Source organism: Leptodactylus fuscus, chromosome 6, assembly GCF_031893055.1.
Source record: "Leptodactylus fuscus isolate aLepFus1 chromosome 6, aLepFus1.hap2, whole genome shotgun sequence".
Lineage (NCBI taxonomy): Eukaryota > Metazoa > Chordata > Amphibia > Anura > Leptodactylidae > Leptodactylus > Leptodactylus fuscus.
Genome location: NC_134270.1, coordinates 18,792,534 through 18,918,378, shown reverse-complemented (window position 1 = coordinate 18,918,378; position 125,845 = coordinate 18,792,534). Strand labels below are relative to the sequence as shown.

At 43.0% G+C, this 125,845-nt stretch overlaps 4 protein-coding genes and 1 pseudogene across 4 annotated transcripts in view; 4 read left to right on the top strand and 1 right to left on the bottom strand.

Annotated features, from left to right (window-relative positions):
- Positions 1-4,286: 4,286 nt before the first annotated feature.
- On the bottom strand, positions 4,287-19,409 carry LOC142209937 (uncharacterized). Its single transcript, XM_075278972.1, has 17 exons — positions 19,299-19,409; positions 18,990-19,169; positions 18,785-18,908; positions 18,610-18,701; positions 18,128-18,230; positions 15,937-16,827; positions 15,750-15,887; positions 11,834-11,948; positions 10,451-10,604; positions 10,142-10,321; positions 9,937-10,060; positions 9,762-9,853; positions 9,553-9,655; positions 9,057-9,148; positions 8,768-8,875; positions 8,496-8,598; positions 4,287-6,805 (listed from the first exon to the last, which is right to left on the bottom strand). Exons 1-17 carry the CDS (start codon positions 19,374-19,376, stop codon positions 6,162-6,164), a joined length of 3,321 nt encoding a protein of 1,106 aa, XP_075135073.1. The 5' UTR covers positions 19,377-19,409; the 3' UTR covers positions 4,287-6,161.
- LOC142210358 (uncharacterized) lies at positions 14,488-79,500 on the top strand. Its single transcript, XM_075279460.1, has 5 exons — positions 14,488-14,497; positions 77,138-77,264; positions 77,394-77,573; positions 77,655-77,778; positions 78,117-79,500. The coding sequence occupies exons 2-5, from the start codon at positions 77,187-77,189 to the stop codon at positions 79,418-79,420; spliced, it is 1,686 nt and encodes a 561-aa protein (XP_075135561.1). The 5' UTR covers positions 14,488-14,497; positions 77,138-77,186; the 3' UTR covers positions 79,421-79,500.
- On the top strand, positions 24,674-51,891 carry LOC142209936 (uncharacterized; annotated as a pseudogene).
- LOC142210363 (uncharacterized) lies at positions 56,943-63,892 on the top strand. The gene is made up of 4 exons (XM_075279466.1): positions 56,943-56,991; positions 61,147-61,583; positions 61,665-61,788; positions 62,099-63,892. Exons 2-4 carry the CDS (start codon positions 61,362-61,364, stop codon positions 63,103-63,105), a joined length of 1,353 nt encoding a protein of 450 aa, XP_075135567.1. The 5' UTR covers positions 56,943-56,991; positions 61,147-61,361; the 3' UTR covers positions 63,106-63,892.
- A 10,242-nt stretch (positions 79,501-89,742) lies between the features above and the next one.
- Positions 89,743-125,845, top strand: part of LOC142210382 (uncharacterized) — a 36,165-nt gene continuing 62 nt past the window's right edge. The window contains exons 1-8 of the mRNA XM_075279485.1: positions 89,743-89,838; positions 89,968-90,147; positions 90,229-90,352; positions 90,436-90,527; positions 90,908-91,010; positions 92,303-93,291; positions 114,333-115,389; positions 124,715-125,845. The exon at positions 124,715-125,845 is cut by the window's right edge and continues 62 nt beyond it. Coding sequence (XP_075135586.1) covers positions 89,761-89,838; positions 89,968-90,147; positions 90,229-90,352; positions 90,436-90,527; positions 90,908-91,010; positions 92,303-93,291; positions 114,333-115,389; positions 124,715-125,796 — 3,705 coding nt within the window. The 5' untranslated portion in view covers positions 89,743-89,760 and the 3' untranslated portion in view covers positions 125,797-125,845. The remainder of the gene's footprint in view (positions 89,839-89,967; positions 90,148-90,228; positions 90,353-90,435; positions 90,528-90,907; positions 91,011-92,302; positions 93,292-114,332; positions 115,390-124,714) is intronic.

Sequence of the window (125,845 nt, the reverse complement as noted above, 5' to 3'; positions counted from 1 at the left end):
AACCTAGCCTTTTTGCCCCCCCCAATCCCAGAGGACCTGCTCTCTGCTAAGCGTGAGGGGCGGCCGCAGGAGTAGCGCTGCTAATAGGTAAGTTAAAGCAGCGCTGCGTCCACAGGGCCTCCCCAATCCACCGCTCGCTTCCCGTGCCGGGCTGCCGACACGGTGACGCTAAGCCAGTCCAGGATAGCTTGTCCTGGACTGGCTTAGGTCAGTAAAAATATCTGTATGCTATATGGTGATATTCTATGTATAGTGAGGGCATTATCTGTACATTATATAGTAATACTAGCCTCTGCCCACGACTTCGTCTGCAGGTTGTTGGCAACGATGATCCGCCTATACTCAGCAAATTGCTGCCATCAATGGATTGCCTGCTCTGGCATTTCGACAGCTCTCAAGCTGTCCTGCTGCTGAACTTGTTCCTCACACCGTGCCTGTGATTGTTCCAGCAGTTTGCTGGGACACCATATAATGAGCATGTTGTTGGTGTTAATGATCCGCCTGCTCCCGTGTTTCGACAACTGTGACCTCATTCCTCGCACTGTGTCCATGATTGTTCCGGTATCTCAGTAGCTCGCTGGGAAGCCATATAATGAACGTGTTGTTGATGCATGTTTAGGCAGCTCTCAGGCTGGCCTGCTGCTGAATTTTTTTCTTGCACTGTGCCTGTGATTATTCCAGCATCTCAGCACCTCGCTGGAACGTCATGTAATTAGCGTGTTGTTGGTGTTGATGATCCGCCTGCTCCGGTGTTTTGGCAGCTGTCAAGCTGGCCTGCCGCTGAACTCGTTCTTCACGCTGTGTCTGTGATTGTTCCGGCATCTCAGCAGCTCACTGGGACGCAATATAATGAGTGTTTTGTGGGCGTTGATGATCCCCCTCAGCTTCGCTTGAGGAGAACTCTGTTGACTTCTGGCTACCTTCATAACTCTCGTTGTTTGGGACAAATTAGATTTTCTTTTTCCAGGCATATTTAAAATTGACAAACTGCCAATTTGGATTAAACATGTTTTCCCATGTCAGTTTTTCAGCACTGTAGCAGATCAGATAATATGCAAATGTGTGTACAGAATCCACTGAGGATTAGAGTGTTTACACAGAGAGATAACAGCCCTGGCTGAGATAAGGCGCTTCTAAGAGCTGTTTAATATAGTATGTGAAAATAAATTCATAACAGTCATGAATCCATGTCATTTACCGGGATAAAAAGTAGCCGATGTTTTAATAGAGGTTACAAACTATCTATGTGCCAAATTTCATTCAAATCCACTCAGCCATTTTTGCGTGATTGAAGTATTAGTAGGATAGGATTAGTAGGATAGGATAGGAAGAATTAGTAGGATTAGTAGGATAGGATGCTATGTATAGTGAGAGTGTTATCTGTACGCTATACGGTGATATTCTATGTATAGTGAAAGGGTTATTTGCCCTCAAATGTCAGACTGAGGAGAGGTCGGCAAGGATTATGGAGCTGCAGAAGTTCTTTTAACTATTCAGGACCTAAGGTGTTAATGGATTTGAAGGTCACTGAGCAAACTTTACAAGTTATTCTCCATTTTATAGGCAGTGATCAGAGAATGGGGGTTATGGGTTCATGTCAGGGTTGTCTGATTATTAACCTGAACCTGCATTTTGGACTAGCTGAAGGCAATGAGTTTCTTTATCTGGAAGACCTGCATAGGGCACTTCATTGTCCAGTCACTAGGGTTATGAGGGTATGGATCAGTGTGGGAGGCTTTCTGTGGAATAAGGTGTTTGATTTTGTTAATGCTCCTCAGGTTTATCTACAAAGATTTGATAATGGAGAATACCTGGTTCTTGAGATACAGTTCCCCATCAATAGCTACGCCCAAGTTTCACACGTAGTTTGGGCTTTGAAGGGTTGTGTTTCCTACTTATAGAGGTGGTGGATGTAGAAGTTTCCATTTATCCACTAAGTATTACCTCCAACCATGAGAACTTCAGTTTTGTCCAAGTTCCGCTTTAGCCAGCTGGCAGTCATCCATTCTTATACCTCAGCTAGGCATGAATTCATGGCTGGAGATGGGTCGCTGACTCCAGGCTTGAGGTTATATATAGTTTGGTATCATTAGTATAGCAGTGATAGGCCAGGTCATGACTCTGGATTAATTTTCCTAAAGGAAGCATGTCCACTGCAAACAGCATTGGGGCTAATGCTTAGCCTTGTGGAGCTTCATATTGTGAGGGGACTGATGATGTCAATGAGCCAAGAGGTACTCTATAGTCTGTCAACCACTGAAGAACTGTGCCATCAATTCCACAAAACTCTTTGAGTCTACGTATTAGGATGTCATGGTCAACTGTATGAAATACTACTGAGAGGTCTAATGGCCATGAGCAGGTCATTTAGTACTCGTGTTTTTGTTTCTGAAGCCTGTCTGAAAGGGTCATAGATGCTATCACCAGATGGAGAGCAACAGCCTTTTCTACAATTTCCCCTACACAGTATAGGTTAGAGACAGGTTTGTAGCTACTCAAGGCATCTTGGTCCATGGAGGGTTCCTTTAGAAGGGGCTTGATAATGGCTGTCTTCAGTAGATCAGAGAAGATCCCACTCTGCATGGAACAGTTCACTATGTTCTTGACTACCGGAATGAGCAGGACATTCATCAAATTTTTTCTCACTAACACGTAGGAATAGCCTTAAGAAAGGCTATTTTTCTCCTACCTTTAGACGTCTTCTCCGCGATGCCGTTTGGTAGAAATCCCGGTTTTCGTTGGTATGCAAATGAGTTTTCTTCTCATCTGCGCTTGGGTTTCTGTTTGTGGAGAAGAACCTTAACATATTGCAGATCCTTTTATTGTAGTTCCAGTCACACCTCAGCTTATGTATGACATTCCTCCAGGGAAGCAAAAAGGAGAAGGGTTCTCTTGTGGGGCCATAGTTACTAGCATGATGGCCACCCTGGTACTTGTAAAACCCTGAAACTCTTATGTTGCCATTTCTAGTCCCTTCTTTATCTAACGACAAGCGTGCACAGTACAAGTTATTCAGGTCTAACGGTAAGTTCACACTGAGTTTTTTGGTCAGGGTTTTGAGGCCGTATTCGCCTCAAAACCCTGACCAAAAAGACGGCTCCCATTGAAATCAATGGGAGCTGTTCAGGTCTTTTTTCCAGGAGCTGTTTTTCCAGGAGCTGTTTCTTCCGGCTCCCAGAAAAACGAAGCAACATGCCCATTCTTCAGGCCGAGTCGCCTCGCGATTTGGCCTGAAGACACACCCTCCTCTGGACTAGGCCAATTGATTGGGCCTAATCCGGAGCAGAGTATGTGACTGGATACCAGTGCAGTGCATGGGCATTCAGTCGCGGCTACCCGTTGTTTGGAGGCGGAACCTGAGCCAGCCTCCGCCTCAGGTTCCGATCCAAAAAACCCTGTGTGAACTTCCCTTTCACCTGCCAGATTGCAACCTCTACTGATCCCTGAGTCATTGTGTCAGTATATCGTAATGGACTTCATTCTGGTCTAGTCTCCCTTTGCTAGTCATCCAGTCGTTTTTGTGATGGTGGATTGGTTCTCCAAGATGGCCTTCTTCTCGTTTACCCACCCACCCCTCAGCTACCCATTTTGCCAGCCTATACATGCAACATATACGTTTATGGTGGCCTATACCACCATATTGTTGCAGTGCACAAAGTTCTTGAGGGCTCTCTGGATGGCTGAATTGTTTCTATTTACCATCAATAGTCTTTAATTTCTTCTCTGTTCTTCATCGTTTACAGACAGCATCCTCACCAGAAGTGCCTGATGCCAATTCTACATATGGCAATGTTCTGCACATTTGTCAATAGACTAAATCCAAGATTTTTCAGGCTGCTTCTTGTATAAAAAGATATGAGTGTGAAAAACAAAGGCCTCCTCACTAGTTCTCCCCTGGGGATAAGGTCTATTATTTAAGAATATTCACATGAAATCCCTTCCTACAAGTTTGTTCCCCACTTCTTTTGGCACTTATGAGATTATTAGGCAGACTAATATGGTCTTCTACACATTACACCTATCTCTGGATTCTTTCCACCTATTTCCGCTTAAGATTCTGTTCCTCAATAGCTCCACCAGGTCTTCTGTTACCATGTAGGTTCCTGCTCCAGTTGGGCCTGGAGATGTATAAAAGGTGAAAGACATCCTAGACATCCTTTTGTGTAGAGCAGTTGGTGCAGTTAATAAAAAGCAGGAATTATTATTGTTTATTTATTTATTATGCTTAGTTATATAGCGCCATCATATTCCACAGCGCTTTACAAATATTGTCAGTCACTGTCCCACATAAGGCTCACAATCTACATTTTCTATCAGTATGTCTTTGGTGTGTGGGAGGAAACTGGAGTACCCGGAGGAAACCCACGCAAACACGGGGAGAACATACTCTACAAAAGGTATCAGCCCATTTATCCTGAAGGGCAGTTGAAAGGGTTGAGCCGATCTTGAGATTTCAGGATCGTTTTTAAAATCTGATTTTCAATCATTTTCCAGCCAATCCTGATTGTCAAATTTGCTCGATCGCTGATCGGGATCTGATCTTTCCCAGTCCCAATTGCTCATCCCTAATTATTATATTATAATAATTAGGATTGAGCCGATCTTGAGATTTCAGGATCGTTTTTAAAATCTGATTTTCGATAATTTTCCAGCCAATCCAGATTGTCAAATTTGCTCGATCGCCGATCGGGATCTGATCTTTCCCGGTCCCAATCGCTCATCCCTAATTATTATATTATAATAATTAGGGTTGAGCCGATCTTGAGATTTCAGGATTGTTTTTAAAATCCAATTTTTCGATCATTTTCCAGCCGATCCCAGTCGTGAAATTTGCTCGATCGTTGATCGAGATCCGATCTTTCCCAATCGCTGAACCCTAGCAGTGGACTACATTTCCGAGCGCTACTTGCTTCTCCATGACCTTACATCCTGAAGGAGGATTATCAGAGAGAAGGAATGATTGTCTGAGCAGGGAATTGTGGGAAAGGAGAAGACAGGTGCAGGGTGTGCAGAGAGTAGGACTTCTTGTACCTGAGAGAGAGTCCAGCACTAGGGCGAAGAGGACAGAGAGAGAGTCCTGACAGCTCTCCTCGAGGAAAGAAATTGGTATTAAAACTTTGTCATTCCCCATATTCCCCCATTCCCAATCCTAAAGCACTGGACCTGTTATTGCTACATGAATTTTTGTACCATTTCCCAGTATACATTATTCTTACCTAGTTCACTATTGTTTACCGTTCCCCTAACCATTACTTCTTGTAAGTGTGTACTGAGATAGGTGAGGGTTTCCCAAGTTGACCCCTAGCAGAAGTAGAAGATCCTCCTGCATTCCTGCAGATCTCTCAGTAAAATTCTTGTGGAGGAATGGAGCCATAGTGACGTGAGAACTACATAAGACCATGCCTACAGAGGTAAGCACAAAGAGTTGGTAGACTAGACTGTAAGAAAGTTGGGATAACTCTTTAGTGAAGCAGAAGCATTTTGGTCCAGAAAAATAAGTCATTGGAGGAAGCAGAAAACATTTATTCTGGACCAAAGAAGAGGGGGGCATAAGGGGGGGTACCGTAATGTCAACTTGGACTTCCTGCTGCTAAATTTGCTATGGGATATGACCATTGGGCAATTGTGTGCTCCCTCCCTACTTATGGTCATATCATACACCTACAATCTCCAGCCTATCCTTGTCAGTCTGTATGTTTGAAAGCCATTTTCATAAGTACTCCCCGCCTGAGAAAAGGTTCCTAACTCACCATAGTCCTGTTAGATGGCGTTCTAGATTGACTCTTTTGTGTATCTAACCCCAACTTGGGTTCCTGACCTTGTTACATGCCTACTGTATTATATACACTACTACCTGTCACTGAACCCAGCCTGTTCCTAACTTGCATACCTCTACTTTTAGCCCGGATCTGGGCTTGAACCTGAACATCCGATGCTCATCTCCTAACCGTTTCATAAAGACTGGGATCCATGGTATAATAAAGAAAGGCTCAAACACACGGAAATATGTTTCAAAAGCAAATGTGTTATCTGGATTCTGATCTGCCAATTTATAATTACATTTATTGGTATTGAAGATATTTTTTAGTCACCCAAATGGCTTCTCGCATGTGTGTCCTCTGATGTACAAGATGTGAGCTTTGGATAACGCTTTTACCACATTATGAACATGAATATAGCTTCTTCCTTGTATGAATTTTCTGATGTGTAACAAGATTTGATTTAATTGTAAAACATTTCCCACATTCTGAACATAGATATGGCTTCTCTCCTGTGTGAATTTTCTGATGTCTAACAAGATCTTTTCTAAAGTAATAACATTTCCCACATTCTGAGCACAAAAATGGCTTCTCTCCGGTGTGAATTTTCTGATGTTTAACTAGATCTGATTTACTGCTATAACATTTCCCACATTCTAAGCATATATATGGCCTCTCCCCTGTGTGACTTCTCTGATGTACAACAAGAGTTGATTTATTTGTAAAACATTTCCCACATTCTGGACATGAATATGGCTTCTCTCCTGTGTGAATTCTTTGATGTGTGACGAGATTGGATTTATATGTAAAGCATTTGTTACATTCTGAACATGAATATGGCTTCTCCCCTGTGTGAATTATCTCATGCTGCACAAGAACTTTTTTAAAGCTGTAATGTTTTCCACACTTTGAACACGAAAATGGTTTCGTCTTTGTGCGATTTCTTTGATGTCTATGCTCTTCATATACATCTTGTGTGATACCAGCAACATCTGCTTTATAATCTGATGATATGAAAAGTCTCTCTGAGGTCCTCATACAGTCATCTGCCAAGAAGAAAACCGATTTTATTTTTGAAAACTATAATCCTAAAATTATATTGGTACTTCATATAAATTTGTCCATAGAAAGCCATGTAACAAATAACTATTGTAGTGTTGACAATGTAACAGTAGACATCAGAATGAGGACCAGTAGATCACGATGTTTGGCCACTAAGCGTTTCGCCTCTTGCAGCCACCATCTTCCTAGATTCATTTGTTAGTGCTCCTCTCAGACAAATATCTGTGGGTTCCTACTACCCCTACTGAGGTGACCATGCATACATTTAGATCTCTCCAATGTAGAATATCAGAGTTACACAAAGTCTGGTGTTTCGCAACTCTGATAAGCTAAAATCGTAAGGGATACATGTATGGGCAGGGACCTTTCCACATTACGCCATCACGGAGTAGTAAACAGAGCTCAAGGAACCCCATTCTTTTCCTGTGGCTACATTTTGGATCTTAAATACTCGGTTATTCCTGCAACTACTGTATGAAACAGAAACTGAGCAAATACAAGTAAACATTTGGTTGTGCAGATGGTTAAGAACGACAAAGATGGCTATTGCAGGTCACATACAATTCTAAGTGCAAGTCTAAGGGCTCTCTGAGGATAGCCTAGTTAAGATGGACACAATATTTATCTGGAGATCATTGGCATAGTTAGTTTATCTCAGTAGGATCTACTGTTAACCTTACACCAAGACAGACAATAAATTCTTGGTAGGTTTCACCAAAATTTAAGTGGATCGGCAAATAAATATTTTATGTCTACAGTCAATGGAAAATTCAACAAAACAGATTTCCCATTCCTTTTGTAACATCTCTGCCTGTTCTGGTCTCTGCGCCATCCTCTGCTCTGGAGGCGTGTGCAGTTTGATAACTTGCTTAGAGTTTTTGGTTGCATTGTCTGAACACGGCCCTATTCCTTCACCTTGTTAATATATTTTCCACCACACCCGTCTCCTTCACCTTCATTTCCCTCTGCTCCTCTAGAGTTAAGTTTTGTTTTGCCCTGTGATTGACAGCCTGCCTTCCTATCAGGTTCTGGGCAGGTTCTTCCTCCCTATTTATTCTTTGTTCACATTCACATTGAAGCTTGCTATTGCTTTGTGCGTGCTGGCTTTTTCTCTTGCTGTTTATTCATGTATTCTGATTCTTGACCTCTGGCATTCCCTATTGACTACTCTTTTGGATATCGATTTTGACACTGCATTGCTTGACTGTTACTGACCCCTGGCTTGCTGACCTCCCTTTGTTGTTGTTTGTCTTGTGTGCGTTTTGTGTTTCACGTATATAAGAAGGGTCCGTCTCCAAGTTGCCGCCTATTACATAGGATAGGACCAGGCAAGTAGGAAGGGACAGTGGGAGGCTTCAGATCAGGGCTCACTGTCTCTTGTGCCCCTTCCTCCAGGGTTCAGCAGCTAGTGAGGAATTGTCATCCTAGCAATTCCCTATCACCTTTGTCTCAAAATTGTGAAATACATTTCTTTCACTAATAACAGCAGATCATGAAAACGTAGGCTTTGTTCACATAGAATATCTTGTAGCCATATTATATTATGTGATCCAAATCTACATTGTGTGTGTTATCTTTAACAATAATATCACATTTCTATCCAAAATATATTTGCTGCCAGTGAATGAGGAGAATCTGTTACTGTTCTCTCTTTATCTGGTGGGTACTACTTACCTGGGAGGTCACCTGTACAAATTTCCTCCTTACACTTCTCATCACCAATCACATATGTCTCCGGAGCATTAATAATGTTCAGAGCTTCACCCAGATACAGAAACTGTGAAACAAATATTGTATAAGTCACCAGACGGATGGAGAAGTCACGTGGGATGTTTTATAGGAGAAGAAAAGATCATTCATTATCATGACCACCAAAAGTGACAGCAGGAGTTATCTGACCAAATAGCTGCAGGTCTCCAGGATAAATCCACCATGTTGTCATCTACCTGATCATCCTGGAGGACATTTTCTTCCTTACAATCCTGTAATAGAAGAGGACTGGGACATCTCTCCGTTCTTCCACTGCTCAACCAGCAGCCTCCATAGCCAGAAAACTGTGAGAAGATCCAGACAACATGTCATGTCTATGGTCAGCTTTATCCTGCCATCTCCATCTTTCTCATTACACAAGTAGAAAACATCTAATACTGTGGGATAAAACCAGACTGACCACGAGACCTTCACAGTCCTTCTACAGGGCAGAGGAAGATTTCATGTCACCTCATCTCCATCTACCTGATCATCCTGGAGGACATTTTCTTCCTTACATTCCTGTGGTAGAAGAAGACTGGGACATCTCTCCGGTGATGTTCTCTTACTGGATGGAACTGGAGGAAACACAAACAGGGACTGAATTCATTCTTTCCATACAGATAATGAGAGGCCGTGTGTATTTAGTCACTTCCAACTCTGAAGAAGTGAAGTGGGACGACATTGGTCTGAACCTGATGATATCTCTGTCCCAGTGAAAGTGAATTTGAGAAATATAATTAATAGGGCCTGTGTGCGCTTCCATTATGCATCTGAAAGGGTCAATGCATACCCTGAAATCTGACCCCAGGCAATCTCTACAACTCTGTATGTCACAACCTGCCTGAACTAAAGTTCCTAGTTTGTCTAGTTCCTGCTGTATTATGTGCTTATTCCTGCTGAAATTTCCATTTCTTATTTCGGTATATGGCTTCAGGTTTGCATTAGTATTATTCTCTGCTATATTGTGATGACTACTCACCTGGGCAGTTCCCTGTAGGAATGTCGTCCTTACACTCCTCATCACTCCTCACATATGTCTCCGGAGCATTAATATTGTTCAGATCTTCACCCGGATAAAGAAGCTGAGAAACAAATATTGTAAAAGTCACCAGACGGATGGAGAAGTCACGTGGGATGTTTTATAAGATAAGAAGAGGGAAGATTTCATGTCACCTTATCTCCTTCTACCTGATCATCCTGGAGGACATTTTCTTCCTTACAGTCCTGTGGTAGAAGAGGACTGGGACATCTCTCCGGTGATGTTCTCTTACTGGATGGAACTGGAGGAAACACATACAGGGACTGAATTCATTCTTTCCATACAGATAATGAGAGGCCGTGTGTATTTAGTCATGTCTATTACCTGCTGATGTGAGGGGCTGCTGATCCTCCATCATCACCTCCTTGTACACATCTTTGTGTCCTTCTAAATACTCCCACTCCTCCATGGAGAAATAGACAGTGACATCCTGACACCTTATAGGAACCTGACAACACAATGATACAGTCATCACCAGATCCCTTCATAGCACTCCTGTATAATGTCCCAGCATTCCCAGCAGTGTCACCTCTCCAGTCAGCAGCTCAATCATCTTGTTGGTGAGTTCTAGGATCTTCTGTCCGTTGATCTCCTCATGTATCAGGGAGTGAGGTGGAGGCCCCGGGATTGGGCTCAGGGTTCTCCCCCATCCTTCAGATACAGGAGCCTGACAGCGCCCACTAGAGGTCTTCTTCACTACTGTGTAATCCTGTTTATGGAGAGACACATTAATAAATATCACTCCATCCATTCCCAGAGTCCCTCACCTCTCCAGTCATATCATCTGTTATTACTATAGATAAGAATGATGTAATGTGACATCATCAGAATCTCTCACCTCTCCAGTAAGCTGGTGCAGGATCTCTAGGGTGAGAGTTATTATTCTTTCTAACATCTTGTCTTTGTCTTTCACCATTGATGCGTCAGTCAGGAGAATTATCCTATGCAGAAGATGCCAGATGTCCACTGAGAAGATTCTATCTTGTATGAACCTTAATGGATAGAGATGAAGTAATATAACATCATAGAACATTTCATATAATAATAACACTATGCAGATGTATTCTACATTTTCTTGTATTCTTTTTGTATATATTAAAACATGAGTTGAATAACCTGTCAAGTTTGGGTCAAATCAATATCAAAGTTGGACAATTCAGTGCGTACAAACATCATCAGACGTACTCTCCTCAACATTGAGATTGCAACACCAAGTAAAATCTTGGATTTCTGGAAATCCCAGATGGATAGACATGTTAATGATATGCAAATAGTAAAATCTCAGTTTATTCCGCAGCATGTACAAAGTCCTTGCACCTAGACACCTTGGCAGGTTATCAATAAGACTTTAGTGAAGGTTTTCAGTGATTTATCATGATATCAATAAGGTAAAATATCTTTGTACTGTGTTAGCCAGTGGATATGAAATATAATTATTTTTTTTTGAGGAGTCTTCAGTAGTTGATACCTTTTTTAATGGCTAACTAAAAATGATTACATATTGCGGGCTTTCAGGACTACTAAAAAGGTCCCTTCATCAGGCTGGTAGATCACAATTGTGTTATACTAGCCTGGTGAAGGGACCATTTTAGTAGTCCCGAAGGCTCGCAATATGTCATCATTTTTATATATCAATAAGGTATTAATGGTTGCCTGAGGAATCTTATTCTACCCTGAATGAATTCGGGCACACACATCAGCAATATTAGCTGATGGACCCCAGATTGACTGGGGGCGTTCATACTACCATTGGATGTCCATTGTGATAGGGTCTATTATTAAAAAAAAAAGGACAGTAATATCGGGCAGTACAATAGTATAACATATATAGTACAATGTATTACTGTCTGTTATTATGAATGGACAGAAAAGTCCCGCACCCCACGTTATTATGTCCGGTAAAATATTGGATGTGTGATGGGACTGGTGAAAACCCACACTAATCGACAACAGATCAAATCCTATTGAAATCAATGGGATTTTTAACAGATTTATGACGGATCTGTTGTAACGAATGCTAGCAACAGACAAAAGAAACTTTGCAAAAATTGCAGAAAATTGTTCCAATCCCACTCCAGTGGGGGGCATAGCAAGTGCGATAACAACTCTCCAAAGATGTGGTAGCTTATCATCATTGACATATGGTGCAAACTACAGGAACACTCCGAAACAAATTCCCTTCACAATAAATATTCCTTAAAGTCAGTGAATATATACATACCTTCGCCTGAAGAGCTGTACACTGTATATATATATATATATAGAGAGAGAGAGAGAGAGAGAGAGAGAGAGAGAGAGAGAGAGAGAGAGAGAGAGAGAGATGGGAGATGAGGAACCTTAGTGATGAAAGGACCTGCGAAGATGTCATAACCATGTGATCAGTCACGTGTGGGAGGAGTCCGACTTCAGATTGTGTTGCAGGACCTGTGATGATGTCATGACCATGTGATCAGTTACATGTAGGAGGAGTCAGGCATTATCAATCTACCAAAGATAACATGATTAACTCACCCGGTTTTCTTGTTTCCCCACCTGGTCATTCCAATAATAGTCACTGTCACCCCGTTACCTGCTCATTAGTATTCACTGCATGTGATGTCACCTCCATCCAAAGTTTACTATTTCATTGGGTATGAGTTGGGGGTTGAACTCGAGGTCTGAAATTTGCAATGCTGTTACCCTCTATTACTTCCAATAGTTCCACAGGCTTTGTTAATTTTTGTTGGGTTCAATCTCTGGCTCAAACCTAACAAAAATTTTTTTATAAAATAAGGTTTTTAGTAACTTTTTATGATATTTATAAGATCCGGCAGGAAATAACTGCCCAATCCCCAGGTGGCATTGATTCCCACACCTAGTACTGATCTCCTCACCAACCACACTCCAGTCTGTCCATTCTGATCTTTTGAACCTGTTTCTATATCTTACCCTACGACCTGCAGTAGTGACCCTTCCCCTCACACCTTCTCCAATCTCTGTCGCCTGCTGTCACTACTTACCTTACTAAAATATTTAACCTCTCTCTCTCTTCTGGAATCTTCCCATCCTCTTTCAAACATGCTGTTATATTCACACAATTGAAAAAATTCTCCCTTGACCCGTCCTGTGCTGCTAACTATCGACCTGTCTCTAACCTCCCCTTCATCTCTAAACTCTTGGAACGCCTGGTCTATTCTCGTTTAATCCGCTATCTCTCTGCTAACTCTCTTCTTGACTTCTTACAATCTGTTTTTCGCACTCTACACTCTACTGAAACGGCTCTCACAAAAGTCTCCAATGATCTTCTGACAGCTAAATCCAATGGTGACTTCTCTCTTCTTATTCTTCTGGACCTCTCTGCAGCTTTTGACACTGTTGACCATCATCTCCTCCTCACTATGCTCCGCTCAGTCGGCCTCAATGACACTGCGCTCTCCTGGTTCTCCTCTTATCTCTCAGACCGCACTTTCATTGTATCATTTGCGGGCTCTGTTTCCTCCCCTCTTTCCCTTGCTGTTGGGGTTCCTCAGGGCTCAGTCCTAGGCCCCCTCCTCTTTTCTCTCTACACAGCCCCCATTGGACAAACCATTGCCAGATTTGGCTTCAGGTACCATCTTTATGCTGATGACACCCAATTATACACATCTTCCTGTGACGTCACCCCTGTACTCATACAGAACACCAGTGACTGTCTTTCTGCTGTCACTAATATCATGTCCTCGCTCTATCTGAAACTAAATCTCTCTAAGACTGAACTACTACTGTTACCACCATCTAATAGATCTGTCCCTGATATATCTATTGTAGTCTCAGGCCTTACTATAACTCCTAGGCAGCAGGCCCACTGTCTCAGGGTTATGTTTGACGCAGACCTTTCCTTCACCCCCCATACAGAATCACTTGCACGCTCATGTCACCTCCACCTCAAAAACATCTCCAGAATACGCCCTTTCCATACCAGAGATACATTAAAGACACTTATTGTCGCTCTCATTCATTCTCGCCTTGACTACTGTAACTCCTTACTAATCGGTCTTCCCCTCACTAAACTCTCCCCTCTACAATCTATTCCGAATGCAGCGGCCAGGCTCATCTATCAGGCTAGACGCTACAGCGATGCCTCCGGTCTGTGCCAGTCATTACATTGGCTGCCTATTCAATATAGAATAAAATATAAAGTTATCCCCCTCATCCACAAGGCTCTCCATAATGCTGCACCTCCCTACATTTCCTCCCTCATCTCTGTCTACCGCCCAACCCGTGTTCTCCATTCACTCAATGACCTAAGACTTACATCCTCTATTATCAAACCTCCCACGCTCGTATACAAGACTTCTCCCGAGCTGCACCACTTCTCTGGAATGCTCTACCCCTGACAATCAGATTAACTCCCAATTTCTACAGCTTCAAGCGCAAACTAAAGACACGTCTTTTCAGACAGGCCTATCACAATTCCTAATGTAAACCCTTCCATACCGTCATTAGAATCCCCCAAATCTAACCCTCCTCTGTTCCAGCTCCTACATTACCCCACATAATATGATGGCATATCAGTTTAACTTTATATGTCCAAGCACTACCCACATGTTTAAGGACACAACTGGTGACTGCTCATAAAGTTTTATGTTTGTGTAATGAAAGTAACCTCTATTACAAAATTTGCTCATACGCTGATGGAGGCGTCCCCACTGCTGCCGGAACTGGGCAATCCAGCCACGCCTTCTTCCTGATCTGCCTCCTCCCCTTCTGTGTCCTCTTCTTTCGTTGTCATGGGTGACGCATGCGCAGTCGGCTCTGGCAGCGAGACCCTGTTAGAGCCGACTGCACATACCGTCCGGTGGCCATATTTGCAAGGCCGCAATTGTGCGCATGCGCAGTACGCTCCGCGAAGTATTTGCCGTACAGAGTGTACTTCGCATGCTCAGTAAGGTCTGTACAGCCCTCCGACGCCTGGATGAGTTCACTCGCGCGTCGGAGGGCTGTACAGACCTTACTGAGCATGCGCAGTACACTTAGGTAGGTAGGTAGGTAGGAGACAAATAGCCTTTCTTAAGGCTATTCCGACGTGGTCATTAGAAAAAAACATGTTTTAATGGAAGAATCCCTTTAAGTCCTCTAGTTTGAAATATGGCCAATATAAACTACTCCAGTATATTTTATTAGCCCCCTGGATTCACATTGCCTCCAACTGAAGAAAATAGTTTTTCTCAGTAGCTGAGGTCCTGCAACGGGTTGATTCTATTATGCTTTATGAGAAGATTAATTCCATTGTCTCTGCTACCCGCCCAATCTTGTTCAAGTTTGGGCTCCTTGGGTTAACCAGTATTGCAACCCAGGTCTTCTATATTGTCTCCAGCTTTGGCCCAGTGTCTGGATTGAGTCCGTACTCCCCACATTTCTCCTCATTGGAGGACGCTATGGTGTCTCTTTTCATGGTCCTTGCTCATTGTAGCGCTACTTCTCTCCCTTTCCTCCCCTGACTCAGGTTGGTTTTAATATTTTTAAGTTTACCTTGTTTATCCCGAGTTTCTATGTACGCTACCTTTTGATATGTGCTGCTACACTTGGTAGTTGTCACACACTTTTTGTCAAATTATGACTGATTCTATTTTATATGCTGTTTACTATATTTTCTATATTGTTGCAATACCTTTGAAACTAAGTCTATGAAGAGGGGTGAAGGATGAAGAGCTGTCAGAGACATAATGAGATATAGCTGTAGCTTCTAGTCAGTGTTTTATCTCATCACAGACCTGGATTATAAGATTAAATATGATCTAGTTCTGTGATGAGATAAAACTCTCACTAGAGGACACCGTCACATCTTTTATTTCTCTGCATGCCTTCTCCTCATGCCTTAACAGACCTCACTGGGCCGGAGGTGAGTAAACATAAGGGAATATGGATTTGATCTGTGAATTCAGAGACAGTGATCAGTGCAGGGGCAGGAGGAAGGGAAAGAAGTGAAGGAAGAAGCATTTTTCTTTATCAAATTATATATTGCAACGTTTACTATTTTCAGCTGCATTATTGATTTATGAAATTCATATTAAAAGATTAGGTAGGCTTAAGTATGAAATATGTCATGAACATGGTTTGTTATCTGGATTCTAAATCTTCTTTTATCATTACATGCTCTACTTATTTTTTTCTCTTGCAGCAAGATATAATTGTCAGTGTAGAAACAGCTTTGGTCCTGTGTGACCTCTGATGTGCAACAAGATCTGATTTCCAGTTAAAACATTTCCCACATTCTAAACATAAAAATTTCTTCTCGCCTGTGTGAATTCTCTGATGTGCAACAAGATTTGATTCAATTTCGTAAATTCGTATGTGAATTCCTATGTGTAACAAGTTCTGATTTCCGGTTAAAACATTTTCCACATTCTGGACATGAAAGTGGTTTTGCCCCTGTGTGAATTCTCTGATGTATAACAAAATTTGATTTATCAGTAAAACATTTCCCACATTCTGCACATGAATATGTCTTCTCCCCTGTGTGAGTTCTTTGATGCGTAACAAGAGTTGTTTTAAGGGCAAAACTTTTTTCACATTCTGAACATGAAAATGGTCTTGCCCCTGTGTGAATTCTCTCATGTCTTTCGAGATCTGATTTCCGGTTAAAATTTTTCCCACATTCTGCACAGGAATATGGCTTCTCCCCTGTGTGAGTTCTTTGATGCGTAACAAGAGTTGTTTTAAGGGAAAAACTTTTTTCACATTCTGAACATGAAAATGGTCTTGCCCCTGTGTGAATTCTCTCATGTCTTTCGAGATCTGATTTCCGGTTAAATTTTTTCCCACATTCTGAACATAAAAATGGCTTTTTTCCTGTGTGGATTCTCTGATGTGTATAAAAATTTGATTTATCGGTAAAACATTTGCCGCATTCTGAACATGAAAATGGCTTCTCTCCTGTGTGGGTCCTTTGATGTGTTATAAGGGTAGTTTTAAGGACAAAACTTTTGCCACATTGAGAACATGAAAATGGCTTCTCTCTTTGGGCTCTTTCTTGTACAACATCCCTTCTGTGGCTTGTATCTTCTTTCATGGTCAATGATGGATCAGAAGATCGGACCTGTATAGAAGGATCAGATGATGGATCTTTGCTGTGAAGGGCTGAGGGTATATCTGGGATAGTGGCATGTTCTTCATATGTATCTTGTGTGATACCACCATCATCTGCTTTATAGTCTAAGGATATGAGATGTTCCTCTGAGCTCCTGGTACAGTCATCTGCCAAGAAGAAAATTGATTTTATTATTTTTGTGTAATATAACCTGATATTATATAACATTCCTAAATAAATTGTAAACAGATTATAAGGCATGTAGGAAAACTAAAATAAGATAGTGGTGACCAAACAATAGACTTCGAGGTGAGGACCAGTAGATGTTGCATAATAAAGCACTAAAACCAACAGGTCCATCTCTAGCCTTACAACTAATTGTACCGTAGCTGCATCACCAGCACTGGCGGGGGAGGTCTGAAAAATAATTTGCAGCACAGAAATTTGTTTCTTTTTTTCCAAAAATATCATAGTAAAAGAATTTCGATATTTTAGATCCTTACTAGAGATGAGTGAACACTAAAATGTCCGAGGTTCGAAATCCGATTCGAACAGCCGCACATTGTTCGACTGTTTGAACGGATTTCGAATCCCATTATAGTCTATGGGGGGAAATGCTCGTTTCAGGGGTATGCAAAATTCGATAAAATTATACTTACCAAGTCCACGAGTGACAGTCAGGCTGGTTTCTCCTTGAAGTCTTCTCCCGGCGCAGCGTCCCCGCGTCTTCTTCTGGCTGGAATTCACCCTGCCTAGGCATCAGTGCCTAGGCAGAGCCGACTGCGCATGCGCGGTCATGCGCATTCGGCTCTGCCCGGCCTGACGCCTGAGCAGAGCCGACTGCGCATGCGAGGGCATGCCTGCGCATGCGCAGTCGGCTCTGCCTAGGCCGGATGTCTAGGCAGAGTGAATTCCAGTCGGAAGACGCCACGGGGACGCTGCACGGAGAAGACTTCTAAAGGTAAGAGAAGAACCAGCGTTGATTGGCAGAATGTATAGCATTCTGCCAATCAACGCTGGTTCTGCATTGAACCTTAAACTTCGAACAGCTAGTAGTGTTCGATCGAGTATGAGTACTTCGAATACCGTAGTATTCGATCGAACACCTACTCGATCGAACACTACTCGCTCATCTCTAATCCTTACGACTGACAGCAGATGAGGATGAAATAATCCCTGTCCATATAGGAATATTTCAACTGGAGCTTTATATCCATATTATAAATGAAAAATTGTTGAAGCCAGTGAATGGGCGGAAACTCTAAGTTTGAACCGAGACACAACTTCAGACATTTCACATATTTCCTGGACTGACCTGAACTTACAGCATAAATGCATAAAATGTTGTAAGTTCAGTTGAATCTTTGTCGGTCTAAGAGATCAGTCGTCACTCAGGCCCCATTTTCTAGCCCAAACTTGTCTTAATTCACTTACTCCTTTCTGCTTTATTTAGTAGTGACTACTCACCTGGGCGGTCACCTGTAGGAATGTCCTCCTTACACTCCTCATCTCCCCTCACAGATGTCTCCAGAGCATTAATATTGTTCAGATCTTCACCCAGATAGAAAAGCTGTGAAACAAATATTGTAGAAGTCACCAGACGGACGGAGAAGTCACGTGGGATGTTTTATAGGAGAAAAAAGATCATTCATTATCATGACCACCAAAAGTGACAGCAGGAGTTATCTGACCAAATAGCTGCAGGTCTCCTGGATAAATCCACCATGTTGGTTCCTTATTCCAACCAGCAGCCTCCATAGCCAGAAAACTGTGAGAAGATCCAGACAACATGTCATGTCTATGGTCAGCTTTATCCTGCCATCTCCACCTTTCTCATTACACAAGTAGAAAACATCTAATACTGTGGGATAAAACCAGACTGACCACGAGACCTTCACAGCTCTTCTACAGGGCAGAGGAAGATTTCATGTCACCTTATCTCCATCTACCTGATCATCCTGGAGGACATTTTGTTCCTTACAGTCCTGTGGTAGAAGAGGACTGGGACATCTCTCCGGTGAAGTTCTCTTACTGGATGGAACTGGAGGAAACACATACAGGGACTGAATTCATTCTTTCCATACAGATAATGAGAGGCCGTGTGTATTTAGTCATGTCTATTACCTGCTGATGTGAGGGGCTGCTGATCCTCCATCATCACCTCCTTGTACACATCTTTGTGTCCTTCTAAATACTCCCACTCCTCCATGGAGAAATAGACAGTGACATCCTGACACCTTATAGGAACCTGACAACACAATGATACAGTCATCACCAGATCCCTTCATAGCGCTCCTGTATAATGTCCCAGCATTCCCAGCAGTGTCACCTCTCCAGTCAGCAGCTCAATCATCTTGTTGGTGAGTTCTAGGATCTTCTGTCCATTGATCTCCTCATGTATCAGGGAGTGAGGTGGAGGCCCCGGGATTGGGCTCAGGGTTTTCCCCCATCCTTCAGATACAGGAGCCTGACAGCGCCCACTAGAGGTCTTCTTCACTACTGTGTAATCCTGTTTATGGAGAGACACATTAATAAATATCACTCCATCCATTCCCAGAGTCCCTCACCTCTCCAGTCATATCATCTGTTATTACTATAGATAAGAATGATGTAATGTGACATCATCAGAATCTCTCACCTCTCCAGTAAGCTGGTGCAGGATCTCTAGGGTGAGATTTAATATACTTTCTGCCATCTTTCTTCTGTCTTTCTCCATTCTTGACGGGAAAATCAAGAAAATCCTGTTATATAGAAGATATCTACTGGGCACATCCTATATTTTAAGAACCTAAAGGGAAGAAAGATGAGCCAATGTAAAAATCACACAAAATCCCATATAAAAAATGCAATTCCTGCATCTAATAAGTGGAATCATTTGAGGAGATATTAACCCCATTTTTCTACAGCCATTTTTGATCTTTGTATTTTTGGTTTTCTTTCAACCTTCCAAAAGCTATATATTTATTTTATTCACAGAGCTGTATAAGGGTTTGTTTTTTGTCGGACACATTGTACTTTCCAATGACACCAGTTATTATTACAATACTGGAAAGCTTTTTATATTTCCCTTTGTGCAGCTGTGCCAGGACTTTTTTTCTGCAGGGTAATTTGTAGTTTTTGTTGCTATCATTTTGGGTAATGTATGATGTTTTACTTAACTTTTGAGTGTCAAAATTGTGAAAATATGTTGATTCAGATTTACTGAATTCATTCAGGTGACATTTGTGAAGATGTGTCCACTAAGGCCCGTGAATGGTTGCAACGGTCACCCCACCATAACAGAATGTTACTGCTGAAATCAGCTGGGGAACCTGTAACCAGCAGCCGCCAATGAGGACGAAAGACCAAGGACAGGTGCATATATTTTTTAAAATTTATTGTCGGTCTCATTTGCAACACCTATAGAAGTTAAAATGTGTTGGACAACCCCTTTACTCAATAAGTTACATGTACAGGTAGGGCTACATGGCAACAACAAGAAGTCACTGAAAAGTCGTGTGACAAACATTTGTCCAACTTGTCTATGTGTTTTGGACTGTAAAACAGTTAAGCCATTGAGATGTCGCATGCTACCTAGATTGAAGTTTAGGGTAAAAATTCCAACACTGTCGTGGCACAGATGGACAATGTGAAATGCGACATGATCAAGAAACATTGAATTTTTGTTGAACGAGTTCTGTGTGACTTTTGGTGGTGCGACTTTTCTTGCTGTGTAGTCCTACCGTAAATGATACTGAACAGCTCATTTGCATATGGAATAACAATTGATTTTATCAGCAGCAAGATTGCACAATAAAGTTCTGTTCAATATAACTACAACAAATACAACATATAAGTAATGGAAGACTAATGGCGTGAAAGATGCATCTACCCCCGTGATCCTGACAATGACTGTGAATACACACGTACCTCCACCATCACAGCTGTACGCTACATATATACCTGCTCTAGTTATCCAGGACCTGTGATGATGTTACATGTGGGAGGAGATAAGCGATCACATGATCAGTTGTACAGGACTCTGCTGTGCTGGTTGTGGTCAGTGCTGGATGAGCTGAAGTATATGTGTCACAATCAGGATGTATGAAGAAGAAAGACCGATGGATGCGAGGATAAACTGCGCTACTCTCTTGAGATAAAATACGTTCTTTATTCCGCTTTTCTTAAAAACACGACGCTACATACAGCGTTTCGGGGGATTCCCCTTTCTCAAGTGTTACAGAAACACACAATGTACCAGACACAAAGTCAGGAGCAGGGATCAGGAGCAGAAGCTTCCCTGCTGGGATATGGTTGTGATACACAGCGTGGAGTGAATCCACCACGTGTGTAAAGCGGGCTTTTACCTACTTTACAATCAGGATGTAGTTACAGTGTGGATGTAGCAGAGCTGTGTGTGTATGATGTGTACGGAGCAGAGCTGTGTGTGTATGATGTGTATGGAGCAGAACTGTGTGTGTATGATGTGTATGGAGCAGAGCTGTGTGTGTATGATGTGTATGTAGCAGAGCTGTGTGTGTATGATGTGTACGGAGCATAGCTGTGTGCAGGGCCGCCGATAGGCCAGTACTACTGCTACTGGCGTCAGGGGCCCGGCCAAATTTTAAAATGGGGGGGGGCCCGGGCCCGGCAGCAGTCATTATATGTCCTGTTTCAACTCAGATCTGCGTCCAGAGGACGCAGATCTGAGTTGAGCACATAACGCGGCTGAAGCGAGGAGCTGACACAGGTCAGCTCCTCGCTTCGCCGCTGCCGCCTGTCTCGCTGACACATATGCGGCTGAAGCGAGGAGCTGACCTGTGTCAGCTCCTCACTTCGCCGCTGCCGCCTCTCTCGGTGACACATATGAGGCTGAGCCGGAACCCGGCTCAGCCGCATATGTGTCAGCGAGAGAGGCGGCAGCGGCGACGTGAGGAGCTGACACAGGTCAGCTCCTCGCTTCAGCCGCATACATGTCAGCGGCGAAGCGAGGAGCTGACCCGTGTCAGCTCCTTCCTTCAGCCGCATGTGTCAGCGAGAGAGACGCGCAGAGAGCGGCGAGGGAGCGGAGGAGAAGGTAAGTTTAATGTGGAGGTGGAACGTGAATCTGGGGGCAGATGAAAGAGAGGACGGAATGACACTGGGGCAGATGAAGGAGGGGACGGCATGACACTGTGGGGACATGAATCTGGGGGCAGAGATGGAGAGGACATGAATCTGGGGGCAGAGATGGAGGGGGGACATGAATCTGGGGGCAGAGATGTAGAGACATGAATCTGGGGGCAGAGATGGGGGACATGAATCTGGGGGCAGAGATGGAAGGGGGACATGAAACTGGGGGCAGATGAAGGGTGTATATGAAACTGGGGGAGAGATAGAGGGGGGACATATAATTTACGGGTGACTGTAGGAGGATTATACTGTGTGCGGGCACATGAAAAATTAACGAGTGGGCAGAGTCAACACAAAAGTGGACGGGGCTAAATTTGCTGCGGCGCGCTAAGCGCGCCACACATTTTGTCCCTCTTTTAGTTCTTCAAAAGTTGGGAGGTATGGAGATGGAGGGGACATGAATCTGTGGGCAGAAATGTGGGGACATGAATCTGGGGGCAGAGATGGAGGGGACATGAATCTGGGGGCAGATGAAGGGTGTACATGAAGCTAGGGGAGAGACGGAGGGGGACATATAATTTACGGGTGACTGTAGGAGGATTATACAGTGTGCGGGCAAATGGAAAATTACTGAGTGGGCGGAGTCAACATAACAGTGGGTGGGGCTAAATTTCCCGCGGCACGCAAAGCAAAAATGGGAGGGGGGGGGGGCCCAGACACTTAGGCTGTATGGGGCCCCAAAATTCCTGATGGCGGCCCTGGCTGTGTGTGTATGATGTGTATGTAGCAGACCTGTGTGTGTATGATGTGTAGGAAGCAGAGCTGTGTATGTATGATGTGTACAGAGCATAGCTGTGTGTGTATGGGTCATAAGATATACATTAATTTGGCCTATGTAGGCTGTAGTAAGTTATGTATAGGACTCTTTTCAGCAATTGACCCTTTCCCCCCCTGGTTGGCGCGGCACTTAGCCGGCACTCCAGAAGGCTGGGGAATGCTTTGCTGAGCAGTGTGTGAGTTAAATCAGTGTGTGTACTGACAGCTACATTGGTCAAAGGGAAGTAGGTAATGGTACTTTGACACTATATCTTGCCTCTACCCTTCCCTGTTTGAGTCAAGAACTCTTTTTCATGGGTGTGAGTAAGTTGGGCTAAGTTTTTATCGGTATAGTTCAATAAAAGTTATATTTTATCCTTTTATCCTATTTTGAGGTCTGATCAACCTCTTCAGTGAATCTATGATGTGTATGTAGCAGACCTGTGTGTGTATGATGAGTACAGAGCAGAGCTGTGTGTGTATGATGTGTAGGGAGCAGAGCTGTGTGTGTATGATGTGTATGGAGCAGAGCTTTGTGTATGATGTGTACGGAGCAGAGCTGTGTGTGTATGAATTGGATGTAGCAGAGCTGTGTGTGTATGACATGTATGGAGCAGTGCTGTGTGTGTATGATGTGTATGGAGCAGAGCTGTGTGTGTATGATGTGTACGGAGCAGAGCTGTGTGTGTATGATGTGTACGGAGCAGAGCTGTGTGTGTATGATGTGTATGGAGCAGAGCTGTGTGTGTATGATGTGTATGGAGCAGAGCTGTGTGTGTATGACATGTATGGAGCAGAGCTGTGTGTGTATGATGTGTACAGAGCATAGCTGTGTGTGTATGATGTGTACGGAGCAGAGCTGTGTGTGTATGATGTGTATGAAGCAGAGCCGTGTGTGTATGATGTGTACAGAGAAGAGCTGTGTGTGTATGATGTGTATGGAGCAGTGCTGTGTGTGTATGATGCGTATGGAGCAGAGCTGTGTGTGTATGAACTGTACGGAGCAGAGCTGTGTGTGTATGATGTGTATAGACCAGAGCTGTGTGTATGTTGTGTATGGAATAGAGCTGTGTGTAAGATGTGTTCAGAGCAGAGCTGTGTGTGTCTAATCTGTTGGGCATTTCCGTGTTCACAAATGTCTAAACTATCTAAATATTAAAGGGGTTGTCCCACGTCGCATACTCACCAGTCTTCGTTGCTGTAAATTCTTCTTTCTTCCGGCTTTGTTGCATCATTGGTGGGCGGGGTCACATATGCAAAGCCAAGCGGCGAGATGCCGCTGGCCCTGCGTGCGCGCTCATAGACCAGTCTAGCCTTCACAATGCGAATACAGACCCGACATCCGCCTCTCTCTATTACAGCAGATGCCGGGTCTGTATTTGCATTGTGAAGGCTAGACTGGTCTATGAGCGTGCACACAGGGCCAGCGGCATCTCGCTGCTTGGCTTTGCATATGTGAATACAGACCCGACATCCGCTGTAATAGAGAGGCAGATGCCGGGGAGTGTAGACGCTGGCACAGATGCCGGCACAGACGCCTGCAACATCGCTATGCTTCTGCATAACCCTCCCTGGCATCCGCCTCTCTATTACAGCGGATGCCGGGTCTGTATTGGCGGCCCCTTCCCCCCCCCCAAGTGTAAACTACCCCCCCCCCCCCTCCAGGCTTGCTCCTGTGCACTTAGCCCCTCCTCCCTTCCCCTGAGAGCAGCAGATACATCACTTGACTTATGACCAGATAAGTCAAGGGATGTGTCCCAAAAAAATGAATAAAGTAAGATAGTGGCCAAACAAAGCAGTTTTGCTGAAGCAGTGTATTTAGGAAAAGTCTTACATCCACATTAACAAGCAGTATAGATAGGATCCTTGTGACGGGACAACTCCTTTAAAGTATTTGTCTCATATGGTGAATGTTGTAGTGGAAAAAGTGCAAATTGTTTGTTTTTTTTAGTAACGTCTATACCCTCAAAAGATTGAATAAAAAAGGATTAAATAGTTGATAGTACCCCATAATGGTACCAAAAAATTGTAAAATTGGGAAAAAGGCTGAGCTGTGTGTGTATAATATGTACGTAGCAGAGCCTGGACGCTGACTCCTCCCACACGTGACTGATCACATGACATCATCACAGGTCCTTTAGCCTAGGAGTTGTATACAGCTGTGCAGGTATGTGTGTATATATATATATATATATATATATATATATATATAGTCATCGTCATTAACCCCTTCACTGACCTGGCCAGTATTCATACCAGGAGGACGGTGCTGGTAATAATAAGTAGATTTTGAAGTATCTCTCCCGCCTTCATGACACCATCTGCTGTCTTCCGGAAACAGACCCAAAATGTGCCACTCTATTAACCCCTTACTGACGTGTGATTTACATGCTACCTCCTATATCGCCCCTCTACCTCCTAGATTGTAAGCTCTTGTGAGCAGGGCCCTCAGTCCCATTGTGTGAATTGGTTTATTGCTCTGTTATATCTCATCTTGTCTGTACTTAAACCCCATGAGTGCTGTGGAATATGTTGGCACCATATAAATAATATGTATTATTATTATAATGTCATGCATTACATATGGATGGGCTTATGTCATGGCAACTAATACCCTTTCCAAGGCTCCCAGGCCTGTAATAGTGTATAGACCATAGACTGCACTACTGAAGAATTTAAATAGACATATGGGAATTCAAACCTAGTGGCGTAGCTATAGGGGGTGCAAAGATAGTAGTCACTACTAGGACCTGGACCCTGGGGGGGGCCCTCTGCTACATAACATATACCACTATTCTAAAAGGCACAAGATAGGCTGGGGCCTATTACAGATTTTGCATTGGACCCTGGGAGCTTCAATGCTTTGATCAAACACCCTCCAGGGACTTTAAATAAATGTAAAAAAAAGTTTAATTAAAAAATAAAATAAAATTAACATCAAATCTAAAATATGAATTAAATCGGATAAATAAATATATCAATTAATTTAGTTATGCGCAAACTATCATAATATAGAATTATTTATCCAGTACTAGAGACAAACCTTGCAACATTCATTTTATGTTCATATATGTTATATTTCTTTGGTCTCAACCAAAAGTACTTTTATTATTTTCTGGAGTCTCTACAGAACCCAGGGTATAATACATGGAGGCCCAAGGGATATTAAATATACTTTATTAACCTATCTAACTTTCTTTTTAATTGAAAGCTGTAACATTCTCTTTAGCAACCCTCTGTTACTGGACTTAGTGGTGTCCCGGGGCTTGTGATGTCACCAGGGGGACCATAAAATGATGGAAAAGCATCACAAATGAACACCAGATAACGCAAAGGAACCCAGGAGGAGTGAGGGAAGGCAAGCATCAGTGTTTATGATATTTCCACACCTCCCTTGGGCCTCCGATTATTATACTCTGGGGCCTGAAGAGAATCCAGAATATAATAGTAGTTCATGGATGGCAAACCCCAAGAATTTTGGACTTGGCGGAACTGGTTCATTCATCTCCTCCCAGTACAATGAATACTAGGATAAAAAAAAAAAAAATACTCAAATTTTCTGTCACTCTGAATAAAAAGTCATAAAAAAGTCTTATGTAACCCACACACAGGGCCACATCTGTCATGAGGTGAGATGAGTATCTTGCCTCAGGCAGCAGATTGTTGAGTTGTTGAGAGGGCAGCACTGCTGAACATCTGCCAGTACTGCCTGCTACATTAAGAATCCAGCCACGCTGCTGCAATAGTTGTGTGTGTCAACTTTGTCTCTAGTACTGAAGTGGCACAGGTGGGCTCCCTCCCTAATGTAGCTGGACAAAATCACTGCCGCTCATGCCATCCAAGTTGCCACCACTACTGCGCTGCCTGCTGTATCTACTGCCCTCACGGCACAGTGACCTGCCCTGATCAATCTTTTTTCTACATAGGCTGCTTTCTCCTCCCTAATGCTGCATCCATATGTAGAGAGACTGCCTCTGTGTAGCATCATCGTCACAGAAATTAGAGAAGAGCACCCATCCAGACCAAGTTCAGAGACCGAGCTTCCCAAGTGAGCATGGAATTTTCTAATTTTATAATGGGTGGCGTTGGTGAGGGCAATGTATATATATATATATATATATATATATATATATATATATATATATACAGTCCTATGAAAAAGTTTGGGCACCCCTATTAATCTTAATCATTTTTTGTTCTAAATATTTTGGTGTTTGCAACAGCCATTTCAGTTTGATATATCTAATAACTGATGGACACAGTAATATTTCAGGATTGAAATGAGGTTTATTGTACTAACAGAAAATGTGCAATATGCATTAAACCAAAATTTGACCGGTACAAAAGTATGGGCACCCTTATCATTTTATTGATTTGAATTCCCCTAACTACTTTTTACTGACTTACTGAAGCACAAAATTGGTTTTGTAACCTCAGTGAGCTTTGAACTTCATAGCCAGATGTATCCAATCATAAGAAAAGGTATTTAAGGTGGCCAATTGCAAGTTGATCTCCTATTTGAATCTCCTCTGAAGAGTGGCATCATGGGCTACTCAAAACAACTCTCAAATGATCTGAAAACAAAGATTGTTCAACATAGTTGTTCAGGGGAAGGATACAAAAAGTTGTCTCAGAGATTTAACCTGTCAGTTTCCACTGTGAGGAACATAGTAAGGAAATGGAAGACCACAGGGACAGTTCTTGTTAAGCCCAGAAGTGGCAGGCCAAGAAAAATATCAGAAAGGCAGAGAAGAAGAATGGTGAGAACAGTCAAGGACAATCCACAGACCACCTCCAAAGAGCTGCAGCATCATCTTGCTGCAGATGGTGTCACTGTGCATCGGTCAACTATACAGCGCACTTTGCACAAATAGAAGCTGTATGGGAGAGTGATGAGAAAGAAGCCGTTTCTGCACGTACGCCACAAATAGAGTTGCCTGAGGTATGAAAAAGCACATTTGGACAAGGCAGCTTCATTTTGGAAACAAAAATTGAGTTGTTTGGTTATAAAAAAAAGGCGTTATGCATGGCGTCCAAAAAGAAACAGCATTCCAAGAAAAACACTTGCTACCCACTGTAAAATTTGGTGGAGGTTCCATCATGCTTTGGGGCTGTGTGGCCAATGCCGGCATCGGGAATCTTGTTAAAGTTGAGGGTCGCATGGATTCCACTCAGTATCAGCAGATTCTTGAGAATAATGTTCAAGAATCAGTGACGAAGTTGAAGTTACGCCGGGGATGGATATTTCAGCAAGACAATGATCCAAAACACCGCTCCAAATCCTCAGGCATTCATGCAGAGGAACAATTACAATGTTCTGGAATGGCCATCCCAGTCCCCAGACCTGAATATCATTGAACATCTGTGGGATGATTTGAAGCGGGCTGTCCATGCTCGGCGACCATCTAACTTAACTGAACTTGAATTGTTTGTCCAAAATACCTTTATCCAGGATCCAGGAACTGATTAAAAGCTACAGGAAGCGACTAGAGGCTGTTATCTTTGCAAAAGGAGGATGTACTAAATATTAATGTCACTTTTCTGTTGAGGTGCCCATACTTTTGCACCGGTCAAATTTTGGTTTAATGCATATTGCACATTTTCTGTTAGTACAATAAACCTCATTTCAATCCTGAAATATTACTGTGTCCATCAGTTATTAGATATATCAAACTGAAATGGCTGTTGCAAAGACCAAAATATTTAGAACTAAAAATGATTAAGATTAATAGGGGTGCCCAAACTTTTTCATAGAACTGTATATATATATATATATATATATATATATATATATATATATATATATATATATAATTTATTTATTTATTTATTTATTTTTTTGCTATTGTGTCACAGGTGTGTGGTGACCATTTTATAATATAATTTATTAACCTATCTAACTTCCTTCCTAACTTTCTAAGAGGGGATGGTCACTTCAAATGGCTGTATCTCTGGTTTTATACAAGCTAGAAAAATTGTTCTGGTATCACAAGAAAGCTGAAATTCACTAGTTAAAAACACAGTCAGGAAATAGGAATAAATATACTTAGCTTTTATACTAGCTATAAAATAACATGAGATATCACTAGTTAAAAACACAATCTGCATGATTTTTATATGACAGCATGAACTGCTGCATATTTAATCCAAATTTCTGACTGTGTTTTCACTAGAGAATTTCAGATTTCATGTGATACAAGAACTATTTTTCTAAGTGATATAAAACCAGAGATACAGCCGTTTGAAGTGACAGAGCCTCCTAATTAGATCATTGATAATTGGAACTTTACAACCAGTTTTTTATTAAAAGGAAGTTAGATAGGTTACTAAAGTATATTACAAAATGTTCACCGCACATCCACTGACATAATAAGTAACCTGTACCAGTCTTATTGGTTGAGTTGCCTATATTGTTCAATAGCTTCAAGACAATATGTATTTGCTTTTTTTCTCCAGTAATTGTTTTTTTTCCATACATTAATAATATCATCTTACAATGCTTCTATTCATAGAGGTTCCTACAATATACCATTCTTAACAACATTTTCCTGTTTGACCCGTCAACAATGGACAAAGACAAGATGGGTGAAAGTATATTACATCTCACCCTGGAGATCCTGCACCAGCTTACTGGAGAGGTGAGAGATTCTGATGATGTCACATGACATCATTCTTATCTATAGTAATAACAGATGATATGACTGGAGAGGTGAGGGACTCTGGGAATGGATGGAGTGATATTTATTAATGTGTCTCTCCATAAACAGGATTACACAGTAGTGAAGAAGACCTCTAGTGGGCGCTGTCAGGCTCCTGTATCTGAAGGATGGGGGAGAACCCTGAGCCCAATCCCGGGGCCTCCACCTCACTCCCTGATACATGAGGAGATCAATGGACAGAAGATCCTAGAACTCACCAACAAGATGATTGAGCTGCTGACTGGAGAGGTGACACTGCTGGGAATGCTGGGACATTATACAGGAGCGCTATGAAGGGATCTGGTGATGACTGTATCATTGTGTTGTCAGGTTCCTATAAGGTGTCAGGATGTCACTGTCTATTTCTCCATGGAGGAGTGGGAGTATTTAGAAGGACACAAAGATGTGTACAAGGAGGTGATGATGGAGGATCAGCAGCCCCTCACATCAGCAGGTAATAGACATGACTAAATACACACGGCCTCTCATTATCTGTATGGAAAGAATGAATTCAGTCCCTGTATGTGTTTCCTCCAGTTGCATGCACTAAAAATAACATCACACAGGTGTTACCATTCCCTCTTCTGAATGGAGTGGCAGGTTGGAGATGGACACTGCTGCACTAGTTATTCTTTCTGGCAGTACAGCATTCATCTACAGCAGGGGTGCTCACACTTTTTCACCGTGTGAGCTACTTATTAACTGACCAAGGCAAAAGATCTACTAGGGCCGGGGCGGGCCTGTAGGTATGCGGATCGTGACAGCAGGAGATGTTCTGTGACTGCCCAGGGATCCCCGCTGTCTGCTTCTTCACAGCGCAGGCTGAGAGTTATCTCTGGACACTAGCAGGCTGGGGCTGCCGCAGCCCCGCCTGCCAGTGTCCGGAGATGACTCTCAGCCTGCACTGTGAAAAAGCAGACACCGGGGATCCCTGCATCCCGCAATCGACCCATACGTCCTTTGCGATCTACCAGTAGATCGCGATCAACGTATTGGGCACCCCTGATCTACAGTATCTCCGGCAGGACCACAGAGAATGGCTGGAGAGACAGTGTACATACTTGACCCGTTGTGCCATGAAGACAAAGAGAACATGACCTCCATTTTATTGACTGGTGGAGATCCAACCATTAGGACCCTCAACAATCAGCAAGTTTTTCTCTTTCCTGTGGAGACACGATACGCTTAACCCCTTGGTGTTCGGCCGCTTACACAAATACCTATGGCGGGGAGGTATTCGATCGAATACTACTCGCTCATCTCTAAGCTCTATCAAAGCAGCACCACGGTTTGGGGCCTGGATCTACAAGTGAAATATAGGGACCCGTCCTCCCCAGTTGTTATAGCTGGGTTCTCCCAAAGCATCTTTCTACATTTTACTAGATATTTGTTAAAGCAGTTGAAAGACATATGAGGACAGAATGTCCTCCAGGACGGCCTACTAGGATCTAATTTTAGGAGTTTACCTTTAAGTAGTTATTATATTCTTTGTCCTTTTCTACTGTCTCTTCAGTTTCCTACCATTGCTGGATCTTTGTGTTAATTATGGTGCTCCAGTGAAGGAAGCACTTGGGGTCCTTGGTTCGAATCCGACCAAGGGCAACATCTGCATGGAGTTTGTATGTTCTCCCCATGTTTGCGTGGGTTTTCTCTGGGTAGTGTGGTTTCTTGCCACATGTCAAAAATATACTGATAGGTAAATGGTTTCCCCATACCAAGAACTGACCCTTGTAGGTGTTGAGGATAAGCGCTTGTACGGCAGCCACTAACACTCCTACTTCACAATACTCTGTGCTCTACTGAGTCCAGCACAGTTGGAATTTTATTTTCTCTACCCCCACCATTCCTGAGCAATTGTGCAGATATTTTTGGCACTCTACAGTCATGTGTGTGGTGTCAGGCAAAAAAGGAAAGACCCGGTCTTCATGTGATCGTACAGTGTCAGAGAGCTCAGAATCACAACTGCTTGCCTGCTCCTGTCTGACACTGACCACTTAGAAATAGAGAGCTTATCAGGCAACAAAATTAAGTGCATCAAATGCTTTGGAGAGGTTAGAGAAAAAATTCCAGCTACAATGGAATAAGAAGAGTGATGCTTATTAACTAACACAAAGAACTGGACTTGGGTGATAGGTTCCCTTTAAAGTTTATTTAACAGTTTGGCTGCGGGGCATCAGTGAGTGCATGTTTGGTACTTATGGCCACTGCAATTTTATAGCTGGTGGTCTGTGACAGTTTTTAGCATGAGTGGAAGGTGAGCACAAAAATGAGGGAGTGGAAATAAATGAACTCGTAATCACAACTAAATTATTTGCTGGGAGACAGAAATGTTATACAATATCATTATACTATAGTAATCATTATTCTTCTCGGCAGATGACTGTACCAGGAGTTCAGAGGAACATCTCATATATTCAGATTATAAAGCAGATGATGGTGGTATCATACAAGATACTTATGAAGAACATGTCATTATCCCAGATATACCCTCAGCGCTTCACCGCAAAGATCCATCATCTGATCCATCTATACAGGTCCGATCTTCTGATCCGTCACAGACTGTGAAGAAAAATAAAATCCACAAAAGGAGTGTTCAACTACAGGGAATTCACACAGGGAAGAAGTCATATTCATGTTTAGAATGTGGGAATTGCTTTACTTCGAAAGCAGATCTTGTTAGACATGAGAGAATTCACACGGGAGAGAAGCCATACTCATGTTCAGAATGTGGAAAATGTTTTGCTCGGAAAGCAAATCTTGTTACACATCAGAGTGTTCACACACGAGATAAACCATATTCATGTTCACAATGTGGGAAATGTTTTAAGGTGAAATTTAATCTAGCCAGTCATGAAAGAATTCACACAGGGGAGAAGCAATATCCTTGTTCAGAATGTGAGAAATTTTTTAAACAGAAATCAGAGCTTGTTTTACATCAGAGAATTCACACAGGAGAGAAACCTTATACGTGTTCAGAATGTGGGAAATGTTTTATCCGGAAATCAGATGTTGTGAAACATGAAAGAAGTCACACAGGGGAGAAGCCATTTTCATGCTCACATTGTGGTAAATGTTTTACTGAGAAAGGTAATCTAGTCAGTCATGAAAGAGGTCATACAGGAGAGAAGCTATTTCCATGCTCAGAATGTGGTAAATTTTTTAACCGGAAATCAATTCTTCTTGTACACCAGAGAATTCACACAGGGGAGAGGCCATTTTCATGTTTAGAATGTGGGAAATGTTTTGCTCGGAAATCAATTCTAGTCATGCATCAGAGAAGTCACACAGGAGAGAAGCCATATTCATGTTCACAATGTGGGAAATGTTTTAGAGAGAAATATTCTCTTGTCAAACATGAGAGAACTCACACAGGGGAGAAACCATTTTCATGTTCCGAATGTGGGAAATCTTTTAGAGAGAAATATTCTCTTGTCAAACATGAAAGAAGTCACACGGAGTTGAAGCCTTTTCCATGTTCAGAATGTGGAAAATCTTTTAACCGCCAAGCAGTTCTTATTACACATCAGAAAATTCACACAGAGGAGAAACCATTTTCATATTCAGAAAGCATGGTTGTGGAGTCAGTAGGACAGACCACCTAAGGGCCTATTTCATACTCCTGCATCTAATCTGACCCTTCATTTCATGAATATAATTAATCATACAATTTTAAAAATTGCATGATATAATTAAAACTAATTATTTCTTCTACTTTGGAGTCGGTAACCTTTTTCCAATTCTGACTCCACCCAAAATTGGTTACGACTCTGACTCCAACTCCACAGCCCTGTTAGAATGTGAAAATGTCCTAACAGAAAATCGGATTTTGTTAGACATCAGAGAAGTCACACAGGAGAGAAGCCATTTCTATGCTTAAAATGTCGCAAATTTTTTACTCAAAAATGTGACCTATGCTGCCTCCCCTCAATGGGTAGCGCGCGTAAGACAGAACCCATTCAAGTCAATGGGATGTGTTTTTTACGCCGCTCACTCTGAACGAGTTTTACATTCAGAATGAGTGAGCGTAAACTCCGTGTGCAGGCTCCCTTATTGCGATTTCCTGGAACTTGTTGGCCTTGCTGTCACCGGGGATCTATACTCTAGGATGACGGATCTACCTGCTATGGAGTATTTGACGGACACATGGTCCCTATGGGACACATATTGTACTCAGACTAGCATTGTGCTAATGTATCTGGATACTCAGAGTAACCTTCAGTCACTTTATCACTTTGTGTTTTTGGCTGTGCTGCATTGCTATGGCTTGATTCAATGTATGTGTTTTTTCCTTTTTGTTTCCGTAAAACTTTAAAACTTGTAATAAAACAAATACTTGGAGAGAAAACTCACACAGGGAGTAAAAATTTTGGTACAAACTTTTTTTATTTAAAAAAATTAATACAGAGGTACAAAAAAGCATACAAAATATGTGCATAGAACTGGAAAGCACCATAGTATGCAGAATAAACAGTCGTGAATGTACGCTCTAACAGGAGGGGAGTGTACAGGGGAGGTCACACCAAAATCAGCAGCAGCACCAACACTGTAGCGCAACCCAAGACAATCTCCAGTGGACCCCTTGCTCAAGAAGAGCCGAGGAAAAACACTAAACGCTGAAACCTTTCAATAGTGTCAACAAGGATCAGAAATTGTCCCTGCTGCCATTATGGTATGAGGGTTTATGGGACACCGGTGAGGAGATGAGTGTTTCTCCTGACTGCTGTCATAAGGAAATGGTCAGGCGGCAGGGGTTATGAACAGCTGACATTGGTGGTCTAGGTTCAGAGTGTGGTCCAATTGATGGGTGTTTAGTTTTTGGCTTCTTCGCTATGCCCATATGCGGCACAAGACCCCAAAACGTCATCATCTCTGCTACATTTACAGGTATCCACCTCAGAAGACTTGCATATGACAACGTGAGACTTTAGGCAATATACAGTATTGCTAGGCATAGACGTTGCCTGGGATAGGAAGTTGCTATCTTTGGGACTTTTTAATTTTTTTACACCTGGCTTTGTGTTGTGATTTTACACAGTTAAATATGTGTTATATACTTTGCTTGTACTTTAAATATATACCGTATATACTCGAGTATAAGCCGACTTTTTCAGCATAGTTTTTATGCTGAAAAATCCCCCCTCGGCTTATACTCGAGTCAGTGTCCACGGAGCACAGAGACATGCAAGGACCTGCATAAATTAAACAAAGTGCTACTGCTCTGTGATTGGCTTGTCATGTAGGTCACGCGACTGTGATGTCATCAAAGGTCCTGTAGCCACTAGAATGTAACATCTGCAGATAACTCAGTGGCCATTATGTGAAGGATTCATTGTGTCTTATAGAAGATGTCTGTCGTATCAAGGAGATGAAGCTACAGTAAAGTGAAAGTAAAACACAGGTACCTGCTGGAGTTACTAGTCCTAGTAATGTCAGGCATTTGGGGTTATTAATTTAGTTTCAGTACCTCCACGTGCCTCACATTAATAGCAGTTAACCCCCATCATGTCCCTCATATTAACCCCTGTGTGCCTCATATAAGGGTTACTAATATGTGAGACACATGAGGGTACTAATAAAGGACCTTAATTATGAAGATACCTACTTATTACCTCCATATATCCTACATATCAGTAACGCTTATGTGAAGCACACAGGGGGTTAATGTGAGGGACATGATGGGGTTAACTGCTATTACTATGAGGCACATGGAGTTACTAAGCTGCAATGCACATGACCAGACTTTTTATCTGCAATGGTGGATCCCCCACCCCCCAGGTTTATACTCGAGTCAATAAACTTTCCCAGTTCTTTGTGGTAAAATTAGGGGCCTCGGCTTATATTCGGGTCGGCTTATACTCAAGAATATATGGTATTTATTTTATGGGTTAACTTATTTTTTTTAATTAAACAAAATGAAGTGAATGAAGAAAAGAGAAATGTAAATCCCATCATTACGTGGTGTGGCATGACCTTTGCCCTTTGTCTTCTATCAGTTCTTCTCAATACACTTGCAGACAGTCTTTTAAAAAAGGAACTCGACAGGGAGGTTGTTCTCACCATCTTGGAGGACTAAGCATAGATCTTCTATGCATGTAGGCTTGTCCAAACTTTCTGCCTCTTCATGTCATCCAGGACAAACAGAATGATGTTGAAATCAGGGCTATATCCTTGGAGGCCATACCATCACCTCCAGGACTTCTCTTCCACAGTGCAAAGGTCATACCAAATTTTGATGGGATTTACTTTTCTCTTTTCTTCATTCACTTATGGTAGAATTTCATTGGGAACCCAAACTGTCATCTCACCTTATTTTCTGTGAGCTTTTAACTCTTACGTACGTACATTTTGGAAAAGGGACAGTTCGGCCGAACAAAGACAGACAGATACACGACTAATAGCATGTGCATGAAATCTCCCAGGATGAGATGTTTTCAGTAAACGGAATGATTTGCTTTTCCAAAAAAAGCTTTCTCTTGGTCCACAAGATGTTTACCCAGAATGATTTTGCTTACATTTTGGCTGTAAACTACAGTCTAGCTTTTTATGTCTCTGTGTCAGCAGCAGGGTCCACCTGGATCACCTGACAGATAGTTGGCGCTGACACTGATCCACCCTTAACCTGCAGGACAGCTTGAATTTCTTTGGCACCTAATAGGTTCTGCTTATCCATAATCCTAACTATCCTTTCATCAATGTTTCTCTTCCGTCCACGTCCAGGAAGATTAGTTACAGTGTCATGGCTTTTAAACTTCTTGATTATGTTGTGCACTGTGGACAAAGGAACATCAAGATCTCTAGAGATGGACTTGAGGTTGTTGATATTTTTCCAAAATTTTGGTTCTCAAGTCCTCAGACAATTCTCTTCTCCTCTTTCTGTTCTCCATGCTTAGTATGGCACACACAATGCAAATATAGAGTCAATGTCTCTCTTTTTATCTGGTTTCAGGTGTGATTTTTATATTGCCCACACCTGTTACTTGCCACAGGAACATCCCAGGCTTGAAACAAAGTTATTTACCCACAATTTTGAAAAGGTAATTGTGACCAACTGATTTTGGAGTTTTGTGTGAAATTATGTGAAATCTGTTTTTTGTGTCGTTCCAAATCATACAAAGGAACAAAATGTGTAACTACAATAGTTTTCTGGGAGAAATAATTTCCTAGAAACATTTCGACGGTGCCAACATTTATGACCATGATTGTATAACAGCTTGTTACAATTAACAATCCACTGGGACTGATACTTTGTCCAAGTAGCATTGCAATACTGTAGGTGACATACATTAACTACATTGTGCTTACATGTATAATACCCAACCTAGGCAAAAGCTCTACGCCTCACATTTCACTATGAGCAGCAATAGAAAACACAAATAGCCGGCAGATATTGATCACAACATTTGCAGAGTGAATTGCGTAAAATAAGACAATGTTCAGCACAGTAAAATTAATATGTTTAACCCTTCAAACTACTTTACCACTTTGGATTATGAATAAACCATTATGCCTTCCATTTTCAAAAGCATGCTTCTCGTGCACAATTTTTCCCAGCCTGCCTAAAACTTTTGCACAATACTGTATACACGGCATTATTATAATGAAGCTCAGCCCTTCCTGGTAATGACTCCTGATGATGGGGTTTACTACTGGCTAAAAGAGAGGCGAGGAGGCTGGAGCCATGTGGTCCTCCATCTTCTTCTACTCAGATCCTTTGTAGCCAGCAGGGGTGAACAGGGCGAGCAGGCGTGAAGAAGGGGCACAGTGGCCAGGCCTAAGTGGTTACACCGCTTCTTTATGTCTAGCTTGGTCCTGAAGATGGATGTAAGGTGTGAGGTGCGGAGGAGAATTCTAAGTGCTGCCCTGTGTGACAGCTAAATACACTGCACATCACCGGTGCCTCACATTTACCGGGTATTAAAGGGATAACCCTGAGCTTGCAGGGGGCACGGAGACAACATGGCTGCCAACTCTACGTGAGAGAGCTAACTGTATAATATATAATATGGGAAGAATATGCAAATCTGACTTCCATGATGTAATTAGGAAGTCAGTGCCTCAGTCATGCACACCAATAGAGGGCGCCCACTGAGGATGTGCAAGTCTATCTTCCATGATGAAATTAGGAAGACAGAGCCTCAGTCAAGCAATCCAAATGATGTTGGGATTTTACCAGGTAGTCTCTCAACATCATTGCAAACAAAGGCCTCTGAGAAGGTCGGCATGATGTTAAAGGGAGCGCCCTTTATTGGATTGCTTGACTGAGACTCTGTCTTCCTAATAACATAATAGAAGATAGACTTGCACATCCGCAGTGAGCGCCCTCTACTGGTGTGCATGACTGAGGCACTGACTTCCTAATTACATCATGGAAGTCAGATTTGCATATTCTTCCCATGTTCCTTTGCACAGTGGAGCGCTCATGGCTTAATAAGTCTCCACACACCTAAATGGTGGTCTCTCCCTATGGAGTGACGATATCCCCCCAACCCTAATATATAATGTTGAACATGCTGAACCCTGACTCCTCCCACACATGTGATTGATCACATGGTCATGACATCATCACAGGCCCTTTAGCTCCTCCAGCAGCACATCCTGAAGCCTGACTCCTCCCACACATGACAGATCACATGACTATGACATCTTCACAGGTCCTACCCCCAGTATTATTCCTCATCTCCTAGGTATATACTGTATACAGCTGTACAGGAGGAGGTATGTGTTTGTGTACATATATATATTTGTATATGTGTGGGTATATATATATGTATATATGTGAGAGTGTGTGTAGTCACCGTCAGGAAATGAAAAGAGATGAGCGAACAGTAAAATGTTCGAGGTTCGATATTCATTTCGAGCAACCCCTCAATATTCGACTACTCGAATCGAATATCGAACCCTATTATAGTCTATGGGGGGGAAAATGCTCGTTTCAGGGGTAGGCAACGTTCAATCAAATTATACTTACCAAGTCCACGAGTGAGGGTCGGGCTGTATCCTCCGAGAAGTCTTCTCCGTGCAGCGTCCCCGCGGCGTCTTCCGGCTCTGAATTCACTCTACCAGGCATCGGGCCTGGGCAGACCCAACCGCGCATGCCCGCACTACAAGCAGACATGCGCATTCGGCTCTGCCCAGGCCCAATGCCTGACAGAGTGAATGAAGAGCCGGAAGACGCCGCGGGGAAGCTGCACAGAGAAGACTTCTAAAGGTAGGAGAAGAACCAGCATTGATTGGCCGACTGTATAGCATTCAGCCAATCAATGCTGGTTCTGCATCGAACTTTTACATTCGAACAGCGAGTGGTACTCGATCGAGTACGAGTATTTCGAATACCGTAGTATTCGATCGAATACCTACTCGATCGAGTACTACTCGCTCATCTCTAGAAATGAACAAACAACTAAGGACCTTTATGTACATTTTGACCCGTTTTACCATTCATCATATGTTCAGGCTTGGGCAGCACTTGCTGGTTGTGGGAGTGTCTGAGCTTTACCAGGCCATCCTTCCCAGGATCCTCCCATTGCACCTCCTCGAAGAGATATATACAATGTATACATATATATTTATACACATATGTATGTAACTGATTGGAATAACAATACATCAAGTTCTCTAATGTATAGGTGCAAAGACTCTCATGCATTGCATCTGCCATATCAGTATAGTTGGCCATGTCCTGATCTGGTTTGGACTAGGTGGTATGTTTATCAATAAAAATCTCAATAAAATACATTTAAGATTGTGGTTGTAAAGTGACAAAATGTGATACAATTCTAGAAGTATGTACGGTGAGATGTATACAAGTAACTACATATGAGTTTTATAGTCTGTATAATGGCTCTTTCCCAATATTGTTTAATAGCTTCAAGATAATCTATGCTGGGGGGTTTTCGCCAGTATTTTTTTTTCTTGCTTTTATATTAGTTTTTCTTCTATCCATTCAGGTTCCTACAATATAGGATTCTTCCAGCAGATATCTACAATATAACAAACATTTCCTGACTAACCTGTCAAGAATGGAAAAAGGAAGTGATAGAGACAAGATGGCAGAAAGTATATTAAGTCTCACCCTGGATATCCTGCACCAGCTTACTGGAGAGGTGAGAGATTCTGATGATGTCACATTACATCATTCTTATCTATATTAATAACAGATGATATGACTGGAGAGGTGAGGGACTCTGGGAATGGATGGAGTGATATTTATTAATGTGTCTCTCCATAAACAGAATTACACAGTAGTGAAGAAGACCTCTAGTGGGCGCTGTCAGGTTCCTGTGTCTGAAGGATGGGGGAGAACCCTGAGCCCAATCCGGGGGCCTCCACCTCACTCCCTGATACATGAGGAGATCAATGGACAGAAGATCCTAGAACTCACCAACAAGATGATTGAGCTGCTGACTGGAGAGGTGACACTGCTGGGAATGCTGGGACATTATACAGGAGTGCTATGAAGGGATCTGGTGATGACTGTATCATTGTGTTGTCAGGTTCCTATAAGGTGTCAGGATGTCACTGTCTATTTCTCCATGGAGGAGTGGGAGTATTTAGAAGGACACAAAGATGTGTACAAGGAGGTGATGATGGAGGATCAGCAGCCCCTCACATCAGCAGGTAATAGCCATGACTAAATACACACGGCCTCTCATTATCTGTATGGAAAGAATGAATTCAGTCCCTGTATGTGTTTCCTCCACTGGCATCCAATAAGAGAATTTATTCGATCATGAGAAAGGGGGTCAACATTCCTCCTTCTGAAAAGCCTGATTAGCTAAACATGCATACTCCTCAATCATTCATACTTTCTGTGGTGTGTGGACTGTGCTGAGATTTATTCACAGTTTGCAGCCTTAGCAGAAGGTGAGAGAGTATAAATAAATTAACCCATTGTATTCATACTATTCATAACAAAAATGTTATAAACTATCAATATAGTTGATGAACTTTATTCTTGGCAGATGACTGTACCAGGACCACAGAGGAACATCTCATATCTTCAGATTATGAAGCAGATGATGGTGGTATCACACAAGATACATATGAAGAACATGTCATTATCCCAGATGTATCCTCAGCCCTTCACAGCAAAGATCTATCATCTGATCCTTCTATATGTGTCCAATCTTCTGATCTGTCACAGAATGAGAAGAAAAAAAAAACCTGTAGAAGTGTTGTACATCAAAGACGTCACATAGGGAAGAAGTCATATTCATGTTCAGAATGTGGGAATTGTTTCACTTCAAAAGCAGACCTTGTTAGACATGAGAGAATTCACACAGGGGAAAAGCCATTTTCGTGTTCGCAATGTGGAAAATGTTTTGCTCGCAAAGCCAATCTTATTACCCATCAGAGTGTTCATAGACAGGATAAACCATTTTCATGTTCACAATGTGGTAAATGTTTTAAGGTGAAATTTTATCTTGAATGTCATGAAAAAAGTCACACAGAGGAGAAGCAATTTCCATGTTCAGAATGTGAGAAGTGTTTCAGCCATAAATCCAGTCTTGTTAAACATCAGAGAATTCACACAGGAGAGATGCCATATTCATGTTCAGAATGTGGGAAATGTTTTAATGAGCAACGTTATCTTGTCAGTCATGAAAGAAGTCACATGGAGGAGAAGCTATTTCCATGTTCAGAATGTGGGAAATCTTTTAACCGGAAATCAGTTCTTGTTCTTCATCAGAGAATTCACACAGGGGAGAAGCCCTTTTCATGTTCAGAATGTGGAAAATGTTTTGCTCGAAAATCAATTCTTGTTCTACATCAGAGAAGTCACACAGGAGAGAATCCATTTTCATGTTCAGAATGTGGGAAAGCTTTCAGACAGAAATATTCTCTTGTCAAACATGAAAGAAGTCACACAGGGTTGAAGCCATTCCCATGTTCAGAATGTGGGAAATCTTTTAACCGAAAAGTAGAACTTATTATACATCAGAGAATTCACACAGGAGAGAAGCCATATTCAAGTTCAGAAAGTGGGAAATAATTGAAAAAGAAATTGCTAAAAATGAAAGATTTTGCTCTGGAGAGAAGACATTTTCATGTTCAAATATTGAAAAATGTTTTTATAAAAAATTATATCTTGATAGACATCAGATAAGTCACACTGGTGAAACATTTTACGCTTACAATATTTGAAAATGTTTTGATGACAATGATTTGCAATGCACTTTTCTTACACATAGGACTCAAAACGCAGGGAGCGTTGTGGAGAAGGGGACTTAGTGGCTGTTGTACAGGCCCTCGTCCCCAACACCCACAAGGGTCAGTTATTTTTACAGGAACTCAATTTACCTATCAGTATATTTTTGGCATGTGGAAGGAAACCCCTTCAAATACAGGAAGAACATGTGAACTCCAATCAGATGGTTGGATTCAAATCCAGGACCCTAGCACTGCAAGGCAACAATGCTAACCATTCAGCCACCTTACTTCCCAAATATCAAATCTCGTTGACCTTCAAAAACTCACAAAAGGTAAAAAGTCATTGGGGAAAGTGTATCATACCTTGTACACCCTTTATTTTGCACGAGTAAGGTATTTGCTCCAATTGCTTTTTTTTTCAAACTTCCTTGTTACTTTCCTAATTATTTATGCCTATGAAATTCCAATTATTAAAAAGTGGAATGTGTGTCTAAAATCTCATATATATTAGTAAATCCCTCCCTTTACTTCCACCAACAATTTTTACCCCTTCCTAATATCCACCATAATAAAATGGCAGATGTAAGATCTTTAAGAGATTGTCCAGGATAATCTTTTTTCTTTTATCCTAGGCCGGGGAAGGTGAAAAAAATTATATACCTCACCAAACTCTGATCCCAAGTCTCATCTACACATTCCTAATGTTGGTGCATACTGGTTGACTCTCTTCGGTAGGAAAACAGCTTTTCAACTCTACTCACAAGTCCTCAATTGGGTTGAGGAGTGGGGACTGTGGTAGCCAATCCAGCACTTCTACTTCATTGTCATTGAACCATTTCTTTGTTAATCTCAACGTATGCTTTGGGTTGTCCTGCTGAAATACTATGTTGTCCTTTTCATACCCATAGTACTCAAGTGTATGAAGTAATTCATCTTGTAGGATACTCACATGTAGCTCAACACTGAGACCACCATCGATCTTGGTTAATTATCTAAAACCTTTGGCTGAGAAAAAAACTCATATCATCAGGCTTCCTCCACCAAACTTGACAGTTCCTTTACTTTCTCAATCCATTATCCCACTTTTCCCCTGCTTCTTTCAGATCCATTTGCACCAAGCAAAACCCAGTCTATTGACTTTCATCTCATCACTCCGAATCACCCATTTCCAGTCTTCTACTGTCCACTTTTTGTACTTTTTTGCAAACTCGAGCCAATGCTTATGACAGTATTGAAGTCGAGGCTTCTTCACCTTTTTTCGGGCCACCATTCCAGACTTATGTAAATTACGTCATACACACTTGCATGGAGATCTGTGATCTCACTATAACAAAACATATGAGCCACCACCACTGCCATGTTTGACACAACAAGACTGATAGACTTATAATGAGCCGACTTGTTGACTCCGATATTTTTCCTGGACGTCCACCTCTTGGCTTTTGAATGGATGGACAGACTTCAATTCATATTCATCTAACTGTCATGGCACTCACATGATGCAGTTTGGCAGTTTTCTTGGATGAGAGACCGCGATCAATGAACGGGATGATGCTTTTTCTATATACTTGGGAAATCTTCATCGCAGATCCTCAATTTGAACCAGTGACCTTCTGCTTGGGAATCAACCTACTAACACCCTGAACTATTAGGGAATATGAGAACAAGCTGTAATTTGTAGTGTACAAGAAGAAAAAGATTTTTCCACCACCAGGAGCAAAACAGTAACAATGCAGTTACTTGACAAGAATCTGTATAACTCATATGCTAAGTAGTTGTCAAATTTATGTATGAGATGAGTGTCTAAAATGATTGTAGTCTCATTTTCGAAGCTGTAGCGGATGGTGAGATATGGAGCCTGAAAGTCACAAGTTCAGAACATTGTTACCCTTTTGCTTCAAAGTGTACATTTCCATTGAGGGACTGAGATTTTTTACCTGTAAATGTTGGTTGATGGCCGGTTTCAGAACAATGTACACCTATGGGTGTATTCACAAATCCATCTTTTTTAACGGATGGTAAATAAAATCAGTCAAAAAATATGACATTACCCAATACCCAAGAAAAAATGAAAAGACCTTTCTGTTGGATTTCTGTTATATTTTTTCCAGAATTCTCCGTTTTTATCTATTCATAATAATATTAATCTCTACAAGATCCTTTCTTCTTCTCGCCCTACTACTTGCACTTAAAACCCTATCCCATCACACCTCTTCCAGTCTTGGTTGGTGGATGTTATTACTTACCTTGATAAATTTGTAACCTTTTTTCTGGAATGTTAACCTTCTTTCAAGCATACTGTCATAAACCCATTACCGAAAAAACCCTCCATTGACCCATCCTATGCTTCCAACTGCCGACCCAACTCTAACTTCCTCTTCCTCTCTAAACTGGATCGCTTGGCCCATTTTTTCCTCGTCCATTATCTCTCTTTTGGACTTCTTAGAATCTGTTTTTCGTGCACTGTACTCCACCGAAATGGTCTTCAATGATCACCTGACAGCTCAATCTTAAGAGAACTACTCACTTCTTCTGGATCTCTCAGCAGCATTTGACACTGTAGACCACCAACTCCTCCACACTCTGCTCCACTCTATTGACCTCAAGGACACCACACTCTCATGCTTTTCTTCTTATCTTTCCGTTCATTCATTTAGTGTGTCATTTGCTGGTGCTATTTCTTCTCCTCTTACCCTTTCTATTGAGGTTCCTCAAGGGCCAGTCCTAGTCCCCCTCCTTTTCACTCTCTACACAGCCCCAATTGGACAAACTGTCAGCAGATTTGGCTTTCAGTACCATCTTTATACTGAGGACACCAAGATATATACCTCCTCCTCTGACATCACCCCTGCACTACCACAGAACACCAGTGACTGTCTCTCTGCTATCTCTAACATCAGGTCTTCTCTTTATCTCAAATTAAATCTTTAAAAAACAGAATTTCTTGTGTTCCCTTCTTCTACTAACCGACCTAACACTGATATCTCCATTTCTGTCTGTCTTATTATAACTCTCCTGTTATCTAAACATCCCACTCCTGACTCCAAGACTTTTCTCGAGCTGCACCAGTACTCTAGAATGCTTTACCCCGGACAACCTGATTAACATCCTTACAATTGAATGAGCAGGACTTCGGGCTTGAGCTAAGTGTATTACTGATCATCCCGACTACAGAACGTTCAGAGACACTAACTTTAAACAGTTCAGACTCCGTAGCCATGGGGGCTAGAGCTGCAATGTTGGCCTTGTTTTAAAGCAAATAGCCCCCAAACATTTAGAAACGTTACTGGTTAAAGCAAAGTATATTCGCACTTTCGGTTTAACTAGTTTGTAGGGGAGCATGCAGCTTTTAGGGTGCATTCACACTGAGTAAACGCTAGCTTATTCTGAACGTAAAACACGTTCAGAATAAGCGGCGTCTAAAGCAGCTCCATTCATTTCTATGGGAGCGGGGATACGAGCGCTCCCCATAGAAATGAATGGGCTGCTTCTTTCACTCCGTGCAGTCCCATTGAAGTGAATGGGGAGTGCCGGCGTGTACGCTCCGGCATGAGCAGAGCTTGCCGTATACGCCGGCACTCCCCATTCACTTCAATGGGACTGCTCGGAGTGAAAGAAGCAGCCCATTCATTTCTATGGGGAGCGCTCGTATCCCCGCTCCCATAGAAATGAATGGAGCTGCTTTAGACGCCGCTTATTCTGAACGTGTTTTACGTTCAGAATAAGCTAGCGTTTACTCAGTGTGAATGCACCCTTATTATTCTCCTGTCTCTTCAGATAACCCAAGGGGAGGGGGTACCATGGATTTTTCTTCATTATATCACCCCCCCCCCCATTATCAGAAGCATACTTGCCATTTAACCTCTTTTATGCTGCAGTCACTACAGACCACAGCAGCTAAAAAAGGTTAAAATAAATCCCCCTGTTAATGAAAAAAATAAAATAAAAAACAGACAATTGTTATCACCCCATCTGTAGTAAGCCCTAAAATAAAATTATAACGTTATTTATTTCACATGATAAATGCCATAAACCTTAAAATTCAGAGGCCAGAAATAAAGTTTTCTGTTGATCTCACTTCTCAAATGCAAAAAGTACTAAAAATTATTAAAGGTCTTATGTACCCCAAAATACAAGGTCTTGTAAAGCTACATAGGCATAAAATGTAAGGGGGCGATAAAATGGTACTAGTTTAAAGCCAAAATGTGTTCGATCACTAAAAGGTTAAAATATACATAAGGCGCCGGAGTTATGTGCCAGGAAGATTTACTGGAGCCATAAATTCAAAATTTACAATAAAAAAAGTGAAAATTTCAGGACAGTTTTTGCAATTTTAATGTGACTTTGAGGGCCCGTTCACATGGAGTAAATGCGCGTGTATTTTGGCAAAATACACGTGTAAAAAATACACATGTAAAAATAAGGCTCCCATTGACTGCAATGACATTTCACATGAGTATTTTGACGTGTTTATTTTACATGTGTATTTTTCCAAAATACACGTACGTTTACACTGTGTGAACGGGCCCTGGGGTTAAAACCCAGCTACAGTAGCTCCAGAAATGCACTAAAATCACATCTGTTTAGGCAGCTTATCACATGACCTGATCACATTGTTCTTCACCTCCTCACACTAACATCTTTCATCCTCTTCTATCCTTCCTCCTGTACTCCTCAGATCTTGACTCCTCCATCTAGAAGTTTCCCTGCACTCCATACACTTAGTATCTGTATACTCACAGATAGCGGCTGTGACGGCTCATACAGCTTCAGTTATACGACCTTATTTATTATTAGATGGCTGGACCATTGTACCAAACAAGCCCTCTGACCTCCTGTGTCCCCCTATCTCCTCATAGATTGTAAGCTCTTGTGAGCAGGACCCTCACTCCTATTGTTTGTATTGTATTGTATTGTACATTATTATTAGTGTCTATGCAGTAGCTCTGATTCTGGTGCTTTATCCAGACAGAAAGTATCAAAACATTTTAGACTGGTGGCGGCCTACAATATTCATACAGGCCAGGGTCCATGGTAACCTTAACCGGCTGTCTGACACATGTCTACCGGCTCGTGAGGACGTTGTCGTAGAAGCAAGAAAGAGCCAAAACCTGGAACCTGACTCCGCCCACACATGTGACTGAGCACATGGTCATAACATCATCACAGGTCCTTTAGCTCCTCCAGCAGTAAAGCCTGGAGCCTGACTCCTCCCACACAGTAGGATTCCTCCTCTTCCATATACATAGTGTACAGCTGGGCAGGTGGAGGTATGTGTGTGTGTATATATATATATATATATATATATATATATATATATATATACAGTATATATATATTGTGGGGAATCGCTCAGGTAGATGCTCGGTAGCAATGCAGGAAACAGGGACACAGACACTGGGTTGCACACGAGTTCAGGCTTTATTCGCATGTAACGCATACACTGCCTTTGCAGAGGCACAGAATAAACAAAACAAAACCCTTCTCGGCTGAGAAACTAACTTAAACGTAAGGAAACTTTTCCCTGACTATACAGGAGGCTGGCTACCAGTCTCCCACCTTGGCAACACCAACGGGTGGCACGGTACCTGCTTTGGAGGTCCGATCTGGACAGGTCAGCTCTGTCAGTGTGGTGCCACACTCCTAGCCTTCACATACAGACTATTATCAGGCCTTGATTAGTCAGCTGACCTCCCTGGTGTGGGTCTCACCATACATCCTTTAGGTGCCTGGCTGGAATATACCTGACTTCCCAGACTACACCCTTCACTCTCTCACTATATATATATATTTGTATAGTTACCGTTACTATCTGACAGGATTATTGGGCCATATTTAGCATTAACCCCTTCACTACGATCACTCCAGACCTGGGATGGCCTCTTGGTCAGTATTCACACCAGGATGGCGGTGCTGGTACTAATATTTGTTGGCTCAGAGATTTCTCCTTCCCTTAGATGTGTCCGCTTTATCGCCACACCGGTCCATTGTTTCAGCACATTTGGGAAAATAATTATAAAGCGGTTGCTTTTTTTAACTCCTTACCGTCATATGAGCTTGTCCCACCTCATCGGGTTGCACTAGCCACTGTGCACAACTCTAAGGAAGCTACTTGCCAGGGGCAAGATGTATGCTATTAGGGTGGGTTAGAGACATTCACTATGCAGTGTGAGGCCCTCTGTTCCTTGTTTCACCAACCTACTCAAGGAAAGAAGATAACTGTTGTTGAAAAGACGTGGTCAAAGAAAGGACACCCAACTTTGCTACATGTCTCCAGCACTTTGTTGAGGTAGAAGTTGTTCATTCACTAGTTGTTGACATCAGTTGCACCAAGAATCAACAACATCAACAACAGCATTTCAGTTTGGCTCTAAAGTCTCTGAATGAGAGCAGCAGTTTCACGGTAAAACAGAGTTCTCACAGGGGTTTAACCGCGGCTTCTATGGATGTCGATTGTCAGACACGATAGATTCACTCGATAGATAGCCTTTGGACAAAGTCAATGCCCACTTCCCGTATCACATTGCATGGACATATAGCTATAACAGTTACAACTGAGGTCTGGGTGAAGAACCCGATAGGTGCATGAAAAAAATGCTTTTATAGGGAATCTTCCCCCAAGCATGACTATAAAGAGTCCACCAATTGGCTAGAAGACTCAACTTTGCTTCAACACCAAAAAGGTTTTTGGAATGGCAGAACGGAATTGGATGAACAAATTACTGATACAGTATGTCATTGGGCTTCTCCATCCTTGTGACAAATCTTCTTCAAAACAGCATTAAAACTTTCTTCACAGCAAGATTCATAATCTTCAGGATGATGCCCATCTTCTAGCAAAGGCTGAATATGCATTCAGAGGATTTAAGAAAATTTGACTTTAAGGGTGTACCCATAGTTAACAGCAATAGGGGAGAGCAAGCATCTTTCTGGAAAAACAAAAAACAGGAAGTAACAGCTAGATATAGTAGAAATATAAAAAATATATTTCTGGGAAGGATTATGGAGTGGTGAGCTGTATAAAAGTGACCACCACCAGATTTATTAACTGTATAAAGACTAGTTTACCATATTGGCCTAAGAAAATCTGTTTGTTTTTTTTCTCCAGTAATTGTACGGTAATTTTTTTTATATACATTTGTATGATTTTAAATTGATCTTCTTTCCATTTAGGTTCCTGCAATATAGGATTTTTTTTTTTTACAATAGATATCTACTATATAACAAAATTTTAACCAGCTAAGAATTGATGAAGGAAGAAAAAGAGAGAAGATGGCTGAATGTATATTACATCTCACCCTAGAGATCCTGCACCAGCTTACTGGAGAGGTGAGAGATTCTGATGATGTCACATTACATCATTCTTATCTATAGTAATAACAGATGATATGACTGGAGAGGTGAGGGACTCTGGGAATGGATGGAGTGATATTTATTAATGTGTCTCTCCATAAACAGGATTACACAGTAGTGAAGAAGACCTCTAGTGGGCGCTGTCAGGCTCCTGTGTCTGAAGGATGGGGGAAAACCCTGAGTCCAATCCCGGGGCCTCCACCTCACTCCCTGATACATGAGGAGATCAATGGACAGAAGATTCTAGAACTCACCAACCAGATCATTGAGCTGCTGACTGGAGAGGTGACACTGCTGGGAATGCTGGGACATTATACAGGAGCGCTATGAAGGGATCTGGTGATGACTGTATCATTGTGTTGTCAGGTTCCTATAAGGTGTCAGGATGTCACTGTCTATTTCTCCATGGAGGAGTGGGAGTATTTAGAAGGACACAAAGATGTGTACAAGGAGGTGATGATGGAGGCTCAGCAGCCCCTCACATCAGCAGGTAATAGACATGACTAAATACACACGGCCTCTCATTATCTGTATGGAAAGAATGAATTTAGTCCCTGTATGTGTTTCCTCCAGTTCCATCCAATAAGAGAACATCTTTGATCATGAGAAAGGGAGACCTGTCCACCCTTCTGAATAGAGCATCATTTCATGCTTAAACATATCATTATATTATTCAATATAAAAAAACAAAAAAACTTTGCAAGTCTTCAGTAGGTGATACCTTTTTTAATGGCTAACTCATAATGATGACAGAATATAACGTTTCGAAGCTTCCTCTGAGCTTCTTCTTCAGATATAACTAAAAACACTCTGTAGAGGCTGCATATTTATGACTGGACACAGGGCTAGAATTACAGGAGGGAGGGGGGAAGAGGCTTATTACTATATACTTATAACAACAAACAATCAATTGCCAGATCCCTGGTTCTTATCTTAATGGCTGTCTTAATGATTTGTATAAAAAGACATAAACCCACGTGAGATGTTCATCCCATTGTCCAATGTCTGGAATAGGGTCATGGCCTTGTACTCATAAATCAGTCGCTGTTTCCTTGATTTAAAGTTCCCTTTTAAGATCAAGATTTTCATGTCATTGATGATGTTGTGATCTTCCTGGCAGAAGTGTTTTGGCACGTGAAGATCAGTTCTCTGTTGTTTGATTGTATGGCGATGTGAATTAATTCTCATTCTGAGTTTCTGTGCGGTCTCTCCAACATACAGATTTTCAGTGGAACATTTGGTGCAAATGATCAAATACACTACATTAGGTGTGTTACAGGTGAACACACCTGGGATTTTATATTCCCTGTTAGAGTTTGGGATCTCTATCCTGTCAGTGGTCAGTATGTGCGGGCAGGTCTTGCACCTCTTCTGTCCTCTTCCCGTGCCAAAACACTTCTGCCAGGAAGATCACAACATCATCAATGACATGAAAATCTTGATCTTAAAAGGGAACTTTAAATCAAGGAAACAGCGACTGATTTATGAGTACAAGGCCATGACCCTATTCCAGACATTGGACAATGGGATGAACATCTCACTTGGGTTTATGTCTTTTTATACAAATCATTAAGACAGCCATTAAGATAAGAACCAGGGATCTGGCAATTGATTGTTTGTTGTTATAAGTATATAGTAATAAGCCTCTTCCCCTCTCCCTCCTGTAATTCTAGCCCTGTGTCCAGTCATAAATATGCAGCCTCTACAGAGTGTTTTTAGTTATATCTGAAGAAGAAGCTCAGAGGCAGCTTCAAAACGTTATATTCTGTCATCATTATGAGTTAGCCATTAAAAAAGGTATCACCTACTGAAGACTTGCAAAGTTTTTTTGTTTTTTATATTTTATAACCACTGGCTAACACGGTACCAAAACATATATTATTCAAAGGATAATCTATTTTCTTCTTGGCAGATACCTGTACTAGGAGCTCAGAGGGACATCTCATATTTTCAGATTATAAAGCACATGATGGCGGTATCACACAAGATACATATGAAGAACATGCCATTATCTCAGATATACCCTCAGCCCTTCACAGCAAAGATCTATCAACTGATCCTTCTAAACAGGTCCTACCTTCTGATTCATCACAGATTGAGAAGCAAAATAAATGCCACAGAAGGAACGTTCAACAGCAGAGAATTCACACAGGGAAGAAACTACATTCATGTTCAGAATGTGGGAAATCTTTTACTTCGAAAGCAGACCTTGTTAGACATGAGAGAATTCACACAGGAGAGAAGCCATTTTCATGTTCACAATGTGGAAAATGTTTTGCTCGGAAATCAAATCTTGTTAAACATCAGACTGTTCATACACGGGGTAAACCATTTTCATGTTCAGAATGTGGGAAATGTTTTAAAGAGAAATTTTATCTTGTTAGTCATGAAAGAAGTCACACAGGGGAGAAGCTATTTCCATGTTCAGAATGTGGGAAATGCTTTAACCAGAAATCGGATCTTGTTAGACATGAGAGATGTCACACAGGAGAGAAGCCATATTCATGTTCTCATTGTGGAAAATGTTTTACGCGGAAATCAGTTCTTGTTATACATCAGAGGACTCACACAGGGGAGAAGCCTTTTTCATGTTCAGAATGTGGGAAATGTTTTAATGAAAAACTTTATCTAGTCAAACATGAAAGAATTCACACAGGGGAGAAGCTATTTTCATGTTCAGAATGTGGGAAATGTTTTAACCATAAACCGGCTCTTGTTATACATCAGAGAAGTCACACAGGGGAAAGGCCATTTTCATGTTCAGAATGTGGAAAAGGTTTTGCTCGGAAATCAATTCTTGTAATGCATCAGAGAAGTCACACAGGAGAGAAGCCATATTCATGTTCACAATGTGGGAAATGTTTTAAAGAGAAATTTTCTCTTGTCAAACATGAAAGAAGTCACACAGGGCAGAGGCCATTTCCATGCTCACAGTGTGGGAAATCCTTTAATCGGAATGCAGAACTTATTACACACCAGAGAATTCATACAGGGGAGAAGCCATATTCATGTTCAGAAAGTGGGAAATAATTTAATACTAAATTGACTCTTGCCAAGCATGAAACAATCTACACAGGTTTGAAACCATCCTCATATTCTGAATTGGAAAAATCTTTTACTTAAGATCTTGTTGACCATCAAAAATTTCACATACAGAACTTTTGCTTCACTGTATTTGGAAAGCATTTTAACAAGTCAGCCATAATCTCACTTCAAAGAAGAATGGAAAAATATGTTCTTATCCAGAATGTGGGAAATCTTTCACAAAATTTGTCTCTAGGTAGGGAACCCTTTAGGCTACATTCACACGGAGTAACGCCGGGCTTGTAAAAATCCTCATTCACAGCCGTACACGCGAGTGCTGCGGAAGGCTCGCGAACACTTCCCATTCACTTCAATGGGCATTACGAGCGCTCCCATTGAAGTGAATGGGAAGTGTTCAGGAGCCTTCCGCAGCGCTCGCGTGTACGGCTGTGAATGAGGATTTTTACAAGCCCGGCGTTACTCCGTGTGAAGGCAGCCTAAGGGACACAGCCCCATTACATTTTTAAATCGTGTGTGACACATTATGTGATATTAACTTTGGAATGCTGTGACTCACTAAAATGATTTTGAGAATGTTTTTCATAACTCATTGTACTTAAGCTTTGTATTTAAGAAAATTGGAAAATACAAAAAAATCTAATTATATTAAATGGTAACTAAAATTTGATTTATTTGTTGGGAAGGAACTTTTCATTCACAGTGTATTTGACATTCAATGCCAACTTTTGCCTTCCTCTGGATCAATGCCGAAAGTTTTCAGGAACTTGCCATGCTGCATTTTTCAGCTCCCAATTCAAAAGTTCTTTTTATTTAAGAAACAGCACACCTTGAATCAAAATGGCAGAAAAAGACCTTGTACAGTTCCCCAGTGATGAAATAAAGCAAAAGCAATCTGATAATGATCATTATGAATAGCTAGAAGCGGATCCTCTTGTATTAACCAACGCAAATGGGCAGGAATGAAAGACAAATGCCTTCTCATCTGGTGGGGTTGTGAAGATGTCCTTGTGGCGTATCATCAGGAGACAAATCGTGAATGTCTCATTCATAAAAAAAAACACACTCACTGAACAAATGCAGAGGGTTTAGATCCAAATCCATACAGGAGCACATGAAAGTCCTCACCGAGCTCAAGGTATTTATCAGATGTTGTGCTTCATTGGAGCCCATGGCCAAGGACTGTAAAACTGTCATTGAGTGTGAGGAGTGTCATAGCGAAAGACATGCCTCAGCTATGCACCCAACTCCACCTGCCAGAGGTTCAACGGCTGCAGTCGCCATTATTTCTGATGTAAGTCATGGCGAGAAGCCCCAGAATCACACTAACAACACCACAGCGGTTTCCTGCTCATGCTTGAATGTTTGAGGGGAAAGCCAGAGTGAGAAATGTTGTCCTCGAATATGTCTAATCAAGGTCTACTCAGAGGGACTATCAGAAAAGGCAGTAAAGATGTATGTCATCATTGATGACCAAAGTAACCAGTCCCTAGCAGGACCTAAATTCTTTGAAGCTTTTGGACTCAAAGGACCATCAGAATCCCGCACCTTATCTGCTTGGACCACATAAAGACTAACGTCAGAAGGGCACAAGGATTCATCACTTCTTCTATCAATGGGGATATGGAAATACCCCTACCACCGCTGATCGAATGCAACCAAATACCGAACCATAGGGATGAGATTCCTACCTTAGAGGCTGCATTTCTCCAAAACTATGGCAACTGGCCAGCATTATCCCACTTATGGATATTAACACCGAGATTCTACTCCTACTCAGCAGAGACAATCTTAGGGTACACAAGGTGCGTCAACAGTGTAATGATCACTACTATGCGCCATATGCCCGAAGACTGGACTTGGGATAGATAGTGATAGGAAATGTATGCTTGGATCAACCAGGAATAAACTCCTTCAAGCCTTACGTGCGTGGAAATGGAAACACAACTTGCTTTAAGCCATGTCCTCATCACTATGAGGTGAGAGAGAAGTGTCCAGACCTCATTCAGATCATTCAGACACCTGACATCATTTCTCCCCTCTTTGCCAACAATTTGGCGAGATCAGGCTTTTACACAACCAAGGACGATGACAAAGTAGCTTTTTCAGTAGAGGACAGAGAATTTGTCAAGATAATGGAACATCAGTTCTTTGAAGACGAATCCAATCACTAGGTTTCTCCATTACCCTTCCAAGCTACCTGGATAAGACTCCCGAACAATCTGGAACAAGTTCTGTCTAAATTTAACTCTATTCAGCATACCATGAACAGCCTTGCCGTAATGACCGCCTTCGAGTCAGGTGATCATGCAACCGGATTCAAGGACATTAACTTGGGACTGGACACAGTCCACCCGTGCAGAGGAGCTTTGGCCTCAGGTGGGATTTCTCGGCTGACTCCTTCAGTTTTCAAATAAGTTGTGCAGACAAACCATCCACAAAACATGGTTTTCAATCAGTGGTGAACAGCCTATTTGATTTGGGATTTGTAGCCATCAAGGATTGGGATACCCCCACTTCCTTCTGATAAAGAGCAAAAATGGGAAGCCTGGAAGCAATATTTGTGTGCTTTGCCTTTGAGATCCAAATCCCAAGATGCTATGCCAAAACCTTGGGGCCAGACGGCAGAAGGTGGGGAGGGGGGCCAGATTGCACATGTGGAAAGGGGGGGAGGGTAACCGGGGTCACGGGTGGGTGGTGGTGGGGGGAAGGGATAGATGTAGGAGGTGACTGTAATCTCTAAAGGGGGGGAAGGCGACCAGTGGGCACGGGTGGGGGGGTAAGGAGAGGGCCAGGTGGTGCGGTTGGGGGGAAACGGGAGGGCCGGAGGCACAGCAGCAGGGTCGTGGGGTTCCGGCCCACGATTCTGTGTGAGGGGCCCGCGCCGGCCGCAATGAAACGGCTGTGGGGGGCCAGAGGCTGCGCTGCAGGTGGTTCGCGCAAGGGTGATGGGACAGCGGACGAAGTCGCGGGTTATAGCTAGTGGTACATAAGATAAGAGATATGATAATCCTTTAATAGTCCCACCATGGGGAAATTCAGTGTGTTACAGCAGCATAGTAATACAGAAACATAATTCAAGAAAGAACACATACAAGCTCATAGCAGATACAAAGATACTAGGAGTCATAGCAACTAAGAAAAAAAAAAGACTCAGGATAATTTAGTTTTCTGTGCGGAGTGATTTCCGCTTGGTCTGATGCAGATTATACAGCCTGACCACGGTTAGGAGAAAGGATCTCCAATAGAGCTCCATCTCACACTTGGGGTGAAGCAGTTGGTCACTGATAGTACTGCCCAGTGCTATCACGGTCTCATACGTGGGATAGAGTTGTTCTCCAGAATGGAGGTCACCACAGACAGTATCCTTCTGTCACCCACCACCTGTACTGGGTCCAGGGGGCTCCCCAAGACAGAGCTGGCCCTTCTAATCAGTCTGTCAAGTCTATTTCTGTCTCTGGCTGGTATGCTATTCCCCCAAAAATCCACTTTGAAGAAGATGGCTGATGCTACCACAGAGTTGAAAAAGGCCCTAAGAAGTGGCCCCTGGACTCCGAAGGCCCTCAGCCTCCTGAGCAGGTAGAGTCTGCTGTAGCCCTTTCTGTGCAGCACATCCAGGTGATCAGCCCAGTCCAGCTTATTATTGAGTACACCCACACAAAAAATTATGGAGCACACCCAGGTACTTATAGATCTTCACTATCTTAATGCCTGTCCACTGGATGTCCACCGGATTTGGAGAACTCCTCGGTGATATATCGCTATATGGCTGCATACTGTATGCTTTAAAAAAACATACAATGTGCTGTCATAGAGAGATCTATCTGTAAGGATCAGTATATTATTACTTTTCAAGCTGGAGATTCGGCTCAGGTATAACGTTATTGCCTTGTATATACAAAACTAAGTTCAAGACCGAAATCTAACACATGGGAAACCAAGTACAATAATAAGCAGAGGATCAAATCTGTGATTCAGCTTTAGTCATTTCTAATATATATAATAACTAAAACATGATAATAAACCTTAAATGACTGGTATAAAACATACAGGTGTGATATTATTATATAGAGTATATGAAGATTAGAGATGAGCGAGTACTGTTCGGATCAGCCGATCCGAACAGCACGCTCCATAGAAAAGAATGGATGCACCTGGTACTTCCGCTTTGACGTCGGCCGGCTGCTTAACCCCCCACGTGTTGGCTACGTCCATTCATTTCTATGCGAGTGTGCTGTTCGGATCGGCTGATCCGAACAGTACTCGCTCATCTCTAATGAAGATATATTGCTTTATAAAGGCCACTCCCCTTGAAAAGCCATTCCCACTTTTGCCGCAGTTTGTCTGACTGACGCCTCTGAGTCCTACATGGGAAGGTACAGCAGAGACGTGGTCTTTTACTTTTTCCATTATGAAGAACTTATTTGCATATTCGTTTCCTATACATCCACATCATACAAACACAGCTCTGCTACATCCACATCATACAAACACAGCTCTGCTACATCCACATCATACACACACAGCACTGCTAAATTCACATCATACACACACAGCTCTGTTCCATGCACGTCATACACACATAGCTCTGCTCCGCACACGTCATACACACACAGCTCTGCTCCATACACGTCATACACACACAGCTCTGCTCCGCACATGTCATACACACACAGCTCTGCTCCGTACACATCATACACACGCAGCTCTGCTCCATACACGTCATACACACACAGGTCTGCTCCGCACACGTCATACACACACAGCTCTGCTCCGTACACGTCATACACACACAGCTCTGCTCCGCACACGTCATACACACGCAGCTCTGCTCCGTACACGTCATACACACACAGCTCTGCTCCGCACACGTCATACACACACAGCTCTGCTCCACACACAGCTCTGCTCCGTACACGTCATACACACACAGCTCTGCTCCGCACACGTCATACACACGCAGCTCTGCTCCGCACACGTCATACACACGCAGCTCTGCTCCGTACACGTCATACACACAACACAGCAGTCCTGTATACACTGAGCATGTAACCTGGTAAAACACCTCATCATGTGATCACTTGACTCCTCCTACATATGACTGATCACGACTATGACATCATCGCAGGTCCTGTAGCCACAGAGGAAGTAGATATGTAGTGTACAGCTCTACAGGTGGAGGTATGTGTATATATGCGTGTGTGTATGTGTATATATGCATGTATATATGCGTGTGAATGCTAACTTATAAAGACCAAGTGCCACTTTAATTAAATGAATTGTCCCCTTATATTATGCCCCTGATTCCCCCTGACATACATACTCCACCCCTAGTGGCCCCTTATATAAATAACTTCCCCCTTGTATTCATAATGCCCCCTAATAACCCTTACATAAATGACCCCCCCCCTTATGTTCACATACCTCCCAACCGTCCCGATTTCCGCGGGACAGTCACGATTTGGGTGACATGTCCCGCAGTCCCGGTTGGAGGGAGGTATGTCCCGATTTCAACTCAGATCGGCGTCCAGAGGAAGCCGATCTGAGTTGAACACATACGCGGCTGAAGCAAGGAGCTGACACAGGTCAGCTCCTCGCTTCCCCGCTGCCCGCCTCTCTCGCTGACACATGCGGCTGAAGCTGCTCGCGTGCTCGCTTCGCCGCTGCGTCTCTCTCTCGCTGACACATGCGGCTGAAGCGAGGAGCTGACCTGTGTCAACTCCTCGCTTCGCCGCTGCCGCCGGCTCCTGGCTTGTAGATGCGATGTACAAGACAGGAGCCGGCGGCAGCGGCGAAGCGAGGAGTTGACACAGGTCAGCTCCTCGCTTCAGCCGCATGTGTCAGCGAGAGAGAGACGCAGCGGCGAAGCGAGCACGCGAGCAGCTTCAGCCGCATGTGTCAGGGAGAGAGGCGGGCAGCGGGAAAGCGAGGAGCTGACCTGTGTCAGCTCCTTCCTTCAGCCGCATGTGTCAGCGAGAGAGGCGGGCAGAGAGCGGCGAGGGAGCGGAGGAGAAGGTAAGTTTAATGTGGAGGTGGAACGTGAATCTGGGGGCAGATGAAGGAGAGGACGGCATGACACTGGGGGCAGAGATGTGGGGACATGAATCTGGGGGCAGAGATGGAGGGACATGAATCTGGGGGCAGAGATGGAGTGGACATGAAACTGGGGGCAGAGATGTGGGGACATGAATCTAGGGGCAGAGATGGAGGGACATGAATCTGGGGGCAGAGATGGAATGGACATGAAACTGGGGGCAGAGATGTGGGGACATGAATCTAGGGGCAGAGATGTGGGGACATGAATCTGGGGGCAGAGATGGAGGGACATGAATCTGGGGGCAGAGATGTGGGGACATGAATCTGGGGGCAGAGATGTGGGGACATGAATCTGGGGGCAGAGATGTGGGGACATGAATCTGGGGGCAGAGATGGAGGGACATGAATCTGGGGGCAGAGATGGAGTGGACATGAAACTGGGGGCAGAGATGTGGGGACATGAATCTAGGGGCAGAGATGGAGGGACATGAATCTGGGGGCAGAGATGGAATGGACATGAAACTGGGGGCAGAGATGTGGGGACATGAATCTAGGGGCAGAGATGTGGGGACATGAATCTGGGGGCAGAGATGGAGGGACATGAATCTGGGGGCAGAGATGTGGGGACATGAATCTGGGGGCAGAGATGTGGGGACATGAATCTGGGGGCAGAGATGGAGGGACATGAATCTGGGGGCAGAGATGGAGAGGACACGAATCTGGGGGCAGAGATGGAGAGGACACGAATCTGGGGGCAGAGATGGAGAGGACACGAATCTGGGGACAGAGATGGAGAGGACACGAATCTGGGGGCAGAGATGGAGAGGACACGAATCTGGGGGCAGAGATGGAGAGGACACGAATCTGGGGGCAGAGATGGAGAGGACACGAATCTGGGGGCAGAGATGGAGAGGACACGAATCTGGGGGCAGAGATGGAGAGGACACGAATCTGGGGGCAGAGATGGAGAGGACACGAATCTGGGGGCAGAGATGGAGAGGACACGAATCTGGGGGCAGAGATGGAGAGGACACGAATCTGGGGGCAGAGATGGAGAGGACACGAATCTGGGGGCAGAGATGGAGAGGACACGAATCTGGGGGCAGAGATGGAGGGACATGAATCTGGGGGCAGATGAAGGGTGTATATGAAACTGGGGGAGAGATAGAGGGGGACATATAATTTACGGGTGACTGTAGGAGGATTATACTGTGTGCGGGCACATGAAAAATTAACGAGTGAGCGGAGTCAACACAAAAGTGGGCGGGGCTAAATTTGCCGCGGCGCACTACGCGCGCCGCACATTTTGTCCCTCTTTCAGTTCTTCAAAAGTTGGGAGGTATGTGTTCATAATGCCCCCTCCCATATAGTTATAATTCCCCCTCCTAACGACCCTTTATACTATGATAATACCCACAACTAAGCTAGAAAAAAACCTAAAAGTTATACTCATCTACTTGCGATCCTGAACAACGGAGCTGCTAGTCCTTGCCAGTCCACGCACAGGATGTCGGTCTCAGCACAGATGTCACGATGCTATGATGTTATTGTGAGCCTGCGCTAAGAAGCAAACGTTTGTCTGTGTTCTCCTTGTCTTGTAAACCACAGGCCTCAAGTTGCAGGAAGCATTTTAGCTAGATCGGTGTCTGCAGATCCAGTTAGAAGATGTATTAACCCTTTCCCACCGATGGCATTTTTTGATTTTCGTTTTTCGTTTTTGACTCCCCTCGTTCTAAACCCCATAACTTTTTTATTTCTCCGCTCCCAGAGCCAAATGAGGTCTTAATTTTTGCGGGACAAATTTTTCTTCGTGATGCCACCATTAATTATTCTATATAATGTACTGGGAAGCAGGAAAAAAATTCAGAATGGGGTGGATTTGAAGAAAAATTGCATTTCTGTGACTTTCTTACGGGCTTTGGTTTTACGACGTTCACTGTGCAGCCAAAACGACATGTCCTCTGTATTCTGTGTTTCGGTACGGTTCCAGGGATACCAAATTTATATGGTTTTATTTACATTTTGACGCCTTAAAAAAAATCCAAAACTGTGTTAATTTTTTTTCTAAAAGTCGCCATATTCTGACAGCTGTAAATTTTTTATACGTAAGTGTACGGGGATGCATAGGGTGTCTTTATTTGCGGGGCCGGGTGTACTTTTTAGTTCTACCATTTTCGGGAAATGTTATTGCTTTGATCACTTTTTATTCAAATTTTTATCAGAATCAAAACTGTGAAAAAAGGCGGTTTGGCACTTTTAACTATTTTTCCTGCTATGGCGTTTACCGAACAGGAAAAATATTTTTATAGATTTGTAGAGTGGGCGATTTTGGACACGGGGATACCTAACATGTGTTTCACAGTTTTTAACTACATTTATGTGTTCTAGGGAAAGGGGGGTGATTTGAATTTTTAATACTTTTTATATTTTTTTTTTATATTTTTTGTATATTTTTTTTTTGCATTTATTAGACCCCCTAGGGGTGTAGACACCCGGCGGCTATGGCGGCCGCCCGGCTCCCGGGCGGTCGCCATAGTTACACACCCGACATGCGCCGTACTATTATGGCGCATGTCGGGAAGGGGTTAATGTCAGCACCGGGGTGTCAGTCAGCACTCGGCAGCCAAGTGGGCCCCCTCAGGAGCTTGAGGCCTCTGCACTTGCGCAGGTTTGCCAGGTGCTGATGTCGGCCATGTATATGTATGTATATATATGTGTGTGTGTATATATACATATATGTGTATATATATCCCGTCTTCTCTCTGTATTGTGTGGAGGAAATGGTGGATCTATCACGACAAGTTATTCATCTCATGTTCTCACTTCTACTAAATATCAGGCCACAAAAACAACGAGACGTTACTTGTGAAGAACCACGGTGCTAGTAATCTATACTGTGCCATATACGCCGAGACCAAAGGAGGGTGAGAGAAATAATACTCGGAAAAGCTTTGTGGGGCTTCTATCTCCATGGCTCAAAAAGCAGTGTTAAAATTTAGATCCTAGAAAAGTTGGGTAGTTGTATGTGGAGCACTGCCTCACAGGGTTAATACATCAAGGAATCCACTTAAGATGGATAATCAGATCTTTATTATAATATACTGAGGAGTTGTTCACCTGGAGTGGATTTCTCCCTGTATTATCCCTTTCAAGCGGCGCTCCACATACAACTACCCAACTTTCCCAGGATCTGAATGATCACGACATCTACACTTTATTACTTTACTATCGCCTCACATGTTTTTTACTTTTACCTTCTTTTGTTTGTTTGTTTTTTACATTCTGGCTCCTACAAAGCAGGATCTTCTCTGCGGACATATAAGATAATTTTCCTGACTGACCCATCTAGGATGGAGAGAAACAAGGACAAGATGGCAGAAAGTATATTAAGTCTCACCCTGGAGATCCTGCACCAGCTTACTGGAGAGTTGAGAGATTCTGATGATGTCACATTACATCATTCTTATCTATAGTAATAACAGATGATATGACTGGAGAGGTGAGGGACTCTGGGAATGGGTGGAGTGATATTTATTAATGAGTCTCTCCATAACCAGGATTACACAGTAGTGAAGAAGACCTCTAGTGGGTGCTGTCAGGCTCCTGTATCTGAAGGATGGGGGAGAACCCTGAGCCCAATCCCAGGGCCTCCACCTCACTCCCTGATACATGAGGAGATCAATGGACAGAAGATCCTAGAACTCACCAACAAGATGATTGAGCTGCTGACTGGAGAGGTGACACTGCTGGGAATGCTGGGACATTATACAGGAGCGCTATGAAGGGATCTGGTGATGACTGTATCATTGTGTTGTCAGGTTCCTATAAGGTGTCAGGATGTCACTGTCTATTTCTCCATGGAGGAGTGGGAGTATTTAGAAGGACACAAAGATGTGTACAAGGAGGTGATGATGGAGGATCAGCAGCCCCTCACATCAGCAGGTAATAGACATGACTAAATACACACGGCCTCTCATTATCTGTATGGAAAGAATGAATTCAGTCCCTGTATGTGTTTCCTCCATTTCCATCCAGTAAGAGAACATCACTGAACATAAGAAAGGGGATCAATAGTTGGCACATGCTCACTTCTGCACTATTCATTCTTTGTGTGGTGATGTATGATTAATGCACAGTTTGAAACCTTAGCAGAGAAGTAGAAATAAATTAATCCATTGCAGTCCCACCTACATCATGTGTTTGGATATGTCATAAAATATCAAATTAATTGATTATAATTTCTTCCTGGCAGATACCTGTACCAGGAGCTCAGAGGAACATCTCATATCTTCAGATTATAAAGCAGATGATGGTGGTATCACACAAGATACATATGAAGAACATGTCATTATCCCAGATATACCCTCAGCCCTTCACAGCAAAGGTCCATCAGCTGATCCTTCTAAACTTGTCCGATCTTCTGATCCATCACAGACTGAGAAGCAAAATGAAAGCCGTAGAAGGAGCGTTCAACAGAAGAGAATTCACCCAGGGAAGAAACTACATTCATGTTCAGAATGTGGGAAATCTTTTACTTCGAAATCAAACCTTGTTAGACATGAGAGAATTCACACAGGAGACAAGCCATTTTCATGTTCAGAATGTGGGAAATCTTACAAGCAAAAAGTAGATCTTGTGAGACATCAGACCGATCACTCAGGGGAGAATCCATTTCCTTGTTCAAAATGTGAAAAATGTTTTAGGCAAAAATCAGATCTTGTTAAACACCAGAGATATCACACAGGGGAGAGACCATTTTCATGCTCAGAATGCGGGAAGAGTTTTATCCATAAATCAGAACTTGTTAGACATCAGCGAACCCACACAGGAGAGAAGCCATTTACATGTTCGGAATGTGGAAAATGTTTTGCTCGAAAATCAATTCTTGAAAAACATCATAGAGTTCACACAGGGGACAAACCATTTTCATGTTCACAATGTGGGAAGACTTGTATCCAGAAATCAGATCTTGTTAAACATCAGAGAATTCACACAGGAGAGAAACCATTTACATGTTCGGAATGTGGAAAATGTTTTGCTCAAAAATCAATTCTTAAAAAACATCATAGAGTTCACACAGGGGACAAACCATTTTCATGCTCCGAATGTGGGAAGACTTGTATCCAGAAATCAGATCTTGTTAGACATCAGAGAATTCACACAGGAGAGAAGCCATATTCATGTTCAGAATGTGGGAAATGTTTTACTTGGAGATCAAATTTGGTTGCCCATCAAAAAATTCACACAGAGGAGAAGTGATTTGGATGTAATGTATGTGGAAAGAGTTTTAACAAAAGTTGGTCAAAATTGCATCTTGAAAAACAAATAAAGTTTAACCAAGGGATGGGGAAGGTCCTGACTGAAAGGATGAGAGAAGAAAATAAGAAAAAAATACCAAGCTGATCCTCATGTATTATCACTAGGTAGGTGATGCAAAAGTAAAGGAACAGATAAGTGCCTGCTCACCTGGGTGGATTGTGAGGAAGTCGTAACAACCCATAAAACCTTGACCACCAGTGGATCCTACGTGAAAGGTAGTGGGGGCAGCAGCTGTAGATACGCCTCGAGGACGTGTGGTGAACTAGCGGATAATAGACCAACCTGATATACAGGTAAATGACAGAACTCACCCAAGCGACTACAGAAAATCTTCTTTATTAGAGGTATGGAAAGGCACAACGCGTTTCAGACATAAACTGGTCTTAGAGAAGAAAATAAGTATTCTATACTTTTCCATAAGAATGAATGCTATTTAGCTGGAAGAAGACATCCAATCACAACCTTCAAAAGAACCTTGAAGACTCAACTCTTCAAGAAAGCCTACAACCATCAATAACCCTGCTGCCATCACACCATCATCTGAACAGCGTCTACCCTTACCTACTGTCTCTATCCCTCTTCCCCATAGATTGTAAAGCCTTTATAGGCAGGGCTCCTTATCCCACTGTCCCAGCGAGTCACTATGTTAGTATTGTACTTGTTTTGTGTATTTTGTATTTGTATATAAAACCTTCAAACGTACAGAACCATGGAATTAATATAATAATGTCCAGCACAATGAAAGTAATATAATGATGTCCAGCACAATGAAATTACTCAAAAATATATAATAATAATAATATGGCTCGTGAAGCTGTCTGCTGCTGCTATTATCTCCTGGGTAGGCTATTCCACATATTTACAGTTCTTAAAGCAAAGAAGTCCTGTTGTCTCTGAAGATTAAACTTTTTTTCTCCAGAAGGAGGGAGCGTCAAATTTGTTTTTTGAGGAGATTTTGCATGAAACAGCTTCTCTCCATATTTCTTGTAAGGGCCATTTATAAAACATATACAGTCCTATGAAAAAGTTTGGGCACCCCTATTAATCTTAATCATTTTTAGTTCTAAATATTTTGGTATTTGCAATAGCCATTTCAGTTTGATATATCTAATAACTGATGGACACAGTAATATTTCAGGATTGAAATGAGGTTTATTGTACTAAAAGAAAATGTGCAATATGCATTAAACCAAAATTTGACCGGTGCAAAAGTATGGGCACCTCAACAGAAAAGTGACATTAATATTTAGTAGATCCTCCTTTTGCAAAGATAACAGCCTCTAGTCGCTTCCTGTAGCTTTTAATCAGTTCCTGGATCCTGGATAAAGGTATTTTGGACAAACAATTCAAGTTCAGTTAAGTTTGATGGTCGCCGAGCATGGACAGCCCGCTTCAAATCATCCCACAGATGTTCAATGATATTCAGTTCTGGGGACTGGGATGGCCATTCCAGAACATTGTAATTGTTCCTCTGCATGAATGCCTGAGGATTTGGAGCGGTGTTTTGGATCATTGTCTTGCTGAAATATCCATCCCCGGCGTAACTTCAACTTCGTCACTGATTCTTGAACATTATTCTCAAGAATCTGCTGATACTGAGTGGAATCCATGCGACCCTCAACTTTAACAAGATTCCCGATGCCGGCATTGGCCACACAGCCCCAAAGCATGATGGAACCTCCACCAAATTTTACAGTGGGTAGCATGTGTTTTTCTTGGAATGCTGTTTCTTTTTGGACGCCATGCATAACGCCTTTTTTTTATAACCAAACAACTCAATTTTTGTTTCCAAAATGAAGCTGCCTTGTCCAAATGTGCTTTTTCATACCTCAGGCAACTCTGTTTGTGGCGTGCTTGCAGAAACGGCTTCTTTCTCATCACTCTCCCATACAGCTACTATTTGTGCAAAGTGCGCTGTATAGTTGACCGATGCACAGTGACACCATCTGCAGCAAGATGATGCTGCAGCTCTTTGGAGGTGGTCTGTGGATTGTCCTTGACTGTTCTCACCTTTCTTCTTCTCTGCCTTTCTGATATTTTTCTTGGCCTGCCACTTCTGGGCTTAACAAGAACTGTCCCTGTGGTCTTCCATTTCCTTACTATGTTCCTCACAGTGGAAACTGACAGGTTAAATCTCTGAGACAACTTTTTGTATCCTTCCCCTGAACAACTATGTTGAACAATCTTTGTTTTCAGATCATTTGAGAGTTGTTTTGAGTAGCCCATGATGCCACTCTTCAGAGGAGATTCAAATAGGAGATCAACTTGCAATTGGCCACCTTAAATACCTTTTCTTATGATTGGATACATTTGGCTATGAAGTTCAAAGCTCACTGAGGTTACAAAACCAATTTTGTGCTTCAGTAAGTCAGTAAAAAGTAGTTAGGGGAATTCAAATCAATAAAATGATAAGGGTGCCCATACTTTTGCACCGGTCAAATTTTGGTTTAATGCATATTGCGCATTTTCTGTTAGTACAATAAACCTCATTTCAATCCTGAAATATTACTGTGTCCATCAGTTATTAGATATATCAAACTGAAATGGCTGTTGCAAACACCAAAATATTTAGAACAAAAAATGATTAAGATTAATAGGGGTGCCCAAACTTTTTCATAGGACTGTATGTATGTATAGGCTAGTATATTATATCTGTATGTATAGGCTAGTATATTGCATACATGTTAAGTAGACAAGATTGTACATAACATAGCGTGTAGTCGTTGTCTTTTTAACCTTGTAATGTTAAATTGTCCTGAGGGCCAACTATACAATATAATATACTGTGTACAGTATGGTTAAATTTTAAAAAATTTTTTATTGCAGATGCCCAGAGAAATTTTATAATTTTGTGCGCATGAACACGTAAGCATTTGTCCGGATGCTCCGGATATTGGCCCCACACCTTCTCGTTCAGGACACCACCATGAGGGAGGTCATCAGTCCCACGGAAAGGCTGCTCATCACGTTGCGGTAAGTTGTCACGGAGCAAAGGTATACGTCTTCCTCCGGAAGGTCTTTTGAATCAACACGGACGCAAGAGGTCGGGAGACAACAGCAATTTATTGTAATCCACAAAGTTAGTAGCCGGCGGCGGTCACATCAACCGTAATAACAATAAGTCCACAGAAGTCACAATCCAATGATAACTTTGGTTCCTTGGTCCTGTAACTAAATTCTGGCTCTCTACAGAGCTGTACACAGGCCGGCTAACACATACTAACTCCAGCTACATACTATATACTAAACTGTTACTTCCTCTATCTGTGGGTGGGAAGGGCTGAGTCACAGATCCTTCCCCCCTCACCTATACCAAGGAGAGCAGACTCCCTGTCTACTATGGACAATGCACAGTCCAACATCTTCTTGGAGACACTGATCAGATTATCTCCACCCATTGTCCTCACTGGTCCTCACTAGTTAGAGGGATTTGCATACAATGTGCTAACACACTAGACCCTAATCAGCCAACTACACATTGATGTATACAACAGGTTAGAGAATACATTCCACATGAAATATATATTACACATTGCGTATTGCCGGACTCTAACCATCCCGTGACAACCCCTCCCCCTCTCAAAACATGTGCATGACACAATTGGCCTACACAGGTAAATTGGGGAATGCACATCAGTCTCTATAGCTCATATGTCCTCCTGCCGGGATAACCCATCTGCGTTCTGGTGTTGGTTCCCTCGGCGGTGCTGAATGGTAAAGTTGTAGGGTTGAAGGGCTGGCATCTGGCAGAAAATCCGGTGGATCCATGTTGGCTTCTCCCTGAGCTTGGCTTCGGGTCACTGCTCCCACAAAGTGGCACTGTAGATTTCCAACATCGTTGCCTAACAGAACATCGGCCGGCAGCCCGCTCATCACACCAATTGTGCATCGTTTTGGTCCATAACCATAGTCGAGTTCCACGGTAGCTTTAGGAATACGTCTTTGAGTACCCCCTGCCAACTTGATAGAAATGCCAGGGCCCTCCTCTAGGGCCTCGGGTCGCACAACTCGGGGGTCCGCTACCGTTAGGAAAGCTCCCGAGTCCCGGAATCCAACAACTGTTCGGCCATCCAGTAGGACCTCCTGCAAGTGCTTCCGATGAAGGTTTGCGGGATGTGTGGCGGAAGGCTGAATCCCATAGACCCCTGGAGGTGGAACAGATGTGTCATTCATGGAGTCATCTGGAAATGGGGCCAAACTTTCTGTCCTAGGGGTGGTTCCCAGGTAGTGAATAGGCCGGGATGCCACGGTGGCCCGTGCCCCCATGTTAGCAGGGCAACTAGCTTGCAAATGTCCAGGCCGCCCGCACCCAAAACATCTGCGCTCTAGCATTCTTCCAGTGGGTCGTTGTCTAGGGACAGGGTTGTTCATAGCTGGAGGCCGATGGGCTGGGGCAGGGGTAGAGGGGGAATTGTAATTCTGAGGCCGGGCACGAAAGGTGGGTGGCTGGCTGAAGGGTGTCTGGCGGACTGTGGTAGTTTTCCGCTCCTCTGCAAACAACCTCTTCCACTGCGGCTTGATGGTCAGGCCCTCATCTGCAAGGGAAGCAGCTTGCTCAACTGTGGCTGGGTTCCGTTCCAGCACCCACTCACGGATCTCAGCGGGGCACTGGGAAAAGAACTGTTCCTTAAGTATGACTTGGAGGATCTTATCGACTGTGACAGCCTCCTCTCCTTCTAGCCAGCGCTTGCATGCTTGCTTCAACTTGTGGGCGAACATGTGGAAGGAGCTTCCCCCATTGTAAGACAAAGAGCGGAACTGAACTCGGTAGGTCTCTGGAGTGACTGCATAATACTTCTGCACCGCTCTTTTAATGGCCTCATAGTCCCGCTGATCACTAGGGTCCATGGCTCTGAGAGCTTCCGCAGCCCCATCTCGTAGGTGCCCCACCAGATACCGGACCCAATCCTTCTCTGGGACTTCCATCAGGCGGCACTGGTGTTCGAAGTCCTGAAAATATCCATCAACATCCCCAGCCGCTTCATCAAAGGTCTTGAAGTGTTTATGGGACACATATGGTGGTTCTCTCACTGTTGGGCTGGGGGTCGACGTTTGATTATAATTCCGCGTAGTTATCTCAGCCATTCGCATTTCATGCGCCATTCTTTCCTTTTAATGCGCCATTCTCTGTTCCTCCTTCTCCGTTTCCTGAGCCCTCTGTAATGCTCTACTCCTTTGCTCTGCAGTTGCTTCTAACCCCAGCACTGCCAACTCCTCCTCATACAAAACAACCCATCTGCTCTTTTGGGTCTGTACCTGCCACTCCCGTATCTCTACTGTCTCCTGGGGGCAGCCCTCCTCATGGTCGCTTTGCAGGGTCATCTCCTCCAGTGCCTCGATCAGTTGATCTTTCGTTCTTCCCTGGTAACTCAGGTTTAGTTCCCGGGCCCTTACTTGTAGACTTGCCATAGTCCAGTTCCTGTATTCTGAGGTTGTGGCTCCATTAATCGCTGGGCTGCTGTAGTCCATCTCGCTGTCCGCTGTTGATCCCACCGCTGCCAACCAGTTGTCACAGAGCAAAGGTATACGTCTTCCTCCGGAAGGTCTTTTGAATCAACACGGACGCAAGAGGTCGGGAGACAACAGCAATTTATTGTAATCCACAAAGTTAGTAGCCGGCGGCGGTCACATCAACCGTAATAACAATAAGTCCACAGAAGTCACAATCCAATGATAACTTTGGTTCCTTGGTCCTGTAACTAAATTCTGGCTCTCTACAGAGCTGTGCACAGGCCGGCTAACACATACTAACTGCTAGCTACAACTATATACTAAAACTGTTACACCTATATCTGTGGGTGGGAAGGGCTGAGTCACAGATCCTTCCCCCCTCACCTATACCAAGGAGAGCAGACTCCCTGTCTACTATGGACAATGCACCATCCAACATCTTCTTGGAGACACTGATCAGATTATCTCCACCCATTGTCCTCACTAGTTAGAGGGATTTGCATACAATGTGCTAACACACTAGACCCTAATCAGCCAACTACACATTGATGTATACAACAGGTTAGAGAATACATTCCACATGAAATATATATTACACATTGCGTATTGCCGGACTCTAACCATCCCGTGACATAAGTTATCAAATGTGTACTTTTATTTAAATTCCCTTTTTGTTTTTAATGTTGTATGGCCAAATGAAATAAAATGTGTCTCTATAGTTTTAATTGTAGTATAGAGGGAATCTGTATAGAGTAGGATAGAGGGATTCTGATGTGTAGACGTAGGGTCCCAACTAGTAGCAATTTTGCAGAAAGGAATGTCACACTAGGATGTGCTAGTGAATAGCAGTAGAGTGTAGAGTACAATTTTTATTCTTGTGTGCTAATTTCCTTTTTTTCTCTTTTTTTTCTAGGTTTCTCGCAATAGGAGAGAGTTTCGTATCCCTACACCTCCAATTCCGGGTTGGAAAATCCATCATATCCGGGATTGTGAGGAGCACATGCCAACTGATCTGGCAGCACTTGCAACCCATAGTAATGCCCAGTCCGACCCCGGAGATTTGGTTGCAGGTAGCAGCAGGCTTTCAGTCTGTGGCCAATTTCCCCAACTGCATAGGCGCCATCGACGGGAAACATATACGTGTGCAGAAGCCACCGCACTCAAGATCACTGTACTTTAACTACAAGAAGTACTTTTCAGTGGTCCTGATGCCACATACCGTTTTATTGCCATCGAAGTCGGTGCCTATGGTAGTACTGGGGACTCCCGGGCGCTACTGACATCACTTTTGGGTCACAGAGTACTGGGAGATCAGTCTACCTCCACCAAGACCGCTTCTGGGTACCACACATCCAGTCTCCTTCGTCATGGTAGGGGATGAGGCGTTTCCACTAAAAGAAAACCTGCTGCACCCATACCCATGGAGGAGACTGGATGCCCGGAAGAGGGTCTTCAACGTGAGGCTGAGCCGAGCATGACACTTCGTGGAGTGCACCTTCGGGATCATTATTAATAAGTGGAGGGTCCTCACCTCTGCAATGCAGTTGGCTCCCGACACCGTGGATGTGGTCATCAAAGCTTTCTGTGTGCTTCACAACTTTGTTCGGGAGTGCGAAAGCCCGAACATTGGAGGGAGCCACAGACAGCTTATTTTTGTCCACCAGTGACCACAGTCGGGCAGTCGATACAGCTGTACAGCTGAAAGATTCCTTCACGGACTATTTAATGAGTTCCGAAGGTGCCGTGCCTTGGCAGTTTTCTCACCTCAGTGATGAGCAGCCTGACCAGGACTGAAGCCCTTCCTTATCGTAGTGGACCTTTTTTTTCCCCTCCCTTTCTTTTATTCTTTTATTTTTTTCCCCTTTTATTTTTTATTTTTTAAAGAAAAAAAAATTAAAAATAACTTTCAAATAAATTTTAAATTTAAAAAAACTTTAAAATTTAAAAATTTTCAAATTAAAAATGTTCCAAAACTTTTTGTTAAAAATGGTCAAAAAATAAAATATGTTAAATTTATATCTGTGTCAGTGTCTTTTTTTTTTTTTTTTTTTTTTTTTTACTAAGGTATTGGTAGGGGTGTAAACCACATGTGCCCCAGAGGGTCAAAGGTCTTCTTTTATACAGAGGACCTTTGATCCTCTGGGACACATGCAGTTAATACACCAGTAGGAAGCAATTTTTGAGAGAAGTCCTCAGTAGTTGATACCTTTTTTAATGGCTAACTTAAAAAGTTTTTTGATGACATATCGAGCTTTCGGGACTACTATAAAGGTCCCTTCATCAGGATGGTATAACACAATTTCTGAAGTTAGGCATATATATATATATACACAGAGAAATGGAGTGTTAGATGCAAAATAGATGGAGAACAGAACATATAAATAAACAGTAAAAAAAACCAAAACATACAGTCCTATGAAAAAGTTTGGGCACCCCTATTAATCTTAATCATTTTTTGTTCTAAATATTTTGGTGTTTGCAACAGCCATTTCAGTTTGATATATCTAATAACTGATGGACACAGTAATATTTCAGGATTGAAATGAGGTTTATTGTACTAACAGAAAATGTGCAATATGCATTAAACCAAAATTTGACCGGTGCAAAAGTATGGGCACCCTTATCATTTTATTGATTTGAATTCCCCTAACTACTTTTTACTGACTTACTGAAGCACAAAATTGGTTTTGTAACCTCAGTGAGCTTTGAACTTCATAGCCAGATGTATCCAATCATAAGAAAAGGTATTTAAGGTGGCCAATTGCAAGTTGATCTCCTATTTGAATCTCCTCTGAAGAGTGGCATCATGGGCTACTCAAAACAACTCTCAAATGATCTGAAAACAAAGATTGTTCAACATAGTTGTTCAGGGGAAGGATACAAAAAGTTGTCTCAGAGATTTAACCTGTCAGTTTCCACTGTGAGGAACATAGTAAGGAAATGGAAGACCACAGGGACAGTTCTTGTTAAGCCCAGAAGTGGCAGGCCAAGAAAAATATCAGAAAGGCAGAGAAGAAGAATGGTGAGAACAGTCAAGGACAATCCACAGACCACCTCCAAAGAGCTGCAGCATCATCTTGCTGCAGATGGTGTCACTGTGCATCGGTCAACTATACAGCGCACTTTGCACAAATAGAAGCTGTATGGGAGAGTGATGAGAAAGAAGCCGTTTCTGCACGTACGCCACAAATAGAGTTGCCTAAGGTATGAAAAAGCACATTTGGACAAGGCAGCTTCATTTTGGAAACAAAAATTGAGTTGTTTGGTTATAAAAAAAGGCGTTATGCATGGCGTCCAAAAAGAAACAGCATTCCAAGAAAAACACATGCTACCCACTGTAAAATTTGGTGGAGGTTCCATCATGCTTTGGGGCTGTGTGGCCAATGCCGGCATCGGGAATCTTGTTAAAGTTGAGAGTCGCATGGATTCCACTCAGTATCAGCAGATTCTTGAGAATAATGTTCAAGAATCAGTGACGAAGTTGAAGTTACGCCGGGGATGGATATTTCAGCAAGACAATGATCCAAAACACCGCTCCAAATCCTCAGGCATTCATGCAGAGGAACAATTACAATGTTCTGGAATGGCCATCCCAGTCCCCAGACCTGAATATCATTGAACATCTGTGGGATGATTTGAAGCGGGCTGTCCATGCTCGGCGACCATCTAACTTAACTGAACTTGAATTGTTTGTCCAAAATACCTTTATCCAGGATCCAGGAACTGATTAAAAGCTACAGGAAGCGACTAGAGGCTGTTATCTTTGCAAAAGGAGGATGTACTAAATATTAATGTCACTTTTCTGTTGAGGTGCCCATACTTTTGCACCGGTCAAATTTTGGTTTAATGCATATTGCGCATTTTCTGTTAGTACAATAAACCTCATTTCAATCCTGAAATATTACTGTGTCCATCAGTTATTAGATATATCAAACTGAAATGGCTGTTGCAAATACCAAAATATTTAGAACTAAAAATGATTAAGATTAATAGGGGTGCCCAAACTTTTTCATAGGACTGTATATATCAGTTCTCTGGGTTTGTAGCTTCTTTGATCAGTGACGTGTTGTCTAGTGGTTGTAAAAGGCCATAAAACCCTGGACCTAGGTTTAACCCCCTTTGGAGAGTGTTGAGGGTCACCATAAGTTTAAACTCCCATATGAGGCGATCTTTTCTGCTCTTGAAGTTTCCTCTTAGTACCAGAATCTTCATATCCTGGGTCATATTATGATTTTCATTGCAGAAATGTTTTGGCACAGGGAGGTCCATTCTCTGTTCTCTAATCGTATGTCTATGTGAGTTCATCCTCATCCTAAGTGACTGTCCTGTCTCACCTACATACAGGCCCTCAGGACACTTAGTACACAATATCAAATACACTACATTAGGTGTGCTGCAGGTGAAGTCACCTGGGATCTTGTAGTGTCGATCAGAGTTCGGGATCTTTATTTTGTCCGTAGTCAGTCACCTTTTCTGTCCGCATGGAAATGTTCCTGTGTTAGTTGGAGGTGAAAGTGAGCTGCTAACAACCATATTCCTGAGGTTTGGTGGCTGTCTGTAGCACAGGAGAGGGGGATCTGGAAATATGGATTCAGCACACTGTCTGCTTCCTAGCGGTGTATTAACCGCATGTGTCCCTGAGGGTCAAAGGTCCTCTTCAAAGTGAAATACCACCCCTTTTAAAAAAAAAATAAAAACACAAACACATTTTTTTATTTTTAACAAATTAAACTATATACAGTTCAATCCTCGGGTGGCTCATAGTATGGGTCAAGGATAGACCTTAACAGTTGGATAGTAAGGGAGCCTTCACACGGAGTTTACGCTCCGCTCATTCAGACACGTATACACGAGCGCTTCAAAACAGATCCCATTCACTTCAATGTGTGCCGGCTTACACACGCTAAACATTGAAATCAATGGGTTAAAAAGCCTCCCATTGATTTCAATGTGTAGCGCGCGTAAGCTGGCATACATTGAAGTGAATGGGATCTGTTTTGGAATTTGGGGGGCTTTATAACTTTATTAATTATTTTCAAACACTTTATTTTTTTCACCTTTTCATGTGTCTCTTTAGGACCTTCAATCAGCAATACTCAGATTGGTGATTCTATATTATACACAGCATGCTTGTGTCTCGCAGTCTATACAGGAAGTCAGTCTATGCACATGAGGTCCTGGCAGGATCACCAGGTAAGGGAGGCTTCAGGCAGCCTGGGGTCACTGGCCAAACCCTGGGCTGTGGATTATACATGCTGGCACCTCCTGATCTCACTGGACCCAAATGGACAATAACTGATACTATTGTGTCTGTTTTTTTTAAATGATCCGCTTAAATAGACACATTAGCATCAGTTAGTTTCCGTTATTATAGGTCTCCTTCATAATGGAATCCAACGGTAGTGTGAACCCTTCCTAAGGTGACAAAATGTGAAAAAGTTCAAGGGGTATGAATACTTACACGTACGTACACATCGTACACAGACAACTCTGCTTCATACACATTATACACACACAGCTCTGCTACATACACACACAGCTCTGCTCCGTACACACACAGCTCTGCTCCGTACACGTCATACACACACAGCTCTGCTCCGTACACGTCATACACACACAGCTCTGCTCCGTACACGTCATACACACACAGCTCTGCTCCGTACACGTCATACACACACAGCTCTGCTCCGTACACGTCATACACACACAGCTCTGCTCCGTACACGTCATACACACACAGCTCTGCTCCGTACACGTCATACACACACAGCTCTGCTCCGTACACGTCATACACACACAGCTCTGCTCCGTACACGTCATACACACACAGCTCTGCTCCGTACACGTCATACACACACAGCTCTTCTCCGTACACGTCATACACACACAGCTGCTCCGTACACGTCATACACACACAGCTCTGCTCCGTACACGTCATACACACACAGCTCTGCTCCGTACACGTCATACACACACAGCTCTGCTCCGTACACACCATACACACACGCAGCTCTGCTCTATACACACCATACACACACAGCTCTGCTCTATACACACCATACACACACAGCTCTGCTCTATACACATCATAAACACACAGCTCTGCTCCGTACACACTGTAACTACATCCTGATCCTGACACGTACACTTCAGCTCATCCAGCACAGCACAGTCCTGTATAGACTGAGCACGTAACCCGGTAACACCTCATCATGTGATCAATTGACTCCTCCCACATGCGACTGATCACATGACTGTGACATCACCACAGGTCCTGTATCCATTGAGGAAGAATCTACACAGTATACAGCGTACAGGTGGAGGTATGTGTGTATATATGTAGTGTACAGTTGGTGGTATATATATATAGTGACAGGACCAGGGGCAAAGTGGTAGAAGGAGTATACATTTCTCCCAGGTTCCTATCATATATGATCTAGATGCAGCTGAGGAAAGCTGTGTTCCTTGCAGGAGGGTTTTACCAAATAAATAGTTCTGGCTGCTGGAGTAGGAGTATTGGGTCTGTCTCTACTTCATTCAGCAACTCCAGGTTTTGGGATGTGTGTTGGGATCCTTGTTATCCTGAAGTGTGTATATAAGGGCAGACAGCACACAGGTATACGGCTCTCTCTGCTCCTGGGAATTTACCTGTGAGTATATTGCTGTATGTTGTGTGTAGGGAGCTGTGCAGAAGGCCCAGCCCTCATAGTTAGGTGACCTGGGTTGTAGGTAGAAGCCGGACAGCAACGATCCCTGAGCTAATCCCATTACTATGTTTATATATATATTATAGTGTGTGTGTGTGTGTGTGTATATATATATTATACTCTGTGGGGGGCACTGAGGGGACTGTTACGTCTCTGCTGACAGAGGCCGTATTTAGTTACTATATAACGTGATTGCTACTTTGGGGCCTTGATGAGGATTTTTTTCTCAGTAGGGGGAAATAATATTGAAAATTCGTTTTATGTTACTAACAGTCATTGAAATTGCAGAAATTCTCCCGAAAATGTCCCTCTTTTTAATTATTATTCCTGGCACATAACTCCTGGGGCCTTACGGGCATTTTAACCCTTTAGTGATCTGTTACATTTTATCCCTCTCTACATTTCCGCTTTCAGAATTTTTACATTATAATTCTATGTAGCTTTATGAGACCTCGTATTTTGTGGGTACAGAATATTTTTGATCAGATTTTGTTATTTTTTGTTATTGAGAGGTGAGGCCTGGTTCACATCTGCATTCAGTATTCTGTTCAGGGAGTCTGCATGAGAACCCCCACCGAATGGAATACCGAACTCATTGACAAGCGGTGAGTAATGAAAGCACATGGACCCCATAGACTATATTGAGGTTTGTGTGTTTTCTGCGTGGTGTCCACATGGAACACCACATTCTACCACTTTTTTGGGGTTTTTTTTTTTTTTTTTTTTTTGCTGTAAAATGACTGGTGCTGCGGTCAAGAGAATAAAAAATGTTCTCCCTTCCCTGCACTGAATTCAGCGCACTGTAGCTTTTCAGTGTCAGAAGAGCGTTTCTTACAGTCAGTCAGGAACATCCTTCTTCAAAGTTGCGTCTATTGCACTGTACTGTGAGAGGGGACGTTGCTTACCGTCCAGCCATGACGGTGAGGAACACCCCCCTCCCCTCCTGATAGTATTCGTCCATAGATGAGTACTGGGGGGGCGTACCTCAATGATTAGCGTCATCGCTGGATGATAAGCAACACCCCCTCTTACAGTACAGCGCAATAGACGCTACTGTGAAGAAGGACGTTCCTGACAGACTGTCAGAAACGCCCTTCTGACAATGAAGAGCTATGGTATCGGCACCAATCGCTCTTCACCGGGGGCACCGAACGGGAATTCAGCTTTCTAACGGTGTATTACACCACATTTGCCCTGACGACGTGAAAGGTCCTCTTTAAAGTGACAGTGCGAATATATACCGACCCACTTTAACCAGTGATATCTCAAAATCTATGCGGATTATAGACACCAATCACCCCCATGCCCCATTTCTCTAGACAGCAGTGCTTTCTTCTGGCATCAGATCCATATCAAGAAGTGAAAGTTGAATTTTAAAATCATAGAGGAATATTCCAAGCCCCAAAGCCATCACCTCAGCTTCCCACACAATGAATGTCCTCTCATTATACAATTAGACAATCCCATTCTGATGGTTATGAAAAATCTTAATGAGAAATTCACCACCAAGGAAGTTGCAGCCAGAGATGCCTTGAGCCCAGAGCATCCAACCACCGACCCCAAATGAGCTCAAATTTCGACTCCGCCTGGATTTTCTTTACCCCTCTCTCAAGGAAATCAGTGCAGCCCTATCCATTCTACTTTAGCAATATCATGTTAATAACTGAGCCCATCCATACTACATCTAGGACACCAAGAGTCAGACAAGAACATTATCTCATGTTAAAATTTATGCAAGAAAGGAACAACATCTACACTTTATTATCTCCAGTAATTGTATTTTTTTTTCTTCATTCAGATTCCTACAAAACAAGATTCTTTCTGTAGGTATATAAGATCATTTTTCCAATTGACCCCTCAAGGATGGAGAGCGACAGAGGGAAGATGGCAGAAAGAATAATAGACCTGACCCTAGAGATCCTGCACCAGCTTACTGGAGAGGTGAGAGATTCTGATGATGTCACATTACATCATTCTTATCTATAGTAATAACAGATGATATGACTGGAGAGGTGAGGGACTCTGGGAATGGATGGAGTGATATTTATTAATGTGTCTCTCCATAACCAGGATTATACAGTAGTGAAGAAGACCTCTAGTGGGCGCTGTCAGGTTCCTGTATCTGAAGGATGGGGGAGAACCCTGAGCCCAATCCCGGGGCCTCCACCTCACCCCCTGATACATGAGGAGATCAATGGACAGAAGATCCTAGAACTTACCAACAAGATCATTGAGCTGCTGACTGGAGAGGTGACACTGCTGGGAATGCTGGGACATTATACAGGAGCGCTATGAAGGGATCTGGTGATGACTGTATCATTGTGTTGTCAGGTTCCTATAAGGTGTCAGGATGTCACTGTCTATTTCTCCATGGAGGAGTGGGAGTATTTAGAAGGACACAAAGATGTGTACAAGGAGGTGATGATGGAGGATCAGCAGCCCCTCACATCAGCAGGTAATAGACATGACTAAATACACACGGCCTCTCATTATCTGTATGGAAAGAATGAATTCAGTCCCTGTATGTGTTTCCTCCAGTTCCATCCAGTAAGAGAACATCACTGATCATAATAAAGGGGATCAATAGTTGGCACATGCTCACTTCTGCACTATTCATTCTTTGTGTGGTGTGTACTGTGTTGATGAATGATTTACGCACAGTTTGAAGCCTTAGTAGAAGGTGAAGGAGTGGAAATAAATTAATCCATTGCAGTCCCACCTACATCATGTGCTTGGACGTGACAGATAAGTCATAAAATATCAAAGTAATTTATTATAATTTCTTCCTGGCAGATGACTGTACCAGGAGAGCAGAGGGACATCTCATATCTTCAGATTATAAAGCAGATGATGGTGGTATCACACAAGATACATATGAAGAACATGTCATTATCCCAGATATACCCTCAGCCCTTCACAAGAAAGATCCATCATCTGATCCTTCTAAACTTGTCCGATCTTCTGATCCATCACAGACTGAAAAGCAAAATAAAAGCCGCAGAAGGAGCGTTCAACAGAAGAGAATTCACCCAGGGAAGAAACTACATTCATGTTCAGAATGTGGGAAATCTTTTACTTCGAAAGCAGACCTTGTTAGACATGAGATAATTCACACGGAAGAGAAGCCATTTTCACATTCAGAATGTGGGAAATGTCCATCTAAACAGGTCCGATCTTCTGATCCATCGCCATGTGAGGAGAAAAATAAAAGTCAAGTTCTCGGGAGCATTGTACATCAAAAATCTAGAACAGTCAAGAAGCTATACACATGTTTAGAATGTGGGAAATCTTATAAGCAAAAATCAGATCTTGTGAGACATCAGACCGATCACGCAGGGGAGAAGCCATTTCAGTGTTCAAAATGTGAAAAATGTTTTAGCGAAAAATCATATCTTGTTAAACACCAGAGATATCACACAGGGGAGAGAACATTTTCATGCTCAGAATGCGGGAAGAGTTTTATCCATAAAGAAGATCTTGTTAGACATCAGAGAAGTCACACAGGGGAGAAGCCATATTCATGTTCAGAATGTGGGAAATGTTTTGCTCGAAAATCAATTCTTGAAATACATCAGAGAGTTCACACAGGGGACAAACCATTTTCATGTTCACAATGTGGTAAATGTTTCAGAGAGAAATTTTATCTTGTCAGACATGAAAGAAGTCACACAGGGTCGAAACCGTTTCCATGTTCAGAATGTGGGAAATGTTTTAACCAAAAATCAGATCTTGTTAAACATCAGAGAACTCACACAGGAGAGAAGCCATTTTCTTGTTCACAATGTGGGAAATGTTTTACCCAGAAACCAGCTCTTAAGCTACATGAATTAATTCACTCAGAGAAGACATTTTCATGTCCTGACTGTGAGAAGAGTTTTAACAACAAATCACTGCTTGTTACACACCAGATAAGTCACAAGGAGGTGAAGCCATTTTCATGCTCAGAATGTGGGAAGAATTTTATCCGGAAATCAGAACTTGTTAGTCATCATAGAAGTCACACAGGAGAGAAGCCATATTCATGTTCAGAATGTGGGAAATGTTTTGGTTGGAGATCAAATCTTGTTACCCATCAAAAAATTCACACAGAGAAGTGATTTGGATGTAATATACGTGGAAAGAGTTTTAACAAAAGTTGGTCAAAATTGCATTTTGAAAAGCAAATAAAGGGGATGGGGAAGGTCATGACTGAAAGTGATAAGGAAATCAATATGAAATCCATATGTATTGGTGTATTCCGTCTAGCTTATCCCTTTTTCAGCTAAAAATATATATTCGTTCATATGAGGATATAGAATATATATTTTCTAATTCTGCTATGATGAGTTTGAACCATGAACCCGCTTAGCAAAACAAAGTACCGTATATACTCAAGTATAAGCCAACCCCCCCCCTAATTTTACCACAAAAAACTGGGAAAACTTATTGACTCGAGTATAAGCCTAGGGGGGAAATGTAGCAGCTACTGGAAAATTTCAAAAATTAAAATGGTCAGAGTTTTTGGGTGCAGTAGTTGCTGGGGAAGGGGAGGGGGTGTTTTGGTTGTCTGTCTGCCCCTTCCTTGAGCTTGAGGACTGAGGGTTTTTTTTTTTCCCCCACTTGGAATTCAGCCTGGCTGAGTATAGGGTATCTGCAGTGCTCCTATTAACCCCTCCCGACGGAACAGGAGCACTGCAGATCCTATATTCAGTAGACCAGGGACTTTCAGACACAGGGATACCTAATGTGTTTGTGTTTCACAGTCTTTTCTACTTTTATATGTATTCTAGGGAAAGGAGGGATTTACAACTTTTATTTACTTTTTTTTTTTTTTTTTTTTCACTATTTTATGGGAGATTCTATACATTACTATTGCGGCTGGTCATAGACCTCCCCCTCCCCCCCAAAAAAATTAAAAATTATTATTTTTTTGCTTGACTCGAGTATAAGTCGAGGGGGGCTTTTCAGCACAAAAACTGTGCTTAAAAATTCGGCTTATACTCAAGTATATACGGTAATATAGTGGCTGGTGATTAAATATGAAACAAGATAAAATTGATATTGAATAGACTTCAGTATGCCACGCAGTAAGGTGACTAATGTAAACGGAAGTAACCCCTCATCATCAGATGTCAGGTGAGAGGAGTAGTTAGAATATTCATGATTAGGGAGGGATAAGCTTATAATACACATGTATGGAAATTGCCAACACCTAACGGTTAATGATGAATCAAGTATACACCCATATACGCCTACTACACACCTGTACACACCTACTGAAAATTGCTATAAGAAGAGATGATTTATTCAATAAACTTATGCTTTAGCTCAGATTCATCCTGTTTCTGTGTTTATTGCATCATTGAAGCTCCGGGGTGTAAGCATAATTTGGAATCCATCCAATATACCTATAGTCTGACTTCAGACTGCCTTCACAAAAGGATAGGAGAAGAAAATAAGTATTCTTTACTTTTCCATAAGCATCAATCCTATTTAGCTGGAAGAAGACATCCATTCACAACCTTCAAGAGGACCCTGAAGACTCAACTCTTCAGGAAAGCCTACAACCACCAATAACCCTGCTGCCATCACACCACCATCTGAACAGCGTCTACCCTTACCTACTGTCTCTATCCCTATTCCGCCATAGATTGTAAGCCTTTATAGGCAGGGCTCCTTATCCCACTGTCCCAGCGAGTCACTACGTTAGTATTGTTCTTGTTTTGTGTATTTTGTATTTGTATGTAAAACCCTCAAACGTACAGAACCATGGAATTAATATAATAATGTCCAGCACAATGAAATTGCTCAAAAATATATAATAATAATAATAATAATAATAATAATATGGTTTGTGAAGCTGTCTGCTGCTGCTGTTACTGTCTCCTGGGTAGGCTATTCCACAGATTTACAGTCCTTAAAGCAAAGCAGCCCTGTCATCTCTGATGAAACTTTTTTCTCCAGAAGGAGGGCGTGTCCTTTTTCTTTTGAGGAGATTTTGCATGAAACAGCTTCTCCATATTTCTTGTAGGGGCCATTTATAAAAACATATATATCACCCCTTAAATGTCTCTTTTCAAGACCAAACAAATTTAACTCCTTTTGTTTCTACTCATAACTGAGGCTCTCCGGGCGTCTTATCGGTTTTGTGGCGTTCTGTTGTTTCCATTTCTAGGACATCCTTTCCATGAACTGGTACCCAGAACTGAACTGCATATTCCAGAATAGACCAAGTGCAAATATTACATTACAGATTACAATATAAAGTTATCACCCTCATCCACAAGGCTCTCCATAATGCCGCACCTCCCTACATTTCCTCCCTCATCTCTGTCTATTGCCAAACCTGTGCTCTCTTTTCACTCAATGACCTAAGACTTACATCCTCTATTATCAGAACCTCGCACGCTCGTATACAAGACTTCTCCCGAGCTGCACCACTTCTCTGGAATGTTCTATCCCGGACAATCAGATTAACTCCTAATTTCTACAGCTTCAAGCGCAAACTAAAGAAGATCTTTTCAGACAAGCCTATCACAATTCCTAATGTAAACTCTTCCATATCGTAATTAGAATCCCTAAAATGAACCCTCCTCTGTTTCAGCTCCCACATTACCCCACATGATATGATGCCGTTTCAGGCTAATTTTATATGTCCAGGCACCATCTGCACGATAAAGGACACGACTGGTGACGGCTCATACAGTTTTATGTTTGTGTAATGACAGTAACCTCTATTACATAATTATCTGACCATTGTATAAGCAATGCTACCCCCGATGCCGCCCCTGCTACCTCGTGTCACCCCCTCTACCTCATGTCTGTACTTTAACCCTACGAATTGTACAGTGCTGCAATTATTATTGCTATTACATCCCTGTCCTGTGAGTCTACCCCTTTTAATATTGCTGGCCTTAGCAGTAGCTGACTGACATTGTGCTCTTACTGAAAAGTTGTATTCTGGAGGCAGATGTGCTTGTAAGCTGTTTGCTGGGGAAGAACTAAAAAGTGCAAGTGAAAAAGAAAACATACAGTGTCCAATGTTGGGCTCACAACCCTGAGATTATGAGTCCGGCAGGAGCTGATGCCCCTGAAGGTGTGAACATCAAACATTGTTTGGTTTCTTTTGTTAAATCTGTTAAAAAGTTCTTTTGTAACAGTATAGGTCGGGTTCAGAGTCTTAAGTTGCTACTACTTGGGATGTGAAGCAAGTGGTCGATGCATAAGTTAAGCGTCAGTGTTGGAGGAGAAGGCAAATACTGTAGTCAGGAGCAAGCCAATGCACAAGATGAGCGTCAGTGTTTGCAGCAGAGCAGGAGAGCGCAGCTAGATTACCGGCGGAGCACAATAATCTCGCAAGGCAGGAAGGCTGGGTTTATATAGGATGTTCAATCAGGAAACAGGGTGGAGCAAGCCAGAGAGGCGGGAACTGAAACTAGAAGTACCGGGCACAGGAGCTGACCAGGAGGCTGAATAGCTCAGTTGGCACATCGAAGAATGGAGAAACTAAATAAATAACTCCAAGAAACTCAATGTATACCAATCTCTGCAAAAAAACTACACCATGGCCATCTACCTGGAGAAAATACCCCACCCCAAACACAGAAAGATCCTGAGCCGATACAGACTGAGCGCCCACAATCTAGAAATTGAAACGGGGAGGCACAAGCAGTCATACAAGCCACAGGAAAACAGACTGTGCCAACAGTGCGACCAAAGGGCCATAGAAGACGAGGCCCATTTCTTGCTACACTGTACTAAATACTCAGCTGTGAGGGCCGTCTACTACCAAAGACTCTCTGCCCACATCCCAGACTTCACATCTGCAGACGAGAGGAGGAAACTCTACATCCTACTGGGAGAAGAAGAGGCCACTGTGGAGATCGCTGCCCAATATGTGTCCAGCTGTCAGCAAACAAGAGGAAAATGAGACCCCAAAGACTATTAAACTTCCCCCCCCCCCCCAGCCAAAGACCTCTAACCCCCCCTCCCACCCACTCATCACCAACCCACTCTACACCCCCCATATCCACACGTCCCAAACAAGAACAATGAGACCCCAAGGTCCTCACGTACCTCCAAACCACACACCCCACCCCGGATTATAGGTATCTTGTTTACTTGCTGTTTTAAAGGGAGTCTATCATTTGAAAAACTTATTTTTAACTAAAGGCAGGTTGGAATAGCCTTTAAAAAGAGTATTCTACTTCTCCCTTTACTTCTTTGATTTTCCCTGCCATTTCTTCAAAATTCGGTTTCTTCTGGTATGCTAAATAGGATCACGGATCACCAGGGGAGTTCCCCCAGTGCTCGGAGCAACCCTCATTTCAGATATGCCCCTCGGGATTTAAAGCAAGTGACATGGTTGGATCCTGGAATTACTTGGGATTACTCTGGAACTACTTTCAAGAGAATTTACAAAAAAATTTTTTTCAAGGGACTAATTCAGTTACAAAGGGGCTTTGAAGGGTCATTGTATTAGAAACCCCCATGAATCACCCTCTTTTCAAAACTGCACCCCTCAAATAATTCAAAACAGCGTTTGGGAAGTTTGTTAACCCTTTAAGCATTTCACGGGTATTAAAACAATATCAAAGTAAAACTTATGTCATTTCTCCCAATCACAGAAATACCCCCCATGTGGGTGTAAACTACAGTTTGGGCACACAGTAGGGTGCAGAAGGGCAGGAACGCTATGTGGATTTTGGAGCGCAGATTTAGATGTTTGGTATCTGGACGCCATATCATGTTTGTAGAGCCTGTAAGGTACCAGAAAAGTGTACTCCCCAAAGGAGTGACCCCATTGTGAATACTGCACCCCTCAAAGAATTTATCAGAGGGTTTAGTGGGCATTAGTATCCCAGGCAGGATTGCACAGCGGCTGGTGAAGAGTGAATATGTAAAAACTGTGCGGAGGACATTGCAAACACCAAATTCCCTATTATTTCCCCAGTACCTCCTGTGATTTGGGGGAGGGGGGGGGGGTCACTTCTGGTGTCTTTTCCCTCATAAGCTCTAAATCTGGGATGTCCCCTGGTATACGCTCGCACCCCTTATACATTCCCTTCCTGCCGCAGCCAGTTGTGTTCTAATAATTTGGCGATTTTGGGTTTTTTTGTCTTCACATTGCTAGATGCTATATTTTCTGGTGACGTGGCCATATAAGGGCTTGTTGTATACGGGGTGAGATGTATTTTGTAATGACACCATTTTTAAGTGCCTACAACTTATTGAATAAACTTTATTAACTTATTTTAGTAGATTACAAAAAAACCCTATTGAGTCTGGCATTGCATTTTACCCTTTAAATTTTCCGCCATGCAGCGTACAGTATAAGTAACATGTGACCGTTATTCCGCGGGTTGGCACGATTACTCATTTATATTATTTTTTTAAGCAATACTATTTCTACAGAACAAAAATACATTTGGGGACATAAATCGCATAGGCTGATTTCCTGAGGTCCTGGCAGGGGGTAAGGGGGGCTTCAGGCAGCCTGGGTTTACTGGCCAGACCCTGGGCTGTGGATTATACATACTGGCACCCCACCCCCGATCTCGCCAGACACAAATGGTCACTAATTGATGCTAATGTGTCCAGTTTTTTTTAACTGATCCACTTAAATGGACACATTAGCATCAGGTAGTGTCCGTTTGTGTCTGTTATGATGGGTGTCCTTCATAACGGAATCCAACGGTAGTGTGAACCCTTTCTAAGGTGACAAAATGTGAAAAAGTTAAAGGGGTATGAATACTTTTACAAGGCACTGTACACATCATACATACACAGCTCTGCTCCGTACACATCATACACACAGCTCTGCTTCGTACACATCATACACACAGCTCTGCTCTATACACATCATACACACACAGCTCTGCTCTATACACATCATACACACACAGCTCTGCTCCGTACACATCATACACACAGCTCTGCTCCGTACACATCATACACACACAGCTCTGCTCCGTACACATCATACACACACAGCTCTGCTCCGTACACATCATACAAACACAACTCTGCTCCGTACACATCATACAAACACAGCTCTCCTCCGTACACATCATACACACACAGCTCTGCTCCGTACACGTCATACACACAGCTCTGCTCCGTACACGTCATACACACAGCTCTGCTCCGTACACATCATACACACACAGCTCTGCTCCGTACACATCATACACACACAGCTCTACTCCACACACATCATACACACAGCTCTGCTCCATACATGTCATACACACAGCTCTGCTACATACACATCATACACACACAGCTCTGCTCCGTACATGTTATACACACACAGCTCTGCTCCATACACATCATACACACACAGCTCTGCTCCATACACGTCATATACACACAGCTCTGCTCCATAGACATCATACACACATAGCTCTGCTCCATACACATCATACACACACAGCTCTGTTCCGTACACGTTATACATACACAGCTCTGCTCCGTACACATCATACACAAACAGCTCTGCTCCATACACATTATACACACACAGCTCTGCTCCATAGACATCATACACACACAGCTCTGCTCCTTACACATCATACAAACACAACTCTGCTCCATACAGATCATACACACACAGCTCTGTTCCGTACACGTTATACACACACAGCTCTGCTCCGTACACATCATACACACAGCTCTGCTCCATACATGTCATACACACAGCTCTGCTACATACACACACAGCTCTGCTCCATACATGTTATACACACACAGCTCTGCTCTGTACACACAGCTCTGCTCTATACACACCATACACACACAGCTCTGCTCTATACACACCATACACACACAGCTCTGCTCCATCCACACTGTAACTACATCCTGATCCTGACACGTACACTTCAGCTCATGCAGCACCGACCACAACCAGCACCTCCCATGAGGCGACCTGAAGCGAGCGCTTCAGGCGGCACTATGCCAGGGCCTCAGGGAGGGCGGCATTTTTGCTAACCTAAGCCAGTCCAGGACAAGCTGTCCTGGACTGGCTTATCACCGAGCGGTGGTTTGGGGAGGCCACTAGAGCAGTGCTGCTCCAGCAGCCTCCCCTCACACTCAGGCAGAGAGCAGGCAGTTTCCAGGCCTACTCTCTGCCGGCGAACGGGGATAAGCCCCGCCCCTTCACTCGACCACGCCCCCCGATCCGCCCGGCCACGCCCCCGATCCGCCCCCTCCTCCGGCGGAGGGGGGGGGCGGCTTTCTGCAGTTAGCCTCGGGCGGCGAAAGGAGCAGGCTCACCCTTGCCAGCACAGCAGAGTCCTGTATACACTGAGAACGTAACCCGGTAACACCTCATCATGTGATCACTTAACTCCTCCCACATATGACTTATCACATGACTATGACATCATCACAGGTCCTGTATCGATTGAGGAAGAATCTACACAGTATACAGCTGTACAGGTGAGGGTATATATATCTGTGGGGGGGCACTGAGGGGACTATTACATCTCTGCTGACGGAGGCTGCACATGAGGCCGTATTTAGTTACTGTATAACGTGATCGCTACTTTGGGACCTCGATGAGGATTTTTTCTCAGACCGCACTTTCAGTGTATCATTTGCGGGCTCTGTTTCCTCCCCTCTTTCCCTTGCTGTTGGGGTTCCTCAGGGCTCGGTCCTAGGCCCCCTGCTCTTTTCTCTCTACACAGCCCCCATTGGACAAACAATCGCCAGATTTGGCTTCAGGTACCATCTTTATGCTGATGACACCCAATTATACACATCTTCCCGTGACATCACCCCTGCACTCATACAGAACACCAGTGACTGTCTCTCTGCTGTCTCTAATATCATGTCCTCGCTCTATCTGAAACTAAATCTCTCTAAGACTGAAATACTGCTGTTTCCACCATCTAACAGATCTGTCCCTGATATATCCATTGTAGTCTCAGGCCTTACTATAACTCCTAGGCAGCATGCCCGCTGCCTCGGGGTCATGTTTGACGCAGACCTTTCCTTCACCCCTCATGTTGAATCACTCGCACGTTCATGTCACCTCCACCTCAAAAATATCTCCAGAATACTCCCTTTCCTCACCAGAGATACACTAAAGACACTTATTGTCTCTCTGATTCATTCTCACCTTGACTACTGTAACTCCTTACTAATCGGTCTTCCCCTTACTAAACTCTCCCCTCTACAATCTATTCTGAATGCAGCGGCCAGGCTCATCTATCAGGCTAGGCGCTACAGCGATGCCTCGGGTCTGTGCCAGTCGCTACATTGGCTGCCTATTCATTATAGAATAAAATATAAAGTTATCCCCCTCATCCACAAGGCTCTCCATAATGCCGCACCTCCATACATTTCCTCCCTCATCTCTGTCTACCGCCCAACCTGTGTCCTCCGCTCACTCAATGACCTAACACTTACATCCTCTATTATCAGAACCTCCCACGCTCGTATACAAGACTTCTCCCGAGCTGCACCACTTCTCTGGAATGCTCTACCCCGGACAATCAGATTAACTCCCAATTTCTACAGTTTCAAACGCAAACTAAAGACACATCTTATCAAACAGGCCTATCACAATTCCTAATGTAAACCCTTCCGTACTATAATTAGAATCTCCAAAATGTAACCCTCCTCTGTCCCCGCTCCCACATTTCCCCACACAATATGATGTCTTTTCAGGCTAACTTTATATGTCCAAGCTCCATCCACGTGTTACAGGACACCACTAGTGATGGCTCATAAAGTTTTGTTTGTGTAATGACAGTCACCTCTATTACAAAATTGTCTGAATACTGTATAAGCAATGCCGCCCCTGCTACCTCTTGTGTCACCCCCTCTACCTCATAGATTGCAGGGCCCTCAGTCCCACTGTGTGAAATGACGTTCTTTGTTGTGTATCTGTCTGCATTTGAACCCTACAAATTGTACAGCGCTGCAGAATATGTTGGCGCTATATAAATAAAATTTATTATTTATTATTATTATTTCTCAGTAGAGGGAAAAATATGGAAAATTCGCTTTATCTTACTAACAGTCGTATTGAAATTGCAGAAATTCTCCCAAAAATGTTGTCTTTTTTTTTTTCTTATTATTATTTCAGATTTTGTATTTATGGCTCCATTAAATATTCCTGGCACCCTTTAGTGATCTATCACATTTTATCCCTCTAAATTTCTGCTTTCAGAATTTTTTAACATTTTATTACTATGTAGACTTTGTATTTTGTGGGTACAGAAGATTTTTGATCAGATTTTATTATTTTTTTGTTTTTGAAAGGCGAGGCCTGGATAACATCTGCGTTCAGTATTACGTTCTGGGAGTCTGCATGAGAACCCGCCCGAACACCAAACACATTGACAAGCGGTGAGCACTGAAAGCACACGGACCCCATAGACTATAATGAGGTCCATGTGTTTTCCGTGCGGTTCGTGAACTACTTTCCTGTCCGCATGACTCGTGTGGACTCGACGGGGAAAGCACACGGACCCCATTATAGTCGATGGGGTCCGTCTGCTTTTATAAGCTCACTGCTTGTTAATGTGTTTGGTAGTCTGGTTGAGGGGTCCCCATGCAGACTACCCAAACTGAATACCGATGTAAACAGGCCTGAGATGAACAGAAAACATCAATTTTGGCCTCTGAATCTTAAAGTTTATAATGTAGAATAAATTTGTTTTATTAATTTTGGAGGTTCTTACGGATGTAGTGAGAACAATTGTCTGTATTTTTATTTTTTTTAATGTTATTGTTTTTCTTCTGTAAAATGACTTTGGTGCTGTGGACAGGAGAATAAAAAATGTTCTCCCCTCCCTGCGATATTTGCTGCTCGTGTTCGCCTGCACACTGGTTATAGTGCAAGCTGCAAATATATACAACTCCACTTTAACCAAAATCAAAATCTATGAGGGTTACAGACACCAATCACCCCCATGACCCATTTCCCTAGACAGCATTGCTTTGTTCCAGCATTGGATCCATATCAAGAAGTGATAGTTGAACATTAAAATCATAGAGGAATAAATCAATGCCCAATGTCATCTCATTGTACAGTTAGACAATCCCCATTCCGATGGCTATGAAAAATCCTAATGACGAATTCACCACCAAGGAAGTTGCAGCTAGAGTTGCCTTGAAGGCAGCCCAGAACATCCAACGTCCGACCCCAAACAAACTCAAATTATGACTCCGTCTGGATTTTCTTTACCCCTCTCTATAGGAAATCAGTACAGCGCTGTCCATTCTACCCCAGCAATATCATGTGTAATAACTGAGCCCATCTATACTACATCTAGGGCACCAACAGTCAGACAAGAAAAATATCTCATGTTAAAATTTACACAAGAAAGAAACAACATCTACACTTTATTATCTCCAGTAATTGTATTTTTTTCTACATTCAGATTCCTACAATACAGGATTCTCTCTGTAGGTATATAACATCATTTTTCCAATTCACCCCTCAAGGATGGAGAGCGACAGAGGGAAGATGGCAGAAAGAATAATAGACCTGACCCTAGAGATCCTGCACCAGCTTACTGGAGAGGTGAGAGATTCTGATGATGACACATTACATCATTCTTATCTATAGTAATAACAGATGATATGACTGGAGAGGTGAGGGACTCTGGGAATGGATGGAGTGATATTTATTAATGTGTCTCTCCATAAACAGGATTACACAGTAGTGAAGAAGAACTTTAGTTGGCGCTGTCAGGCTCCTGTGTCTAAAGGATGGGGGAGAACCCTGAGCCCAATCTCGGGGCCTCCACCTCACTCCCTGATACATGAGGAGATCAATGGACAGAAGATCCTAGAACTCACCAACAAGATGATTGAGCTGCTGACTGGAGAGGTGACACTGCTGGGAATGCTGGGACATTATACAGGAGCGCTATGAAGGGATCTGGTGATGACTGTATCATTGTGTTGTCAGGTTCCTATAAGGTGTCAGGATGTCACTGTCTATTTCTCCATGGAGGAGTGGGAGTATTTAGAAGGACACAAAGATGTGTACAAGGAGGTGATGATGGAGGATCAGCAGCCCCTCACATCAGCAGGTAATAGACATGACTAAATACACACGGCCTCTCATTATCTGTATGGAAAGAATGAATTCAGTCCCTGTATGTGTTTCCTCCAGTTCCATCCAGTAAGAGAACATCACCGGAGAGATGTCCCAGTCCTCCTCTACTACAGACTTTTAAGGAAGAAGAGGACCCAGAGGATGATCAGGTAGATGGAGATAAGGTGACATGAAATCTTCCTCTGCCCTGTAGAAGGGCTGTGAAGGTCTCGTGGTCAGTCTGGTTTTATTCCACAGTATTAGATGTTTTCTACTTGTGTAATGAGAAAGTTGGAGATGGCAGGATAAAGCTGACCATAGACATGACATGTTGTCTGGATCTTCTCACAGTTTTCTGGCTATAGAGGGTCCTGGTTGGAATAAGGAACCAACATGGTGGATTTATCCAGGAGACCTGCAGCTATTTGGTCAGATAACTCCTGCTGTCATTTTTGGTGGTCATGATAATGAATGATCTTTTCTTCTCCTATAAAACATCCCACGTGACTTCTCCATCCGTCTGGTGACTTTTATAATATTTGTTTCACAGCTTTTGTATCCGGCTGAAGATCTGAACAATATTAATACTCCGGAGACATATGTGAGGGGTGATGAGGAGAGTAAGGAGGACATTCCTACAGGTGACCGCCCAGGTGAGTAGTCACCACTAAATAAAAAGTGAACATAAGACATATGGCACTGTCCATTTATAATAACAATCCCCTCCTACGTAGTCTTACTAATAACAGAATATACAGATAATTAAAACAAGGTCTAAAACAGGAATCCAGGGCACTATCGAAGGCATAGGGGCAGGGGGTACAACATGGTGGCTCAGTGGTTAGCACTGCAGTCTTGCAGCGCTGGAGTCCTGGGTTCGAATCTCACCAGAAACAACATCTGCAAAGAGTCTGTATGTTCTCCCCGTGTTTGTGTGGATTTCCTCCCATTCAAGTCAAACTGATAATGGGGCTCACACTCTACATTAAAAAAGAAGGCACAGGGGTAGGAACCAAATGTTATGGGTAAAAGGGAGAAAACCAAAGGCCAAACAGGTAATAAAATCACAAGCCCTAGGCCAACAAGTAATATAAATAGAACAGACTGTAGGACTAACATACCAAACAGGTAGACAGGCATATAACAAAGAAACTGAACACATCGCCCAATCAAAGTCAGACTAAGTGAGCAGAGTTGAATACATACAGGCAGACAGGGATTGGCAGAAGGAAGTTTAACAGGTGAGAACACATTCTTAATAAGACAGGTGCACACACAGAGTTATCCAAGCATCTAGGTGTACTGGGAATGGCAGTATACCAGCAAGCACAGAGCAACTGTGTTACAATCAGCTATTTTATCCATTTCCCAAAGCCCGACCCTTTTCTCGATATGGCTGGGTTGTGCTTACCAAATTTAAGTATCTTGGTATCAACCTTGTCCAAGATGATTATGACATCCTAGCCAAGGCTATAACTCCTTTGCTAGAGCAGGTAAAATCCAAACTCTCAATATGGGCCAAATTACCCCTATTGGTGGCTGCTTCAAGCAGCCTCATTAAATTGGTAGTTCAGCCTAAATGTCTTTACATCCAGTGACATAAATTTGGGTGCATTCACACTACGGAACACCAGCGTGTATCACAGCCGTACACGCCGGCGTTACAGCAGGGCTGCCGGACACTTCCCATTCATTTCTATGGGAGCCGGCATGCGAGCGCTCCCCATAGAAATAAATGGAAAAAAGCAGTCCATTCATTTCTATGGGGAGCGCTCGCATGCCGGCTCCCATAGAAATGAATGGGAAGTGTCCAGCAGCCCTGCTGTAACGCCGGCGTGTACGGCTGTGATACACGCTGGCGTTCCGTAGTGTGAATGCACCCTTAGAATTCCTAAGTCATTTACTGTATATATAATTTCAACTTAACCTGTTTTCTTCTTGGCAGATGACTGCACCAGGACCTCAGAGGAACATCTCATATCTTCAGATTATAAAGCAGATGATGGCGGTATCACACAAGATACATATGAAGAATATGCCATTATCCCAGCTGTACCCTCAACCCTTCACAGCAAAGATCTATCATCTGATCCTTCTATACAGGTCCGATCTTCTGATCCATCACAGACTGAGAAGCAAAATAAAATCTGCAAAATAAGGGAACAGGGAATTCACTCAAGAAAGAAGCCATATTCATGTTCACAATGTGGGACATGTTTGAATGAGAAACTTAATCTTGTCAGTCATCAAAGTAGTGACACAGGGGAGAAACTATATTCTTGTTCTGAATGTGAGAAATGTTTTAGCCAGAAATCAGAGTTTGTTCTCAATCAGAGACTTCACATAAGGGAGAAGCCATATTCATGCTCAGAATGTGGGAAATGTTTTGCTCAGAAATCACATGTTGCTGAACATCAAAACACTCACACAGGGGTGAAACCTTATACATGTTCAGAATGTGGGAAATGTTTCAGTTTTAAAACAAACCTTCTTAATCATCAAAGACTTCATACAGGGGAAAAACTGTTTTCATGTTCAGAATGTGGGAAATGTTTCATTGACAGATTGAATCTTGAAATGCATCACAGAATTCACACGGGGGAAAAACCATTTTTGTGCTCAGAATGTGGGAAATGTTTTTCTCAGAAATCAAATCTTATTAAGCATCAAAAAATTCATACAGGAGAAAAACCATACTCATGTAAAGATTGTGGGAAATGTTTTATTGAGAAATTGAAACTGGTAACACATCAGAGAACTCACACAGGGGAGAAACCATACTCATGTTCAGATTGTGAGAAATGTTTTGCTCATAGATCCACACTTATTAGACATCAGAGAACTCACACAGGGGAGAAGCCATATTCATGTGCAGAATGTGGAAAATGTTTCAATGAAAAATTTAAACTTGTAATGCATCAGAGAACTCACATGGTAGCCTCCACTACAGTTTGTGGGACAAGTGAGCAGCTCGCTATGTAAACATTACCGGGATCCTCCATGACCAAGTAGCCACATTATAGATCTATATGACTTACGCTTAGGAGAGGCTATTAAAATAAGAAAATTGAAAACCCTTTCAATTTTATTATTGTATTTCAAACAACATATGAGGAACATATACTTGTCCAGAATATGGGAAATATTTTACTCACAAATGACAAATTGCACAAGAAAAACAATGCAGTCAATGAAAATCATGTTCTCCCTGTATTTGAGTGGGTTTCCTCCAGGTGCTCCGGTTTTCTCCTACACTCCAAAGACATACTGATAGGGAATGTAGATTGTGAGCCCTATATGGGCCAGTGACTGAGAATGTCTGTAAAGCGCTGCGGGATATGATGGTGCTATATAAGTAAGCTAAAATAAATAAAAATTGATAAAGGCTTTCTCCCTGTCCCAGCCACTGAAGACACCCCACAACATAAAGCTGCCCGCCGTGCTTCATTGTAGGGATGGTATTGGGTGGGTGATGAGCAGTGCCTAGTTTCTCCCAGACAAGACAAATATAATTGAAGCTAAAAAGTCCAATCTTGGGTTCATTAGACCAAAGAATCTTGTTTATCATACCTTTCTAGGTGAGCTTTCAGTTCACTTTGCCATAAGGAATGCTGCAGTAATGGTTGACCTTTTGGAAGTTTCTATCATCTCTACACAAGATCTTTGGAGCTCAGCTAGACTGACCATTGGGTTTTTGGTCACTTCTCTTACTAACGCCCTTAGCCCCAATTACTTACTTTGGTGAGGCATCTTACTCTAGGAAGAGTCTTAGTTGTTTCAGATGTCTTCCAGTTAATGCATTTTAACAGATCAAAATGGACAGTATGTGTTTACTCCTGCCATTGATTATACACTGCCATTGCCTATCTGAAATTAACTGTGGTTGGTTGGTCATATGGCTAACAGCCCCCAACACATGAAACTACAAACCTTCCAATGGGCGTTCGACTATCTCAGACACTATGAAAATGAACAAATAAAGTTGTTCAGCTAAGTGCTGAAAAGAGGAAATAACGGACGCCTTGCAAGATACAAATGGAGACAAATTAGTCATTCTAATCTATTCTTTCTCCCCATGATCTTCGTTGTAGGCTGGCCACATCCACACTAAGCAATGGTCATCATCATTATCATTAGAGATGAGCGAATAGTATTCGAAACTATAGTTTCGAATACCTCGCTCCCATAGGAATGAATGGAAGCCGCCGAACACCAAGGGGTTAAGCGCCAGCCGCTTCCATTCATTCCTATGGAGCGAGGTATTCGAAACTATAGTTTCGAATACTATTTGCTCATCTCTAATTATCATCTCTCATCATTATCGTCTCCTTCTCCTCCATATCAAAGTGAGTCATCCGTAAGGGAAGGTGTGTCCAGTAATCATCAATATGCGACCAGTCATCCAACTGATCTGTAACTTTAAGCAACAGCTGGCCAAGTTACTGGCGGTCAAGTCACTGCCATGCCACTTTGTGGATTCCACTGTATTCACCAACTGATGGCGGCGCACAGCCATGATGAAGATCATCTAGCTGCCATTATTTCTCTAGGAAAGGTTGATATCACCTTGTGGGCTTCTCCTTGGAAATGTGCATGTGGGGAAAGATACACACCACCGTCAATATGTGGATCAAAATTTATGGGTAAGGACAATACATGGCTTTCATGGCCCACTTGATCAACGTTTTGAGCATCAGCGGCCACAGTCCAGAAAAGTAGCGTAGTCCAGATGTTTTCTAGTTCTGTCATCACCTCATGGGTGCCAGCCCAGTTTCAACATCAGATGGGACTCATCTGCCTTCTACAGTTCCTCCTCATGGAGCCATTTCTCTCCCCCTAATCTTACTAGGCCAAGCCATTGCTTACACCAGGGATCTCAAACTCAACTCAGCATGTGGGCCGCAGAGCAAGATCCCAGCCAGTCGGCGGGCCGAACCGCGGCAAATTTAGCTCCACCCACTTTTATGTTGACTCCGCCCATTCATTTTTCATGTGTCCGCACACAGTATAATCCTCCTACAGTCACCCGTAAACTATATGTCCCCCCTCCATCTTTCCCCCAGTTACATATACACCCTTCATCTGCCCCCAGATTCATGTCCCTCCATCTCTGCCCCCAGATTCATGTCCCCCCATCTCTGCCCCCAGATTTGTCCCCCCATCTCTGCCCCCAGATTCATGTCCCCCCATCTCTGCCCCCAGATTCATGTCCCCCCATCTCTGCCCCCAGATTCATGTCCCCCCTTCTCTGCCCCCAGATTCATGTCCCCACATCTCTGCCCCCAGGATTCATGTCCCCCCACCTCTGCCCCCAGATTCATGTCCCCACATCTCTGCCCCCAGATTCATGTCCCCCCATCTCTGCCCCCAGATTCATGTCCCTCCATTTCTGCCCCAGTGTCATGCCATTCTCCCCCCCCCTTCATCTGCCCCCAGTGTCATGAGCCCCTTCATTCCACCTCAATGTTTAAAGAGGACCTTTCACCATTTTGCCCACAGGCAGTTCTATATACTGCCGGAAAGCTGACAGTGCGCTCAGTTCAGCACACTGTCGGCTTTCCCGATGTGGGCCCGGTGTGAAGAGCTTACGGTCCGGTACCGTAGCTCTTCTACGGTCAGAAGTGCGTTTCTGACAGTTAGCCAGAGATGTCCTTCTTCACAGCACAGCCAATCGCATTCCTCCCCGCTCCACAGTACAGCGCGATTGGCTGTGCTGTGAAGAAGGATGTCTCTGACTGTCAGAAACGCCCTTCTGACCATAGAAGAGCTACGGTACGGACCGTAAGCTCTTCACACCGGGCCCACATCGGGAAAGCCGACAGTGTGCTGAACTGAGCGCACTGTCAGCTTTCCGGCAGTATATAGAACTGCCTGTGGGCAAAATGGTGAAAGGTCCTCTTTAACACACAAAAAAACACATACTCACCATCCAACGCTCCCCCGCCGCGCTCTGCAGTTTCACTAATAGACCTGTAGGCGCGATGTGATGATGTGACGTCATCACATCGCGCCTATATGCAGGGCTGCCGATAGGCCAGTACTACTGCTACTGGCGTCAGGGGCCCGGCCAAATTTAAAAATGGGGGGGGGGCCCGGGCAGTCATTGTATGTCCTGTTTGTTTCAACTCAGATCTGTGTCCAGGGGACACGATTAGGTCTATTCCGGTAGGCGAACTAATTCGTACTCGTCGAGCATGTTCAACAGACCATGATTATATACAACAAGAAAACATCACTCTTAATAGATTACGTTCCAGGGGTTACCCTGAATGGTCACTCAGGCGAGCCAAAAAAATAGTAGATTCTAAATCTAGATCTTCTTTGTTAGGGGATAACAAAAATAAAAATAAAGATGAAAGCAAGAATAAGAATGAAATAAAACCTTCAGAGAAAATCGTGTTTTCTACACCTTATAGCTCCCAGTTCCCTGAAATAGTTAACATCTTTAAGAGAAATTTACCTATTTTGTTGTCAGATAATGTCACTAGTAAGATATTAGATAAAGGAATTCAGTTCATAGCCAAACGGGGACAGACCATTGGTGACAGCCTGTCTCCTAGTAGGTTTAGTAATGCCAACAGTAATCACCCAGGTACTTGGTTGGACTTTAAGGGTTTTTTTTGCATGTGGCTCAAATCGATGCAATATGTGTAAGTATAGTAGAAAAACAAAGGTTTTTCAGGACAGTCAGAAAAACTGTACATATGATATTAAGTCGTTTTTGAATTGCAACAGCGACCATATCATATACCTAATTGAATGTACCATTTGTGATAAACAGTATGTGGGTTGCTCTACGAGACCATTAAAAACGAGAATATCTGAGCACATATCGGATTGCATTAATAAAAGAAATGGGGAGAACATTTCCAATGCCTCCAGACATTTCCTATTATTTCATCAGGGGTCTCTATTAAGCTTTAAATTTTATGCAATCGAATATGTTCAGAAACCACCAAGGGGTGGAGATTGGAAGAGAAAATTATTGTTGCGAGAAGCGCATTGGATTATGCGTCTTAATATGCGTGTAAAGATGTGATAATCAAAAAGGCGGACAAGGACGGTAAGATTGTCATAATGAACCGGGAGGATTACAAACAGGGATGCTTGAATATCCTGGAGGATTCATCGACATACAGGAAATTACAGAAAGATCCTACTGAGGAATTTTTAGATTCACTTAAAAACCTAGTAGCGAAAGGTGTTGAATTGGGTATTTTTTCTAAAAATCAGTCTAAATTTCTTGTACCGGAATGCACTGTGGTAGCCACATTCCACGGTTTACCCAAGACACATAAAAATATAAGACCTCCGCCACTAAGACCAATAGTGGCTGGTATTGGTTCTATCAACGAAAATATGTGTACCTGGTTGGACAGGTTGCTCCAGCCGTTGGTGTTTAGGACACCTGGATATATTCGCGATTCTAAGGCTGTGTTACAGATTTTTGAGAACTTCATTTGGCAATCTGAGTTTTCTTGGGTTGCTTGTGATATTCAGCAGTTATATTCGAGCATCCCCCATGATTTATCTATACAAGCTTTGGCATTTCATTTATCCAAATACAGTTTATTTTCTGAAAGTTTGTGTGAATATATTTTGGAGGTCACTTTATTTTTGTTACAGCATAACTTTTTTGAATTTAATGGCACGTTTTATTTACAGGTAAGGGGAGCCCCCATGGGGACTTCCTTCTCACCGTCTTTAGCCAATTTGTATTTATCATGGTGGGAGGAGAAGAGAGTTTTTTCACTGGATAACCCTTTTCGGGACAGTATGCTCTGGTACGGCCGCTATATAGATGATGTTCTCATCGTCTGGTGTGGCGATATAGCGACCGTACCAGAGTTTGTGGATTATTTAAATACTAATGGGTTAAATTTGAAATTTACTTTTTCACAACATAGTACTGAAATCACGTTTTTGGATATTTTTCTGAAAGGTAATGTTATACTAAATAGGGTAGAAAGTAGTTTATTCAGAAAACCAACGTCAGGCAATTCAATTTTATCAGCCAATAGTCATCACCCAGGTCACACGATTAGGTCTATTCCGGTAGGCGAACTAATTCGTACTCGTCGAGCATGTTCAACAGACCATGATTATATACAACAAGAAAACATCACTCTTAATAGATTACGTTCCAGGGGTTACCCTGAATAAATTCAATCTATACAAAACTCGTAAAAGATTCAGCTCACCCATAAGATGTGAAACAAATTTTAAAGATGATGTGCTCCTGGGAGACTCGGAAACTGGCAGGACTTTGACCAGTGATAAAGTAGAATCCAATAGTGTAAAAATCCAGCTCCACCAGGCGACACGATGAAAATTTCTTAAAAAATAACTTTTATTGTAGCATTCCAATAAAAAGTGTTACAAAGTAACATCCAGTGGACGGTCAGAGATATCACATGAAAAAAGGCTACGCGTTTCCGGACATGACGAAGAAGGGACACGTCATGTCCGGAAACGCGTAGCCTTTTTTCATGTGATATCTCTGACCGTCCACTGGATGTTACTTTGTAACACTTTTTATTGGAATGCTACAATAAAAGTTATTTTTTAAGAAATTTTCATCGTGTCGCCTGGTGGAGCTGGATTTTTACACTATTGGTTACCCTGAATGGTCACTCAGGCGAGCCAAAAAAATAGTAGATTCTAAATCTAGATCTTCTTTGTTAGGGGATAACAAAAATAAAAATAAAGATGAAAGCAAGAATAAGAATGAAATAAAACCTTCAGAGAAAATCGTGTTTTCTACACCTTATAGCTCCCAGTTCCCTGAAATAGTTAACATCTTTAAGAGAAATTTACCTATTTTGTTGTCAGATAATGTCACTAGTAAGATATTAGATAAAGGAATTCAGTTCATAGCCAAACGGGGACAGACCATTGGTGACAGCCTGTCTCCTAGTAGGTTTAGTAATGCCAACAGTAATCACCCAGGTACTTGGTTGGACTTTAAGGTTTTTTTTTGCATGTGGCTCAAATCGATGCAATATGTGTAAGTATAGTAGAAAAACAAAGGTTTTTCAGGACAGTCAGAAAAACTGTACATATGATATTAAGTCGTTTTTGAATTGCAACAGCGACCATATCATATACCTAATTGAATGTACCATTTGTGATAAACAGTATGTGGGTTGCTCTATGAGACCATTAAAAACGAGAATATCTGAGCACATATCGGATTGCATTAATAAAAGAAATGGGGAGAACATTTCCAATGCCTCCAGACATTTCCTATTATTTCATCAGGGGTCTCTATTAAGCTTTAAATTTTATGCAATCGAATATGTTCAGAAACCACCAAGGGGTGGAGATTGGAAGAGAAAATTATTGTTGCGAGAAGCGCATTGGATTATGCGTCTTAATACTAGGTCACCGGTAGGTTTGAACATCCGTTCTGACTTATCGTATATTTATTGAGTAGTCTTGACAATATATTTCTTGTTCCTCATATACACGGTATATCACGGAGTGTATTGGTATCAGTGCACTCTGTGTATATAGTGTATTGGACATAATAGGTGGAGCTGTATGATCCAGGAGGATAGGCTTAGATCTCATTGGGTAACTGAATCACGTGGCCCTTTGGCGCACGTGATGTGTCACATGTCCGGAAATCACTGTCCAACTATGTCTGTGGGAGTTTGGACATCACAGGATCGGAGTGTTTTAGGAATCTATTCAGACGGAACGATTTTGGGGATACTAAATGACATCATGGTTTAAGGTAATGAAGCCTTATTTTTGGATTAAGGTGATTTATTTATTGATGGATATTTATATTTATAGAGATTTGTTTATTATTATACATTCTCTTTTTAACATATGGGATGATGCAATTATAAACATATGTGTATTATATGCTAAGGGTTAATAGCATTAGCAGGGTGGAGTTTCTTTTGGGTCATTGGTGGTTTAAATAGCCGGGTATTCAGTATACGTGTATGCCATGAGGAAGGTACTCTGGTACCGAAACGCGTAGCAAAATCTTGATCTGAAAGCTCGTGTAACCCTTTTTATGGAAATGAAATAAAAGTTATATATTGGACGACTCTTGGATCCTTTCCAGTTTTGAGCAGAGCATTTTATTCAAATTCATCTATCGTGTCTGGTTGGAGTTCACACAGCAGCTCTTTGTCTCCTGGAATTCATTCGAGATCCTTCATATGGTGAGCTGGAATTTACCCTCTTTTTGGTTTTGGTTTTCTAACATATTTTAGCTGTGTCAGGCCACACACTATGGCTGATTTATTATTGTGATTTTGACTAGACACTGGCATAAACATAGCACAATTATGTTAAGACTATAATTTTCTGAAATACTAAACATATGGGTGTGGAATCTCATAAAAAAGGCTGTAATCAGTTGTTATGGAGATCTGGAGTAAAGCTGTGTGTAGGTGACCTTGTGTAACAGTGTCATCAACAGCGCCCTGCTCCTTTAAAGCTGTTCTACAGCAGTGAAGAAAAATGGCTGGGTTGTTCTGGAAACCTAGAGTAAAGCTTTGGTGTGTGATGGTGTGTTTTGAGCTGTGTATCTAATCCCCTGATGTGTGATAGTATATACTGAACTGTGCATCTAATCATCTGATATGTGGTACTATGTGCTTAGCTTTGTATCTAATCCTCTGATGTATGATACTGTGTGCTGAGCTGTGTATCTAATCATCTGATGTGAGATACTGAGTGGTGAGCTGTGTATCTAATCCTCCTATGTGTGATACTGTGTGTTGAGCTGTGTATCTAATCCTCCTATGTGTGATACTGTGTGCTGAGCTGTGTATGTAATCCTCTGATGTGTCATACTGTGTGCTGAGCTGTGTTTCTAATCTCCTGATGTGTGATGGTGTATGCTGACCTGTGTACCTAATCCTCTGACGTGTGATACTGTGTGCTGAGCTGTGTATCTAATCCTTTATGTGTGCTGACCTATGTTTCTAATCATCTGATGTGTGATACTGTGTGCCGAACTGTGTATCTAATCCTCTGATATGTGTATCTCAGTGCTGGATATCATTGTTGGATACATCTCGAGTAATGCTGTGTGCATGTGGAGTGACCGTGTGTATGGCACTTGGAATATGAGTGAAAGACTTGCAGGTTTGTATTGGCTAATGCAGGTCATTGTTTTGGGAATACTGTATCTCAGGAACATTACATCCGAGAGAGTTGAGGCCCAGTCTAAAACCTTCCCAGACCCCTGAAGTATCTGTGTGCCAAATTTGTTGAAGATCGGTCCAGTCATTTGGTCGCACATAAAGAACAGAAAGATAAGACAAATAGACAAACTGTAACATCCGGCCGCATGCTGCGGCGAAGGAGATGTGTTCGGTTGTGATTTTTTCCGTTTGGTTCTCCTTGCTCTGTCTGAACACTGCCCTATTCTTTCACCTTGGTAATTGATTTTCCACCACACCCATCTCCTTCACCTTCAGTTTGCTCTGATCCTCTAGAGGTTAATCTGGCCTTGCCCTGTGATTGACAGCTGCCTTCCTGTCAACTCCATGGGCGGGTTCTTCCTCCCTATTTAACCTTGGTTCCTATTCACACCAGCGCTTGCTATTGCCGTGCGCATACCTGCTCTGACTTTCGCTGTTTTTGATTACTCTATTATACTTGACCTTTGGCTTTCCTCACTGACTTCTCTTCTTGGACTCCGATTTGGTACTGTATTGCCCGACTGTTACTGACCCTTGGCTAAGTTGACTTCCCATTGTTGTTGTTCATCTTGTCTGCGTTTTGTGTGTCACATACTCAGGGAGGGACTGTCTTCGTGGTTGCCGCCTATTACGTAGGATAGGGCCTGGCAATAGGAAGGGAGAGCGGGGGGCATAAGCCTAGGGCTCACTGTCTCTTGTGTCCCCGTTTCAGGGTTCCCTAACATAATAGCAAGCCCATAAAAAAAAATATATATATATATATATATATATATATATATATATATATATATATATATATTTTTCCCCTCCTATTCCATACTATGGCTTCTGTTCAAGACCTGGTATCTCGGATGGAGGGTTTAGCAGGTTTGGTGTCTGAACTGGCTAATCAGGTGCACAACCTCTCCCAAAAACAAGCAAAGACTGCGGCTACACCTACTAATGTCATTTCCCTTCCCAGGGTTAAAATGTTACTCCCGGACCGGTTCTCTGGGGACAGAGGGAAGTTTGAGACATTTCGAGAGTCATGTTTGCTATACTTTCGTGTCAATCCTCATGCATCTCAGTCTCAGATGGTGGGGGTGGTCATCTCTCTCTTACAGGGGGATCCACAGACTTGGGCCCTGAAACTTCCCCCTGAAGCAGAGGAGTGGGCAGATTTGGGAAGATTTTTCAAATCTTTGGGGGCCATTTATGCAGAGCCTGACCAAATTGGACCTGCTGAATCACAACTACTTACCCTCCGGCAGGGTAAACGCTCCGCTGAACTTTATTGCTCTGAGTTTCGGAAACTTAGCATAACCACAGGTTGGTGTGATGCAGCGTTGGGGGCTCTCTTTAAACAAGGTCTCAATGACTCAGTTAAAGATGTTTGGGTAGGTCACCCGGATCCCCCCACCTTAGAACAGGCCATGACCTTAGCTGTTCGCATTGACCGGAAACTCCAGGACAGACGTAAAGAGAGGGTAGGGTCTGATTCTGTTAAGCCTTCTGTCTACCACTCTTTTCCGTTTAAAAAAACTAATTCTCCTCCTGTCACCTCTGGGGACGAGCCTATGCAGCTGGGAGCGCTGGATACCAAGGCTAGATGGGAATATCGTGTCCAGAATAACCTCTGCCTGTATTGTGGTAAACCAGGTCATTTCGTCCGAGACTGTTCCCTCAAACCACGCACACCAGCAGAAAAACTTCAGGGCCTGAGTGGTAATCGGGAGAACCACTCAGGCAACCAGGTATCTTCCGAATACTCTCATAGATTGATGTTACCTGTTTCTCTGTCCTCTGGAGACAGATCTGTGTCTGGGCAGGCCCTGGTAGATTCTGGGGCTGCCACTAACTTTGTTAAATTTTCATTTATTTCTGCTTTGTGTCTTGATCTTGTGCCATTAGACACCCCCCTAGTGGTGACTGGAGCGGATTTTACTCCCCTGCCCAGGGGTAAAATTCGATTTAAAACCCTGCTGATCTCATTACAAGTGGGCTCAATACACACTGAGATCATAAGCTTTTTTGTTATGGAAAATTTGTCATCTGACATTATCTTAGGACTTCCCTGGTTAAGTCTCCATAATCCTACTTTCGATTGGGCCACTAAAGAATTGGTAAAGTGGGGAAATCAATGCTCTTCTCATTGCATAGCTTTGTGTACCTCCAATTGTCTCAGTGAGGAGACGGTTATTCCTGAATTCCTGTCTGACTTTTGCGATGTATTTGATCCTAAATCTGCTGAGGTGTTACCCCCGCATAGACCATATGACTGTGCGATTGAACTCCTTCCAAACTCTAAGTACCCTAAGGGAAGGATTTTTAATCTCTCTGCTCCTGAACGTAAGTCTATGCGGGAATACATCCAGGAAAGCCTTCTGAAAGGTCACATTCGTCCATCTAATTCTCCCATGGGAGCTGGTTTCTTTTTTGTGGATAAAAAAGATGGGGGTTTACGACCATGCATTGACTATCGGGAACTAAACAAAATTACTGTCAGAAACCAGTATCCGCTTCCACTGATTCCGGATCTTTTTAATCAGATTGTGGGTGCCCGCTGGTTTTCTAAGGTTAATCTCCGGGGGGCATATAATTTGATCAGGATCAAGGAGGGAGATGAGTGGAAAACTGCATTCAACACCCCGGAGGGGCATTTTGAGTACCTGGTTATGCCCTTTGGGTTGTGTAATGCCCCAGCAGTGTTCCAGCACTTTATTAATGATGTTTTTAGAGATCTCTTGGGTCGGTATGTGGTGGTCTATCTGGATGACATCCTGGTTTTTTCTCCAGATTGGGCTACACATGTGCAACACGTCAGGAATGTTATGTTGCTATTACGCCAAAACAATCTGTTTGCTAAGTTATCCAAGTGTCTGTTCGGAGTCCAAAAGGTCACCTTCCTGGGTTATGTCATTACCCCTGATTCATTCTGTATGGACCCACTCAAGGTCATGGCAATTAAAAAGTGGGAACGCCCTTCTAGTCTGAAGGCACTGCAACGCTTCCTGGGCTTTTCCAACTACTATCGGAAATTTATAAAAAACTTTTCTATCATTGCCAAGCCATTAACGGATTTAACTAAAAAGGGTGCAGATTTGACCAACTGGTCTTTTGAGGCAGAATAGGCATTTGAAAAATTAAAGTCATGTTTTGCGGAAGCTCCGGTCTTAATACCACCAGACCTGGAGCAACCCTTTGTTGTGGAGGTGGATGCATCAGAAGTGGGGGTTGGTGCGGTTTTGTCCCAAGGTCCAGAGACTCTCACATGTTTGCAGCCTGTGGCATTTTTCTCCAGGAAGTTCTCCCCTGCAGAGTGCAACTATGATGTAGGGAATCGTGAACTTTTAGCCATCAAATGGGCGTTCGAAGAATGGAGACACTTCCTTGAAGGGGCTAAACATAAAGTCACGGTCATTACCGATCACAAGAATCTGTTGTATTTGGATGGGGCTAAACGACTATCCCCTAGACAGGCTCGATGGGCCTTGTTCTTCATGCGTTTTAATTTTGTTGTAACTTATCGTCCTGGTACTAAAAATGTGCGAGCCGATGCTCTCTCCCGTAGTTTTTGTCCCAGTGGGGACCAAGAGATTGTGCCAGAAAAAATCCTGTCCCCTGGTGTGGTAATGGCCACTATAAACCCTGATCTTGCTACGTCTGTGGTTAATTTACAAGGTCTGGCTCCCAGAAATACGCCGACTGGGAAACTATTTGTACCCCCCAACCTTCGTCTCCGTGTGTTGGAGGAGATTCACTGCTCCCCTTTAGCAGGACATCCTGGCATCTCTGGTACCAAGTATTTGCTCTCTCGCTCATACTGGTGGCCCAGTTGGTCCCGGGATGTACAAGAGTTTGTAACAGCCTGTGAGATATGTGCTAGGATGAAGGTACCTAGAAGGTTACCAGAGGGCCTTCTTCATCCTCTTCCTGTACCTAGTAGACCGTGGTCCCATCTGTCAATGGATTTTATTACTGACTTGCCCTGTTCCCAAGGGAAAACTGCGATTTGGGTGGTTATGGATAGATTCTCAAAAATGTGTCACTTTGTACCGCTCAAGAAAATCCCAAGTGCTCCACGTCTAGCCTCGCACTTCATTAATCACATACTCCGCCTACACGGCATCCCTGAAAGTATTGTATCCGATCGTGGTGTGCAATTTGTATCTAAGTTTTGGAAAGAATTTTGTGGTCGTTTGGGAATCTCTCTGTCTTTTTCATCAGCATTCCATCCTGAGACAAATGGTCAGACGGAGAGATTCAACCAAACCTTGGAGCAATATCTAAGGTGTTTTGTGTCTGATGCTCAGGAAAAATGGAGAGCCTTTCTTCCTCTAGCAGAGTTTGCAATAAACAACAGGGTTAATGCCACCACTAAAATGTCGCCGTTCTATTGTAATTATGGTATTAACCCCAGGTACTCCTCTCTCTATAGTACTGAGTCTGTTAATCCCAATGCTGAGCAGATTTATCAACGACTGTGCACAGTCTGGGCCCAGGCTCGCCTGAGCCTGGTAAAAGCCCAAGAATACCAAAAACGACAGGCTAATAAAAAACGCTTACCTGGTCCAGAATACAGGGTAGGAGATCGAGTGTGGTTATCCTCCAAGAATCTGCGTCTTAGAGTTCCCTCAGGGAAATTTGCGACGCGTTATATTGGGCCTTATGTAATCACAGAATGTATTAATCCAGTTTCTTTTAAATTACAACTTCCTAATTCTTTCCGTATCCACAATGTCTTTCATAAGTCGCTCTTGAAAAAATATGTTTCGCCCGTCCTTCCTTCGTCCAGTCCACCTGCGCCTGTGGTGATTCAAGGGGAACTAGAATATGAAGTAGAAAAAATTCTAGACTCCCGTCGAGTGCAGAATTCAGTCCAATACCTCGTACACTGGAAGGGGTATGGTCCAGAGGAGCGGACGTGGGTTTCTGGTGGGGATCTCCATGCGCCACGTTTGGTCAAACTTTTTCATCGCCAAAATCCCTCGAAACCTGGTCCATCTGGCGAGGGTCCGGAGGCCCCTCGTAAAAGGGGGGGTACTGTAACATCTGGCCTTGCCCTGTGATTGACAGCTGCCTTCCTGTCAACTCCATGGGCGGGTTCTTCCTCCCTATTTAACCTTGGTTCCTATTCACACCAGCGCTTGCTATTGCCGTGCGCATACCTGCTCTGACTTTCGCTGTTTTTGATTACTCTATTATATTTGACCTTTGGCTTTCCTCACTGACTTCTCTTCTTGGACTCCGATTTGGTACTGTATTGCCCGACTGTTACTGACCCTTGGCTAAGTTGACTTCCCATTGTCTGCGTTTTGTGTGTCACATACTCAGGGAGGGACTGTCTTCGTGGTTGCCGCCTATTACGTAGGATAGGGCCTGGCAATAGGAAGGGAGAGCGGGGGGGATAAGCCTAGGGCTCACTGTCTCTTGTGTCCCCGTTCCAGGGTTCCCTAACACAAACACAAACATTACACATAGCACCATGCTGCAGGCATATTTCATAGATTGTAAACACACATACACACACACAGCTCTGCTCCATACACATCTAACAAACACAGCTCTGCTCTGTACACGTCATACACACACAGCTCTGCTCTGTACACGTCATACACACACAGCTCTACTCTATACACGTCATACACACACAGCTCTGCTCTGTACACGTCATACACACACAGCTCTGCTCTGTACACGTCATAACAGATCTGTCCCTGATATATCCATTGCAGTCTCAGGCCTTACTATAACTCCTAGGCAGCATGCCCGCTGCCTTGGGGTCATATTTGACGCAGACCTTTCCTTCACCCCTCATATTGAATCACTCGCACGTTCATGTCACCTCCACCTCAAAAACATCTCCAGAATACACCCTTTCCTTACCAGAGATACACTAAAGACACTTATTGTCTCTCTGATTCATTCTCGCCTTGACTACTGTAATTCCTTACTAATCGGTCTTCCCCTCACTAAACTCTCTCCTCTACAATCTATTCTGATTGCAGCGGCCAGGCTCATCTATCAGGCTAGACGCTACAGCGATGCCTCCGGTCTGTGCCAGTCACTACATTGGCTGCCTATTCATTATAGAATAAAATATAAAGTTATTACTCTCATCCACAAGGCTCTCCATAATGCCGCACCTCCCTACATTTCTTCCCTCATCTCTGTCTACCGCCCAACCCGTGCTCTCCGCTCACTCAATGACCTAACACTTACATCCTCTATTATCAGAACCTCCCACGCTCGTATACAAGACTTCTCCCGAGCTGCACCACTTCTCTGGAATGCTCTACCCCGGACAATAAGATTAACTCCCAACTTCTACAGTTTCAAACGCAAACTAAAGACGCATCTTTTCAGACAAGCCTATCACAATTCCTAATGCACAAAATTGTCTGAACACTGTATAAGCAATGCCGCCCCTGCTACCTCTTGTGTCACCCCCTCTACCTCATAGATTGTAAGCTCTTTTGAGCAGGGCCCTCAGTCCCATTGTGTGAAATGACGTTCTTTGTTATGTATGTCTGTATCTGAACCCTATAAATTGTACAGCGCTGCGGAATATGTTGGCGCTATATAAATAAAATGTATTATTATTATTATTACACACACAGCTCTGCTCCGTACACATCATACACACACAGCTCTGCTCCATACACATCATACACACACAGCTCTGCTCTGTACACACATACACACACAGCTCTGCTCCATACACATCTAACAAACACAGCTCTGCTCTGTACACGTCATACACACACAGCTCTGCTCTGTACTAGTCATACACACACAGCTCTGCTTCATGCCCATCACACAGACCATGTGATCATTTGACTCCTCCCACACATGAGACTGACCACATGACTATGACATCATCACAGGTCCTGTATGCAGAGTGCACCTATATACACAGTATACGGTGGTGCAGGTGGAGGTATGTGTTTAGTCACCACAGTGTCTGTCAGGGTAAAGTTTTATTAACCCCTTCATAACCAGAGTCTTTACCCTCCCCCCCTTTTTTCTATTTATGGAAAAAAAAAATCTTTTACGTGTATTTTTTTCTTCATGTATTTTTACATGATGTTTTTCACAGCGGTTTTGCTCCTCGGTCGTCTGAATGTAGCCTAAGTGTCACAGACCTCCAGTATCCAGATGTAGAGTTTGTTACATATTAACCGATATAGGAATCAATCACTGGATTATTAAAAATATTATCGAATTATTACTATTGTAAAATTAGATGTAGATTTTGTTACATATTTACCAGGGGCGGATCCAGGGCCGGGCGAGCCGGGCAAACGTCCGGGGCCCCGCGGCGCGGCCCGGACCTAACAAAGTGGTCCTACGGACGCCGATGAGCTGAATACATAGGCGTTTAAAGCAGGAGCTGTCAGCTCCTGCTTTAACGCTGAGCTCCGGCATTTGTAGCCGCGATGTGATGACATCACATCACGCCTACAATATGTGTATGAGGGAAGGTGAGTGTGTGTGTGTGTGTGAGAGAACAGCATGACACTGGGGCAAATGGAGGGGGAGAACAGCATGACACTGGGGCAAATGGAGGGGGAGAACGGCATGACACTGGGACAGATAGAGGGGGAGAGAACAGCATGACACTGGGGCAGATGGAGGGGGGGGAGAACAGCATGACACTGGGGCAGATGGAGGGGGGAGAACGGCATGACACTGGGACAGATGGAGGGGGGAGAACGGCATGACACTGGGACAGATGGAGGGGGGGAGAACAGCATGACACTGGGGCAGATGAAGGGGGGAGAACGGCATGACACTGGGGCAAATGAAGGGGGAGAGAACAGCATGACACTGGGACAGATAGAGGGGGAGAGAACAGCATGACACTGGGGCAGATGGAGGGGGGGAGAACAGCATGACACTGGGGCAGATGGAGGGGGGGAGAACAGCATGACACTGGGGCAGATGGAGGGGGGGAGAACAGCATGACACTGGGGCAGATGGAGGGGGGGAGAACAGCATGACACTGGGGCAGATGGAGGGGGGAGAACGGCATGACACTGGGACAGATGGAGGGGGGGAGAACAGCATGACACTGGGGCAGATGAAGGGGGGAGAACGGCATGACACTGGGGCAAATGAAGGGGGAGAGAACAGCATGACACTGGGGCAGATGGAGGGGGGAGAATGGCATGACACTGGGGCAGATGAAGGGGGGAGAACGGCATGACACTGGGGAAGATGGAGGGGGGAGAACAGCATGACACTGGGGCAGATGAAGGGGGGATAACGGCATGACACTGGGGCAGATGAAGGGGGGATAACGGCATGACACTGGGGCAGATGAAGGGGGAGAGAACACCATGACACTGGGGCAGATGGAGGGGGGAGAACAGCATGACACTGGGGCAGATGAAGGGGGGGAGAACGGCATGACACTCAGGCAGATGAAGGGGGAGAATGGCATGACACTGGGGCAGATGGAGGGGGGAGAACAGCATGACACTGGGGCAAATGAAGGGGGGGAGAACGGCATGACACTGAAGCAGATGAAGGGGGAGAATGGCGTGATACTGGGGCAGATGAAGGGGGGATGGCATGACACTGGGGCAGATGAAGGGGGGAGAATGGCATGACATTGGGGCAGATGAAGGGGGGGAGAACGGCATGACACTGGGGCAGATGAAGGGGGGAGAACGGCATGACACTGGGGCAGATGAAGGGGGAGAACGGCATGACACTGGGGCAGAGACGGGGGGGACATGAAACTGTGGGCAGATAAAGGGGGAGAATGGCATGAAACTGGGGACAGAGATAGAGGGGGGACATGAAACTAGGGGTAGATGAAGGGTGTATATGAAAATGGGGGAGAGATAGAGGGGGGACATATAATTTACGGGTGACTGTAGGAGGATTATACTGTGTGGAATCACATGAAAATTGAATGAGAATGGGCGGAGTCAACATAAAAGTAGACGGGGCCTAATTTGCGCGCGCCGCACGTTTTATTCCCTCTTTCTAGTCTTCAACAGTTGGGAAGTACAGGTTAGAAGTGCGAGACCCCCCAGTAAGTAGGGCCCCGCCAAAGTCAATTGCCCAGGGCCCTGCAAACCCTGGATTTGCCACTGATATTTACTGTCATAGGAATCAATCACAACATTTTTTGTGAATTCGAGGAGCTTTACTGCTTCAGTCTCACCATTGTGTCTCACCATGACAGCACCCGCCCATTATAACTGTCATGTGAATAAGCAGTAAGGTTAAGACTCTACATCTCGAGCTGCAGCCAAAAACCGCTGTGGGAAAAAAACACGGCGGAAACGCATCACAGTTTTCCTGCAATGCTTTTCACAGAGATTTTCTCTGCGGACTTTCTGCTTCAATTATACCTATCGAGAATCCGCCACAGTTTTCGTAGGTATAATTGAAATGCAGCGATTAACAAGAATGCAACGGTTTTTAAAATCACCACTTTTCTGCTGTGGCTATTTGTCTGCAATGTGTGGATGGGATTCGCTAAAGATTGTAAAATACGGGGGGGAGGGTGGGGTTCCTGTTTTCATGGATCACTTTATACACTCAAATGTATGGCTGGTCGGTGAAAAAGGATGCCCGCTAGACATGAGCGAGTACTAATCGAAACTGCCGTTTCGAATAGTACGCTCCCATAGGAATGAATGGACGCAGCCAGCACGCAGCCTGTGCCGCTTAACCCCCTGCGCGCCGACTGCGTCTCTAATGCCCGCGTGGTTCAAGATTGATGTGTCCTAATCATAACTGAGGTAAAACGTTCAATCATGATTGTGACTGAAAAGGTCTATATCTCTGTGGCCCATGATTGTCTATAGCAGTCATGTGAAGAATGAAACATACAAAAACTGAAAAGGTCGGGGTACTCCTTTGTTGACCAACTGACCAAATCCCTCGGGTAACTGTCGCTGTCCTAATTGATACGAGCTAAGTGCTAGCAACAAGGCATTGACACCAGACACAGAATGTTGGTATTAGCTCCTCTCTTAGCAGAGTAGGAAGTGCAGAGACGCACTTTAATAAAACAACATGGGGTTAATATAGCAGCCAGGACAGAAAAAAGAAACTTAGCAACATCAGTCCTCATGTTCAATCCTGATTAGTGTAGTATATCTTGATTATGTGGAAGAAAATCATAAGCAGTTCCATATATAGTCAGCTACTCCTGGTCTTCCGCTGTGTTTCCCGGACGCTATCTTTTGGCAGCAAGCCGAGCACATGTCTCCCATCCTGGATGCAAACGCCATCTTGTCATATAACCTCACAGCATATTTCTTTAAGCAGCATATATACAGCTCAGGATTATAATGTTTTTGCAGTATGACAGCAAACAAATGGAATACATGTATTTTCTAACCTTGTCAAAATCAAATGTGGTAGAGGTGTCCTGATAGGCTCTTCATCTCGTGTTCCAAAGAGAGATACATCATGCATACTGTGTTATCTACAGTAATTATATATCCCACTTTTTCATGCAGGTTCCTACAATACAGGATCTTCTCTGTGGACATATACGGTAATTATCCTGACTGACCCATCAAGGATGGAAAGAGACAGAGACAAGATGGCAGAAAGTATATTAAGCCTCACCCTAGAGATCCTGCACCAGCTTACTGGAGAGGTGAGAGATTCTGATGATGTCACATTACATCATTCTTATCTATAGTAATAACAGATGATATGACTGGAGAGGTGAGGGACTCTGGGAATGGATGGAGTGATATTTATTAATGTGTCTCTCCATAAACAGGATTACACAGTAGTGAAGAAGACCTCTAGTGGGCGCTGTCAGGCTCCTGTATCTGAAGGATGGGGGAGAACCCTGAGCCCAATCCCGGGGCCTCCACCTCACTCCCTGATACATGAGGAGATCAATGGACAGAAGATCCTAGAACTCACCAACAAGATGATTGAGCTGCTGACTGGAGAGGTGACACTGCTGGGAATGCTGGGACATTATACAGGAGCGCTATGAAGGGATCTGCTGATGACTGTATCATTGTGTTGTCAGGTTCCTATAAGGTGTCAGGATGTCACTGTCTATTTCTCCATGGAGGAGTGGGAGTATTTAGAAGGACACAAAGATGTGTACAAGGAGGTGATGATGGAGGATCAGCAGCCCCTCACATCAGCAGGTAATAGACATGACTAAATACACACAGCCTCTCATTATCTGTATGGAAAGAATGAATTCAGTCCCTGTATGTGTTTCCTCCAGTTCCATCCAGTAAGAGAACATCACCGGAGAGATGTCCCAGTCCTCTTCTACCACAGGACTGTAAGGAAGAAAATGTCCTCCAGGATGATCAGGTAGATGACAAGATGGTGGATTTATCCAGGAGACCTGCAGCTATTTGGTCAGATAACTCCTGCTGTCACTTTTGGTGGTCATGATAATGAATGATCTTTTCTTCTCCTATAAAACATCCCACGTGACTTCTCCATCCGTCTGGTGACTTTTATAATATTTCTTTCACAGCTTTTGTATCCGGGTGAAGATCTGAACAATATTAATACTCCGGAGACATCTGTGAGGGGTGATGAGGAGAGTAAGGAGGACATTCCTACAGGTGACCGCCCAGGTGAGTAGTCACCACTAAATAAAAAGAGAACATAAGACATATGGCACTGTCCATTTATAATAACAATCCCCTCCTACGTAGTCTTACTAATAACAGACTATACAGATAATGAAAACAAGGTCTAAAACAGGAATCCAGGGCACTACAGAAGGCGCAGGGGGGACAACATGGTGACTCAGTGGTTAGCACTGCAGTCTTGCAGCGCTGTAGTCCTGGATTCGAATCTCGCCAGGAACAACATCTGCAAAGAGTCTGTATGTTCTTCCCGTGTTTGTGTGGATTTCTTCCCATTCTACAAAGTCATACTGATATGAGGCTCACAATGTACATGAAAAAAAAAGGCACAGGGGCAGGAACCAAATGTTACGGGTAAAAGGGAGAGAACCAAAGGCCAAACAGGTAATAAAATCACAAGCCCTAGGCCAACAAGTAATATAAATAGAACAGACTGTAGGACTAACATACCAAACAGGTAGACTTCCGCATATAACAAAGAAACTGAACACATCGCCCAATCAAAGTCAGACTAAGTGAGCAGAGTTGAATACATACAGGCAGACAGGGATTGGCAGAAGGAAGTTTAACAGGTGAGAACACATTCTTAATAAGACAGGTGCACACACAGAGTTATCCAAGCATCTAGGTGTAATGGGAATGGCAGTATACCAGCAAGCACAGAGCAACTGTGTTACAATCAGCTATTTTATCTATTTCCCAAAGCCCGACCCTTTTCTCGATATGGCTGGGTTGTGCTTACCAAATTTAAGTATCTTGGTATCAACCTTGTCCAAGATGATTATGACATCCTAGCCAAGGCTATAACTCCTTTGCTAGAGCAGGTAAAATCCAAACTCTCAATATGGGCCAAATTACCCCTATTGGTGGCTGCTTCAAGCAGCCTCATTAAATTAGTAGTTCCGCCTAAATGTCTTTACATCCAGTGACATAAGTTAGAATTCCCAAGTCATTTACTGTATATATAATTTCAATTTAACCCATTTTCTTCTTGGCAGATGACTTCACCAGGACCTCAGAGGAACATCTCATATCTTCAGATTATAAAGCGGATGATGGTGGTATCACACAAGATACATATGAAGAACATGTCATTTTCCCAGCTGTACCCTCAGCCCTTCACAGCAAAGATCTATCATCTGATCCTCCTATACAGGTCCGATCTTCTGATCCATCACAGACTGAGAAGCAAAATAAAATCCGCAAAAGAAAGGAACAGGGAATTCACTCAAGAAAGAAGCCATATTCATGTTCAGAATGTGGGAACTGTTTTTCTTCAAGAGCAGATCTTGTTATACATGAGAGAATTCACACAGGAGAGAAGCCATATTCATGTTCAGAATGTGGAAAATGTTTTGCTCGGAAAGCCAATCTTGTTACACATCAGAGTGTTCACACACGAGATCAATCATATTCATGTTCACAATGTGGGAAATGTTTGAATGAGAAACTTAATCTCGTCAGTCATCAAAGTAGTGACACAGGGGAGAAACTATATTCTTGTTCTGAATGTGAGAAATGTTTTAGCCAGAAATCAGAGATTGTTCTCAATCAGAGACTTCACATAAGGGAGAAGCCATATTCATGTTCAGAATGTGGAAAATGTTTTAAGCAGAAATCAACACTTATTATACATCAGAGAATTCACACAGGGGAGAAGCCATATTCATGCTCAGAATGTGGAAAATGTTTTGCTCAGAAATCAAATGTTGTTGAACATCAAAAGACTCACACAGGGGTGAAACCTTATACATGTTCAGAATGTGGGAAATGTTTCAGTTCTAAACCAAACCTTCTTAATCATCTGAGAATTCACACAGAGGAAAGACCATTTTCATGTTCAGAATGTGGGAAACATTTTAATGACAAATTGAAACTTGTAATACATCGAAGACTTCATACAGGGGAAAAACTGTTTTCATGTTCAGAATGTGGGAAATGTTTCATTGACAGATTGAATCTTGTTATACATCAGAGAATTCACACGGGGGAAAAACCATTTTCGTGCTCAGAATGTGGGAAATGTTTTGCTCAGAAATCAAATCTTATTAGACATCAAAGAATTCATACAGGAGAAAAACCATACTCATGTAAAGATTGTGGGAAATGTTTTATTGAGAAATTGAAACTGGTAACACATCAGAGAACTCACACAGGGGAGAAACCATACTCATGTTCAGATTGTGAGAAATGTTTTGCTCAGAAATCCACACTAATTAGACATCAGAGAACTCACACAGGGGAGAAGCCATATTCATGTGCAGAATGTGGAAAATGTTTCAATGAAAAATTTAAACTTGTAATGCATCAGAGAACTCACATGGTAGCCTCCACTACAGTTTGTAGGACAAGTGAGCAGCTCGCTATGTAAACATTATCGGGAGCCTCCATGACCAAGTAGCCACATTATAGATCTTTATGACTTACGCTTAGGAGAGGCTATTAAAATAAGAAAATTTAAAACCCTTTCAATTTTATTATTGTATTTCAAACATATGAGGAACATATACTTGTCCAGAATATGGAAAATATTTTACTCACAAATGACAAATTGCACAAGAAAAACAATGCAGTCAATGAAAATCATGTTCTCCCTGTATTTCAGTGGGTTTCCTCCAGGTGCTCCGGTTTTCTCCCACACTCCAAAGACATACTGATAGGGAATGTAGATTGTGAGCCCTATATGGGCCAGTGACTGAGAATGTCTGTAAAGCGCTGCGGGATATGATGGTGCTATATAAGTAAGCTAAAATAAATAAAAATTGATAAAGGCTTTCTCCCTGTCCCAGCCACTGAAGACACCCCCACAACATAAAGCTGCCCCGCCGTGCTTCATTGTAGGGATGGTATTGGGTGGGTGATGAGCAGTGCCTAGTTTCTCCCAGACAAGACAAATATAATTGAAGCTAAAAAGTCCAATCTTGGGTTCATTAGACCAAAGAATCTTGTTTATCATACCTTTCTAGGTGAGCTTTCAGTTCACTTTGCCATAAGGAATGCTGCAGTAATGGTTGACCTTTTTGAAGTTTCTATCATCTCCACACAGGATCTTTGGAGCTCAGCTAGACTGACCATTGGGTTTTTGGTCACTTCTCTTACTAACGCCCTTATCCCCAATTACTTACTTTGGTGAGGCATCTTATTCTAGGAAGAGTCTTAGTTGTTTCAGATGTCTTCCAGTTAATGCATTTTAACAGATCAAAATGGACAGTATGTGTTTACTCCTGCCATTGATTATACACTGCCATTGCCTATCTGAAATTAACTGTGGTTGGTTGGTCATATGGCTAACAGCCCCCAACACATGAAACTACAAACCTTCCAATGGGCGTTCGACTATCTCAGACACTATGAAAATTAAAGGGGTTGTCCCACGTCGCATACTCACCAGTCTTCGTTGCTATAAAATCTTCTGTCTTCCGGCTTTGTTGCGTCATTGGTGGGCGGGGTCACATATGCAAAGCCAAGCGGCGAGATGCCACTGGCCCTCCGTGCGCCCTCATAGACCAGTCTAGCCTTCACAATGCGAATACAGACCCGAAATCCACCTCTCACTATTACAGCGGATGCTGGGTCTGTATTCGCTTTGTGAAGGCTAGACTGGTCTATGAGCGTGCACGCAGGGCCAGCGGCCTCTCGCTGCTTGGCTTTGCATATGTGAATACAGACCAGCATCCGCTGTAAAAGAGAGGCGGATGCCGGGGAGTGTAGACGCCGGCACAGATGCACAGACGCCGGCACAGATGCCAGCAACATCACTATGCTCCTGCCCTGCATGAAGCCAGCAGCGGCAGGAGTGATGCTGTTATTCCGCTGATCCGCCCCCCCCCGGGATAGCAGCACCGCTGCTGGCTTCATGCAGGGCAGATGCATAGCGATGTTGCTGGTATCTGTGCTGGAGTCTAACCCTCCCCGGCATCCGCCTCTCTATTACAGCAGATGCCGGGTCTGTATTGGCGGCCCCTTCCCCCCAAAGGGTAAACTACCCCCCCCCCCCCTCCAGGCTCGCTCCCGTGCACATAGCCCCTCCCCCCTCAGAGCAGCAGATACATCACTTGACTTATGACCAGATAAGTCAAGGGATGTGTCCCAAAAAAATGAATAAAGTAAGAAATTGGACAAACAAAGCAGTTTTGCTAAAGCAATGTATTTAGGAAAAGTCTTACATTCACATTAGCAAACAGTATGGATAGGATCCTTGTGATGGGACAACCCCTTTAACAAATAAAGTTGTTCAGCTAAGTGCTGAAAATAGGAAATAACGGACGCCTTGCAAGATACAAATGGAGACAAATTAGTCATTCTAATCTATTCTTTCTCCCCATGATCTTCGTTGTAGGCTGGCCACATCCACACTAAGCAATGGTCACCATCATTATCATTAGAGATGAGCGAATAGTATTCAAAACTATAGTTTCGAATACCTCGCTCCCATAGGAATGAATGGAAGCCGCCGAACACCAAGGGGTTAAGTGCCAGCCGCTTCCATTCATTCCTATGGAGCGAGGTATTCGAAACTATAGTTTCGAATACTATTTGCTCATCTCTAATTATCATCTCTCGTCATTATCGTCTCGTTTTCCTCCATATCAAAGTGAGTCATCCGTAAGGGAAGGTGTGTCCAGTAATCATCAATATGCGCCCAGTCATCCAACTGATCTGTAACTTTAAGCAACAGCTGGCCAAGTTACTGGCGGTCAAGTCACTGCCATGCCACTTTGTGGATTCCACTGTATTCGCCAACTGATGGCGGCGCACAGCCATGATGAAGATCATCTAGCTGCCATTATTTCTCTAGGAAAGGTTGATATCACCTTGTGGGCCTCTCCTTGGAAATGTGCATGTGGGGAAAGATACACACCACCATCAATATGTGGATCGAAATTTATGGGTAAGGACAATACATGGCTTTCATGGCCCACTTGATCAACGTTTTGAGCATCAGCGGCCACAGTCCAGAAAAGTAGCGTAGTCCAGATGTTTTCTAGTTCTGTCATCACCTCATGGGTGCCAGCCCAGTTTCAACATCAGATGGGACTCATCTGCCTTCTACAGTTCCTCCTCATGGAGCCATTTCTCTCCCCCTAATCTTACTAGGCCAAGCCATGGCTTACACTCTCCCCTAAGCTCAGTATATACTTGTAACATACAGAGCTATTAGGGCGCTATATACCTTTCCCATCTTTAGTTCTTGTTTTAAGCTCAGTATATACTTACAATATACAGAGGTATACAGAAGTACACACACATACACAATGACAGTTAAGGGTGGGGGCTGTTTGATTTCCCCTTTGCCTATGCCATCTGTGGTTGTCATTGGCAACATGATTTAAAGGGGTGCATGGTAATGTTTCTTTAGCTTAAAATTTGTCTTTCTTTCCATATTAATGTAGAGGAAAGAAGGTTTCCAAGTATTTTTCCACTTTCATAGAGGTTCTATTGAGTGTGGAAAGTGTCTAGGTGATAGTGGGGTAATCCTGGGACTTGGGTGTGTTAGATGCCCCCAGACATGCTTCCCCTGCTGTCCCAGTTGCATTCCAGAGGTGTTGTCATCATCTCCTGAGGTGTCATTGTGGACTTGGTGACTCCAATTGGTCGGATTTTGGTTTCCCTGAAATGAGCATTTTTTTTCCCCATAGACTATAATGAGATTTGATATTCACTATGGCTGATTTATTATTGTGATTTTGACTAGACACTGGCATAAACATAGCACAATTATGTTAAGACTATAATTTTCTGAAATACTAAACATATGGGTGTGGAATCTCATAAAAAAGGCTGTAATCAGTTGTTATGGAGATCTGGAGTAAAGCTGTGTGTAGGTGACCTTGTGTAACAGTGTCATCAACAGCGCCCTGCTCCTTTAAAGCTGTTCTACAGCAGTGAAGAAAAATGGCTGGGTTGTTCTGGAAACCTAGAGTAAAGCTTTGATGTGTGATGGTGTGTTTTGAGCTGTGTATCTAATCCCCTGATGTGTGATAGTATATACTGAACTGTGCATCTAATCATCTGATATGTGGTACTATGTGCTTAGCTTTGTATCTAATCCTCTGATGTATGATACTGTGTGCTGAGCTGTGTATCTAATCATCTGATGTGAGATACTGAGTGGTGAGCTGTGTATCTAATCCTCCTATGTGTGATACTGCGTGCTGAGCTGTGTATCTAATCCTCTGATGTGTCATACTGTGTGCTGAGCTGTGTTTCTAATCTCCTGATGTGTGATGGTGTATGCTGACCTGTGTACCTAATCCTCTGACGTGTGATACTGTGTGCTGAGCTGTGTATCTAATCCTTTATGTGTGCTGACCTATGTTTCTAATCATTTGATGTGTGATACTGTGTGCTGAACTGTGTATCTAATCCTCTGATATGTGTATCTCAGGGCTGGATATCATTGTTGGATATATCTCGAGTAATGCTGTGTGCATGTGGAGTGACCGTGTGTATGGCAGTTGGAATATGAGTGAAAGATTGCAGGTTTGTATTGGCTAATGCAGGTCATTGTTTTGGGAATACTGTATCTCAGGAACATTACATCCGAGTGAGTTGAGGCCCAGTCTAAAACCTTCCCAGACCCCTGAAGTATCTGTGTGCCAAATTTGTTGAAGATCGGTCCAGTCATTTGGTCGCACATAAAGAACAGACAGATAAGACAAAGAGACAAACACAAACATTACATATAGCACCATGCTGCAGGCATATTTCATAGATTGTAAACACACATACACACACAGCTCTGCTCCATACAAATCCTACAAACACAGCTCTGCTCTGTACACGTCATACACACACAGCTCTGCTCCATACACATCTAACAAACACAGCTCTGCTCTGTACACGTCATACACACACAGCTCTGCTCTTTACACGTCATACACACACAGCTCTACTCTGTACACGTCATACACACACAGCTCTGCTCCATACACATCTAACAAACACAGCTCTGCTCTGTACACGTCATACACACACAGCTCTGCTCTTTACACGTCATACACACACAGCTCTACTCTGTACACGTCATACACACACAGCTCTGCTCCATACACATCTAACAAACACAGCTCTGCTCTGTACACGTCATACACACACAGCTCTGCTCTGTACACGTCATACACACACAGCTCTGCTCTTTACACGTCATACACACACAGCTCTGCTCCATACACATCTAACAAACACAGCTCTGCTCTGTACACGTCATACACACACAGCTCTGCTCTTTACACGTCATACACACACAGCTCTACTCTGTACACGTCATACACACACAGCTCTGCTCCATACACATCTAACAAACACAGCTCTGCTCTGTACACGTCATACACACACAGCTCTGCTCTTTACACGTCATACACACACAGCTCTACTCTGTACACGTCATACACACACAGCTCTGCTCCATACACATCTAACAAACACAGCTCTGCTCTGTACACGTCATACACACACAGCTCTGCTTCATGCCCATCACACAGATCATGTGATCATTTGACTCCTCCCACACATGAGACTGACCACATGACTATGACATCGTCACAGTTCCTGTATGCAGAGTGCACCTATATACACAGTATATGGCGGTGCAGGTGGAGGTATGTATGTAGTCACCGCAGTGTCTGTCAGGGTCAAGTTTTATTAACCCCTTCATAACCAGAGTCTTTACCCCCCCCCCCCCCTTTTTTTTTAAAATCAAAAATCCAAAAACTGAACCTTCTTTTATGGAAAAAAAAATAATCTTTTTCGTGTATTTTTTTCTGCATGTATTTTTACTTGACGTTTGTTTGGATGGGATTCGCTAAAGATTGTAAAATACTGGGTTTTTTTTTCCCTGTTTTCATGGATCACTTTATACACTCAAATGTATGGCTGGTCGGTGAAAAAGGATTCCCGCTAGACATGAGCGAGTACTATTCGAAACTGCCGTTTCGAATAGCACGCTCCCATAGGAATGAATGGACGCAGCCTGTGCCGCTTAACCCCCTGCGCGCCGGCTGCGTCCATTCATTCTTATGGGAGCGTGCTATTCGAAACGGCAGTTTTGAATAGTACTCGCTCATCTCTAATGCCCGCGTGGTTCAAGATTGATGTGTCCTAATCATAACTGAGGTAAAACGTTCAATCATGATTGTGACTGAAAAGGTCTATATCAGTGACATCATCACTGTGGCCCATGATTGTCTATAGCAGTCATGTGAAGAATGAAACATACAAAAACTGAAAAGGTCGGGGTACTCCTTTGTTGACCAACTGACCAAATCCCTCGGGTAACTGTCGCTGTCCTAATTGATACGAGCTAAGTGCTAGCGACAAGGCATTGACACCAGACACAGAATGTTGGTATTAGCTCCTCTCTTAGCAGAGTAGGAAGTGCAGAGACGCACTTTAATAAAACAACATGGGGTTAATATAGCAGCCAGGACAGAAAAAAGAAACTTAGCAACATCAGTCCTCATGTTCAATCCTGATTAGTGTAGTATATCTTGATTATGTGGAAGAAAATCATAAGCAGTTCCATATATAGTCAGCTACTCCTGGTCTTCCGCTGTGTTTCCCGGACGCTATCTTTTGGCAGCAAGCCGAGCACATGTCTCCCATCCTGGATGCAAACGCCATCTTGTCATATAACCTCACAGCATATTTCTTTAAGCAGCATATATACAGCTCAGGATTATAATGTTTTTGCAGTATGACAGCAAACAAATGGAATACATGTATTTTCTAACCTTGTCAAAATCAAATGTGGTAGAGGTGTCCTGATAGGCTCTTCATCTCGTGTTCCAAAGAGAGATACATCATGCATACTGTGTTATCTACAGTAATTATATATCCCACTTTTTCATGCTTGTTCCTACAATACAGGATCTTCTCTGTGGACATATACGGTAATTATCCTGACTGACCCATCAAGGATGGAAAGAGACAGAGACAAGATGGCAGAAAGTATATTAAGCCTCACCCTAGAGATCCTGCACCAGCTTACTGGAGAGGTGAGAGATTCTGATGATGTCACATTACATCATTCTTATCTATAGTAATAACAGATGATATGACTGGAGAGGTGAGGGACTCTGGGAATGGATGGAGTGATATTTATTAATGTGTCTCTCCATAAACAGGATTACGCAGTAGTGAAGAAGACCTCTAGTGGGCGCCGTCAGGTTCCTGTGTCTGAAGGATGGGGGAGAACCCTGAGCCCAATCCCGGGGCCTCCACCTCACTCCCTGATACATGAGGAGATCAATAGACAGAAGATCCTAGAATTCACCAACAAGATGATTGAGCTGCTGACTGGAGAGGTGACACTGCTGGGAATGCTGGGACATATACAGGAGCGCTATGAAGGGATCTGGTGATGACTGTATCATTGTGTTGTCAGGTTCCTATAAGGTGTCAGGATGTCACTGTCTATTTCTCCATGGAGGAGTGGGAGTATTTAGAAGGACACAAAGATGTGTACAAGGAGGTGATGATGGAGGATCCAGTTCCATCCAGTAAGAGAACATCACCGGAGAGATGTCCCAGTCCTCTTCTACCACAGGACTGTAAGGAAGAAAATGTCCTCCAGGATGATCAGGTAGATGACAACATAGTGGGTTTATCCAGGAGACCTGCAGCTATTTGGTCAGATGACTCCTGCTGTCACTTTTGGTGGTCATGATAATGAATGATCTTTTCTTCTCCTATAAAACATCCCACGTGACTTCTCCATCCGTCTGGTGACTTTACAATATTTGTTTCACAGCTTTTGTATCCAGGTGAAGATCTGAACAATATTAATGCTCCGGAGACATCTGTGAGGGGAGATGAGGAGTGTACAGAAGACATTCCTACAGGTGACCGCCCGGGTGAGTAGTCATCACTAAATAAAGTGAGAACAGTCACAGATTCTACTACTTCATACAACAATTCTGTGTTCTGTGTTTTTTTTTTTCTGCTAATGGACAAAATATCCCTTTTAAGCACACCGGGTAGTTTGGCTTATAAAGATATTACAACTTCTTTTCATTTTTCCATCTATGCCTTTCTAAAGCCATTTAGAATTACAATTGTGCTGGAATCAGTTGGAACTTTTCCTATTATCAGATGCAAAGAACTTGAATTGGTGGAGGTGGTGAAGGGTTCTTTATAGTACAGATAGTTAATGTCTCTTGCCTCATAAGTTCCCTTGTTAGCGGTATATAACTAGATTTTTATTGACATGCCCGCATACTGATCGAGCTATTGTCCTCTCTTCCTCTTTATGATAGAACAAGAATTACTATGCAGTTTAACCATCTAACCCAAGGGTTGGGAACCTATGGCTTTTGATGGCTGCATCTGGCTCGCACGCTGTCGGCCCCACAAGCACTGTTATAATCGGGGGTCTTTTCGGACCCCTGAGTATAATGATCGGAGGCCCAGGAGAGGTAAGGGAACATAAAAAAAAGTGTTACTTACCTCTTCAGGCAGGCTTCGGCCTACTTGCGTGACATCCCAGATTTCATATGACCAAGGCCTGCGTCCATATGCGTCGCAACGCAGTCCCGGACATCATTGAAGATGGTGCCTGCGGTGGAGAGTGCAGTCGAACCAGGAATAGGTAAGTAACAGTGTTTTTTATGTTTTTATCCCCCCCCCCCCCGGTTCTCCGATTAGTATTATGACTCTCACGGAATTACAATGTAAAATATGGCTTTCTAAGCCTAAAAGCTTCCCGACCCCTGATCTAATGGATGTCTCTTCCTTCTTGCTTTCCTGTTTTGATGCAGTGGGTTCATCAGAAACGTCTGAGTCTGTAGTCCAGAAATTGTTTTCTTTCTCTTCCCATTATAGACTCCCCTTTATGTCTCAGAGGCTTGTGTCTTAAATTTAGGTCTTCTTATTATGTGCCCCCCTGGTCATGGGCTCTAACGTGACTATGTCATCATTAAGGGGTCTGTTATATTCCCATTTTTTGATTTTGACACCATTTGTGTTGGAAGGAATGGAGGTTTCATCAGGTCCAGAGGAGACGTCATTGCGCCCTACAAGCTGACCTGCATGCATACTGGTGTCAGTGCCGAGCTGTCACTCTTTCCACAACTGTGACGGGTTAATACAGTTATGGTGTCATAATGTGTGTAAAAGGAGCAACAACTCCACTCGCGTACTGGTCAGATGTGGCATTATCATGCGAAATTGCTGTCGCCAGCATTTCTACATTCTGTTTCACTCTTCCTTCCCCTCCTCCCTCTACAGTGTATCAATGGCTGAATAAGTAAGAATTTTATCCAAGTGCTCAGTGTCGAATATTTTCTCTGTCTACATAAATAGATTACAATATTGCTTCAGATTATATTATCCAACAATAATTTTTCTTCTTGGCAGATGACTGTACCAGGTGCTCAGAGGAACATCTCATATCTTCATATGATAAAGCAGATGATGGTGGTATCACCAAAGATACATATGAAGAACATGTCATTATCCCAGATATACCCTCAGCCCTTCACAGCAAAGATCTACCATCTAATCCATCACAGTCTGAGAAGCAAAATAAAAGCCACAGGAGTGTTCAACATCAACAAAGTCACACAGGGGAGAAGCCATATCCATGTTTACAGTGTTGGAAAGGGTATAACCATAAATCAGATCTTATTATACATCAGAGACTTCACACAGGGGAGAAACCATATTCATGTTCAGAATGTGGGAAATGTTTTGCCCGAAAATCAAATCTTCATAGACATCTGAGAATTCACACAGGAGAGGAACCATATTCATGTACAGAATGTGTGAAGTGTTTTAAAGATAAATTGAAACTCATTAAACATCAGAGAACTCACACGGTGACAAATCCATTTGCAGGTTCAGAACCTGAGAAATCTTGTAACCAGAGATCAGATGTTTCTGTACAGAGGATTCACACAATGGAGAAGCCATATTCATGTTCAGAATGCATAAAATGTTTTGCTCGGAAATCACATCTTGTTGTACATCAAAGAATTCACACAGGCGAAAAACCGTATTCATGTTCAGAATGTGGAAAAAGTTTTAGAGAGAAAACAAAACTTGTTAAACATGAAAGTAGTCACACAGGCTTAAAGCGATTTTCATGTTCAAAATGTGGGAAACGTTTTGCAGATAAATCAAATTTAGTTAGACATCAGAGCATTCATAAGGGGGCAAAGCCATTTTCGTGTTCAGAATGTGGGAAATGTTTTAACCAGAAATCCGTTCTTGTGATACATCAGAGAATTCACACAGGGGAGAAACCATTTGTATGCCCAGAATGTGAGAAATGTTTTAAACAAAAATCTGTTCTTGTTCTACACCAGAGAATTCACACAGGAGAGAAGCCTTTCTCATGTTCAGAATGTGGAAAAGAATTTGCTCGGAAATCACATCTTGTTAGACATGAGACAACTCACACAGGAGAGAAGCCATTTTCATGTCCAGAATGTGGAAAATGTTTTAACCAGAAATCAGTTCTTGTTAGACATCAGAGAATTCACACAGGAGAGAAGCCATTCATATGTCCAGAATGTGGAAAATGTTTTAATCAGAAATCCATTCTTGTTGTACATCAAAGAACTCACACAGGGACAAAATCATATTCATGTACAGAATATGGGAAATGTTTTACAGAAAAGTGTAATCTTGTTAAACATGTGACAAGCCAGACAGGAGAAATCATTGTAATGCCCAGAACATGATACATGAATTACTTGGAGATCAAGTCTTGACCATGAACAAATTTACACA

Excerpts from the sequence above, each read along its gene's own strand:
- LOC142209937 (XM_075278972.1), bottom strand. The coding sequence starts at position 19,376 with ATGGAGAAAGACAGAAGAAAGATGGCAGAAAGTATATTAAATCTCACC. Across the intron at positions 10,605-11,833 it reads GTACAGCTCTTCAGGCGAAG|GTTCATACAAGATAGAATCT; the intron begins GTATGTATATAT and ends CTATCCATTAAG. Across the intron at positions 10,322-10,450 it reads TGCACCAGCTTACTGGAGAG|GATTACACAGTAGTGAAGAA; the intron begins GTGAGAGATTCT and ends CTCCATAAACAG.
- LOC142210363 (XM_075279466.1), top strand. The coding sequence starts at position 61,362 with ATGGGTGGAGTGATATTTATTAATGAGTCTCTCCATAACCAGGATTAC. Across the intron at positions 61,584-61,664 it reads TTGAGCTGCTGACTGGAGAG|GTTCCTATAAGGTGTCAGGA; the intron begins GTGACACTGCTG and ends TTGTGTTGTCAG. Across the intron at positions 61,789-62,098 it reads GCAGCCCCTCACATCAGCAG|ATACCTGTACCAGGAGCTCA; the intron begins GTAATAGACATG and ends TCTTCCTGGCAG.
- LOC142210358 (XM_075279460.1), top strand. The coding sequence starts at position 77,187 with ATGGAGAGCGACAGAGGGAAGATGGCAGAAAGAATAATAGACCTGACC. Across the intron at positions 77,574-77,654 it reads TTGAGCTGCTGACTGGAGAG|GTTCCTATAAGGTGTCAGGA; the intron begins GTGACACTGCTG and ends TTGTGTTGTCAG. Across the intron at positions 77,779-78,116 it reads GCAGCCCCTCACATCAGCAG|ATGACTGTACCAGGAGAGCA; the intron begins GTAATAGACATG and ends TCTTCCTGGCAG.